This window comes from Mobula hypostoma, chromosome 13 (genome assembly GCF_963921235.1).
Source record: "Mobula hypostoma chromosome 13, sMobHyp1.1, whole genome shotgun sequence".
Taxonomy (NCBI): Eukaryota; Metazoa; Chordata; class Chondrichthyes; order Myliobatiformes; family Myliobatidae; genus Mobula; species Mobula hypostoma.
This window is the reverse complement of record NC_086109.1, coordinates 48999470-49121420: the sequence shown is the minus strand read 5'-3', so window position 1 is coordinate 49121420 and position 121951 is coordinate 48999470. Positions and strand designations below refer to the sequence as shown.

General features: G+C 44.0%; 1 protein-coding gene across 14 annotated transcripts; it reads right to left on the bottom strand.

Moving 5' to 3' along the window:
* Positions 1-765: 765 nt before the first annotated feature.
* Positions 766-74964, bottom strand: LOC134355579 (potassium voltage-gated channel subfamily A member 2-like). Of its 14 annotated transcripts, none has more exons than XM_063065659.1 (6): positions 74889-74964; positions 74249-74336; positions 31801-31878; positions 29893-30021; positions 9180-9272; positions 766-4362 (listed from the first exon to the last, which is right to left on the bottom strand). In XM_063065659.1, exon 6 carries the CDS (start codon positions 2637-2639, stop codon positions 1140-1142), a length of 1500 nt encoding a protein of 499 aa, XP_062921729.1. In that variant the 5' UTR covers positions 2640-4362; positions 9180-9272; positions 29893-30021; positions 31801-31878; positions 74249-74336; positions 74889-74964; the 3' UTR covers positions 766-1139. The 14 variants fall into 14 exon arrangements, 12 of the variants coding, with proteins under 12 accessions (XP_062921729.1, XP_062921730.1, XP_062921722.1 ...); XM_063065660.1 differs by lacking the exon at positions 74889-74964 and adding an exon at positions 74742-74798; XM_063065652.1 differs by lacking the exon at positions 74889-74964 and adding an exon at positions 74491-74676.
* Between the last annotated feature and the right edge of the window lie 46987 nt (positions 74965-121951).

Sequence of the window (121951 nt, the reverse complement as noted above, 5' to 3'; positions counted from 1 at the left end):
ATGTTAAGCAGCCTCATGTGTGGCACCTTGTCAAAGGCCTTCTGAAAATCCAAATAAGCAATATCCATTGACTCGCCCTTGAAGATTTCCAACAGATTTGTCAGGCAAAATTTCCCGTTAAGAAAACTTTGACATGTGCCTCATGTGCCTCCAAGTACCTGGAAAACTCATCCTTAATAATGGTATCTAACATCATCGCAACCACTGAAGCCAGGCTATAACTTCCTTTCTTCTGTCCCCATTTCCTTCTTAACATGTAGAGTGACATTTGCAATTTTCCATTCCTCCACAACCATTCCAGAATCTAGTGAACATGAAAGATCATTATGGATCCACCACAATCTCTTCAACTACCTCTTTCAGAACATTGAGGGGTAGTTCATCTGGTCCAGGTGAACTATCTACCTTCAGACCTTTCAGAACATTGAAGTGTAGTTCATCTGGTCCAGGTGAGCTATCTACCTTCAGACCTTTCAACTTCCCAAGCACCTTCTCCTTGGTAATAGCAACTACACTCACTTTTGTCCCTGATACTCTTGAATTTTTGGCACACTGCTCATGTCTTCCACAGTGAAGATTGATGAAAAATTCTTATGAAGTTCATCTGCCATTTCTTTGGTCCCTATTACTACATGTCCAGCATCAGTTTCCAGTGGTCCAATATCCACTTTGAACTCTCTTTTGCTTTTTATATATTTGTAAACACTTTAGGTATCCTCTTCTGACAAGGAAAGAAATGATTGAGACAACAATGACCACGTGTAACTTGTGTTTTAACTTTAGTGATTGGATGTATTAGCAGGCAGGGAGATTAAATTACCCATTGTGTAAATGTGGTATTTAGATAAATAAGTTGAACTAGGCCATTCCAGTAAAGGATTCCGTCGGTATTCTCGAGTTTTGTTACTCATTATAGTTGTCACATGCAGGATTCTTCTATTTTTTTTTGGCTTTCTCTAAAGTTAATAGTATATTTCCCCGAGTGGAGGGTGATGGAATGTGTCGGGAAGGGTTTAAAGGAACATAGTTACCATGTGAATGTTTAATACTCTAAAACAAGTACTAGGAGCCACATGGACTGACACGCAAAGCAAGCTATAAACTAAAGAGAGGAGGAGGGGCCAATGTCTGCGACCTGCTCACACGTCGCTCCGCATCTTGGTGATGTTGACGTAGTTGGGGTTGGATAAAGTGCAATTGTCATTGTGGAGGTTGTGGTCGGGGGGTTGCCGGGTGCACGGCGCCCCCTCCTGGTTGTACTCCGACTTGCAGATGCTTGAGGCGCTGTTGCTCCTCTTCAGGTCAGTGACGGATGGGATGGTGGGGCAGCTCCTCACGTGTAGGTACTGTGCCTGCTCCTCGTTCTCCGTCTCCCGGTGGTAGAAGTAGTTGAAGTTGGAGACGATGACGGGCACGGGCAGCGCGATGGTCAACACGCCGGCGATGGCGCAGAGGGAACCCACCATCTTGCCGCCGATGGTGACGGGGTACATGTCCCCATAGCCCACCGTGGTCATGGACACCACGGCCCACCAGAAGGCGTCAGGGATGCTGTCGAAGAAGGAGCTGGCCTCATCGGCCTCGGCAAAGTAGACGGCGCTGGAGAAGAGGATGACGCCGATGAAGAGGAAGAAGATGAGGAGGCCCAGCTCCCTCATGCTGGCCTTCAGTGTCTGCCCGAGGATCTGCAGGCCCTTGGAGTGCCTGGACAGCTTGAATATGCGGAAGACACGGACCAGACGAATGACCCTCAGAATGGCCAGAGACATGGCCTGCTGCCCCTGCTGTTGCCCATTGCCTGCCTGCTGCTGCTGTTGTTGTTGTGCAGCCAGCTCAGTGCCCAGGGTGATGAAGTAGGGTGTGATGGCCACGATGTCAATGATGTTCATGATGTTCCTGAAGAAGGTGGGCTTGCTGGGGCAGGCGAACAGCCGGACAAGAAACTCAAATGAGAACCAGATGATGCAGAGGGTCTCGACAATGAAGAAGGGGTCAGCAAAGCTCGGAGCGTGATAGGGAGTTGTCTCATTGCTATAATGGGGCTGACCCCCGGCTGGATTTTCCTTGTCGTCCCTGAAGACGGGGAGTGTCTCCAGGCAGAAGCTGACAATAGAGATGAGGATGACCACAACGGACATGATGGCGATGACTCGGGCCGGGCCTGAGCTCTCGGGGTACTCGAAGAGCAGCCAGATCTGCCGTTGGAACTCATTCTCCGGTAAGGGCCGCTCCTCTTCCTTGATGAAGCCTTCGTCCTCCCGGAACATCTCCATGGCCTCCTCTCCAAGCTCGTAGAATCGTATCTCCTCTGCAAAGATGTCTAGGGGCACGTTGACGGGTCTGCGCAGTCTCCCCCCCGACTGGTAGTAGTACAGAATGGCGTCGAAACTTGGCCGGTTCCTGTCGAAGAAGTACTCATTCCTCAGGGGATCAAAGTAGCCCATCCTCTTCTTGGGGTCCCCAAGCAGGGTATCAGGGAACTGGGCCAAAGTCCTCAGCTGAGTCTCGAACCGCAGGCCCGAGATGTTGATCACCACCCTCTCACAGCATTCGTGATTTTGCTCCAGCCCATACAAGTCCTGGTTCTGGACTGGGAGGGCTGCCAGCTCGTCCACATTGTCCCCCTGGGCCACCGTCATGTTGCTGGTGGGCCTCACGTTTCTCTCACTGGGGAGCTGGGAAACACTGCTGAATTCAAAAGTTGTGTTCTAATTCTCCTGGTGACTGGGATTGCTGGGATATTTTGTATCTCAACTATAATTACCTGAATTCTTAGTGGGAGGTGAGCCTGTGGATTCTAGAGTCATTCAGTCTTGCTATTGTTGGATAGTGGAGGCAGTGGATTTCATTGATCCCAACTTATAAGGGAATAGTGGATCTTGGATATTTTGGTAGGTGTGTCCTGCAATTAATGCATTCCAGAGCTAATGGTTTGAGCAGTAGAACATGTATTATAGTAGATCTCACAATTGTGGGTTTGTGTGTCTTGTTTTAGTGATACAGCACAGTAACAGATCCTCCTGGCCTAACGAGCCCACACCCAAGTGACCAATTAACCGACTAACCTATATGTCTTTAGAACGTGGGAGAAAACTGGAGCACCTGGAAGAAACCCACACAGTCACGGGGAGAACATGCAAATTCCTTACAGCCAGCGACACGAATTGAACCCAGATTGCTGAGTTCTACTGTACAGTGCCGGGTCTTAGTCAATCCTTTAGTTAGCAGATCTTTTGCTTGTTAGTTCTTATAGTTAGTGAAACTTGTAACTTTCTGTTCTGGCTGTTTCTGTCCCCTGCATCTTTGTTTTGGAATATCTCGTTAGTGGTTTCTGGAGCTGGAGATGGCAGTGTCAGTACTTACTGCAGTTAAATGATACCAGAGATAAAAATCGATTCTGGGTGCTAGAGCTGATGAATTCTGCTTGTTGCTGCTGGGATTCAATGAAGCAAGTAGCTGATTCTGGTTTGTACAACCCAAAGTTAGTGGATGTTATAGTTTATGGATATTAGAATACTCTAGAGTCATTGAGTCATTGCAAGAGTTTTTGAAATCTGTGGCTACAGATGTTGGATGTAGTGACTAAGTTCGAAGATACTTGTAATATGTGGACCCACAGCTGGTAGATCTCAGAGTTGGTGAATATTGTAGGTGGTGGATCCTGGAGATTGAGGATCTACATGTTCGTAGATCCTGAAGTCTGGGGATATTAGTAAATCTGGGTCTCAGTGGTTCCTGGATTTTTTTGGCTTCATGAGTTACCACAACCTGGACTCAATGGCTGCTGGATCTCACAGTTTGTAGCTTTTGGAATATGTGGATCTTGAAGACTGTTAGACCTGGAGTTAGAGAGTTCAATACTCCCGGAAGTAGTCAATATAGCACTTGGTGGCTAATGCCTTTGATAGACTGTGGAGTTAATAACTTCTGAGATTCATGGATCCCAGAAAGTGGTGAACTCTGCAGTTAACTTGTCCATGTGGTCCTTAATGAATTTTGGAGTTCTGGTTCCTGAATTTCGCAAATTCTAAAACTAGTGTCTCGCAGGGACAGTGAGCCAGTGGATTCCAGAGATTCCTGTTGCTAGAAGCTCCTGAAATGAATGGATTTGCAAGTGCTTGAGTTCTGAAATTTGTGGAGTAAGTAGTCTATATTGGCTAGCAGGCTCCTCCTTTCTGATTTACTTTTAATGCCCAGAATTATTTCCCACAAAAGCAGCGATGGAGAAACTGCTTGTGCATTTGAGATGTTGTGACAGAAGACGTCCTGACTCATCCAGCTCAGTGCTGTAGCAGAAACTTCCAAAGCAGCAGAACACCTACTTAAAGCAGTAGCTTGTGCTCAGGAGAATCTAGATGGAACCTAAATTAAAACAGGAAGAGAGAAAGAACATTACTCGTTCCATCTGCCACACAGTGGCCACTTTATTAGGTCGACCTGAACCACTACTTGTTAATGCAAATATCTAATCAGCCAATCATGTGGCAGCAACTCAATGCAATAAAAGCACACAGACATGGTCAAGAGGTTCATTTGATGTTTAGACCAAATATCAGAATGGGAAAGAAATGCGATCTAAGTGACTTTTAAGTGGGTGGACAGCAGCAGCAGAAAATGACAACCATTTGGTAGGTAGGTGGTAGGTCATGTTTGACCAATCTATTGGAGTTTTTCGAGGAGGTTACCAGGAAAGTGGATGAAGGGAAGGCAGTGGATGTTGTCGACATGGACTTCAGTAAGGACTTTGACAAGGTCCCACATGGGAGGTTAGTTAGGAAAGTTCAGTCGCGAGGTATACGTGGAGAGGTGGTAAATTGGATTAGACATTGGCTCGATGGAAGAAGCCAGAAAGTGGTGGTAGAGAATTGCTTCTCAGAGTGGAGGCCTGTGACTAGTGGTGTGCCACAGGGATCAGTGCTGGGTCCATTGTTATTTGTCATCTATATCAATGATCTGGATGATAATGTGGTAAATTGGATCAGCAAATTTGCTGATGATACAAAGATTGGAGGTGTAGTGGACAGTGAGGAAGGTTTTCAGAGCCTGCAGAGGGACTTGGACCAGCTGGAAAAATGGGCTGAAAAATGGCAGATGGAGTTTAATACAGACAAGTGTGAAGTATTGCACTTTGGAAGGACAAACCAAGGTAGAACATACAGGGTTAATGGTAAGGCACTGAGGAGTGCAGTCGAACAGAGGGATCTGGGAATACAGATACAAAATTCCCCAAAAGTGGCGTCACAGGTAGATAGGGTCATAAAGAGAGCTTTTGGCACATTGGCCTTTATTAATCAAAGTATTGAGTATAAGAGCTGGAATGTTATGATGAGGTTGTATAAGGCATTGGTGAGGCTGAATCTGGAGTATTGTGTTCAGTTTTGGTCACCAAATTACAGGAAGGATATTAATAAGGTTGAAAGAGTGCAGAGAAGGTTTACAAGGATGTTGCCAGGACTTGAGAAACTCAGTTACAGAGAAAGGTTGAATAGGTTAGGACTTTATTCCCTGGAGCGTAGAAGAATGAGGGGAGATTTGATAGAGGTATATAAAATTATGATGGGTATAGATAGAGTGAATGCAAGCAGGCTTTTTCCACTGAGGCAAGGGGAGAAAAAAAAACCAGAGGACATGGGTTAAGGGTGAGGGGGGAAAAGTTTAAAGGGAACATGGGGGGGGGCTTCTTCACACAGAGAGTGGTGGGAGTATGGAATGAGCTGCCAGACGAGGTGGTAAATGTGGGTTCTTTTTTAACATTTAAGAATAAATTGGACAGATACGTGGATGGGAGGTGTATGGAGAGATATGGTCCGTGTGCAGGTCAGTGGGATTAGGCAGAAAATAGTTCAGCACAGCCAAGAAGGGCCAAAAGGCCTGTTTCTGTGCTGTAATTTTTCTATGGTTTCTATACACTCAGTGGCCAATTTGTAAGGTACCGTACAAGGCGGCCACTGAGTGTATTTTATAGGAGATAGTGAAGGAGAGTGGAATTGGAAGACTAAAAAAGGGAATGAATCAGAGTTAAAGAAGATAGAAAACAGGTAGGCTAAAGAACATAGAACAGTACAGTACAGGCCCTTCGGCCCATAATGTTGTGTCAACCTTTTAACTTACTCCAAAGTCAATCTGACCCTTCCTATGACATGGCCACCAAAGAACTATGTAGGAGGGAAGGGTCATGATATTGTGCTGACCTCTTAACCTACTCTAAGATCAACCTGACCTTCCCCTCCTAGGTGGTCCTCCATTATTCTTTTGTCCACATGCCTATCTATAATTCTCTTAAATTGCCCTAATGTATCTGTGACCAAAACCCTTGGCAAAGCGTTCCATGCACCCACCACTCCCTGTGTAAAGAACTTACCTCTGACATCCCCCCTTTACTTTCCTCCAGTCACCTTAAAATTATGCCCTCTGGTATTAGCCCTGGGAAAGGTCCCTGGCTGCCCACTCGATCTATGTCTCTTATCATCTTGTGCACTTTTTGTTAAGTCACCTCTGCCCAATCTCAGTGAGCCTATCTTCATAAGACATGTTCTGTAATCTAGGCAGCATCCTGGCGAATCTCTGCACCCTCTCTAAAGCTTCCATATCCTTCCTATAATGAGGCGGCAGAAAATGGATGGATGGGGAGCAGAACAAGGGGAAGCAAGGAATAGGTTGGCAGATAAAGGGGGAAGAGAAAGAAATTTGAAGAATAGAGGATTAGGAAGTAGGTTTAAGTTACAATGAGCAGTCAAGCTCTAGACTGTTGATTCAGAGATGCAAGTTTAGATCCTATCTGAGGAATTTAAGTTCAAGACATTAGTTAAAAGTTTCTTTATTTTTCTGGAGGGTTAGTCTTAATGACAGGAATTGAAATTAACAGATGCGTTTAAGATCGGGGTTCAATTCCTGTCGCCATCTGTAAGAGTTTGAACATTCTCCCAGTGATCACATGGTTTCCAGTTTCTTCCCACATCCCAGAGATGTATTGATTAGGGTTAGTAATTTGTGGGCATGGTGTATTAGCGCTGGAAGTGTGACGACACTTGCATGCTTCCCCCAGCACATCCTTGGACTGTGATGGACATTGATGCAAATGACACATTTCACTGTGTGTTTCGATGTACAAGTGACAAGTAAAGCTGATCTTTGATCTTGAAATGCTTGTTTGCTGCCACCTTGCCATTTGTGTAATTCTCAAAGTACCAGGCCGAGACCCTTCATCAGGAGGAAGGTAGCTGGGTGGGAGATGAAGGAAGAAGCTGGGAGGGATTTGTGCAAAAAATTAAATGGTCAAAGAACAAGGAGAGGAGAGTAGACCATGAGAGAAAGGGAAGGGTGATGGACAGGTGAGGTTAAGAGCGGGGTGAGGGGGGAACCAGAATAGGGAATGAAAAATGAGAGAAGGAGGCCAAAGGTGGCAGATGGACTTCTTCTTCCCCCTTCCCCCCTCTCTCCAGTCCTGATGAAGGGTCTCGGACCAAACCATCGACTGTTTATTCCTCTTCACCGATGTCGCCTGACCTGCTGAGTTCCTCCAGCATTTTGCATGCTTTGCAAAAGATGGAGGGAAGTGAAAGGAGGGGAGTGTAGAGATGGGAGACAGCTGCTGGAGAGAGAAAAACAGGAATACAAAGCACTACCTTATAAGACCATAAGACATAGGAGCAGAATCAGGCCATTTGGCCCATTGAGTCTGCTCCGCCATTTCATCGGCTGATTTATTATCGTTCTCAAACCTATTCTCCTGCCTTCTCCCTGTCACCTTTTATGCCCTGACTAATAAAGAACCTAATAAATAAACCCTCCGCTTTAACTAATAAAGAATCTATCACCCTCCGCTTTAATCAGTCGGCCTCCATAGCCATCTGTGATAATTCCACAGATTCACTACCCTCTGGTTGAAGAAATTCCTTCTCATCTCTTTTCTAAAGGGAAGTCCTTCTATTCTATATAAAAATGATGGTGAGAGACACACTCACAACTGCTTGGCTACATTCTGCTTCAGCCCCACCTACATAGAGGTTTGCAGATATTACCACCGTAATGGGCTGATTCTCAAACCAGATGAACAGGAGTACAGGAAGGAGATAGAGAGCTTAATGACCTGATGTCACAACAGCACCCTTTCCTTTACTGTCAGCAAGGTCACTGACTTCCGAAAGGGGGCAGTGCTCATGCTCCTGTCTACATCAGTGGTTGAGAGCTTCAAGATCCTAGGTACGAACATCACCAATTGTCTGTCCTGGTCTAACCACTCTGACGTCACTGCCAAGAAAGCTCACCAATGCCTCTACTTCCTCAGGAGGATAAAGAAATTCACCATGTCCCTGTTGACCCTTACCAACATTTATTGATGCATCTGTTTGGATGCACCATGGCTTGGTATGGCCGCAAGGAATTTCATAGAGTTGTGGACACAGTTCAGCACATCACAGTAATCGGGCTTCCCTCTATGGACACTGTCTACAGTTCTGACTGCCTCAGTAAAGCAGCCAGCATAATTAGAGACTCCACCCACCCCAGAGATTCTCTCGTCTCCCCTCTCCCATAGGACAGAAGATACAAAAGCCTGAAAGCACATACCACCAGTTTCAAGGACAGCTTCTAGCCCACTGTTATCAGACTCTTGAATACACCTCTTGTACAATAAAATGGACTCTTGGCCTCACAATCTACTTCATTATGATCTTGCACTTTATTGTTTACCTGCACTGCACTCTTTTGGTAGCTTTTACACTTTATTCTGCTTAATGATTTGATCTGTATGAACAGTCGGTAAAACAAACTTTTCGCTATACCTTGTACATAGGATGATAAACTAAACCAAAACATAGATGGACAGACGATAACAGGGAACACGGAGTAAAGAAGAGTATAACGATCGTGAAGAGGGGCAGAGAAGATGCAGAGAATGATGGAGAATGTAGAAATAAGCACGAGTGTAGAGAGAGTGTCAGAAGTAGAAAGATCAATAAAAAGTTCAAGTTAATTTCAAAGTAAATTTATTATCAAAGTACATATATGTCACCTCACTTTCATTTTCTTGGAGGCATTCACAGTAAATACAAGAAACACAACAGGACCAGTGGGGACTGCACACAACAGAGAAGGACAAAACAACCAGTGTGCAAAAGACTGTACAAATACAAAATGAAAAGCAGAAATAGTAATAATAAATAAATAATAATAAGTACCTGGTAGGGCTCGGAAACCTGTACCAACCAACTGGCGGGTGTGTTCAAAGACATCTTCAGTCTAGCATTGCCACTCTCGGAAGTTCCCACCTGCTTCAAAATGGCAACAATTATACCAGTTCCCAAGAAGAGCAGTGTGAGCTGCCTTAACAACTATATCCAGAAGCACTACATCTATGGTGATGAAGTACTTTGAAAGATCTCAGCAAGGACCTGGATCCACCACAATTTGCCTATCGCCACCATAGATCTACAGTAGGTGTGATATCATAGGCTGTGCATGCAGCCTTGGATCACCTGGACAACGCTAATGCTTATGTTAAGGTACTGTTTATTGACTACAACTCAGCATTTAACAGTCTGATCAAAGAGCTCCAAAACCAAGGCCTCTGTACCTTCCCTGGCAACTGGATCCTTGACTTCCTCACCATTAGTCTGTGAGGATCAGAAATACGACCACAAGACCATAAGATACAGGAGCAGAATTAGGCCATTTGGCCCATTGAGTCTGCTCTGCTATTTCATCATGGCTGATCCAATTTTCCTCTCCGCCCCAGTCTCCTGCCTTTTCCCCATATCCCTTCATGCCCTGACCAATGAAGAATCTATCAACCTCTGCCTTAATTATACATGAAGTCTTGGCCTCCACAGCTGCCTGTGGCAAAGAATTCCACAGATTCACCACTTTCTGGCTAAAGAAATTCCTCCTCATCTCTGTTCTGAAAGGACGCATCTCTATTCTGAGACTGTGTCCTCTGGTCTTAGACTCTCCCACCATAGAAACATCCTCTCCACATTCACTCTATCAAGGCCTTTCGCCATTCCATTGGTTTCAATAAGGTTACCCTTCATTCTTCTGAATTCTAGTGAATACAGGCCCAGAGCCTTTAAGCACTTTTCATACGACTCTTCATATGAAACACTCTTCATATCACTCTTCCATTCAACCCTGGAATCATTTGTGTGAACCTTCTTTGAAACCTCTCCAGTTTCAGCACATCCTTTCTAAGATAAAGGGCTCAAAATTCTCCAAGTGAGGCCTCAGCAGTGCTTTATAAAGTTTCAACATCACATCCTTGTTTTTATATTCTGTCCTCTTGAAATGAATCCTAACATTGCATTTGCCTTCCTCACCACAGACTCAACCTACAAATTAACTTTTAGGGAATCCTGCACAGGGATTTTCAAGTCCCTTTGCACCTCAGTTTTTTTTATATTTTCTCTCCATTTAGAAAATAGTCAACCCTTTCATTTCTTCTACCAAAGTGTATGATCTTACACTTCCTAACTCTGTATTCCATCTGCCACTTCTTTGCCCATTGTCCTAATTTGTCTAAGTCCTTCTGTAGCCTCTCAAACTACCTGCCTCTCCACCTATTTTCAGATCATCTGCAAACTTTGCAACAAAGCCATCAATTCTATCATTCAAATCATTGACATATAACGTAAGAAGAATCAGCCCCAACACAGACCTCTGTGGAACACACTGGTCACTGGCAGCCAATCAGAAGAGGCCCCCTTTATTTCCTTTCTTTGTCTCCTAGCAATCAGCCACTACTTTATCCATGCTAGAATCATTCCTATAATATGGACTCGTAGCTTGTAAGCTGCCTCATGTGTGGCACCTTATCAAAGGCCTCTGAAAATTCAAGTACACAACATCAACTGATGTTCCTTTGTCTACCTTGCTTGTTGTTCCTTCAAAGAATTCCGACAGATTTGTTGGACAAGGTTTTCCCTTCAGCAAACCATGTTGACTACGGCCTATTGTATCGTGTGCCTCCAAGTCCCCGGAGACCTCATCCTTCATACCTCTCCACCTCACTGGCAATCAACACTGGTGCATCTCAAGGATGTGTGCTTAGCTCACTGTTCTGCTCTCTCTACACTTACGACTGTGTAGCTAGGCACAGTTCAAGTGCTATCTGTAAATTTGCTGTCAACATAACTATTGGCAGAATTTCAGATGGCGACAAGAAGCCATACAGGTGGGAGATATGGTGTCACAGCAACAACCTTGCATTCAACATCAGTGACTTCAGAAAGGGTAAGATGAGGGAAGACACACCAGTCTTCACACAGGGATCAGAAGTGGAGAGAGTGAGCAATTTCAAGTTCCTGGGAGTCAATATCTCTAAAGATCTATCCTGGGCCCAATATATCAATACAGTTACAAAGAAGGCATGAAAGTGGCTATATATTATTAGAAGTTTAAAGAGATTTGGCATGTCACCAAAGACACTCGCAAATTTCTACAGCTGTACTGTGGAGAGCATTCTAACTAGCTGCATCACTGTCCAGTACTGGGGTGTCTACTACACAGGATCAAAAGAAGCTGCAGAAAGTTGTGAACTCACTCAGCTCCATCATGGGCACTAGCCTCTGTAGCATCCAGAACATCTTCAAGGAACAATGCCTCAAAAAGGTGACATCCATCAAAGGACCCCATCACCCAGGACATGCCCTCTTCTCATTGTTACCACCAGGAAGGAGGTACAGGAGCCTGAATGCACACACTCAACGATTCAGGAATAGATTCTTCCCATCTGACATCTGATTTCTGAATGGACATTTAACCCATGAATATGACCTCATTACTTTTTTTGCACTACTTATTTCATTTAACTATTAAATATATACTGTATATACTTGCTGTAGTTCACAGGTTTTGTTATGTTTTATGTTTTGCATTGTACTGCTGCCACAAAGACAACAGATCTCCTGACATATGCCAGTGATATTAAACCTGATTCTGATTCTCATTAAATAAACCACATATATTGAGAAGATGAGTTGTACAGTCCTTAAAGATTGTGGAATCATTTCAGTGTTGGGCTGATTGAAGTTGAGTGAAGTTATCCCCTCTGGTTCAATAGCTGTTCCTGAACCTGGTGGTGTGGGACCTAAGACTCTTGTACCTCCTCCCCTGAGGCAGCAGTGAGAAGAAAGCATGGCCTGGATGATGGCAGTCTTTGATGATGGATGCTGCTTTCCTGCAACAGTAGATGTGCTCAATGTTGGAAAGGGCTTTTCCTGTTAAGGACCAGGCTGTATCCACTACTTTTTCATTCCATGCCATTAGTGTTCCCATACCAGGCTGTGATGCAACTGGACAGTACACTCTCCACTGTGCACCTATAAAAGATTGCCCAAGTTTCAGATTGGTGATCAGTTTGAGAGAGGCAAAGAGTGAGGCAGAGAAGGGAACAGAGCATAAGAGTTGGCTGTATGATAGAGAGTAAAATTGACATTTGTACAGAGTGGTGGAGACACATGAGACTGGAGATTCCAGAGTCTGAGGAAATTTGGTATGTCACTGAAGACTGTAGCAAATTCCTATAGATGTACAAGCTACCCAATTGGAATTTGAGCTGTTGTTCCTCCAAGCTGAGAGTGGCCTCATTGTGGCAATAGGCAAAGCCATGGATCAACACTTTGGAATGGGAATGGGGATTGGAATTAAAATGGTTGGCAATGGGAAATCCTGCTTGTTCTGGACAGAACGAAAGTACTTGGGTTGGGTTTCATTGATGTAGAGAAAGCCATAGCGGGAGCACTGGATGCAGTAGACGACCTCAACAGATTTAGAGGTGAAGTATTGCCTTACCTGGAAGGAGTGTTTGCAGCCCTGAATGGTGGTGAGGGAGGAGGCGGATTGGCAGGTGGACCATTACTGCTTGCATTGATAAATGCCAGGAGGGAGAGTGGACAAGGGTATATACAGTGGAGTAAAGGCGGCAGGGGAAGGGCTGGTAGATAGGACTACAGAGATACTCTGGTAGAGAGTTGGATCTGAATAGCTTGTGCTGTCACCATTCCATGGTGAGGCTTGTGCCTCTGTGTCAATCTCTCCCAGCAACTGCATAGAATCAGTGGGCCATAGGGGCAAAGGAAATAAACTATCTCAATCACCTTAACAACAGAGCTGGCAAGAATGATCGGAGTTAAAAGTTAACTTTTCCCTCGGTCATGATGACCAGCACCCTGAGATCTTACAGGACATATCTCCAATTAACAGCATTAAGGTTTGTGGTCTACCAACATTCTCTGCATTCTGGAGGGTTGAAAATGGCAAATTTGGTTAGTGTTGTGCTTGACAGTGCCAGCTCAAATTCATGTGTTGAATTCCCACCGCTGTCTGTAAGGAGGTTCTGTGTTCTCCCCAGTGACTGCATGGGTTTCCTCTGGGGCTCTGGCTTCCCCCCACATCCCAAAGACATACGGCTAGAGTTAGTGAGTCGTGGGCATGCTATGTTGGCGCCAGAGGCATACCAACACTTGCAGGCTGCCCCCAGCACAATCCTCGGGCTGTGCTGGTTCTTGATGCCTTTCACCCACAACAATCAAGCGCAGCATTACAACGTCAATTCTCCCACTCCATCACCACAGCCGACCACCATCTTACACACCAACCCCCACCGAAGCCTCTAGCCATATCTGTCATATAACTCTTCACGTAGTAGAATTCTGCAGCTGCCTGTGAATGTGTGGGTTTCCTCTGTGTGCTCTGGTGTCCTCCCACATCCTGGAGATGTATGGGTCAGGGTTTGTGAGTTGTGGGCACACTATGTTGGCGTCGGTAGTGTAGAGATACTTGTGAGCTGAGCTTAACACAAGCAACACATTTCATGGTATGTTTTCATGTACACGTGACACATAAAGCTGATAATGTCACTGTTGTAGAAAGCGGGAACTGAACAGCCAGTCAGCCCTCTCTCTGTCATAGAGTTGTCAAGCAATACAGCACAGAAACAGGCCCAGTGTAGATTTCTATCAACTCTCCCTGCAAGGCTTTTTCCTTCAAACAATAGTCACAACCTCTCGAGGCAGACTAACAGTTCATCACGGACTAGATGGGCCGATGAGACTGTTTCTGTTCTGCAGTGTTCTTTGACTCTATGGCTATGACTTTCTAATCTATACTATAACTTCAGAACCACATCCACGAAACTGTTGTCATGTTTCATGTCCTGAACCCCTTTCAGATGCTTGTAACTTTCTGTTAATGAAACAGTATTCCTCCAGATGAAGCCGTAAGAGTATTATATAAAGATTCAGTGTGACTTCCCTGCTTTAACACTGTGCCTCCTTTTTTAGTGCACAGAACTGAATCTGCCTTATTAATGGCTTTCTCGAGCCGTCCTGCCGTTTTCAATAATGTGTGTACACAGGAATCGCCTCTAACTGGTTTGCCTTAGTTAGAGCAATCTCTTCCAGATAACTATTAATCCTGTCCCGATACTAAATTAAGGCACAGAAAACCAGAAAACGGAGAGATTCAGGGAGAGAGAGAGAGAGTGGGGCAGAGAGACAAACAGCCGGACAGGGAGAGGGATAGAGAGAAAGAGAGAAATAGACAGAGGGACCAACATAGAGACAACAGACAGAGACAAAAAGGGAAAGTGACAGACAGATAGAGAGGGAGACAGAGGGAAGGACAGAGAGTGAGAGAGAAAGGAAGAGAAGGAAGCAGAGAGAGACAGAGAGAGGGGGAGGGAGGGAGAGAGAGAGAAGGACACAGAGAGAGAGATGCAGAGAGACAGACAGACCAAGACAGGGGGCTGGGGAGAGACAAATAGTCAGAGAGAGGGATAGATATAGAAGGAAGAACAGAGAGAAACAGAGATGGAGGGAAAGAAGGAAACAGAAAGAAAAACAGAGAGAGCAATAGAGAGAGACACAGGGAAACACAGACAAAGAGAAAGAGGGAGAGAGAGGGACAGTGATAGACAGAGAGAGAGATGAAGAAGACAGAGGAAGTGAGATGAAAGAGAGGAGCAGAGAGCAGCAGTGAGGCACAGAGTATGCAGATGGAGATGGAGTGGCACCGAGCAGGAAGTGAGGTACCGAGGGCAAAGGTAGAGAGGTACCCCCCTCTGTCTTGTGGCAGATGTAGGGACAGAGAGGGTGTGGGATTTGGGAGGCATGGAGTGGAGGGACTGTGACAGTGAGGTAGCGAGGGCAGAGATCTCTGTCCTGGGAGATTCAGAGCATGCAGGAATCGGTAAGTGGAGTGGAGGGACTGTGACAGTGAGGTAGAGGAGGTACAGAGGATGACAAAGAGCCAGAGAGAGTGGAGAAGGTCACTGATCACAAAGCAGAGTGCATAGATAGTGGCTGGAGACACAGAGGTTATGGAATAACTTAAGGTTCAAAGGGAACAAGCGGGGAGGCCATATGAGAGAGTGGGTGAAGAAGATCTAGTGAGACCCAGAGGGAGCAGGATGCAATGGACATACAGAAACCAAAAGGTGACACTGACGTGGTTGAACACCTGAGTCTGTGAGTCCATTGGGGATGTCAAAGGGTCAACGTCTGTGAGTTTGAGTCCCCTGGAAGCCAAGGAAGATCTGTCTTGGGGTTGAAGGAGTGAGTGAGTGTGTGTGTGTGTGTGTGTGTGTGTGTGAGAATGTGTGTGTGTGAATGTGTATGTGAATGTGTGTGTGTGAGAATGTGTGTGTGTGAATGTGTGTGTGTGTGAATGTGTGTGTGTGTGTGTGTGAGAATGTGTGTGTGAATGTGTGTGTGAGAATGTGTGTGTGTGAATGTGTGTGTGTGTGAGTGTGTGTGTGTGTGAATGTGTGTGTGTGTGTGTGTGTATGTGTGTGTGTGTGTGTGAATGTGTGTGTGTATGTGTGTGTGTGTGTGTGTGCCTGAATGTGTGTGTGTGTGAGAATGTGTGTGTGAATGTGTGTGTGAGTGTGTGTGTGTGAGAATGTGTGTGTGTGAATGTGTGTGTGTGTGAGTGTGTGTGTGTGTGAATGTGTGTGTGTGTGTGTGTGTATGTGTGTGTGTGTGTGTGAATGTGTGTGTAAGTGTGATTGTATGTGTGTGGTAGTGTGTATGTGTGCATGTGTGTATGTGTGTGTGGGTGTGTGTGTGTGTTTGTGTCTGTGCGTATGTGAGTGTGTGTGGGAGTAAGTGAGTGTGTGTGTATGTGATCGTGAGGTGTCAGTGTGTATATAGGTGTGTGTGTGTGTGTGAGTGTGTACGTGCGTGTGTGAGAGTATGTGTGTGCATGGGTGCGGGTGTGTGATTGTCTATATGTGGCTCTGTGTGTGTGGGTGTGGTAGTGTGAGTGTGATTGTGTATATGGGTGTGTAACTGTGTGAGTGTGCACATATGGGTGTGTAAATGTGTGTGTGTGTGGGTGTGTGTGTGTGAGTGTGCGTGTGTGCGTGCGTGTGCGTGTGTGTATGAGGGAGGAATTGTTTAGCTGTTGTTGTTCTGTTGTTGGTGCTTGTATTGTTCTGTGACCATCGTGGCCATGCTATGTTAGTGCCAGAGTGTGTGGTGACACTTGTGGGCTGCCCCCAACACTTCCTTAGGTGTGTTGGTTGTTAATACAAACGACATATTTGACAGTATGTTAACATGTACGTACACATGACAAAAATAAATAAATCTGAATCTGACCCCTACCACCCAGAACATGCCCCCTTCTCATTATAACCATCAGGAGGAGGTACAGGAGCCTGAAGACACACACTCAACGTTTCGAGTCCTGGCAGAGTTGAGAATCTTTTGGTTCTATAGGACTTTATTCCCTGGAGCGTAGAAGAATGAGGGGAGATTTGATAGAGGAATATAAAAATATGATGGGTATAGATAGAGTGAATGCAAGCAGGCTTTTTCCACTGAGGCTGGGGGAGAAAAAAACTACAGGACATGGGTTAAGGGTGACGGGGGAAAAGTTTAAAGGGAACATTAGGGAGGGCTTCTTCACACAGAGAGTGGTGGGAGTATGGAATGAGCTGCCAGACGAGGTGGTAAATGCGGATTCTTTTTTAACATTTAAGAATAAATTGGACAGATACATGGATGGGAGGTGTATGGAGGGATATGGTCCGTGTGCAGGTCAGTGGGACTGGACAGAAAATGGTTCGGCACAGCCAAGAAGGGCCAAAAGGCCTGTTTCTGTGCTGTAGTTTCTATGGTTCTATGGTTCTAACTTCCTCCCCTCCACCATCTGATTTCTGAATGGCCCATGAACTTATGAACACTGCTGTGCTATTTTGGTGATTTTTTATGTATTGTACTGCACTACTGCAACAAAACAACAAGTTTCATACAGATGTATACTCAATGGCCACTTTATTAGGTACACCGGCTCGTTAATGCAAACATTTAATCAGCCAGTCATGGGGCAGCAACTTAATACATAAAAGCATGCAGACATGGTCAAGAGGTTCAGTTGTCATTGAGACCAAACATCAGAATGGGGAAGATATGTGATCTAAGTGACTTTAACCATGGAATGATTGTTGGTGCCAGATGGGGTGGTTTGAGTATCTCAGAAACTGCCGATCACCTGGGAATTTTGCGCACCCCAGTTTCTAGAGTTTACAGAGAATGGTGTGGAAAACAAAGCACATTCAGTGAGTGGCAGTTCTGTGGGTGAATTGGCCTTGTTAATGAGAGAGATCAGAGGAGAATGTCCAGACTGGTTCAAGCTGACAGGAAGGCGAAAGCAACTCAAATAACCACCTATTACAACAGTGGCGTGCAGAGGAGCATCATTAAATGCACAACACATCAAACCTTGGAGTGGATGGGTCACAGCAACAGAAGACCTCGAACATTCACTCAATGATCACTTTTTAAGGGACAGGTGCTACCTAATACCGTGGCCAGTGAGTGTAGATTTCTATCAGTTCTCCCTTGAGGCTTTTTCCCCTCAAACAATAGTCACAGGCAGACTAACAGTTCATCACGGACTAGATGGGCCGATGAGACTGTTTCTGTTCTGCAGTGTTCTTTGACTCTATGACTGTGACTTTCTAATCTATACTATAACTCCAGAACCACATCCACGGAACTGTTGTCATGTTTCATGTCCTGAACCCCTTTAAGATGCTTGTAACTTTCTGATAATGAAACAGTATTCTTCCAGATGAAGCCGTAAGAGTATTATATAAAGATTCAGTGTGACTTCTCTGCTTTAATACTGCCTCCTTTTTTAGAGCACAGAACTGAATCTGCCATATTAATGGTTTTCTCGAGCTGTCCTGCCGCTTCCAATAACATGCGTACACAGGAATCACCTCTAACACATCTGCACTGGTTTGCCTTATTTAGAGCAATCCCTTCCAGATAACAATTAATCCTGTCCCAGATATTAAATTAAGGCACAGAAAACCAGAAAACTGAGAGAGAGAGACAGAGAGAGAGAGAGAGAGAGAAACTGAGACAGAGAGAGACACAGGCATGTACAGATAGTTGCAGAGAGAAAGAGAGAGAGAGTGGGAGAGGGAGGAGAGAAAGAGAGAGACAGATATATAGAGAGGGAGAGAGATAGACATAGAGGGAGACAGAGGGAGGGACAGAAAGTAACAGAGAGAGAGAGACAGAGATAGAGAGAAAGAGAGAGCGAATGATGAAAAAAAGCGCAGAGAGTCGCAGTGATATACTGAGTTCACAGACGGAGATGGAGTGACACTCAGTAATGAAGTGAGATACAGAGGACAGAGACAGAGACAGAGAGACAGAGAGGGTGTGGTGTTTGGGAGGTGTGGATTGTAGGCAGTGTGACAGAAGGATTTACAGGACAGAGTCTCTGTCCTGTGAGAGACAGAGTGATAGAGAGAGTGTGGGGTTCAGTAAGTGTGGAGTGGAGAGAGCATGACAATGATGGGCAGGAGGCTCAGAGGACGACAAAGGACCAGAGAGAATGGAGAAGGTGACTGATCACAAAGAGGGCCTTAGCTCCTTAGCTTGCAGGGAGACACAGCGAGTGGCTGGAGACACAGAGACTGTCTGGAGACACGAGTGCAGAGGTCACAGATAAGGATCATTGATAAGATTATCAGGTCTCTCTTCCACCCATCCAAGATATTTATCTGAAATGATAGATACACAGAGTCCTTAGTATTGTCAGTGATCCCTCCCATCTATCAACAATCTCTTTCAGCCCTACCATCAGGCAGGAGGTACCGTAGCATTAGGACAAGAATGGTTAGGATGGAAAACAACTTCTTCCCCAAGGCCATAAGACTACTGAACTCCCTGCCATCAGCTAGGTCTCACCATGAATGAAGCACCACTAGTGTTACACAGTTTACTTTAGAACTTGTGCCATAAGTGCATCTATTATTTGTTACGGTAATTTATTTGTGGCATCTGTCAGTAAGGACTTGTATCACCCAGGACATGCCCTCTTCTCATTGCAGCATAGGAGCCTGAAGACACACTCAGTGTTTCAGGAACAGTTGCTTCCCCTCACCATCAGATTTCTGAATGGACAATGAATCCATGAACACTACCTCAGTATTTTCCCCTCTCTTTTTGCACTATTAATTTAATTTAATTTTTTAATTTCTACTTATTGTAATTTATTATTATTATTACAATTTACTGCTGCCGTAAAACATCAAATTTCATGACATATGCCAGTGATAGTGAACCTGATTCTATAATATTACTGTATGTGTTATGTGTACTGTTCATGTTGTGTGTGTTATGTGTACTGTATGTGTTGTGTGTGTGTTATGTACTGTTCATGTTGTGTGTGTTATATGTACTGTTCGTGCTGTGTGTGTTATGTGTACTGTATGTGTTGTTTATGAATTATATGTACTGTATGTGTTGTTTGTGAGTTATGTGTACTGTACATTTTGTTTGTGTCTTATGTGTTCTGTATGTGTTCTGTGTGTTATGTACTGTATGTGTTATGTGTACTGTATGTCTTGTGTGTGTTATGTGTACTGTTCATGTTGTGTGTGAGTTATGTGTACTGTTCGTGTTGTGTGTGTTATGTGCACTGTACATGTTGTTTGTGAGTTATGTGTACTGTATGTGTTGTTTGTGAGTTATGTGTACTGTATGTGTTGTGTGTGAGTTATGTGTACTGTGTGTGCTGTGTGTTATGTGTACTGTACATGTTGTTTGTGAGTTATATGCACTGTTCGTGTTGTGTGTGAGTTATGTGTACTGTTCGTGTTGTGTGTGTTATGTTTACTGTACGTGTTGTTTGTGAGTTATGTGTACTGTACGTGTTGTGTGTGTTATGTGTACTGTACGTGTTGTTTGTGAGTTATATGCACTGTACGTGTTGTGTGTGAGTTATGTGTACTGTTCGTGTTGTGTGCATTATGTGTACTGTATGTGTTTGTGAGTTATATGTACTGTATGTGTTGTGTGTGAGCTATGTGTACTGTACGTGTTGTGTGTGTTATGTGTACTGTATGTGTTGTGTGTGTTATGTGTACTGTACATGTTGTTTGTGAGTTGTGTGTACTGTACATGTTGTTTGTGAGTTATATGTACTGTTCGTGTTGTGTGAGTTATGTGTACTGTTCGTGTTGTGTGTGTTATGTGTACTGTACATGCTGTGTGAGTTATGTACTGTATGTGTTGTGTGTGTTATGTGTACTGTACGTGTTGTGTGAGTTATATGTACTGTATGTGTTGTGTGAGTTATGTGTACTGTACGTGTTGTGTGTGTTATGTGTACTGTACGTGTTGTTTGTGAGTTATATGCACTGTACGTGTTGTGTGTGAGTTATGTGTACTGTTCGTGTTGTGTGCATTATGTGTACTGTATGTGTTTGTGAGTTATATGTACTGTATGTGTTGTGTGTGAGCTATGTGTACTGTACGTGTTGTGTGTGTTATGTGTACTGTATGTGTTGTGTGTGTTATGTGTACTGTACATGTTGTTTGTGAGTTGTGTGTACTGTACATGTTGTTTGTGAGTTATATGTACTGTTCGTGTTGTGTGAGTTATGTGTACTGTTCGTGTTGTGTGTGTTATGTGTACTGTACATGCTGTGTGAGTTATGTACTGTATGTGTTGTGTGTGTTATGTGTACTGTACGTGTTGTGTGAGTTATATGTACTGTATGTGTTGTGTGAGTTATGTGTACTGTACGTGTTGTGTGAGTTATATGTACTGTGCGTGTTGTGTGAGTTATGTACTGCACACATGTGTTATGCATACTCTACATGTGTGTGAGGTATATGTACTGTACATGTGTGAGTTATGTACTGTATGTGTTGTGAGTTATGTGTACTGTACATGTTGTGTGTGAGTTATGTGTACTGTTCATGTTGTGTGTGAGTTATATGTACTGTACATGTTGTGAGTTATGTACTGTACATGTTGTGTGTGAGTTATGCATACTGTTTGTGTTGTGTGTGAGTTATATGTACTGTTCGTGTTGTGTGAGATATATGTAATGTTCGTGTTGTGTGTGAGATATATGTACTGTACGTGTTGCGTGAGTTATGTGTTGTACACGTTGTGTGTGTTATATGTGCTGTACACGTTGTGTGTGAATTATATGTATGTTGTGTGTGAGTTATATGTGCTGTATGTTGTGAGTTATATGTACTGTACATGTTGTGAGTTATGTGTGCTGTACGTGTTGTGTGTAAGTTATGTGTGCTATACGTGTTGTGTGTGATTTATATGTACTGTATGTGTTGTGTGAGTTATGTACTGCACATGTGTGTTATGCATACTGTACATGTTTTGTGAGGTATATGTACTGTACATGTGTGAGTTATGTACTGTACGTGTTGTGTGTGAGTTATGTGTTGTGTGTGTTATATGTACTGTACGTGTTGTGTTATGTGTACTGCACCTGTTGTGTGTGATTTATATGTACCGTATGTGTTGTGTGAGTTATGTACTGCACACATGTGTTATGCATACTCTACATGTGTGTGAGGTATATGTACTGTACATGTGTGAGTTATGTACTGTATGTGTTGTGAGTTATGTGTACTGTACATGTTGTGTGTGAGTTATGCATACTGTTTGTGTTGTGTGTGAGTTATATGTACTGTTCGTGTTGTGTGAGATATATGTAATGTTCGTGTTGTGTGTGAGATATATGTACTGTACGTGTTGCGTGAGTTATGTGTTGTACATGTTGTGTGTGTTATATGTGCTGTACACGTTGTGTGTGAATTATATGTATGTTGTGTGTGAGTTATATGTGCTGTATGTGTTGTGAGTTATATGTACTGTACATGTTGTGAGTTATGTGTGCTGTACGTGTTGTGTGTAAGTTATGTGTGCTATACATGTTGTGCACCTTGGTCCGGAGGAATGTTGTCGTTTGGTGGTATACGTATGTATGGTTGAAATGACAATAAACTTGAACTTAAAATGAGATTTCAAAAGGAGCAAACTGCTCAAGCCATGTGAGATGGTGGGTACAGGGGATCCAGTGATACCCAGAGGGTACAGTAGGTGAGGGAGGTACAGAGAAGCAAGGGAGGCACTGAGAATGCAGTATGCGTCAGAGGGTCATTGAAAGTCAAAGTCAAAGTAAAATTTATTATCTAAGTTCAGTTGATTGGTAGCATAACGCTGTACAGTGCCAGCCATAAGATCAGGTTCCAGTTCTGTCGCTGTCTGTAAGGATAAGGAGTTTGTACATTCTCCCTGTGACTGTGGGCTTCCTCTAGCTGCTCTGATTTCCTCCCATCATCCAAAAGACGTATGTTTAGGGTTAGTAAGCTGTAGGATGCTATGTAGGTGTTGGAAGTGTGGCGCCATGTGCAGGCTGCCCAGCACAGTCCTTGTTGATTTGATTTGCAGGAAATGATGCATTTCATTCTGTATTTCGAAGTACTGTACATGTAACAAACAAATCTAATCTTTATCTTCAACATAAGAGATTTTGCAGATGTAGGAAATCCTGAGTTACAAATACAAAATTCCGGAAAAACTCAGCAGGACAGGCAGCATCTAGGGAGTAAACAGTTGATACTTCAGGCCAAGATCTCTCATTAGGACCAGGTTGCTTTAATCTTTATCATATAATCTTTATCATCTATATTTATCATATATAATCATATATGGACATCATACTCATTTTCTTGTAGGCATTTATAGAAAAATATAGAAATACAACAGAATTTACAAAAATCTATATTTGTATATTATATATAAAGATCAACAAAGAACTACTGCGCATAAGAAGACAAATACACTCAGTGGCCACTTTATTAGGTATGCCTACTCATCAATGCAAGTACCTAATCAGCCAATCTTCAGGCAGCAACTTAATTCATAAAAAACATGCAGACGTGGTCAGAGATTCATTTGTTTTCAGACCAAACATCACAATGGGGAAGAAATGTGATCTAAGTGACTTTGACCATGAGATGACTGGTGGTGCCAGACAGGGTGGTTTGAGTATCTCAGAAACTGCTGATCTCCTGGTATTTCAACACACAACGGTCTCTGGAGTTTACAGAGAATAGTGCAAAAAACAAAATCCAGTGCACAGCAGTTTTGTGGGTGAAAATACCTGTTAATGAGAGAGGTCAGAGGAGAACGGCCAGTCTGGCTCAAGCTGACAGCAAGGCAACGGGAACTCAAAAACTCAGATAACTATATGTTACAGTGGTGTGCAGAGGGGCACCTCTGGATGCATAAAATTTCAGACCTTGAAGTGGATGGGCTACAGCTGCAGGAGATGCCAAACAAACACTCAGTGGCCACTCTATTAGGGACAGGACGTGCCTCTCTGTCCCTTTCACTGCTCTTCCCATCTGGGAGCCTATCTCCCTCTGCCTTGTATATCATCCTCGGGTTCTTTTCCCTCCCTCCCTACCTTTTCCATCTCTGTCTCTCTCCTTCCACAGCTCTGGAACCCCTGTCTGCATTGTTCCCCACTTATTACCCACCAAGTTCAGAAATCTGATGGTGGAGGGGAATAAGCTGTTCCTAAAGTGTGCGTCTTCAGGCTCCTGTACCTCCTCCCTGATGGTAGTATTGAGAAAAGGGCAAGTCCTGGATGGCGAGGGTCAGATTCAGATTCATATTTTAATGTTCCTGTACATGTTGACATGCAGTGAGTGAAATGTGTCATTTGTGTTAACAACCTAAGGATGCGTTGGTTCTTGACACAAAGGATTGCTTTGTTGAGTACATCCACTCTATCTGCCCAGAGGAATTTCCCAGTGGCCCATCATTTTAATTCCTAACCCCATTCTTGTTTCAACATGTCTGTCCAGGGCTTTATCTTTTGCCACAATAAGGCCACTCTCAGGGCGGAGGAGCAAAACTTCAGATCCGTCTGGGTAGCCTCCAACTTGGTAGCATGAACATTGATCTCTCCTTCTGATATAACAAAACCTTTCCCTTGCCCTTCCCTCTTCTATTCCCCACTCTTTCCCTCACCTGACTATCACCTTCCCCTGGTGCCTCTCCTTCTTCCCTTTTTTCCACGGTCCACTCTTCTCTCTTCTCAGATACCTTCTTCTCCAGCCCTTTCCTTTTCTACCCACCAATCATTTCTAGTTTGTCCTCTTTCCCCTCCTCCCTCCTTCTTATTCTGGTGTCTTCCCCCTTCTTTTCCCAGGCCAAGGAATGGTCTCGGCCTGAAACATCGGCACTTTATTCATTTCCGTAGATGCTGAGATCCTCCAGCATTTCGTGTGTTACATCTAAAGATGTGCTGGGACAGCTAAGTGTCACCACATGTTCTGGTGCCAACATTACAGGCCTACAATGTTCAGTAGAACAGAGAGTGTAACAAAACAGAACAAATGAACACAAGCAACAAAACAACAGAAAGACTTTCCTCCCTTCTGCCCTGCCATCTGCACACACACGGACAGTTCTCCCGTGGTCCTTAATGATGGATGTCCTCACTGGTGGGGAGGCTTGTGACTGTGATGGAGCCTGCAGAGGAATATAGGTAGGTTAAGTGACTGGGCCAAGGTCTGGCAGATGTAATACAATGTTGGTAAATGCAAGATCATCCACTTTGGAAGGAATAATAGAAGTGCAGATTATTATTTAAATAGTGAAAGATTGCAGCATGCTGTTGTGCAGAGGGACTTGGGAGTGCTTGCTCATGAATCGCAAATTGTTGGCTTGCAGGTACAACAGGTTATTAAGAAGGAAAACAGAATGTTGGCCTTCATTGCTAGAGAGATTGAATTCAAGAGCAGGGAGGTCATGCTGCAACTATACAGGGTACTGGTGAGACTGCACCTGGAGTACTGTGTGCAGTTCTGGTCTCCATACTTGAGAAAGGGTATACTGGCTTTGGAGGCAGTGCAGAGGAGGTTCACCAGGTTGATTCCAGGGATGAAGGACTCACCTATGAGGTGAGTCGCCTGGGATTATACTCTCTGGAGTTCAGAAGAATGATCTAAGAGAAACATACAAAATTTTGAAAGGGATAGGTAAGATAGAAGTAGGAAAGTTGCTTCCATTGGTAGGTGAAACTAGAACTAGGGCATTGTCTCAAGATTCAGGGGAGAAGATTTAGGACAGAGATGAGGAGAAACTGTTTTTCCCAGAGAGTGGTGAATCTGTGGATTTCTCTGCCCAGGGAAGCAGTTGAGGCTCCCTCACTAAATATATTTAAGCAACAGTTAAATAGATTTTTACATAGTAAGTGAATTAAGGGTTATGGGTTATAGGGAAAAGGGGATGGGTTATGGGGATGGAGCTGAGTTTACGGGCAGATCAGCCATGATCTTATTGAATGGCGGGGCAGGCTTGATGGGCCGGATGGCCTACTCCTGCTCCTATTTCTTATGTTCTTATGGCCTGTACTGTTTTTTTTCTGGCCCTTTCTGTGCTCCCTAACTCCTTTAATCCTGCTGTGCTCTCGGTGCCTCTGTCACTTTACGTTGTCTGTGCTTCAGTTTACTATGTGCACCTCCTTGTCCCCCTCTATGCCCCTTCTTTCTATGCCTGCCTCTGTATCAGTAAGAGCTATCCACCTCTGTCGCTGTCAAAGTCAAAGTAAATTTATTATCAAAGCACATACATGTCACGATGGTTCCGTAAGGTCCTTGTAACCAGAGGTGGTGGTAGGGATACTCCCAATGGTATGTCTCAAATAGCCTCTGACAACCAAGTTCAACTCCTGGCCTTCATGTGTGTCCGGCAAAACTGTTTCTACTGACACACAGAGAGGCAAAGGTGCCTTAAAACCAGCTGCTCTGGGCAGATGGGGCTCATCAGCCATGGTTAGCAGTTTATCTAGGAGAAGGAAAATTTTGATCTCAAACCTTCACAACCTTGTGCTATACCTACTCACGGGGAAGGTGTCAGGAGTAAACCCCGAAGAAATATCCGGAGCTGGAGTCACTAAGGCAGTCCTGCATTGAGTCCAACGCTGACTGGCAACTCCTGTGGTGCTGCTGGTGCCAAACAGTATCGGTCTCTGCCGTTCCTTTGGGTTCATCAGCTGTGTGGAGAGGGGGAATAAGGTGCGTGGGAGACAAGGTCTCTGGTGGGAGGTTGGTCAAGAAGGTTTAGTCACTAGACACTCAGGATAAGGTAGTAAACTGGATTAGTCATTAGCTTTGCAGGAGAAGCCAGGGAGTGGTAGTAGATGTCTGTCTCTCTGACTGGATGCCTGTGACTAGTGGTGTGCCACAGGGATTATTTTTAGGTCCATTGTCGATCGTCTTCTATATTAATGATTTGGATGATAATGTGGTAACAGATGCTGGAAATCTAGAGCAATAGACACGATGTGAAGGAGGAGATCAGCAGGTCAGGCAGCACCTATGGATGGGAATAAAGTGTCGATGTTTCAGGTCAGTTATCAGGACTGATAATGTGGTAAACTGGATCAGTACATTTGAGGATGACATCAAGACTGGGGCTGTAGTGGACAGCGAGGAAGACTATCAACGCTTGCTACAGAATGTGGACCAGCTGAAAAAATGGTCTGAAAAATGATAGGTGGAGTTTAATGCAATCAAGTGTGAGGTGTTGCACTTTGGGAAAACAAACCAATGATTTACATGGTAAGTGGTAGTGCATTGAGAAGTGTGGTGGAACGAAATGATCTAGGAATACAAATCCATAATTTCTTAAAGTGGTATCACAGGTAGGTAGGGTCATGAAGATAGCTGTTGGCACATTGGCCTTCATAAATAAAAGTATTGTGTAGAGGACAACTACTATGTTGAATAGGTTAGGTCTTATTCCCTGGACCGTAGGAGAATGAGGGCAGATTTGATAGCGGTGTACAAAATTATGAGAAGTTTTGATAGCGTAAATGCAAGCAGGCTTTTTCAACTTAAGTTGGGTGAGCCTAGAACTCCAGTTCATTGGTTAAGGGTGAAAGGTGAAATACAGTATTTAAGGAGAACCCAAATATATTTAAGGAAACTTCTTCAGTCAGAGAGTGGTGAGTGTCGAGTGGACACATTTAAGAGAAGTTATGATAAGTACATGGCTATGGTCGGGGTGCAGGTAAAGGGACTAGGCAGAATAACAATTTGACGGGGACTCGGGACTCGATGGGCTGAACAGCATGCTCTGAGACTGTATGTCAACAGAGACAGAGAGGGAGGCACAGCGGGGCAGAGAGTGGGAGAAGACAGAACACCTGAGGGGACAGAGAGCACCATGAGTGGAGAAGGAAGGACAGGGAGGTGCAGACAGACCTCAAGCATTAACAGCACAGGTCATGAATCGTCGGTGAGGATGCAGAGAGGGAAATGTGAGCTATGGGGTGGGGTGGGGAAGAGCGACAGAGATTCACAATGAGTGAGAGAGGCACAGTGAGTGCAGACTGAAAGTGAGGCGCCAAGATTAAAGGAAGGTACAGGTCAAAGAGAGCAGAGGTTGGCTGGCAGAACACTGAACACAGAAGGAGAGAGACATGGGGATCCAGAGAGAGTTGAAAGTAAAAAGAAAGTTCAGAGAGAAGTGCAGAGAGCAAGAGGGAGAGAGAGAGAGAGAGACGGAGAGAGAGAGAGAGAGAGATATGCACACAAGCTACAGATGTACCATGGAGAGCATTCTAATTGGTTGTATCACCATCTGGTATGGAGGGGCCACTGCACAGGATCAGAAAAAACTGCAGAAAGTTGTAAACTCACCCAGCTCCAGCATGAGCACAAACCTTCCCAGTATCCAGGACACCTTCAAAAGGCAATGCCTCACCTACCATTCTACCATTAAGGATGCCAATCACTCAGGTCATGCCCTCTTCTCATTACTAACATCAAGGAGGAGGTAGAGGAGTCTGAATTCACACACTCAACATTTCAGGAACAGCATCTTCTGATCTTCCATCAGATTTCTGAATGGACAATGAACCTATCAGCACTACCTCACTAATTTTTCCCTCTCTTTTTGCACTACTTGTTAAATTTTATATATACTGTTCACATTGTGTGTATAGTATCATTTATAGTTTTTAATTGTATTTAACTTATTATATATAGTAATTAGAGTAATTGTTAGTTTTTTATGTATTGCAGTGTACCACTTATGCAAAACATCAAATTTCACAACATGTGCCATCAGAAGAGCATAATTCACAGTGAGTGTGTGCACAGTATGGGAGGTTGGTAGCAGATGGGATTAGAGAGGATGCACAGAGATATAGAGTGGTTAGGGGTGGGTTGTGGAGGGAAGTGGAGGGAAGGCGAGGGGCAGGACAGAGAGAGGACTATAGATAAATCAAAGAACAGATGGTTTGACAAGGTCCCGTATGGAAGACTCATCCAGATGATGCTGCAAGGGAGTTCTGTGACTGATGCTGTTCCAGAGGGATCCACACTGGGACCTCTGCTGTTTGTGCTATACAGTGGATTCCAATAGTTATCCAGGGCAGGTGCTTATTTGGGACATTGCTTAAAGAACAAAAACAAATGGTGAAAGTAGCTGGGACACTATACACTTAATTGGGGCAAGAAACTATTGCTGAACAGTTTCCAACTACTGGCGGTCATGTGCACTCGTGTGGCCGTTAAGCACCACACCATGCTTAGAGTGAACAATTTTTAAATAGCTCAGTTGCGTGTTTGTGTTCAAAAAGCAGCAATTTTTGGCACTGTCAGTTGGTGAGAGATAAGCAGTACAACAATTCAGAACTGTTTTGCTCACTACAGTTTCAAGCATTCTGGCTTGGAGATACCAGAAGTGGCTGGGGCTGAAAATGAAATGATTTCATTACTTCAACAAGTTACACTACAAAGAATCTGAACGCATTGATGATCATCTTGACTGTCACCAATGAAAATGAAGATTCGGAGGACGCACTCATCGATAGCATTGTATGAAGGTAGTCCATTCTCTACATGAGGTGTCTGAGGTTAATCAAAAGAACATGGCAACGTACAGTGAATTCTTCTGTCAATAACTATTAGGAACTAATACGCAGTTTTATAGTCCTATAGTAGTATTGATAGTGTTCTAGCTTGTTCAGTATTTCATTTAAATGTGTAATTTGTTACCCAGTTAAACAGTACTTTGTCTTTCTTATACTTCTTTAACTTCAGCTAATTGGGGCAGCTGCTTAATTGTGCCAAAAATGTACTGGTCCCGATGTGTCCTGATGAAATGGAATCCACTGTATATGACTTGGATGAAAATGTGGTTAGGTGTGTTAGTAAGTTTGCAGACAATGCACAAATTAGTGGCACTGTAAATAGTGTACAAGATGTGGGATACAGATGTTTCAGATATGGGCAAAGAAATGGCAGATGGAGATTAATGCAGCCAAATTGAAGTGTTGCACTTTGGGAGATCGAATGCAAATAGACATTACGCGGTTAATGGTGTTGATGGATCCTGGGGTCCAAGTCCACAGCTCTCTTAAAGTGGCTGCACAAGTTGATCAGGTGCAATGTGACCTGTTTGCCCTTAGGTCTGGTCATGACACACATCACTTCCAGCAGCAATTCGCCTACCACCAAAACAGGCCTACAACAGATGCCATCTCCTTGTCCCGACACCCTTCTCTGGAGCATCTGGACAGTAAGTCACCTATGTTAGACAAGATGGCGCCAGTGTACATCAGCGACTCTCTGTAGGTTGCAGGAAATTGTACCAGTTTTCCTCTCCAGGTTTACAGCAGATGCTATCTTGTTGGCTCTTCACACAAGTCTGGAACATCTAGACAGCAAAGATGCATACATCAGGATGCTCCTTATCAATTACAGCTTGGCATTTAACACCATCATCCCCTCAAAAGTAACCAGTAATCTCCAAGACCTGGGTTTCAATACCCCCTTGGGCAATTGGATCATGGATTTCCTCACCCAGTCAGTTCAGACTGACAAAACATCTCCTCCACAATCTCCATTAGCACAGGAACACCACAAGGATGTGTGCTTTAGCCCCCTGCTCTATTTGCTTTACACCTATGACTGTGTGGCTAAGTACAGCTCCAACACCATATACAAGTTTGCTGATGACACCACTGTTGTGGGCTGTATCAAAGGTGGTGATGAATCAGCATACCGGAGGGAGATTAAAAACTTGGCTGAGTGGTGTAATAACAACAACCTCTACTCAATGTCAATAAGACCAAGGAACTGATTGTAGACTTCAGTAGAGGGAAACCGGAAGTCCATGAGCCAGTAATCACTGGAGGACCAGAGGTGGAGAGCATCAGTAACTTTAAATTACTGGGTATCACTATCTCAGAGGACCTGTCCTGCACCCATCAAATAAATATAATTACAAAGAAAGCACGACAACAGCTCTACTTCCTCAGGAGTCTGCTGATGGTTTGGCATGTCATTGAAAACCTGAGCAAACTTCAAATAGATGTGTGATGGAAAGTGCGCTGACTGGCTGCAGTATGGCCTGGTATGGGTACACCAATGCCTTTGAGTGGAAAATCCTACAAAAGGTTGTGGATTTGGCTCAGTACTTTGCAGGTAAAGCCCTCTTAATCATTGAGCACATCTACATGAAACATTGCCGTAAGAAAGCAGCATCCATCGTCAAAGATCCTCACCACCCAGGTCATGCTCTTTTCTCACTGCTGCCATCAGGTAGAAGGTACAGGGGCCTCAGGAATCACACCACCAGGTTCAAGAACAGTCACTGCCCCTCAACCATCAGGCTCCTGAACTCATTTAAGAACTCTATTATATTGTTATTTATGCTCGATATTTATTGCTCTTTATTCATATCTGCATTTGCACAGTTTGTTTACAGTTAACAGTTCCTAATGTTTACAGTTTACAGTTTACTGTTCTATAGATTTGCTAAATATGCCTAAGAAAAAGAATCTCAGGGTTGTATGTGGTGACATGTATGTACTCGGATAATAAATCTTACTTTGAACTTTGTTTGTTGACTACAGCTTCATCTTCAGTACTAAACTTCCAGGTAACTCATCTCTAAACTCCTATATCTGGGACTCAACTCTTCTCTTTGCAAATGGATCCTCGACTTCCTGACCACCAGACTGCAATCGGTACGAGAGGCAGCAACACCTCTGCTACAATTATCCTCAATGCTGGTGCCCCACAGGGCTGCATCCTCATCCCGAACTCTGCGCTAACGAAGGCATGCTCGGATCTGCTCTAACTCCATTGACACTTTTGCTGATGATACCACCTTGGTGGGATGGATCTCAAATACGACATGTCGACCTATAGGAGACAGAGCGCCTAGTAACAAGGTGTCATGACAACAACCTTTCCTCTCGATGTCAGCAACACAACAGAGCTGGTCACTGACTTCAGGAAGGTGGTGCACACACTCCTGTGTACATCAATGTTGCTGAGGTCCAAAGGGGTGAAAACTTCAAGCTCCCTACGAGTGAACATCATCAATATCCTGTCTTTTTCCGGAACGTTGAAGCCACGGTCAAGAAAGCTCACCGGCTTGCCTTCTCAACAGGCTAAAGAGATTCGGCATGTCCCCTTTGACCCTCACCAGTTTTCATTGATGCACCACCGAAAGATCCTATCCAGACTCATCACGACATGGTATGACAACTGCTCTGCCTGTGGTCTGTAAGAAATCACAGAGAGTTGTGGACACAGCTCAGTACATCACAAAAACCAGACACCCCTTCATGGACTCTTTCTACACTTCTCGGTGCCTCAGTGAAGCAGCCAACACAATCAAAGACCCCACCCACCCCAGACACTCTCTCTTCTCTCCTCTCCCCTCAGGCAGCTGGATAACACATACCACTAAGCACAGGGACAATTCTGTCCCACTGTTACACGACTATTGAACAGAATAAGATGAAATCTTGACCTCACAATCTATCTCATGTGGCTTTGCACCATACTGTATGTCTATACTGCACTTTCTCTGTACCCTCAATTTATTCTACATTCTGTTACTGCTTTCCCTTGTCCAATCTCAATGCAGTGTTGTAATGAATGGTCTGTACAGATGGCATGCAAAGGAAGGTTTTTGCTGCAGCTCGGAATATGTGACAATAATAAGCCAATTTATAATGAGCTCCAGAGTCATGTTGTGGATTTATAAGAGTCTGAATGAGGGTATTGCATTCAATTCTGTCACCCCATTGGATGAAGGATGTGGAGGCTTTGGAGGTGATGTCACAGATGCTGCCTGGATTACAGGGCTGATGCTATAATGGGAGGCTGGACAAACCTGGGTTGTTTTCTTTGTAATGGCAGAGGCTGGAGGGAGAGCTCACAGCAGCTTATGAGAAGCATAGAAAGAGTAGACAGCCGGTACCTTTGCCCCCCCCCCCCCCAAGGGTCGGCATGTCTAGTATTAGAGAGCTTGCATTTATTTTAGAAAGTGGGCAAGTTCAAAGGAGATGTGTATGGTAAGTTTTTAACCAGAGAGAGGTGGGTGCCTGCAACACGTTGCCAGGGCTAGTAGTGGGGGCAAATTTGACAGAAGCCTTTCAAAGGCCTCTGCATGAATGTGTGGAATGTTGGGAAATGGTCATCAGGTAAGCAGAGTGGAATAGTTTGGTTAGGCATACAATTGCTAATTTTTGCTTATTTCAAAATGTCAGTCCATGGCCTCTCTTCTGGCTCAGTGAGGCCACCCTTAGGGTGGAGGAGCAACACCCCGTATTCTGTCCAGGTAGCCTCCAACCTGATGGCATGAACATCGATTTCTCTTTCCGGTAATTTTTTCTCTCTTTTTTTCTTTTTCTCTTCCCCTTCCTTCTTCTATTCCCCACTGACCTCTTATCTCTTCTCCTCACTTGCCTATCCTTCCCCTAGGTGCCCCTTCTTCTTCCCTTTCTCCCATGATCCACTCTCATCTCCTATCAGATTCCTTCCTCTCCAGCCCTTAACGTTTCTCACCCACCTGGCTTCACCTATCACCTTCCAACTAGCCTCCTTCCCTCCCCCCACCATTTTATTCTGGTGAATTCCCTCTTCTTTTCCAGTCCTGATGAAGGGCCCAGACTGAAATGTTGACTGTTTATTAATTTGCATAGATGATGAAAATAGATGAATGCTGGGTTCCTCCAGCATTTTGTGCGTGTTGCTCTGCATTTCCAGCATCTGCAGAATCCCTTGTGTTTATAGTCCAGTACAACATTGTGGGCCGAAGGTCCTGTTCTGTGTTTTCTGGGTCACAGATGGGACACGGAGAGAACAGAAGGGGAGAAGATGCTGTGGTTTGGAGAAAGGGGGTGGGGTGTAGCAAACTTGGGGACGAGACTGGTGAAGGAGTCAGGGAATGCAGTAAGGGGTTTAGAGAGCACAGTGAGTAGGATAGAGTGTAGATCGGAGGCAAAGAATATTGGGGAGAGAGCGAAAAAGATCGTTGGGAGTGGAGGCGGAAGCATGGAGAGTGGTCGTGGAGAGTGGGGGAGTGAAGAATGGGGAGAATTGGAAAGAGCACAAGGATGGGATGGAGAGTACAGTGAGGTATGGGGAGAGTTGGAGGAGTTCAGAAGGGGTGTGGCAGGGTACAGTTGGTACAGAGTGTGAAGGTAAAATAGGGTGTGAGAGGGTGGATAAATTTTGATGTTTGTTTGTGCTGTTGTGAAGGTTGGGCAGATAGACAAGCCCATCAAAGAAAATTCCAGAAAGAGAGAGAAAAAAAGGCAAGAAGAGGGTGTTTGGAAAGTTGTAAGTGAAATAAATACAGAAAATTCCAGTTAATTGGGCCATTGGATAATTGGGGCAACCACTTATTTGGGACAACTCTTAAAGAACAAAAAACTAATTGAGAAAATAGCTGGGATTTCCTTTGATTATTTGAGACACTATGCTGCTTAACTGGGGCAGGAGATTGCTGCCGAATGATTTCTAATTAACATCATTCACGTGTGCTTACGTGGCTGCTAGACACCACACCACACTCCCAGCAAACAGCTTTTAAAAAGCGTCAGCTGCATGTGTTTGTGTTCAAAAAGCAGCGATTTTTGTCACTGATAGCTGGTGAGAAATAACCAGTAAGATGATTAGAACCTTTTTTGGTCACTGTGGCTTCAAACATTGAGGTGCCAGAAACAGGCAGGTTTGAAAATGAAATGATTTTGCTACTTCAACAAGTTCAAAACTACAAAGAATTTGAAGGTATTGACAATCATCTTGAATGTTACAATGAAAATGAAGATTTGGAAGATGTAATAGTTGATAGCATTGTATGAAGGCAGGTCTACGGTGATTTTGCTCATTTCCTCATTTTTGGCGGGAGGAGAAGATGGCAGCGTGCCGCGCGTGTGCAGCTCTCCGGTGAAAATGATATCATATCCGTTAAATAGGGGCCGTGGACAATTCTGATTTGATGGAGAATGGACGTGAAAGCACAGAGGAACATCTGGAGGAATTTCTGAAACGCCCGTTCGCTGCTGTCGTTACTGTGTGGTCGTGAATCTTTCGAAGGGTAGGCCTCAAAATCCCCGGCCTTGCCTGCTTTTGGCGACCGAGAAGGAGGTCGAATCGTTCGGACAGAGATGGCGCTCAGTACTCAGTGTCGGAGAGCTGATCAGAGCTCGAAGTTTTCAGATGACTCAGAGTCAGATTGTGGTCGGCATGGCAGGGAGAGTTTTTCTTCCCTCTCCCATCTGCGTGAGATGTGGGACTTTTGAGAAACTTTGAACTTTACTGTGCTCACGGACTTCTTCATCAAGTTATGGTATTGTTACACTGTTTGTAACTATATGTTATAATTATGTGGTTTTGTCAGTTTTTTCAGTCTTGGTCTGTCCTGTGTTTTGTGATATCACACCGGAGGAAATAATGTATCATTTCTTAATGCATGCATTACTAAATGACAATAAAAGAGGACTACATGTCTTCATAATCATATAAAGTCAAAACATGGACTACAACACCGGAACTTCAATTTAGAAGCAACAGAAATGTGGTTTCTTAGAATGCTGAAAATATCATATAGAGATAGGGTAACTAATGAGACAGTCCTCCAACGCGTCCTTACAAAAAGATCTTTAATGAGAACATTAAATGAGAGGAAACTTAAATTCCTGGGACATGTCATCAGAAAGGGAAAAATAGAATGCCTTACGTTACAAGTCCGTATGCCTGGGAAACGCGGAAGAGGAAGGCAAAGAAGAAAATATATGGACACTGTGAAAGAACTAACAGATCTAAGCGTGCGAGATATCATTGACACCGCGAGGGATCGTTTGATTTGGAGAGCCATGATCGCTCAAGCATGTAACGCGCAAGGCACATGAAGAAGAAGACAGTCAAAAGAACATGACGTGGATGGATCCCCCAATCGATACATATTAGGAACTAATACACGGTCTTAGTGCAACACACACAAAACTCAGAAGGTTAGGCAGCATCTATGGAAATGAATGATTCATGCCGAGATCCTTCAGGACTGAGAAGGACGGGGGAAGATGCCAGAACAAAAAGGTGGGGGGAGGGAAAGAAAGCTAGCTGGAAGGTGATAGGTGAATCCAGGTCAGTGGGAAAGGTCAACGGCTGGAGAGGAAGAAATCTGACAAGACAGTAGAATGGACAATAGGAGACAGGGAAGGAGGAGGGGAACTAGAGGGAAGTAATAGGTAGGTGAGAAGAGGTAAAAGGTCAGAATGGGGAATAGAGGAAGGTGGCGGTGGGGGAATTGTTTACTGGAAGGAAATATCAATATTCATGACATCTTGGCACAAGAGGAGGCCATGGACTGACATGGCAGAACAGGAATGGAAATAGGAATTAAAATATTTATAGTTTTATAGTGTTTTACAGTTTTATAGTAGTGTAGTGATATGGGTAGTGTTCTAATTTCATTTAAATACATCATTTGTTACTCAGTTTGGTTTTTTTAAACTATTTAACTATTTCCATGAAACTGGCTAATTGAGGCAGCCGCTTAACTGGGCCAAAATGTACTAGTTCCAATGTGTCCCACATACAGAAACCACTGTAGATTTAAAAAACAAAAACCAGGCAGCTGAGTGTCAAGTACAAAAAATTAGCCAAGTTACCAATGTTTCTGGATGGTCAACACTACACAACTAATGAAATAGTGACACAACTGGAGACTAATGTTTATGATCATATTCCCATCTGTTGTGTGGGAATTCAGGGTAAACAAAGAAAGGATCATGAGGCAGGTGGAGTCACACCAAAAAAAGGGAAAGAGATGAGAACAATGGAGAGAAATGATTCTGGTTTGACAGATCGTGATGTAGAACCCAGTTTGAGCTGAGTTTAGATATTGCAAAGGGGAGAAAGTACTGATATAAATGATTTATAGGCCACTAGATATTTGTTGTAATACTGGGTGTGGCTTAAACACAGTGGCTATTTTATTAGGTACACCTGTGCACTTGCTTGCTAATACAAATATCTCATCAGCCAATCACAGGGAAGCAACTCAATGCATACAAGCATGAAGGCATGGTTGAGAGGTTCGGTTGTGTTCAGACCAAACACCAGACTGGGAGAAGAAATATGATCTATGTGGCTTTGACTGTGGAATGATTGTTTGCGCCAGACAGGGAGGTTTGAGTATCTTAGTAATTGCTGATCTCCTGCGATTTTCACACACAACGGTCTATAGAGTTCACAGGGGATGGTGCAAAAAACCAAAAAACATCCAGTGAGCAGCAGCTCTGTGGGTGAAAAGGTCTCGTGAATGAGAGAGGTCAGAGGAGAATGGCCTGACTGGTTCAAGCTGAGACAGGAGACAACAGTAACTCAGATAGCCACACATTACAACAGCGGTGTGCAGAAGAGCATCTTGAATGCACAACACATCGAAGTGGATGGGCTACAGCAGCAGAAGATCATGAACATATACTCAGTGGACACATTATTAGGTACAGGAGGTACTTAATAATGTGGCCACTGACTGTACATCAGAACATCATTGGTGTATTTAATATGCATACTACTCTAATTATTAGACTTTATTCTACATACAGGCTAGATAAATTAAATTTGCAATGAGGAAGTGAGAGTGAAAAGAAATTGACGCAACATTAGACTGAATGAGCTCACTCTACCAATCAATATGTTTGTTTCTTTTCTTGGAACTCATCCTATTTTTGCACTGTAGCCCTTCCTTTGATCCCTTAGTATCCAAAAATCTATTAATCTCAGCCTTGAGAAGAAATAACCAAACAGTCACAGCCTTATGGGTCACAGAAGTGATGAAGATTTACAGCTGTCTGACTAAATTAAACTTCCTTTGAACCTTACATCAGATCTAAAATGGGTGGAATGGAACATCAATTAGTCCTGCCAGAATGTATGTCTCAGCTAGGTCACCTCACATTTTCTAAGCTTCACACAGAAGCAATATAATTCATTTAATAGACTCATTGAATCTTACAGGAGCAAATAGGATCTGGTTAATGGGGCCATCAGTTAATCAGGACAGCCACTTATTTGGGACAACCCTTTTAACAAAAAACTAATTGAGAAAATTGATGAGATTCCCTTTGTTTGATTGGGACGATATGCTGCCTAATTGGAGTAAGACAAGACACTTGCCAAACAGTTTCTAACTAGGATCAGTTGTGTGCACATGTGGCCCTTAGATGCTACATTGTGCTCAGAGCAAACTGTTTTTAAATAGCGTCAGTTCCGTGTGCTTGTTTTCACAAAGCAGTTATTTTTTTCACGGAAAGATGGCAAGAAGTAACCAGTAAGACAATTCAGAACTGTTTTGCTCATGGTGCTTTCAACCATTTAGGCTTGGAGATGCCAGAAATGGCCAGATGTGAAAATAAAACAATTTCATTGCTTCAGCAACTTAGGAACTACAAAGACTTTGAAGGTATTGACATCAGCTTGAATGTTACAATGAAAATGAACACTTGGAGAATGCAATCATCAATAGCATTGCATGAAGGCAATCTATTATGTACACTATGTGTCTGCACCAATTTTGTTCATTTACAGTCAATACAAAGAATACAGCAGATGAATTCCTCCATCAAAAACTATTAAAAACTAATACACAATTTTATAGTACTGTGGTAATATTGATAGTGTTTTAATTTGTTCTGTATTTGATTTAAATACATAATTTGTTACCCAATTAAACAGTAGTTTGTCTTTTTTATGCCTTTTTAACTACCTCCATGAAACTGGTGAATTGGACCAAAATGTACTGGTCCCAATGTTTCTCAATTAACCAGAATCCACTGTATTTCTCAAACACTCAGAGGCCACTCTATTAGGTACCAACATCAAAGACCCCCAGGACATTACCTCCTTCCTTATGATAACCATGAGAAGAGGGCCAGAAGCCTAAAGACACACTCAATGATTCAGGAACAGCTACTTCCCCTCTGCCATCCAATTCCCAAATGGACATTGAACCCATGAACACTGCCTCATATTTTTTTCTATATTTATGCATTGTACTGCTGCTGCACAGTTAACAAATTTCATGACACGTGTCAGTGATATTAAACCTGATTCAGATTCTGAAACCCATCCACTTCAGTTTGACATTTTGCATGCTCAGAGACGCTCGAATGCACACCACTGTTGTAACACGTGGTTATTTGAATTACTCTCCCCTTTCTGTGAGCTTGAACCAGTCTGGCTATTCTCCTCTGACCGCTCACATTAACGAGCCATTTTCATGCATATAACTGAAACTCACTGATTTTTTTTTTGTTTTTTGCACCATTCTGTGTAAACTCTAGAGACTGTTGTGCGTGAAAAATCCCAGGAGATCAGCAGTTTGTGAGATACTCAAACTACCTTGTTTGGCACCAACAATCATTCCACGGTCAAAGTCATTAGATCACATTTCTTCGCCATTCTGGTGTTTGGTCTGAGCAACAACTGAACCTCTTAATCATGTCTGCATGCTTTTATGCATTGATTTGTTGCCACATGATTAGGTGATTAGATATTTTCATTAATGAACAGGGGTACATGTGTACCTAAAAAAGTGGCCATTGAGTGTATATTAAGAGAGTGCCTGCCTTCCTAATTACTTGCTGTTCCTGAACATTAACTTTCTTTATTTCATGTCTCAGTACACCAAGGTGCCTCTGTACGTCATCTTCTACAGTATAATTGACTTGAATGAAAAGACTGCATGGAATTTTTCAGTATGCTGATGTTACAAAAGCAGGGTAGGACAGCGATCTGTCAGGTACATATAGAGTATCTGTAAGGGAATGCAGACAGGTTAAGTTGAATTTGAGGGTCTGAGAGGCTTATTGCTAATCTCAGCTTTCTGCTACAGCAGTGTAACATTTCCAAAGGGTCAGAGTTGTGCGGATAAAGTTAAATTTTTAACAAATATTTTTCGTTCAGATTTTTCTTGTAAACTTGAACCATTCTCCATTTCTTAATGTAAATTGCAAGCAGCAATCAGTTTGAATTTGGAAGCACATCTTGGCAAACAGTATTACAGGACACAGGCTGCTAACCCACATGTGGTTGCCCGCTAAGAGGTGTGTTTTGCAAAGTGAAGTGATCAAGTCCACCATCCTCTCCTATCAGATTCTTTCTTCTTTAGCCCTTTACCTTTTCCTCCCAGCTTCTCACTTCGTCCACCCTCCCCTGTACAACTGGTTTCACCTGTTACCTTCCAGCTTGTACTCCTTCCCCTCCCCCACTCTTTATTCTGGCTATTCCCTTTTCCTTTTCAGGCCTGCTAAAGGGCCTTGGCCCAAAATGTTAACTGTTTATTTCTTTCCATAGATGCTGCTTGCCTTGCTGAGATCCTCTAGTATTTTGTGTGTGTTACTCTATATTTTAAGCATCTGCAGAATCTGTTGGATTTATGACCAAGAGGCTTCTTGTCTGCATTAGGCAAATACAAGACAGTGGGGTTATGTCACTTAACACATAAAACATAGCTACAACTTTGGATAATTGTGTACTCAGAGGATCAGCCCACACAGCATTAATCATGAATGTTTAGGGTCTCCGTCTTTTAAGACAATCTGTGTGAGTTACTTTGTCTCAGCAAAGATATCTGGAAAACATCAGATGCAAATAATGTAATCCAGTAGAAAATAGTATAACTATCACAAGGATGAAGGATTATTAGGAATGACAAGGAGGACAGCAGAGAGAAGTACTAGAATTCATTCCTCAAACTTCAGTATCTGCGATGGGCGAGCTGTTCGTTTGCAACTTGATGGTATATTCTAGCTCATAAATTTTTGAATTCAGAAATCTTTTACAAATTAGAAATCCATTGTGAGTTTTAAATGTGTGGTAAGTGCTATTGTCTAAATTTAAATGTGTATCATTAAAATTCAGATAAACTATGCTTAATCTAGTTTTTAACTGGAGGTATCTGTTTCTCGGTAGGGACCGGAACCGACCATTAGCTGCCAGCATCTACTAGTGGGTATTGGCAGCTAGACCTCATTGCAGAGTTTAGACAGGGAAGTAAGCTAGTCCTTGAAGAATAGGTGGATACAGTCTAACCTCCCGATAGTGAGGGTACCCATAGATAGGTATATTGGATAGAGCTTAAAATCTTCTGTTGAGTTTAGGGCTTTGCAGAGAAGGAACCTAATACAATCCGAATGTTCTGGCAAGAAATTTGCTTTTCCTATTCTTCCTACCAACCAGACTTTTCCCCCACATAATGATCTACCTGCCCAGATATCACTTAACTTGTCCATATTCCTTTCTCCATGTGTCTCAACGTTCAGTGTACTGGCTAGATTGTTAAGATCAGCACAAACTTTGAAATATTACAAACTTTCTTCGTATTCCAATTTAAATTCTAAAAAGCCATGACACAGCTCTGATCCCATGGGGTCTCCTGGTGTCACCTTCTAACCTCATCATACGTGATTTCGGGCAGATGGGGCTCGTCAGCTGTGGTTGGCAGCTCAGCTATGAGAAGAAGAACTCTGATCTCAAATCTCCACTGCTTTGCAGCACTCATGGGAGAGTCTTTGGGAGTAAACCCCAAGGACACGCTTCCAGAGCTGGAATCCCTAAGGCAGTCCTACTTTGAGTTCAGTGCTGGCTGAGAAGGCCTCCAATTACATCTGATACACATCTTGTGTCTCCCATATAAAAGATAGATACAAAATATTTCCTAATGACACTGCCATTTCTTTATTTTCTGCTTTTGCCACCGAGGGACTCACAATTATTGATGCTATTCTCTTCTCTAAATAATCAAAAAGACCATAAGAAATAGAAACAGAATTAGGCCATTTGACCCATCAAGTCTGCTCTGCCATTCCATCATGGCTGATTTATTATTCCTCTCCACCCCATTCTCTTGCTTTCTCCCTGTAACCTTTGATACCCTGACTAATCAAGAACCTAGCAACCTCTGCTTTAAATATACCCAATGACTTGGCCTCCTCAGCCATCAGTGGCAATCTCCCTCATCTCTGTTCTAAAGAGAGGCTGTCCAGAGTCTGTGCCCTCTGGTCCTAGCCTCCCCCACTATAGGAAACATCTTCCCCACCTTCACTCTATCTAGCCTTTTCAATATTCAATAGGTTTCAATGAGATCCCTCCCCACCACCCCCCATTCTTCTAAACTCCAGTGAGTACAGGCCCAGAGCCACCAAACATTCCTCAAACGTCAAACCTTTCATTCTTGGCATCATTCTCATGAATCTCCTTTGGTCCCTCCAATATTCATATAACCTTTTCATATTTCTTTTTAATCCTCTCATCTTCTAGTTGCAATTATCAATTTTTGCTTATCTGTTGCAAATTGCTGACACTCTCCAATTAATCAGTGTCAGTAATTACTGGCAACATTATAAACTTCTTCTTTCAACCCTTCAGTCATATTTAATTCTTTAGTTACTAATGGATGGATTATTTTTCCGATAGAGTTTTTTTTATCCTACTTCTCAATGGAAAGTACATTTCTTCCAATGTTCGGATTATTCATTGACCTATAGTGACCTTCAGCTCATATGGGAGAATGAGGAGGTGATAGATAGCAGCTACAGGGAGGCAGCTACCTGGGTGGCTGTCGCAGAGGGAAAGGGAATAGGTAGCCAGTGCAGAGCACTCCTGTTGCTATCCCCTCAATAATAAGTGTACCACTTTGGATACAATTGGTGCGGGTGGGGGGAAATGACCTACCGGGGGAGGCTGCAGAAACCTGGTCTCTGGCACTGTTTGGTTCTGTGGGGAGAAGAGGAGTGCAGTAGTGACAGGGGATTCCATAATTAGAGAGGAGGGGGAAGAATGTCGATTCTGTGGACATGAAAAACACATCTGGATAGTATGTTGCTTCACAGGTGCCAGGGTCAGGGAGGTCTCAGATCAGGTCCACAGCAGTCTAAAGGGAGGTGATGAAAGCTGGAAGTCATGGTACAACGACATAGGTAGGAAAAGGGAGGAGGTCCTGAGGAGAGAAAATAGAAGTTAGGTACAAAGCTGAAAAGCAGGATCTCCGGGGTAATAATCTCTGGATTGCTTCCTGTGCCATGTGCCAGAGAGGGTAAGAATAGGGTGATCTGGCAGATGAATGCATGGCTGAAGAATTAGTGCAGGGAGAAAGGTTTTAGATTTCTGGATAATTGGGATCTCTTCTGGGGGAAGTGGGACCTGTACAAAAAGGATAGGTTACACCTGAACCCGAGGGAGACCAATATCCTTGCAGGCAGGTTTGCTGGAGCTTTTGGAGAGGGTTTAAAATAATCTGGCGGCGGATGGGAATTGGAGTGATAGGGCTGAGGATGGGGCAGTTGGTATACAAGCAAATGTAGTGTGTAGTGAGGCTGTGAAGAAGGACAGGCAGATTATCATGCAAATTGCAGTCAGTGGGATGAGTTAAAGTGTAACGGGAGATGTACTCAAAAAGGGTGATGAATATGGGACTGAAGGAATTATATTTGAATGCACACAGTATATGGAATAAGTTAGACGATCTTGTAGCACAGTTAGAGATTGGCAGGTATGATATTGTGGGCATCACTGAGTCATGGCTGAAAGAAGATCATAGTTGGGAGCTTAACATCCTAGGACAGCCAGGTAGGCAGAGGGGGTCGGGTGGTTCTACTGGTGAAAAAATGAAATAAAATCCTCAGAAAGATGTGACATAAGATCAGAAGATGAAGAATTTTTGTGGGTAGAGTTTCTCTAACAAGGTAAAAAGACATTGAAGCGAGTTTATACGGTCCTCCAAACAGTAGCCAGGATGTGGGCCACAAATTACAACGGGAATAGAAAAGGCATATAAAAAGGGCAATGTTATGATAATCATGGGGGATTTCAATATGCAAGTTGATTGGGAAAACTTGGTTGGTGCTGGATCCCAAAAGCAGGAATTTGTAGAATGTCTACAAGATGGCTTTTTAGAGCAGCTTGTGTCTTGACCCACTACAGAAACTGCAGTTCTGGATTGGGTGCTGAGTAATGACTCAGATTTGCTTAGGAAGCTTAAAGTAAAGGAACATTTAAGAGACAATGATCATAATATGATAGAATTCATCCTCTAGTTTGAGAAGGAGAGGCTAAAATTAGATGTATCAGTATTACAGTGGAGTAAAGGGTATTACAAAGAAATGAAAATAGCTCTGGTTAAAATTGATTGAAAGGGGACACTAGCAGGGATAACGGCAAAACTACAATGGCTGGTGTTTCTGGAGGAAATATGGAAAGTGCAGGAAAGATACATCCCAAAGATGAAGAAGCTAGCATAAAAGCAAAATAGAGAGCATATAATATAGCAAAAATTAGTGGGAAGGATTGGGAAGCTTTTAAGAACTAACTGAAGGCAACTAAAAAGCCTTAGAAGGAGAGAAGATGCAATATGAAGGTAAGGTAGCCAATAGTATAAAAGAGGATACAAAAAGTTTTCGCAGGTAGATAAAGAATAAAAGAGAGGTGAGAATAGATATCAGACTGCTAGAAAATGGCACTGGAGAGGTAGTAATGGGGGAACAAAGAAACGGCAGACCACCTGAATAAGTATTTTGCATCAGTCTTCACTTGGAAGACACTAGTAGAATGCCAGAAATGTCAGAATGTCAGGGGCAGAAGAGAGTTTCATTGCTAATACGAAGGAGAAGGTGCTTGGTAAGCTGAAAAGTCTGAAAGTAGATAAGTCACCTGGCTCAGGAGGACTATATCCCAGGGTTCTGAAAGAGGTGGCTGAAGAGATTGTGAAGGCATTAGTAATGATCTTTCCAGAATCACTAGACTCTGGATTGGTTTCAGAGATCTGGAAAATCACATATGTCACTCCGTTCTGTAAGAAGGGAGGGAGGCAGAAGAAAGGAAATGATAGGCTAGTTAGCCTGAATTCAGTGGTTGGAAAGATATTGGAGTCCATTACTAGGGATGAGTTTTCTGGATACTTGGAGATACAATCAGACCAAAATCAGTCTGATTTTCTAAAGGGGAAATCTTGCCTGACAAATCTTTTGGAATTCCTATCATTTTGGATCTCCCCCTCCCCCTCCAACTTTCAAATCCCTTACTCACTCTTCCTTCAGTTAGTCCTGACGAAGGGTCTCGGCCTGAAACGTCGACTGCACCTCTTCCTATAGATGCTGCTTGGCCTGCTGCGTTCACCAGCAACTTTGATGTGTGTTGCTTAATATATGAGGAGTGTTTGATGGCTCTGGGACTGTACTCACTATAGTTTAGAAGAATGAGGGGAATCTCATTGAAATCTATTGAATATTGAAAGGTCTGGATACAGTGGCTGTGGAGAAGATAATTCCTATGGTGGGGGAGTCTGGGACCAGAGGGCTCCGCCTCAGAATAAAGGGACATCCATTTAGAAACAGAGATGAGGAAAAATTTCTTTAGCCATAGGGTGGTGAATCTGTGGAATTCATTCCCACAGACAATTATGCAGGCCAAGTCAATGGGAATATTTAAGGTGGAGGTTGATAGGTCCTTGATTAGTCAGGGTATCAAGGATTACGGAGAGTAGGGAGAGGAAAGTGGTTGATAGGGATAATAAATCAGCCATGATGGAATGGCAGAGCAGACTCCATCGCCTAATTTCACCCCTCAGTCTTATGGTCTAAATGAAATCTGTCTCAGAAAATGCAACCCTCTTGATTACATAACTGGGTTAATTTAAGAGTCTTGTTCTCATCAAGGGGTCTCTTGTAAATAATACAACATTCTATTGTAGTTTGGTCATTTTTACATCTTTCAATGATATGAACGGTTTGTTTTTTATTTAGAGATTGAGCGTGGAATAGGCCCTTCAAGCCACACTACCCTGCAATCTCTGACTACTCCAGTTTAACCCTAATCTAATCATGGGCCAATTTACAATAGCCAATTAACCTACTCAGTCCATCTTCGGAGAGTGGGAGGAAACGGGAGCACCCAGAGAAAAGCCATGCACTCCAAGGGAAGAACGCACAGTGACTTCTTATGGAGGATCTGTGATCAAACTCCGAACTTGGACACCCTAAGCTCCAATAGTGTTGTGCTAACTGCTACACTACCGTGGTGCTCAATCACAGTAGTGTAGTTAGCCCTACAGTTAGCCCAATGCAGGTAACACTATGCAATTCCATAGATAAGTAGAATTAAATAATGATAGCAATGTACACTTCATCCGTACCAGCTGTGACACCTATCTATATTTATCCTAATGTCTACATTAAGCCTTATCCCTTTAGGCTATGGGTTCGCAACCTATGGACCCATACCACTGAATGAGGGGTTCGTGGATCCCAGATTGGGAACCCCTGCTCTGTCTTTTCTAATTAATTACCTCTCCAAATGCCTTTTAAATGTGTGATGGTAGCTACCTCCACCACGTCCTTTGGCAGTTGTTCAGATATTAGAACATAGGACATAAGAATATAGAAATCTACAGCACATTACAGGCCTGTTGACCCAAAATGTAATGTAACCTATAGAAACTGCCTAGAATTACCCTAGCGCATAGCCCTCTATTTTTCTAAGCTCTCCTCTCACCTTCAACCTGTGCTATCTCAGAGTAAATTTATTATCAAAGCACGTATCTGTCACCATATACTACCCTGAGATTCATTTTGTTGCGGGCATTCACAGTAGAACAAATAAATACAATAGAATCAATGAAAAACTACAAACATAAACTCACAAACAAGCATCTGCAGATTTTCTCTTGCTTGTGATTGGATTACAAATAAGCAATGTGCAAAAGATGACAAATTATGCAAATACAAAAACAATAATAAATAAATAATGCTGAGAACATGAGTTGTAAAACTCTAGTTCTAGACTACCATGATCTGGGAAAAATATTCTGATTATTTATCCCATTTACAATCAGTGGCCATTATATTAGGTACACCTGCATGTTAATACAAATATCTAATCAGCCATTCATGTGGGAGCAACTCAATGCATGAAAGCTTGCAGACATGGTCAGGAGGTTCAGTTGTAGTTCAGCCCAAAAGTCAGAATGGGGAAGGAATGTGATCTAAGTGACCTCAACTGTGGAATGATTGTTCTATGGGTGTTATACATGCGTGTATACTCTTTACCTTTTAGAACATAAAACATAGAACATAGAAAACCTACAGCACAATACAGGCCCTTCGGCCCACAAAGTAGAAATTACTAGGCTTACCTATAGCCCTCTATTTTTCTGAGCTCCATGTACCTATCCAAAAATCTCTTAAAAGACCCTATCGTATCTGCCTCCATCACTGCTGCCGGCAGCCCATTCCACGCACTCACCACTCTCTGAGTAAAAAACTTACCCCTGACATCTCCTCTGTATCTACACCCTAGCACCTTAAACCTGTGTCCTCTTGTGGCAACTATTTCAGCCCTGGGAAAAAGCCTCTGACTATCCACACGATCAATGCCTCTCATCATCTTATACATCTCTATCAGGTCACCTCTCATTCGCTGTTGCTCCAAGGAGAAAAGGCTAAGTTCACTCAACCTTTTCTCATAAGGCATGCTCCCCAATCCAGGCAACATCCTTGTAAATCTCCTCTGCACCCTTTCTATGGCTTCCAAATTCTTCCTGTAGTGAAGGGACCAGAACTGAGCACACTACTCCAAGTGTGGTCTGACCAGGGTCCTATATAGCTGTAACATTACCTCTCGGTTCCTAAATTCAATTCCACGATTGATGAAGGCCTGTATGCCTTTTTAACCACAGAGTCAACCTGTACACTGCCAAGAGTCTTACCGTTAATACTATATTCTGCCATCATATTTGACCTACCAAATTGAACCACCTCACACTTATCTGGGTTGAACTCCATCTGCCACTTCTCAATCCAGTTTTGCATCCTATCAATGTCCCGCTGTAACCTCTGACAGCCCTCCACACTATCCACGACACCTCCAACCTTTGTGTCATCAGCAAACATACTAACCCATCCCTCCATTTCCTCATCCAGGTCATTTATAAAAATCACAAAGAGTAAGGGTCCCAGAACAGATCCCTGAGGCACCCCACTGGTGACCAACCTCCATGCAGAATATGACCCGTCTACAACCACGCTTTGCCTTCTGTGAGCAAGCCAGTTCTGGATCCACAAAGCAATGTCCCCTGGATCCCATGCCTCCTCACTTTCTCAATAAACCTTGCATGGTTTTCAACCTCCTTAATGACACCTAGGTTCCACCAAGAATAAACACAGCCTATCCAATCACTCATTGTAACTGTAAGTAACTTTGTATCTAATAAAGTAGCCACTGAGTGTATGTTCATGGTCTGCTACTGCTGTAGCCCATCCACGTCAAGGTTCTCTGTGTTGTGCATTCAGAGATGCTCTTCTCCACATCACTGTTGTAAGATGTGGTTATTTGAGTTGCTGTCGCCTTCCTGTCGGTTTGAATCAGTCTGGCCATTCTCCTCTGACCTCTCTCATTAACAAGCCCATAGTACTGTTGCTCACTGGATGTGTTTTCATTTTTTGTTCCATTCGCTGTAAACTCTAGAGACTATTGTACATGAACTGATTTTCTGAGAAATTCAAACTATGCCATCTGGATTACCCCTGAGTCAAAGTTACTTGGACCTCACTATTTATCCAATTTCTTCCCCATTCTGATGTTTGGTCTGAACACCATTTCAACCTCTTGACTATGTCCATGTGGTTTTATGTACTGAGTTGCTGACATATGATTGGCTTATTAGATATTTGCATTAACAAGCAGGTGTACCTAATAAAGTGGCCACTGAGTGTACTGTATGTATCCTTAGATAACCTTCTTTACAGATTAAAGATGAAAAAGATTAGCTTTATTTGTCATGTACATTGGAACATGCCGTGAAGTAGATCATTTTGTATCAACAACCAACACAGACTGAGGGTGTTCTGCGCCAGCCCGCAAGTGTCGCCATACTTCCAGCGGCAATAAGCACGCCCACAACTCACTGACCCTAACACGTACATCTTTGGAATGTGGGAGGAAGGGGGAGAACCTGGAGGAAGCCCATGCAGTCACAGGGAGGACGTACAAACTCCTTACAGTCAGTGGCAAGAATCAAACACCAGTCAGGGATTGCTTGTACTGTAATGCAATTGCGCTAACTGCTATGCTACTATAGCATGCGACTCCACCACCTTCCATGTTGGCTGCATCCCTACTGATCATACTACCTATATTTTCATCCAAGTTCTCACAAGGAAAAATCCCATCACCAGTCCCTGTCATACACCACTTGTTACAAGTTTCCAGCCTGAAAAACACCCATTCACCACTGCCTCTCTTCCTACATTAAGCCAATTTTAGATTCAGCTTGTCAATATCTCATATCCCACTTGAATTACTTATTCAAAAATATCAAGTTACCATATACTACCTTGAGATTCATTTTCTTGCAGGCACTTACAGGGAAAAGCAATACTACTAAATTTGGGAAAAAACTAAACATAAAAAGACAAAGACTGACAAACAATCAATGTGCAAAAGAAGATAAACTAAAGATAGATCATGAGTTGTAGCAAGTCTTTGAAAATGAATCTGTTGGCTGTAGAATCCATTCAGAGTTGTGGTGAGTGATGGAGCCTCACACATAAAAGTTGCTGGTGAACGCAGCAGGCCAGGCAGCATCTCTAGGAAGAGGTACAGTCGACGTTTCGGGCCGAGACCCTTCGTCAGGACTAACTGAAGGAAGAGCTAAGTAAGAGATTTGAAAGTGGGAGGGGGAGGGGGAGATCCAAAATGATAGGAGAAGACAGAAGGGGGAGGGATGGAGCTAAGAGCTGGGCAGTTGATTGGCAAAAGGGATATGGGAGGATAATGGGACGGGAGGCCCAGTGAGAAAGAAAGGGGGAGGGGTGAAGCCCAGAGGATGGGCAAGGAGTATAGTGAGAGGAACAGAGAGAGAAAAAGGATATATATACACATAATTAATAAATAAATAACGGATGGGGTATGAGGGGGAGGAGGGGCATTAACGGAAGTTAGAGAAGTCAATGTTCATGCCAGCAGCTTGGAAGCTACCCAGATGGAATATAAGGTGTTGTTCCTCCAACCTGAGTGTGGCTTCATCTTGACAGTAGAGGAGGCCGTGGATAGACATATCAGAATGGGAATGGGACGTGGAATTAAAATGTGTGGCCACTGGGAGATCCTGCTTGAAGTGGAATTAAAATTATATTCCGTCTGGGTAGCCTCCAACCTGCTGGCATGAACATTGACTTCTCTAACATCCGTTAATGCTCCTCCTCGCCCTCGTACCCCATCCGTTATTTATTTATATAAACATAGAAACATAGAAAACCTACAGCACAATATAGGCCCTTCGGCCCAAAAAGCTGTGCCGAACATATTCCTACCTTAGAACTACCTAGGCTTTACCCATAGCCCTCTATTTTTCTAAGCTCCATGTAGCCATCCAGGAGTCTCTTAAAAGACCTTATTGTTTCTGCCTCCGCTGCCGCCGGCGGCAGCTCATTCCACGCACTCACCACTCTCTGAGTGAAAAAACTTACCCCTGACATCTCCTCTGTATCTACCTCCAAGCACCTTAAAACTATGCCCTCTCATGCTAGCCATTTCAGCTCTGGGGAAAAGCCTCTGACTATCCACATGATGAATGCCTCTCATTATCTTATACACCTCAATCAGGTCACCTCTCACCCTCTGTTGCTCCAAGGAGAAAAGGACGAGTTCATTCAACCTGTTCTCATAAGGCATGCTCCCCAATCCAGGCAACATCCTTGTAAATCTCGTCTGCACCCTTTCTATGGTTTCCACGTCCATCCTATAGTGAGGCGATCAGAAGTGAGCACAGTACTCCAAGTGGGGTCTGACTAGGGTCCTACATAGCTGCAACATTACCTCTTGGCTCTTAAGCAGAATCCCACGATTAATGAAGGTCAATGCATGGTATGCCTTCTTAACCACAGAGTCAACCTGCTTAGCAGCTTTGAGTGTCCTATGGACTCGGACCCCAAGATCCCTCTGATCCTCCACACTGACAAGAGTCTTACCATTAATGCAGTATTCCACCATCATATTTGACCTACCAAAATGAACCACCTCACACTTATCTGGGTTGAACTCCATCTGCCATTTCTCAGCCCAGTTTTACATCCTATCAATGTCCCGTTGTAACCTCTGACAGCCCTCCACACTATCCACAACACCTCCAACCTTTGTGTCATCAGCAAATTTACTAACCCATCCCTCCACTTCCTCATCCATGTCATTTATAAAAATCATGAAGAGTAGGGGTCCCTGAGGCACACCACTGGTCACTGGCCTCCGTGCAGAATATGACCCGCCTACAACCACTCTTTGTCTACTGTGGGCAAGCCAGTTCTGGATCCACAAAGCAATGTACCCTTGGATCCCATGGCTCCTTACTTTCTCAATAAGCCTTGCATGGAGTACCCTATCAAATGCCTTGCTAAAATCCATATACACAACATCTACTGCTCTACCTTCATCAATGTGTTTAGTCACTTCCTCAAAAAGTTCAATCAGGCTCATAAGGCATGACCTGTTTTGACAAAGCCATGCAGACTATTCCTAATTATATTATGCCTCTCCAAATGTTCATAAATCCGGCCTCTCAGGATCTTCTCCATCAATTTACCAACCACTGAAGTAAGATTCCCTGGCCTATAATTTCCTGGACTGTCCCTACTCCCTTTCTTGAATAAGAGAAAAACATCCACAACCCTCCAATCCTCTGGAACCTCTCCCGTCCTCATTGATGGTGCAAAGATCATTGCCAGAGGCTCAGCAATCTCCCCACAGTAGCCTGGGGTACATCCCATCCAGTCCCGGTGACTTAACCAACTTGATGCTTTCCAAATGCTCCAGCGCATCTGCTTCCTTAATATCTACATTCTCAAGCTTTTCAGTGCACTGTAAGTCATCCGTACAATCGCCAAGATCCTTTTCCGTAGTGAATACAGAAGCAAAGTATTCATTAAGGTCCTCCGCTATTTCCGCTGGTTCCATACACACTTTTCCACTGTCACACTTGATTGGACCTTTTCTCTCACGTCTTATCCTCTTGCTCTTCACATACTTGTAGAATGCCTTGGGGTTTTCCTTAATCCTGTCCACCAAGGCCTTCTCATGGCCCCTTCTGGCTCTCCTAATTTCCTTCTTAAGCTCCTTCCTGCTGGCCTTGTAATCTTCTAGATTTCTATCATTACCTAGTTTTTTTAACCTTTCCTAAGCTCTTCTTTTCTTCTTGATGAGATTTACAACAGCCTTTGTACACCACGGATCTTGTTACCCTACCATCCTTTCCATGTCTCATTGGAACGTACCTGCTCGGAATCCCATGCAAATATCCCCTAAATATTTGCCACATTTCTTCTGTACTTTTCCCTGAGAATATCTGTTTCCAATTTATGCTTCCAAGTTCCTGCCTGATAGCCTCATATTTCCCCTTACTCCAAATAAACATTTCCCTAACTTATCTGTTCCGATCTTTTTCCAATGCTATGGTAAAGGAGATAGAATTGTGATCACTCTCTCCAAAATGCTCTCCCACTGAGAGACCTGACACCTGACCAGGTTCATTTCCTAATACTAGATCAAGTACAGCCTCTCCTCTTGTAGGCTTATCTACATATTGTGTCAAGAAACCTTCCTGAACACAGCTAACAAACTCTACCCCATCTAAACTCCTCACTCTAGGGAGATGCCAATCAATATTTGGGAAATTAAAATCTCCCACCAGAACGGCCTTTATAGAATCCTTTCCAGATCCTTTCCAGAATCTGTCTCCCTATCTGCTCCTCGATGTCCCTGTTACTATTGGGTGATCTATAAAACACACCCAGTGGAGTTACTGACACCTTCCTATTTTTAACTCCACCCACAGAGACTCCGTAGACAACCCCTCCATGACTTCCTCCTTTTCTGCAGCCGTGACACTACCTCTGATCAACAGTGCCACTATACTAAAAAAAAGACAATAAATATAAATAGATAAGATATCTTGTATACATAGATTGATTGTATGGCCATGAAGTGACGTTGTACATAAGGTGATTGAAAGGAAATTATAAAGTTGTCGTGATTTGGGATGTGGAGGGGTGGGTTAGTGGACGGAGGTGTTGATCAGCCTCACTGCTTGGGGTAAGTAACAGTTTTAAATCTGCTGGTCGTGGCGTGAATGCTGTTTAACCTCCTTCTTGATAGGAGTGGAACAAACAGTCCATGAGTAGGGTGGGTGGGAGCCAGTGAATTCCTGCAACTACTTTGTTCTTGAGCACTGTCTACAAGCACATTCCTTGGTTCAGCTGGAAGCTGCTTCCGATCTTCCTTCAGTGGAACATGTCTCCTTCCTTCCTTTCCTCATTACTATGAGTTCATCTTTCTGTTTCACAGACCACAGAACAGTACTGTACAGACCCTTCAGCCCCCAATGTTGTGCTGCCCTTTTAATCGACTCTAAGATCAATCTAACCCTTCCTTCCTACATTGCCTCCATTTTTCTTTCATCCATGTGCCTATTTAAGAGTTTATTAAATGTCCCTAATGTATATGCATCTACCACCAGGATGTTCCCCCACCCACCACTCCCTGTGTAAATGACATCCCCTTTATACTTTCCACCAATCAACCTAAAATTATCCATCCCTTATATCACCTTATATTTTCCACCCTGGGAAAAATTTTCTGGCTGTCCACTCTATCTATGCCTCATTTTATCTTGTACACCTCTATCAAGTTGCCCCTCATCCTCCTTCCCCAAAGAGAAAAGCCTTAGAACGCTCAACCTGTCCCCATAAGACATAGAAACATAGAAAATAGGTGCAGGAGTAGGCCATTCGGCCCTTCGAGCCTGCACCACCATTCACTATGATCATGGCTGATCATCCAACTCAGAACCCTGCACCAGCCTTCCCTCCATACCCTCTGATCCCCGTAGCCACAAGGGCCATATCTAACTCCCTCTTAAATATAGCCAATGAACTGGCCTCAACTGTTTCCTGTGGCAGAGAATTCCACAGATTCACCACTCTCTGTGTGAGGAAGGTTTTCCTAATCTCAGTCCTAAAAGGCTTCCCCCTTATCCTCAAACTGTGACCCCTCGTTCTGGACTTCCCCAACATCGGGAACAATCTTCCTGCATCTAGCCTGTCCAATCCCTTCAGGATTTTATACGTTTCAATCAGATCCCCCCTCAATCTTCTAAATTCCAACGAGTACAAGCCCAGTTCATCCAGTCTTTCTTCATATGAAAGTCCTGCCATCCCAGGAATCAATCTGGTGAACCTTCTTTGTACTCCCTCTATGGCAAGGATGTCTTTCCTCAGATTAGGGGACCAAAACTGCACACAATACTCCAGGTGTGGTCTCACCAAGGCCTTGTACAACTGCAGTAGTACCTCCCTGCTCCTGTACTCGAATCCTCTCGCTATAAATGCCAGCATACCATTCGCCTGTTTCACCACCTGCTGTACCTGCATGCCCACTTTCAATGACTGGTGTATAATGACACCCAGGTCTCGCTGCACCTCCCCTTTTCCTAATCGGCCACCATTCAGATAATAATCTGTTTTCCTATTTTTGCCACCAAAGTGGATAACTTCACATTTATCCACATTAAATTGCATCTGCCATGAATTTCCCACTCACCCAACCTATCCAAGTCACCCTGCATCCTCTTAGCATCCTCCTCACAGCTAACACTGCCGCCCAGCTTCGTGTCATCCGCAAACTTGGAGATGCTGCATTTAATTCCCTCATCCAAGTCATTAATACATATTGTAAACAACTGGGGTCCCAGCACTGAGCCTTGCGGTACCCCACTAGTCACTGCCTGCCATTCTGAAAAGGTCCCATTTATTCCCACTCTTTGCTTCCTGTCTGCTAACCAATTCTCTATCCACATCAATACCTTACCCCCAATACCGTGTGCTTTAAGTTTGCACACTAATCTCCTGTGTGGGACCTTGTCAAAAGCCTTTTGAAAATCCAAATATACCACATCCACTGGTTCTCCCCTATCCACTCTACTAGTTACATCCTCAAAAAATTCTATGAGATTCGTCAGACATGATTTTCCTTTCACACATCCATGCTGACTTTGTCTGATGATTTCACCGCTTTCCAAATGTGCTGTTATCACATCTTTGATAACTGACTCCAGCAGTTTCCCCACCACCGACGTTAGGCTAACCGGTCTATAATTCCCCGATTTCTCTCTCCCTCCTTTTTTAAAAAGTGGGGTTACATTAGCCACCCTCCAATCCTCAGGAACTAGTCCGGAATCTAACGAGTTTTGAAAAATTATCACTAATGCACCCACTATTTCTTGGGCTACTTCCTTAAGCACTCTGGGATGCAGACCATCTGGCCCTGGGGATTTATCTGCCTTTAATCCCTGGTTTCTAATCTAGGCAGCATCATAGTAAGTCTTCTCTGCACCCCATCATAAGCTTCCACACCTTTCCAAAAATGAGACAGCAAGCATTGAACACAATTTGAATTCCACATGCATCAAAATGATACAAGAACTGAACACAATATGCAGCTTCATTCCACCTATGTGTTCCATAACATGCAGCTTTTTTCCACCTGCATCAAAATGAGACAAGAACTGAACACAATATGCAGTTTCATTCCACCTGCATCATTCCACCTATGCATTCCATAACATGCAACTTCATTCCACCTATGTATTTCACAATATGCAGCATCATTCCACCTATGTATTTCACAACATGCAGCTTCATTCCACCTATGCATTCCACAATATGCAGCATCATTCCACCTAAGCATTCCACAATATGCAGCTTCATTCCACCTGCATCACTTTGCAAATGGCACAGGCAATCATTCTGTGATCGAAACAGAAGATGATAAAAATACTCAACAGGTCAGGTTGCATCTGTGGGAAAAGAAATACAATAAAAGATTTGGGTCAAAGACCTTCATGAATTAACTTATAGAACTTTGATGCCCGGAGGGTGGGAAAGAGTTTACCAGGAACTCAAGGAAGGACAGTACTCATAATGAAGGATCCTCACAAAGGAGCAACACCATCAAACTACCGGCCTATAACCTGCCTGTCAACAACATGGAAGCTCCTGTCATATATCATAGCCACCAAGCTGAAGGGACATGTGTGTAATTTCCTGAGCCACACTCAGAGGGGGTGGGTAATGGAACTGGAGGTTCCAAGCACCAACTACTGGTAGACAAAGCGGTCATGTGAGACCACAAGAGTAGGCAAACCAACCTAAGCACTGCCTGGATCAACTACCAGAAAGCACACAACTCAGCACCCCACACATGGAGCCTGAAATGCCTGTCTCTGTCCAAGGTCAACAAGACACTAGGGACCTTCATCGAGAACTCAATAGGCCATTGGAGGACAATGCCTGAAGTTAACTCAAAGCCATCAGGTGTGGAACATACCAGGGTGATGCTCTATCCCCACTGCTGTTCTCCATAGGCTTGAACCCCCTCAGCTGGATCATCTCAAAGGGTGGATATGGGTGCAGGTTCAAGAGTGGAGTGATCATCAGCCACCACCTGTACATGGATAACATTGAGCTGTATAGCAGAAATGAAAGAGACATTGACTCACTAATCCACCGGACAAGGGTATACAGCAGAGACATCAGGATGTCATTTGAACTGGAAAAGGGCAGCTGCATGGAAGCAAAAAGAAGCAAACTCATCAGGACTGAAGGAGTCAAGTTACCTGAAGGCCACATACCAAATGTACAGGATAGCTACAAATATCTGGGAATCCTGCAGGCACATGGAAGCCACAGATAGGAAGGCTGTAACATCCAAATACCACCAAAGAGTGAGACAGGTCCTAAAAAGTCAGATGAATGGGAAGAACAAGATCAGAGCTACTGTACACCTGCTGGAATAAAGGAGGATGGAGACTTGGAAGTGTCAAGGTCTCAGTCCTGGAAGAAATGCGAAACATCCATGAGTATGTCAGGAAGATGGTCCCTAAGGACGATCTGCTCGGAGAATACCTCAGACAGCAGGCAGGGGTCATGGAAATGGAAGTGGATGAAGCAGAGCCCATGGCAGAACAAGCCTCTGCATAGGATATACCATTACCAGACATCAGAGATAGCTGATATAAGAAAGTCCTACCAATGGCTGCAAATGGCAGGGCTGAGGGACAGCACAAAATGCAGATTGTGCAAGGAATCCACTGAAACCATCCAGCAGGGAGACAGCATACACTGAATGTCACAGCCAAGTTGCAGGAATTGTGTACAGGAACATCTGTGCTGAGTATGGATCAGACACTCCCAAGTTCAAATTGGAAACATCCGAGAAGGTAGTGGAGAATGATAGAACCAAGATCCTGTGGGATTTCCTAATACCGACAGGTCAGCAGGTACTGGCCAACCAACCAGACATAGTAATACCAGACAAGGAACAGAAGAAAGCGATAGTAATAGATGTGGCAATCCCAAATGACAGTAACATCAGGAAGAAAGAATATGAGAAGCTGGAGGAGCAGATAAAAAAGATGTAGAAGGTTAAAGCCAGAGTAATCCCGGTGGTGACAGGAGCACTTTGAGTGGGAGGGTGGCTCCAACAAATCCTGGGAACAACACCTGAGATCTCGGTCTAGAAAAGCGTACTACGAGGAACAGCAAGGATACTGTGCCAACTAAGTGCCCTTAAAAAGTATTCAACCCCTTGAAAGTTTTTATGTTTTTTTTTTGTTTTACAACATTGAATCACAGTGGATTTAATTTGGCTTTTTTGACACCGATCAACATTAAAGACTATTTTTTGTGAAAGTGAAAACAAATTTCTACAAATTCGTCTACATTTATTACAAATATTAAACATAAAATAATTGATTGCATAATTACTCACTGCCTTCAAGTTAGTATTTAGCAGATGAACCTTTGGCAGCAATTACAGATTTGTGCAGATAGCTCTCTATCAGTTTTGCACATCTGGACACTGTAATTTTTCTCCATTCTTCTTTACAAAACTGCTCAAGCTCTGTCAGATTGCATGGGGATTGTGAGAACAGCCCTTTTCAAGTCCAGCCACGAATTCTCAATTGAATTGAGGTCTGGACTATGACTTGGCCATTCCAGGACAAACTTTGTTGTTTTTAAGCCATTCCTGTATAGCTTTGGCTTAATGCTTGGGGTCATTGACTTGCCGGAAAACAAATCTTGCAGTTCTCTTGCAGACTGCATCAGGTTTTCCTCCAGGATTTCCCTGTATTTTGCTGCACTCATTTTCCCCTCTACCTTCACAAGCCTTCCAGGGCCTGCTGCAGTGAAACATCCCCACTGCATGATGCAGCCACCACTATGCGTCACGGTAGGGATGGTGTGTTTTTGATCATGTGAGGTGTTTGACTTACGCCAAAAGGCTCAATTTTGGTTTCATCAGACCATAGACCCTTCTTCCAGCTGACATCAGAGTCTGCCACATGCCTTCTGGCAAACTCTAGCTAAGATTTAACGTGAGTTTTTTCAACAGTGGCTTTCTCTTTGCCACTCTCCCATAAAGCTGTGACTGGTGAAACACCTGGGCAACAGTTGTTGGAAGCGCAGTCTCTCCCATATCAGCCACTGAAGCTTGTAACTCCTCCAGGGTTGTTATCAGTCTCTTGGTGACCTCTCTCACTAGTCCCCTTCTTGCACGGTCACTCAGTTTTTGAGGACAACCTGCTCCAAGCAGATTATTAACTGTGCCATATTCTTTCCATTTCTTGATGGTTGACTTATCTGTACTCCATGGGATATTCAGTGACTTGGAAATTTTCTTGTATCCATCTGCTGACTTGTGCTTTTCAATAATCTTTTCACGGAGTTGCTTGGAGTGTTCTTTTGTCTTCATGGAGTAGTTTTTGCCAGGATACTGACTCACTCAGTAGTTGGACCTTCCAGATACAGGTGTATTTTTGCTACAATCAATTGAAACATCTTCACTGTGCACAGGTCTCCAAAAACAGATCTCCATTTAATAATTATGTGACTTCTAAAACCAATTGGCTGCACCATTGTGTGGCTAAGTACAACTTCCATGCCATATTTAAGTTTGTTGATGGCACCACTGTTGTGTTGGCCCAATCAAGGGTGGTGACAAATAGGTGTGGAGGTGGGAGACTGAAAATCTGGCTTAATGGTGCTACTGTATAACAACAATTTCTCACTCAATGTCAGCAAAGCTAAAGAGCTGATTATTGACTACAGGAGGAAGAAATCTGAGGTCCATGAGCCAGAATTCATGAGGGGTTCAGAGGTGGACAAGGTCTGCAGCTTTAAATTCCTTTAAGTTACAATATCAGAGGATCTGTGTTGACAGAAAAGCATCTCGACTTTTTCAGAAGTTTTCACAGCTTTGTTATATATGTAAACTGAAACTTTGACAAGCTTTTAAAGATGTACAGTGGAGAGTCTTCTAACTGGTTGGATCATGGCCTGCAATGGAAACAGTACTACCCAGGAATGGAAAAATTTACAGAAAATGGTGGATACAGCAAAGTCCTCTCCAGCATCCACAAAGAGTGCAGACACAAGAAAACAGGCTCCATCAGCAAGGACCCCTGACATCAGGAGAGGGAGAAGGAACCAGGGTACTTGGGAGAACATTGCAAAGTGGAGAAGAAAGTAGAGCAGCACTGAGGCAGAATGAAGTCACAGAGTGGAGAGGTGCTTCGGAGGAATAGAAAGAAGGGTGGGTGAAGGAAGGGTCAGTAAGGAATAGTGTGGAGGAGTGAAAGGAGAGTTAATGGAAATGAAAAGGACAGGGTGACTAGGGGACAGAGAAGGAGAGAGGAATAGACAATGCAGAGGAGAAAAAAAGAGACAAAAAAAGTTAAAAGAGTGTTATGAGGAATTTAAATTTGGTTGATCATCTGCAGATATTGGGCATTTTAGGAACAGCTTCTTTGCCTCTGCAATTAGATTTCAGATTGGACCATGAACACCACCTGGCTTCTGCTCCCTTTTACACGACTACTTTTCTTTTGGAGCAACACACACAAAACGCTGGAGCGACTCAGCAGATCAGGTAGCATCTATGGAAATGAATAAACAATCAACTTTTCAGGCTGAAACCTTTCATCAGGACTTTATCAGCTTAGTTTTGGACTGAAACAGCAACTGTTTATTCATTTCTATAAACGCTACCAGAGCTGCAGAGTTCCTCCAGAGATTTGTGTGTGTTGCTCTAGATTTGCAGAAACTCTTGTGTTTATTCTTTATTTTTCATTCCTTATTGTAACTTCCGGTATCTTTTTAACATATTGCACTTTACTGCTGCCACGAAACAACAAGTGTCACAACATCCACACTGTGGCCAATTTATTCGGTACTCCTGTATCTAATAAAGTAGCCACTGATGCATGTTCTTCATCATCTGCTGCTGTAGCCTATCCACTTCAAGCTTCAATATGTTCTGCATTCAGTGATGCTCTTCGCAACAGCATTGTTGTAACACATGGTCATTTGTGTTACTGTACCTTCCTGACACCTTGAACCAGTCTGGCCATTCTCCTCTGAACACTCTCATTAAAAAATTAAAAAGGCGTTTTCACCCACAGAACCACTGCTCACTAGATGTATTTTCTTTGTTTTTTGCACCATTCCCTGTAAATTCTAGAACACATGAAAATTCCAGGAGATCAGCAGTTTCTGAGACACTCAAACCAGCCCATCTGGCACCAATAATCATTCCACAGTCAAAGTCACATAGATAACATTTGTTCCCCATTCTGATGTTTGTTCTGAACAACTAATGAACCTCTTGACCATGTCTGTGTGGTTTTATGCATTGAGTTGCTGCTACACGATTGGCTAATTAGATATTTACATTAACGAGCAGGTGTACAGGATGTACCTAATAAAGTGGCCACTGGGTGTATGTCAGTAATAATAAACCTGATTCTGATTCTGGTCCACTGGACACATGAAGAAACTGTCTGACGTTAACTATGCTCACAGAAGCATACCTCAACAACAAAGTGTTATGGTTCTCCACCATCACTTGGGTATGCAAGCTGACTGACCGGCTTGGAGAGACAGATGGTTGCAGGGATGACAAATAGGTGAATGAGAAAAATGAGGCATTGAGAGCAGTGAATAAAGGAGAAAGGGAAAACAATCTGGAGGATGAAAGGTCAAAGAAAATTAAAGAGGTGACTTGATAGAGGCAGAGACATTTCCCCAGGGTGGAAATGACTAACATGAGGGGGAATCATTTTAAGGTGATTGGAGGAAAGTATAGAGGGGGCTATGGCAGATGAAAGTTTTCTCCACACAGAGCATGGTTGGTGTGTGTAATGCACTGCCAGGGGTCGCAGTAAAGGCAAATGCATTAGTAACATCTAAGAAACGCTTGGGTAGGATGATGGGTGATAGAAAAATGGAGGGCTATATGGGAGGGAAGGGTTAGATTAATCTTGGGGTAGTTTTAAATGTTTGCACAACATTGTGGGCCAAAGTGCCTGTACTGTGCTATACTGTCCTGTGTTCCAAAGGACCAGGGAATAGAAAGGAGGATGATTGAAGTAGAAAAGTACAGTATCCAGGAAAATTGGCAAGGAGAGGGAAGGGGATTTGTGGGATGAAGAATGGAGGTGGGGTGAAGGGAAATGCAAAGTACTGAGAGAAAACTGTGGGTTAAAAGAGAAAGAAGGGGGCAGGAAGAAAAGTGACAGACAGAGCAGGATAAGTGAAAGGCAGTCAGCAATGAGAAGCAAATAAGGACAAGAAGACAACAAAAGTAACATTTACAAAATTTCTCAAGTCATAAATGTGGACATATGCTCTTTGCTCCACTGTGTCAACAGTAATCATCATGAATTCATTTGTACCTAGAACAGTTTATTTCCTCTCATCCTCATCCACTCCGTCCATATTCCACCAGTCACACTCAATCTCAACGATTAAAGATTAGCTTTGTTTGTCATGTGTACATCGAAACGGAGTGAAATGTGTTATTTACATCAACAATGATCAGCCTGAGTATGTACTGGGGGAAGCTCACGAGTTTCACGCCAACATAGCATGCCCACAACTTACTAACCCTGACCTGTACATGTTTGGATTTCCCCTCCCCCACCCCTTTATCTTTCCCCTTACTGGTTTTTCACCTGGTACCTACCAGCCTTCTCCTTCCAACCCTCCCCCCACCTTCTTTATAGGGCCTCTGCCCCTTCCCTCTACAGTCCTGACGAAGGGTTCTGGCCCAAAACGTCGACTCATCGTTTCCACGGATGCTGCCCGACCTGCTGAGTTCCTCCAGCGTGTTGTGAGTGTTGCTTTGACCCCAGCATCTGCAGAGTATTTAGTGTTTAGGAAACCAGAGAGTCTGGAGTCTGGAGGAAATCCACACAGTCACGAGGAGAATGTGCAAAGTCCTTACAGACAGCAACGGCAATTGAACTCTGGCTGTTGACCCCTGGCACTGTAAATCGTTGTGCTAAGCGCTATGCTTAATTGTAACTGGAAGGGAGAGTGAGAAAAAGAATTGCCACTGATAAACTTGCCATGCATTATGCAACACGAATCTTTTCTGATTCAGACAGCAAGGAGTTCCATGACAAACAGCTCATTTCTGGGCCGAAATTTACGGAGTTCAATTAAACTACCAACCAGCACATCTTTGCGAAGGGGGAGGAAACCGGAGGTCACAGGGAGAGCATGCCTGCTCCACACAGACAGAATGTGAGTTCAGAATTGATCCCAGATCTCTGGATCTGCAAGGCTCTGGTGTGAATAACTTTACCGACCTAAACTCTGAACTGATTTCACAACCTGCGAAGTCACTCAGGCTCGAATTATTCATTTGGAATAGACCCGGCCCCTAAAGCTGTGACGCCTCAGACCCCGGCAACCCGTCTATTCAGCCCCAGCTGATCACAGGACAATTTATAATGACTAATTAGCCTACTAATGACTGTGGGAAAAACCGGAGCACCTGGGGAAACCGATGCATTTCACTGGGAGGATGTATAGAAACTCCTTACAGTGGACAAGAGAATTGAACTCTGACATCATGAACTCCATATCATTCATTTATTTGAACAATTGGTCTTTCCCATGTCGTTTGTCAGCCTTCAGTTGTGTGTCGTTTTTCATTGATCCTATTGTATTTCTCTAATCTATTGTGAATTCCTGCAAGAAAATTAATCTCAGGATAGTTTGATAATAAATTTACTTTGAATGACCAGTTGTGCCTGGTGCTTTATGTACATCGAAACGTTCCCAGGCACTTCCTACTGCTGAGTCATGAAAAGTGATATTTGGCAGGGTAACCAGAAAAAAGCCTTTAAAAATGGAGGGGTTACAGCTTTGACAGGTGAAGGCATCATGCCAGCTGTCGCATAATGAATGAACGTTCAAGGAGATTCAAGTCATCAGGGGATGCAGCATAGAAACAGGCCCTTCAGCCCATCGAGGGCTGAACCGCCCACTTCCACTAATCCTACATCGATTGTTTTTTTATTTAACTCCATGTAGTCACTAAACCCCCCCCTCCTGCTTTCTAGTTTCTACCACCCTCACTTAGTGGCTAATCTGCCAATCTGCCAGTCTTTAGGAAATCAGGACGGTACCCAGATTAGAGAGCAGGTTATGCAGGCTAGGGCTTTTCTCTCTGGAGCAAAGGAAGGTGAGAGGTGACAATAAAGGTGTGCAAGATGATAGACTGGGCAGACAGCACCTTTTCCCAGGGTAGAAATGACGAATATGAGAGGGCATAATTTTAAGGTGATTGTAGGAAAGTATAGGGGTGATGTCAGAGGTAGGCTTCTTTATACAGAGAATGGAGGGTGCTTGGAACACCCTGCCAGGTGGTGAGAGAGGCAGATACATCAGAGGCATTTAGGAGACCCTTAGATAGGCACATGGATGAGAGAAAATGGAGGGCTATGTGGGAAGGAAAGGTTAGATTGATCTTCGTAAGTTAAAAGGTCAGTATGTTTGCTGTAATGTTGTATGTTAGTTAATGTTGAGTGCAGGTCGGTGGGACTGGGTGAGAGTAAGAGTTCGGCATGGACTAGCAGGGCCGAGATGGCCTGTTTCCGTGCTGTAATTGTTATATGGTTATATGTTCTCTGAAACCAGAGCACCCAGAGGGAATCAATGATGTGAACATGCAAAGTTCACACAGAGAGCAGCCGAGTTTGGGAGCAGACCTGGTTCCCTTGAGCCGTGAGGCAGCAGTTCTGCTCGGAGTGACACAGGGAGACATTGAGGTCAAAGTGCAAGGTTAAGGGGCACTGGGTCAGAGAGCACTATCGAACGGAATTGAATTCCGTTTCTACTGCACAGAAACAGGCCCTTTGGCCCACCTAGTCTGTGCCAACATAGTATTTTGCCCAGTTCCACCATCATACATGTGGACCACAGCCCCCCATATCCTTCCCCTCTGTGTTCTTATCCAAATTTCTCTTAAACGTTGAAATTGAACCGCATCCACCATTTCTGTTTGCAGCTCGTTCTACCCTCGGGTTCCCCTTAAATATTTCACCTTTCACCCTTAATTTCTGACCACTAATTATAGTTTCACCCAACCTGTGGAAAAAGCCTGCTTGCATTAACCTTATCTATATACCTCAATTTTGTATCCCTCTATCAAAACTTTCCTCATTCTCCTACACTCCAGGGCATAAAATCCTAATTTATTTCAAGATTCAAGATTATTTACTGTCTTCTGAATTACAGAAGTGTTAAGAACAAAATAATTCTTATTCCGTATCCAATGCAGTACAAAAAAACATTAAAATAAGATAAAGAAAACAATAACTATAAATCCATCAGATAGTTTACATACATAGAGTGACTGTATGCCCATAAAGTGAGACTAGGCACAGGAGTGTCTGTACATAAGGTGACTCTGACAGGAAATTATAAAGTAGTGGTGGTTGGGCTGTGGAGGGGTGAGGTTGTGGATTGAGGTGTTGGTCAGCCTTACTGCTTGTGGAAGGTAACTGTTTTTGAGTCTGGTAGTATATTTTTCCATATATCATAATAAAAACTACTCATAATAAAAAGCATTTACAAGAATAAACAATACAAAGCCTTTTCATTCTTACATCCATAGTCAATGTGTTAGGTAGTTTTCTATTACACTCCTTAAGACCAATAGGACTGTTGCTGGTTTATATCAGGGTTTAAACAGGATGATTTTAAATTGCACAAGATTAAGCTGGAAGAGATTTTAGAGGCAAGTAGAAAGGTCCAGGGAGGCAGTGAATAGTGTGGCGCATACAAAACGCTGAAGAAACTCAGCAGGTCAAGCAGCATCTACAGTATGGAGGAAATAAAGAGCTGACGTTTTGGGCCGAGACCCTTCATTAGGATTGAAAATGAATGGGGAAGCAGCAAGGTGAGAGATGATACGTGAGACCAGGTGAGGGAGACAGTGGGTGGGTGGGGGAGGGCTGGATCAGGAATAAAGTGAGAAGTTGGCAGCTCATCTGTTAAGGCCGGTGGGTGATGAAGTGAGAAGTTGGGAGGTGATAGCTGGAAAGGTAAGGGCTGAGGAAGAAGGAATCTGATAGAGAGTGGCCAAATTGTCCCGGGCAATCAGAGAGGCAATGCGTGCACATGCCCAACGAATCCACAGCCACTTCCAGGACAGTGGAGACACGTGGCGCATGTGGAAGGGCATTCAGGACATCACCAACTACAGGACAACATCACCTGACTGTACGGGTGATGCCTCCCTCCCAGATGCGCTGAACAACTTCTATGCTCGGTTGGAGGCGGAAAATGACATGGTGGCGAGGAAGACCACCCCTCCTCCAAATGATCAGGTGCTATGTCTTACCGTGGCTGATGTGAGGAGAACCCTGTGCAGGGTCAACCCACAGAAGGCTGCTGGACCAGACAATATTTCTGGCAGAGTTCTTAGAGGATGTGCAGACCAGCTAGCAGATATTCTCACTGACATCCTCAACATCTCCCTGAGCAGCGCCGTCGTTCCTACATGCTTCAAGGCTGCCACCATCGTCCCCGTGCTGAAGAAGTCTTCAGTGTCCTGCCTCAGCGACTACCATCCCGTTGCACTCACATCCATCATCATGAAGTGCTTCGAGAGGCTCGTCATGAGGCACATCAAGACCCTGCTGCCCTCCTCACTGGACCCCTTGCAGTTCGTGTACCGTCCCAACCGTTCAACAGACAATGCCATTGCCATCACCCTCCACCTGGCTTTAACCCACCTGGACAAAGAAGACACGTACGTTCGAATGCTGTTCATAGAATTCAGTTCAGCATTCAACACAATCATTCCTCAGAAATTGATTGGAAAGCTGAGCCTACTGGGCCTGAACACCTCCCTCTGCAACTGGATCCTAGACTTCCTGACTGGGAGATCTTAGTGAGTCTGAATTGGTAGTAGCATCTCCAACACCATCACACTGAGCACGGGGGCCCCCCCCCCCCCCCGGGGCTGTGTGCTCAGTCCACTGCTGTTCACTCTGCTGACCCATGACTGTGCTGCAACACACAGCTCGAACCACATCATCAAGTTCGTTGGTGAACCGTGGTGGGTTTCATCAGCAAGAATGACGAGTCAGCATACAGAGAGGAGGTGCAGCGGCTAATGGACTGGTGCAGAGCCAACAACCTGTCTCTGAATGTAAACAAAACAAATGAGATGGTTGTTGACTTCAGGAGGACACAGAGCGACTACTCTCCGCTGAACATCGATGATTCCTCAGTAGAGATCGTTAAGAGCATCAAATTTCTTGGTGTTCACCTGGCGGAGAATCTCACCTGGTCCCTCAACACCAGCTCCATAGCAAAGAAAGCCCAACAGCATCACTACTTCCTGCGAAGGATGGGAAAAGTCCATCTCCCACCCCCTCCCCCATCCTCACCACATTCTACAGAGGTTGTATTGAGAGCATCCTGAGCAGCTTCATCACGGCCTGGTTCAGAAATTGCACCATCTCAGATCACAAGACCCTGCAGCGGATAGTGAGGTCAGCTGAGAAGATCATCGGGGTCTCTCTTCCCGCCATCACAGACATTTACACCACACGCTGCATCCGCAAAGCAAACAGCATTATGAAGGACCCCACACACCCCTTATATGAACTCTTCTCCCTCCTGCCATCTGGAAAAAGGTACCGAAGCATTCAGGCTGTCACGACCAGACTGTGTAACAGTTTCTTCCCCCAAGCCATCAGACTCCTCAGTACCCAGAGCCTGGCCTGACACCAACCTACCGCCCTCTACTGTGCCTACTGTCTTGTTTATTATTGATTATTATTTATTGTAGTGCCTGCACTGTTTTGTGCAGATTATGTAGTCCTGGATAGATCTGTAGTCTAGTGCAGTTTTTGTGTTTTTTTTTACGTAGTTCAGTGTAGTTTTTGTATTGTTTCATGTAGCACCATGGTCCTGGAAAACGTTGTCTCATTTTTTCTATGTTCTGTACCAGCAGTTATGGTTGAAATGACAATAAAAACTGACTTGACTTGATAAGGGGAGAAAGGGAAGGAGGGAGGTGATAGGCAGGTGAGAAGAGAAGGGGCAAAAAGGGAGTCAGGATTGGGCATGGAAGAAGAGAGAACAGGCAGGGGAAAATAACTGTAAGTTAGAGAAATCATTGTCCATGCTATCAGGTTGGAGACTACAGAGATGAAATATGAGATGTTGCTCCTCCAGATTGAGAGTGGCATCATGGTGGCAGTAGAGGAGGCCACAGAGGGACATGCTGGAATGGGAACAGGGATTACATTTAAAATGGTTAGCCGCTGGGAAATCCTGCCTGTTGCGGATGTGACAAAGGTGTTCAAATAAGCGGTCCTCCTATCGACTTCAGGTCTCACCAATGTAGAGAAGGCCGACCAGTAGAACTGCATAAGTAGATGGCCCTGACAGACTCATAGGTGAAGAGACATATGGTGCACAGTGGCAAGCTGTCCCTCAGCCTCAAAGACCTTGGTGGATCTTGACTGTGGGTGCTATTTACACGTTCGCCCTGTAACTACACGCTATAGTGTGCCAAACATGCCAAACACATGCGTGTTCACAGATTAATCGGATTAGGTCAGGTTAGCTTCATTTGCCACCTGTACATGCAGTGAAAGGTGTCACTTCCATCAACGACCAACACAGTCTGAGGGTAGTGTGGGGGAAGCTCACAAACGTCGCGGTGTTTGCAGTGTCAATGTAGCATGTCCACAGCTTGCTAACACTTACTATGCATCTTTGGAATGTGGGAGGAAACCAGAATACCTTAAGGAAATAGACACGGTCACGGGAGAACGTACAAACTCCTCACAGACAATGTTGGGATTCAAACCCTGATCAGTGACTGAAAAGATTGCGTTACCTTGACCACCCATAATACCGTACTGGCTACTGTAAATTACCCTAAGCATCGAGATGGCTCGTAAGAGAACTAGATAATGGGGAGAGGGTGGGGAGATGGTTGGGGCATAGACTCAGTTAATTTTAATGGGTGCTGGTATGGATGCTGGGATGTTTTCCAGCTTCCATACGAGAGGGTGTATAGGAGTGAGATATACCAACTAGTGGAGTGGTGTCGCAGCAACAACCTTGCCCTCAATGTAAGACGAAAGAGCTTCAGAAAGGGTAAGACAAAGGAACACATACCAATCCTCATAGAGGTATCAGAAGTGGAGAGAGTGAGCAGTTTCAATTTCCTGGGTGTCAAGATCTCTGAGGATCTAACCTGGTCCCAACTTATCATTGCAGTTATAAAGAAGGCAAGACAGCAACTATACTTCATGAGGAGTTTGAAGAGACTTGGTATGTCAAAAAAAACATTCAAAAACTTCTACAGATGTACTGTGGAGAGAATTCTGACAGGCTGCATCACTGTCTGGTGGGGCGGGGGGGAAGGGGGCTACTGCACAGGACTAAAAGGAGCTGAAGAGGGTCATAAATTTAGCAGGCTCCATCTTGGGGATGAGCTTACAAAGTACCCAGGACACCTTCAGGGAGTGGTGTCTCAGAAAGGAAGTGTCCATTATTAAGGACTTCCAGCTCCCAGGGCATGTCCCTTTCTCACTGTTACCATCAGGTAGCAGGTACAGAAGCCTGAATGATTCAGGGACAGCTTCCTCCCCTCAGCCGTCCAATTCCTAAATGGACATTGAACCCATGAACACTACCTCACTTTTTAAATATATATTATTTCTGTTTTTGTATGATTTTTAATCTATTCAGTATTCATATACTGTAACTTATTTATTTATTTATCTTTCATCTTTATTGCATTGAACTGCTGCTGCTAAGTTAAGAAATTTCACTACGCACATGGTGGTGATAATAAACCTGATTCTGATTCAAGGTCTTCCCAGAGAAGTCAATGGAGAGAAAGAGGGAGGTTTGAGTAATCACGGGAGTGAATATTGACAGCCAAATATTTGCTGTGTCTTAAGATGTCGTTGGAGAAGAGGTTCATGTGGAAGGAAAAGAGCAAGGTGCTAAAGTTAACCTTGGGCTCAGTAGAGTTAATGGCTGTGAGGCAGCAGAGGGGAGCAAATGTAAGTGCTTCCCAGTGGCTTTGAGGGAGTTACCCACATCTAAACTCATTTCTCTAACCTGGTAATTTCTCTCTTTATCCACCCCCCATTCTGGCTCCCCTCTGCTTTCCTGTGACAGCACTGTGTAGATGTGCTCAGTAGTAGCTAGGGCTTTATCCACGATGGATTGGGAGGTGTCCACGACTTTTTTGTAGGCTTTTCTGCTCAAGGGTACTCCTCTTGGAGGAAAATAGCAACCATCATCAAGGACCCTCACCACACAGGTCATGCTGTCTTCTCGCTGCTGCCTTCAGGAAGGAGGTACAGGAGCCTCAGGACTCACAGCACCAGGTTCAGAAACAGTTATTACCCCTTAACCATCAAGCTCTTGGACCAGAGCGGATAACGTCACTTAACTTCACTTGCCCCATCATTGAAATGTTCACACAACTTACGGACTCATTTTCAAGGACTCTTCATCTCATGTTCTCAAAATGTATTTATTACTATTATTTCTCTTTTTTTTCTTCTTCTATTTGCACAGTTTGCTGTCTTTTGCACACTGGTTCTTTGCCCATACTGTTGGGGGCAGTCTTTCATTTATTCTATCGTGTTTTTTATATCTAATATGTATGCCTGCAAGAAAACAAATCTCAGGGTTGTAAATAGTGACATATGTCTTGCAGGCATTTATAGGAAAAATAAAATAGGTACAATAGAATATACTAAAAATTATACATACAGTCCCTATAAAATGTATTCACACCCCCCCCCCAAAGTTTTATTATTTTACAACATTGTTTTATTAGTTTACAACATTGAATCACAGTGGATTTAATTTGGCTTTTTTGACAGTGATCGACAGAAAAAGACTCGTATCAAAGTGAAAACAGGTCTCTACAAAGTGATCTGAATTAATTACAAATATAAACCACCAAACAATTGATTGCATAAGTAATCACCCCCTTCAAGTCAGTATTTAGTGATGCACCTTTGTCAGCAATTAGAGCCTTGAATCTGTGTGGATAGGTCTCTATCAGCTTTGCACATCTCAACACTGCAATTTTTCCCCATTCTTCTTTACAAAACTGCTCAAGCTCTGTCACATTGCATGGGGATTGGACTGAGGTCTGGACTCTGACTTGGCCATTCCAGGACATTAACTTTGTTGTTTTTATGCCATTCTTGTGTAGCTTTGGCTTTATGCTTGGGGTCATTGATCTTCTCCCAAGTCACAGTTCTCTTGCAGACTGCATCAAGTTTTCCTCCAGGATTTCTCTGTATTTTGCTGCACTCATTTTACCCCCTACCTTCACAAGCCTTCCAGGGCCTGCTGCAGTGAAGCATCCCCACAGCATGACGCAGCCGCCACCATGCTTCCTGGTAGGGATGGTGTGTTTTTAATGATGTGCGGTGTTTGGCTTACACCAAAAAAGAGCTTTTAGTCCAATGGCCAAAAAGCTCAATATTGGTTTCATCTGACCATAGAACCTTCTTCCAGCTGACTTCAGAGTCTCCCACATGCCTTCCGGCAAACTCTAGCCAAGATTTCATGAGAGTTTTTTTCAACAGTGGCTTTCTCTTTGCCACTCTCCCATAAAGCTGTGACTGGTGAAGCACCTGGGAAACAGTTGTTGTATATGCAGCCTCTCTCATCTCAGCCACTGAAGCTTGTAACTCCTCCAGAGTTGTCTGTTGGTGGCCTCCCACACAAGTGCCCTTCTTGCACAGCCATTCAGTTTTTGAGGACTGCCTGCTCTGGGCAGATTTATAGCTATGCAGTATTCTTTCCATTTCTTGATGATTGACTTAGCTGTACTCCAAGGGATATTCAGTGACTTGGAAATGTTCTTATATCCATCTCCTGATTTGTTCTTTTCCATTACCTTTTTGCGAGTTGCTTGGTGCGTTCTTTTATCTTCATGGTGTAGTTTTTACCAGGATAGTGACTCACCAGCAGTTGGACCTTCCAGATACAGGTTTATTTTTACTACAATCAATTGAAACACCTTGACTGTACACAGTGATCTCCATTTAACTAATTATGTGACTTCTAAAACCAACTGGCTGCACAAATGATAATTTGGTGTGTCATATTAAAGGGGGTGAATACTTATGCAATCAATTTTTTTGTGTCCTATATTTGTAATTAATTTGGATAATTTTATATGGACCTGTTTTCACTTTAACACGAAAAAGTCTTTTTCTACTGATCGGTGTCAAAAAAGCCAAATTAAATCCACTATGATTCAATGTTGTAAAACAATAAAACATGAAAACTTCCAAAAGGTGGATACTTTTTATCGGCACTGTATATGAAAACTAACAAATGTGTAAAATAAGTCAAACTGTGCTAATAAAAAAATAATTCTGAGAACATGTCCTAAAATGAATCTGTAGGTCACAGAATCATTTCAGTCTTGAGGTGAATGAAGCTATTTACACTAGTTCAGGTGCCTGATGGTTGTAGGGTAATAACTGCTCCTGCACCTGGTGGTGTGGGATTGAAGACTTCTATACCTCTTGCCTAATGATGGTATCAAGAAGTGGGCATAGTTTAGATGATGGATGCTGCTTTTCTTGTGACAGCTGTCCCTGTAAATGTGCACAATGGAGGGGAAAGCTTTCCTTGTGATGTACTGGGGTATGTCAACCACTTTCTGTAGCCCGCAAAGAGCAGATCAGGTAGGAACGGCAGACGTTATTCTTAGGTGGGTTTTATTACTGCTCAACAGTTACATGGGTCGGTACTGCAGCAACACAGTGAGATTCTAGAGAAGATTATGGAAAGAAAGTCGAGTTTGCAGGCTGCAACTATTGGCCAGTTGGAAGATTTCCTGCACTCTGGGGAAAATATTGTTTTAACAGAAAACTTACTCTCACGCAACAAGTTCACATTTAAGGAATGTTAACTTCTGCAAAATCATTTTGTCATCCAGGCTACACACTACAAAAGGTCACTATCCTACAGGGGCCTGATAACATTACAACCAACACAGCAATCAGCAGTTCTACACAATGACCACTTTATTAGGTACCCCCTGCATTGAACAAAGTGGCCACTGAGTGTATGTTCATGGTCTTCAACTGTTGTAGCCCATCCCACTTCAAGGTTTGATGTTTTGTGCATTCAGAGATGCTTTCCTGCACACACCTGCTGTAATGCATGGTTATTTGAGCTACTGTCGCCCAACTCTCAGCTTGAACCAATGTGTCCATTATCCTCTGACCTCTCATTAACAAAAGCAGCATTTTCCCCACAGAACTGCTGCTCACTGGACTTTTTTGTTTCTCCACACCATTCTCTGTAACTCTAGAGACTGTTGTGTGTGAAACTCCCAGGAGATCAGCAGTTTCTGAGATACTTAAACCACCCCGTCTGACATCAACAATCATTCCATAGTTAAAGTCACTTAGATAACATTTCTTCCCCATTCTGATGTCTAGTCTGAACAACAACTGTGCTTTTATGCATGATTGGCTGACTAGATTATAGGCATTAAAGAGCAGGTGCACAGGTGTTACTAAGAAAGTACATTCCAGCCCCTGGTGCTCTTCCCTAGGAATTTGTGAAGAAGGAAAGGCTGGAGAGGGAGGCAATATACAAGGGGTGGGGGTCAGGAGGAAACTTGTTCAGATAAATGATATTGAGGGAGATTTAAGGTCGAGCTAGAAAGCCATGGAAAAACTATGAATAAATAAAGCAGTCGACATTCACCAGTATAACGTGGACAAGGTCAAAAGAGGGCTGGTGAAGAAGAGTTTAGAAGGGGCAAACACTAGAATGGAGGAGAAACTGATTTATCAATGCAGGAACTGAGGAGAGTGGAGGGAGGGAGAACGGGAGAGTGGAGGGAGGGAAAACAGGGAGAGTGGATGGAGGGAAAACAGGGAGAGTGGATGGAGGGAAAACGGGGAGAGTGGAGGGAAGGAAAACGGGGAGAGTGGAGGGAGGGGGGAACGGGGAGAGTGGAGGGGAAGGGTGAAGTGAAAAGGGGAAAGGAGAGGGCAGAGTGGGGAGGAGAGGGGAGTGGAAAGGGGAGCAGGAAGGATGGGGAAGAGATGGGAGGGAGAGAGTGGGGAGGAAGGGGGTCAGGGGAGATGTAGAGGGGAAGGGGTAAGAGAAGGAGAAGAGAGGGTGTAGAGGGAGGAGGGAAAGGGGGAATGTTAAGGGGAAGAGGGAACTGAAAGGGGTGAGGGGGAAGGAAAAAGGTGGAGAGAAAAAGGAGAGGGGGAGGGAAAGGGGAAGGGGAAAGGTGATGGGGAGGGGGAGGGAAAAGGGGGAGGGGAAAGGGAAAAGGGGAGGGGGAAGGAAAAAGGGGAGAGGAAAGGAAAAAGGGGAGAGGAAAGGAAAAAGGGGAGAGGAAAGGAAAAAGGGGAGTGGAGAGGGAAAAGGGGAGTGGAGAGGGAAAAGGGGAGTGGAGAGGGAAAAGGGGAGTGGAGAGGGAAAAGGGGAAGGAAAGGGAAAAAGAAAAGGGGAAGGGAAAATGGAGTGGGGAAGGGGAGAGGGGGAAGAGAAAGGGGAGAGGGAAAAGGGAGGGGAGGATGAAAAGGGGGAGGGAGGAGTGAAAGAGTGGGGGAAGGTGGAGGGCAGACGGGGAAGAGGATGTGGTCTGGGAGGGAGGCAGAGGGCAATCGGATAGGGAGGGGAGGCCAATGGTGGAAGGGTAATCGGCGGAGGGGGAGTGCAATCGGGCTAGGAGGCAGAGGGTTATCGGGGAGCGGGGAACAGCTTGCGGAGAAATATGGAGAAGAGTCGGGACCAGCGTGCAGAGAGCGGGGAACAAGGAAAGAATCGTCAAGGAGACAGTGAAAGTGAGGAAACGGCGGAGGTGTGGAGAGGAGGGAGGGGTAGACGCGAATGAGAACGTGATACCCCCTTCCACTCTCTCCCCGTCCCCTCTGCAAGCCCTACCTAGGAACATTTTCCTTCCCATCCCCGCCCGCCGTTCTCTGCTGTTCACGCCTCCTCTAATCCCCCCACCCTCTCCTTGCCGACCTTCCCTGCACCGACTCCCCATTCCTTCCCCTCTTTAACCGCCTCCCTGCATCCTATTTCAGCCCCCTCCCCCCTCTCCGGCGACGGCAGCTGTTGAATAAAAGAACTGGGAAAAAAACCAAACACACACTTGTTTACCTCGGCTGGGAACAGACTGACCTTGGAGAACTGGTGCACTCCTTGGCGGTGAACGGCGCCCCAAAATCCTGGAGCCTGGATCCAGGAGCCGGGAGCCGGGATCTGAGATCTGTGAAAAAAAGGGGATGTCACGAAGATGTCGATGCCCAGCTCGCCATTCCCGACTGAAGACTGTTGAAGTACAATGCTCAGCTGTTGCTGGCCCAACAATACCGGGCGGGCACAGAGCATCGCATGTTGGTGAGGGGCACTGCCCCCTTTACCTGTCCACTGCTCCAGCGCCGAGGACAAATGCTGCTCTCCCACCGCCTTCTTCCTGTCCCCGAGGGTGCTCAAGGGTTCAGCGCTCCCACAAGGGAACGGAGAGCAGAAGAGCCCTCGAAACTCCGAGAGAAAACGGCTCACTCTCTACCATTCTCCATCTTTCTTTCCCTAGCGCACTCCCCTCCTCCCCGCCCCTCAAACCCTCTGCCACCCTGTCGCTTCCTCTCTCCTGCGTGTCAATAACCCTCACCGTTTCCTTTTCACGGCACGTCTCGCCCAACTTGTTCGCTCTCAGAGAGGCCGGACCACACCTGCATTGTACATTCCGCTCCGGCTGATGCTACAGTGAACTTGCCAAGCGCAGACCAGACGCGATCTTCTCCACGCAAATAAATACCTGTGAGAACCGTGCCACAGCTGGAGTCGGCCAGTCGGCCCGTTCTGCTCCGCCTTTCATGAAAATCCGGCGTTGCTTCCAACACCGCTTCCCCCTAACCCCCCCCCTCCCCCCGAGCCTTTGCGGTTCAAACGAGTCTTTATTTCCACTTTGAATTCAGTGACTCCCGATCCTCAGATCTCTGGAGTGAACAATCCCTCAGATTTACCCGCCCTTTTTGAGCGAACAAATTTTGCAAAAGGGCGATTCTTTATTTTGTAATTACGCCCCTCTGGAACCATTCTCCCAGTATACAACCCCCCTCAAAAATTCTAATAAGATTACCCCTTATTCTTCCATATTCCAAGGACTGTAGGCCTAACCTGTACAATTTCATTAACCCCTTCGCTCTGGGAATCAATTTAGTAACCCTGACTGATAGAGGCGTGCAAGATGATAAGAGGGATAGTTAGGTGCAGCTGGGGGTGGTGGTGGGGGAGGGGCAGCCAGTTCCTTTTCCTCGGGGCAGAAATCGTGAATCGCACCTCAATTAAAAAATGTGTCCGCAGCACAAGAAGGAAAGCAGGGCATAATTTTACGGTGACGGAGGAAAGTATGGGGAGGGGGTGTCAGAGGTTTTTTATACACAGTGAGTGGTGGGTACGTGGAACTCCCTGCCAGAGGTGGTGCATTAGGGGAATTTCAGATACTCTTAGATATGCACATAAAGGTCGGCACTGTTCCCTGTTCTGCAGCCCACAATTCTCCAATCATTTCAAACTTTATCTAAGATGCTAAGAGGCACAGATACAGTTGACAGCCAGCGCGAGGGGCATAATTTTAAGGTGATTGAAGGAAAGTATGCCTGGGGGGAGGTAGGTTTTTACACACCGAGATTGGTGGGTACGTGGAACACGCGAACAGGGTGGCGGTAGAAGCAGAGACTTTTAGACTGTTGCATGGATGATAGAAACATGGAGGGCTGCGTGGGAGTCCTGACGAAGGGTCTTTTGCCGTTACATCGACTTTCCATACATGTTGCCTGACCTACTAAGTTCCTCCAACATTTGGTGCGTGTTACTCTGGATTCCGAGCATCTGCAGAATCTCTGGTGGTGCCGTGAGAGGGCAAGATAAGACTGATGCAGGAGTAGGTTAAAAGCTCGGCGCAACATCGTGGAACAAAGGACCTGTACTGTGCTTAGTGTGGTATGTTAAATCTTCTTTACGGTGTCCCAAATGCGAGCAAGCACCCTAGATGCAGACTCAAGATCAGCCTATCAGAACAGCAAAGAATGAGAGATCCGGTGCCTCATAGCTCCCATCACTCATGCTTCATCCTGACTCGGCTTCTGCCCGTGCGGAGTTTGAACACTCAAACCCACCCCGTGCTCCGATTTCACAAAGTCATTGAGTTAGACAGCAAGGAAACAGGGCGTTCGGCCCAACTTATCCGTGCCGACTAAGATGTCTATCTGAGCTGTTCCCCTTTCACTGCATTTGACCCATATGCTTCTAAATCTTTCTGCACATGTGGCTGTCCTTTAAACATTGTAATTGCACCTGCCTCTGGGAGCAGTTTGGGAGATGGAATTAGCTGCCGAATATTGTTCTCGGTGTTTGGGGTTTTTTTTGTATAGGTTTATTATTCTCACGTGTGCCAAAGCTAGTCTTGCATACTGCTGATATAGATAAAATCTGAGGTAGTATAAGGTAAAAGAATGAAAACGCAGAATAAAGTATAAAATCTACCGAAAAGTGGTGTAGGTAAAGCATAAAGTGCAGGATTATAACGAGGTAGATTGTAAGGCCAAGAGTCCATCTTATCATACGAGGTCCATTCAAGGGTCTGGTAACAGAAGCTGTCCTTGAGCTTGGTGGTACAGCACGTGTCTTCAGCCCTTTGTAACTTCTGCCCGATGGGGGAAGGGGAGAAGAGAGAGCGTTCTGGCTGGGTGGGGTTTTTGATAATGCAGGATGCTTTACTAAGACACGTAGAAGTACGGACAGAGTCCATAGAAGGGAGGCTAGTTTCTGTGATGTGTCCCTGACTCTCTGCATTTTCTTGTGGTGACGTGCAGAGCAGTTCCCATACCAAGCTCTGGGGCACCCAAACAGAACGCTTTCTATAAAGCAGCAACAAATATTGCCAAGAATCGCCAGGGACATGGGGAATTTCTTTAACCTCCTGAGGAAGTAGAAGTATTGGTGAGCTTTCTTGACAGTGATGTCAACGTGGACCAGGAAAGGCTTTTGGAGATGTTCCCCCTGAAGAACTTGAAGCAGTCAACCCTCTCAAGTTCAACACAGTTAATGTCAGAGTCAGAATCAGGTTTAATATCACCGGCACATGAATGAAATTTGTTAACTTAGTGGCTTCAGTACATGATAATATAGAAAAATAAATAAGTCAATCAATTACTGTAAGTATATATAGCTTCTGGCTTCTGCACATACTTCTCGATGGGAACATGAGAAGATATGTCCTGGGTAATTGGGGTCCTTAATAATGGATGCCGTCTTTCTGAGGCACCGCTCCTGGAAGATGTATAAGATTCTATGGAGGCTAGTAACCATGATTGTGCTGACTAATTTCACAACTTTCTGTAGCTTCTTTCAATCCTGTGAGGTACCCCCATCAATACATATGGTGACAAGAACATGTGCACTGCCCCCACCCCCTTCTGAAGTCAATGACCAGCTCTTCTGTCTTGCTGACATTGAGGGAAAGGTTGTTGTCAGGACACCACATCACTCAGCTCTCTATCTCCTTCCTCTATTCTGACTCATCAGTATTTGAGATATGGCCCACTATATTGGTTTCTTCTCAAAGCTGCAGATGGAGTCAGAGCAGAAGGTGATAGGATTAGCTGAGGTGGAGTTAATGGGAATGTGGGGGAGAATAAAATAGAACTACTCTATGTAACTACTCTAGTTCTTAATGATCAACATGGGCTCAGTGAACCAAAGGGCCCGTGTCCATGTTGTTTGGTCAGGAGTGGTGCTAACTGCTTGTTATTGAGTGTTACAAGAACAGAGAACGAACAAAAGAAATAAGAACAAAGAAGCCACCATTGTCTTATACATAAACCAGGTCAGAGGAAAAAGATGTATAGGTGATTATATAAAAATGTAAGCAAGCACAGGAAAGTTAAACTACAAGAAAAACACATCACAGGAAAAGCATCTCCAAGAAGTGCTGGCACAAGAAAGCAACATCTGTTATCAAGGATCTCTCCACCCCCACCATCCAGGCCGTTCTCTCCTCTCGTTGCTGCCATCAGGAAGGAGACACAGGAGCCTCAGGTCCCACACCACCAGGTTCAGTGACAGTTATTACCCTTCAACTATCAGGCTCCTGAACCTGTGTGGATAACTTCACTCACCACAACAATGAACTGATCACCGAACACAAACTATGTTCTCTGTCTTATCTATCTATCTTTATATATTTGTTTATTTATCCATTTATTTGTGTTTTTGTATTTGCAAATTTTGTCTTTGTGTAATACACGCAAAATACTGGAGGAACTCAGAAGGTCAGGCAGCATCTATGGAAATAGATGTCTTTGTGTGTTGCTTTTCATTGACTCTATTGTATTTCTTTGTTCTACTGTGAATGCCTGCAAGAAAATGAATCTTAGGATAGCAAATGTTGACATATATGTACTTTGGTAATAAATTAACTTTGAATTTTGAAATATAGGAGAGATAACAACCCTACATCCTAATGCAGGTGTACGTGTGTACCTAATAAAGTGGCCACTGGGTGTATATTATTTGAACTTTGGACTATTTCTACCTTCTCTATCATTTAATAAAATCATGGCTGATCTGATTCTATTGACAATTCTGGATTTCTGTATATCTCAGGTAACTCTTCATCTCCTGCTTTTTAGATATTTACCTCAGCCTTAAAAAAACATTCAGTCTTAGTTTCCACCACCTTTTGATGAAGGGATCCAAAGACACCAGCCATTCAGAAGGAAACTAAATACACCTTATCACTGTTTGAAATGGGCAGCATCTTATTTTCAAACATTGATCCCCAGTTCCATAGTTTTTGACAAAAGGAAATACCATCTCCTTGTGCCGAGGAGGTTAACAAGAATGATCATGGTAACGAAAGGTGTGTATGAGGCGCGTACAAGCCCAGAGACAGCTTTGGGTCTGGACGCACTGGAGTTTAGAAGAAGGAGGGAGGATCCCATTGGAACCAATCGAATATTGAAAGAGTTAGATAGAGTGGACATGGAAAGGATGTTTTCGTGATGGGGTCTCTAGGATCACAGGACACAGCCTCAGAACACATGGGCGTACCTTTAGAATAGAGATAAAGTGTACTTTCTTTCATCAGAGGGTGGTGAATCCATGGAATTTATTGGCACAGATAGCCAAGTCATTCACTACATTTAAAGCAGAAGTTGATAGGTCCTTGATTAGCCAAGGCATCAAAATTTATAACGATGTCACAATGGGGGTAACATACATCAAAGTTGCTGGTGAACGCAGCAGGCCAAGCAGCATCTATAGGAAGAGGCGCAGTCGACGTTTCAGGCCGAGACCCTTCGTCAGGACTGAAACGTCGACTGCGCCTCTTCCTATAGATGCTGCTTGGCCTGCTGCGTTCACCAGCAACTTTGATGTATGTTGCCTGAATTTCCAGCATCTGCAGAATTCCTGTTGTTCACAATGGGGGTGTTGGGAACAGACCCAAATGCAAGACACAGACACTGAAGTACAAGGAACAGGACTTGACTAGAGTAGGGACATGACAGGATACAGACAAGGAGCAGGGACAAGAATGCAGACTTGGGCTAGGACATGGACTAGACAGGGAACCCGGACAAGGAACTAAGAACTAGGAGCCTGAGCTAGGGAGAGCGGGACCAGGACTAGACACCATGGACAAAGAGATGAGGCTTGGACGCCGAGCCTGAGACTGGACAAGGACCCAGAACCTGGGTCTTGCCTCGGGCTCGGACCCCAGAACCAGGCAAGGACATGACATGGCTTCAGGACAGGACGTGGCTGGGGTCTAGAGGCCTGAGCTTGGAGACAGCTTGGGGTCTTGGCTCTTGAGGCTTGCAGGCAGGGAGCTGGGGTCTTGGAATGTGGAAGCTGATTATTCAAAGGCTGGAGCTCGGAGACAGACTGGGAGCTGTACATCAACATAGAGCCGGGACTTATCCTTCAAAAAACCGGGACTCATCTTTAACACGACACTAACATGAGATTGGACAGAACATAGACATAGAGCCAGGACTTATCCTTATACAAGCCAGGAGTCAACGTCTTCTCCACACCAAGGTGGGGCAGGTCCCTCAGTCGGGTAACGGCAGAACGGCCGGACTTACCCAACAGAGGTGAGGAAAAGACGAGACAGATCCCCTCGCAGGGCAATGGCAGAACAGCCTGGCTAACCCCACGGAGGCGAGGACAAGAGACAAACACCAAAGAACGACAGACAGTTCCATCTCTGCATCGGGGTTGCTCCAAGTCGCAGTTACGGCCAGCAACCTCAGCTGGCTACAGAAACAGCCAGATCCCTACCTAGCTCGGAGTGGCTGGCAGCCACTCAGCTGGCCCGGGAAACAGCTGAATCCGTACCGCAAAGACAGCTCCGACTACCAACAGCAAGGCTCCATGAAGTGATGGTTCTCCAACGTGGCCTAAAGATGGCAAATGGCCACTCTAGCTTTCCACCAGCAGGTTACTCCCAAGGGATCTTGACAAGACAAACCAGCAGTTCACACTCAACCCCAAGGCTACTTATATTCCAAGCCCCAAGATGAGAATCAGGTGCCTATGATTAACTCAACCAAAACAAGGGACAGCTGGAAGATCCGGAGTCCTGAGTCCACGGACCAGACCGTGAACCGGAATGCGGACTTCACAGACCAGACCATGACAAAGGAGAAGGTAGAAGGATGTGGTTGAGAGGGATAATATATCAGCCATGATGGAATGCTGGAGCAGACTCGATGTGCCAAATGGCATAATTCTGCTCCTATGTCTTATGGTCTTTTTGTCCTGTCATGAACCACCAGGGTCTTGTCTTCTTCACTTGAATTGCTTCCCATTACTCCAAACCCTAGCAAATACAAACTTAGTTTATCTTGTGTTTACTCGTGACGCAACTTTTCTCACTCCACGTAGTAGTTCAGAAAATCTCTGAGTTCCATCCAATCCATTTATGGTCTTTGTATATAGGAAGCCCAATACGGTACATCATGCTTTGGATGTGATCCCGTCAATGCCCTAGATAAATGGAATATAATTTCATTTATTTAAATTTACAACACGGAGTAGGTCCTTCTGGCCCTTCAAGCCACATCGTCTCAGCAACCCCTGACAACCCCAATTGAAACCGACCCGAATTAAAAGAGACCAATTAACCTACCTGGCAGGTCTTTGTACTGTGGGAGGAAACTAGAGCACCCGGGTAATGTCCACGTGTTCCAAGGAGAGGATGGACAGACTCTTACAGAGGATGCTGGGATTGAACTCTGAACTCTGACGCCCAGAGCTGTAAAATAGCAATGCTTTAACTGCTACACTATCTGTGGCACTCACTTGTGCTGACAGCTCTTTCCACTCTCTCATGACCCACCGAGTGAAGAAGTTTCCCTTCATGTTCCCCTTAAACTTTTCACCTTTTACCGTTAACCCATGACTTCTGGCTGTAGTCCCACCCAACCTCAGTGGAAAAAGACTGCTTGCACTTACCCTATCTATACCCCTCAGAATTTTGTATACTTCTTCAATCTCCTGTTAATCTTCACTGTTCTAAGGAATATAGTCATAACCTATTCAATCTTTCCTTATAACTCAGGTCCTCCATATTCAGCAACATCCTTGTAAATTTTCTCTGCACTTTTTCAACCTTATTTACATCTTTCCTGTTGGCAGATGACCAAAACCGCACACAGTACTCCAAATTAGGCCTCACTAATGTCCTATACAACACTGACATCACATCCCCTGAATTGAATACATTGAGTTATGAAGAGCAATATGGCAAAAGTTTTTACTGTGATCCTACCTACCTGTGACACCAGTATCACCAAAGACTCTTGCAAACTTCTACAGACGTACCATGGAGAACATTCTAACTGGTTGCATCACCATCTGGTATGGAGGGATCTCTGCACAGGTTTGGAAAAAGCTGCAGAATATCCATCCCATTGGCCTCTGCATCCAACACATTATCCTCCACAACATCTGCCATCTCCAAAGGGATCCTACCACTAAACATATCTTTAGGTTCCCCCCCCCACCACTCCACTTTTCACAGGGATCACTCCCCCCATAATTCCCTTGTCCATTTTTCTCACCAAACTGATCTCCCTCCAGAACTTATCCCTGTAAGCAGCCAACTGTAAGTGTTCCACTTGCCAATACACCTCCTCCCTCATCTCCAATCAGAGCCCCAAGTAGTCCTTCCAGGTGAGGCAACGCTTCACCTGCTCGGGTCACCTATGGTGTCCGGTGCTCCTGATGTGGCCTCCTGTATATTGGTGAGAACCGTTGCAAACCGGGAGACTGCATCGTTCAGCACCTCCACTCCATCTGCCACGAGCGGAACTTTCTGGTGGCCAAACATTTTAATTCCATCCATTCTCATTCCAACATGTCAATCAGTGGCCTTCTCTTGTGCCAAGATGATGCCACCCTCAGGGTGGAGGAGCAACACCTTATATTCTGTCTGGGTACCCCAACCTGATGGCATGAGTATTGATGGTGGGGGAGCTGTGAAGCCTCGGTTGTAGCAAGGATTAGGCCTCAAGCTTGCTTGCCAGTTGTAGCAGTCCAGGAGAGGAGATGGAAGCGTCCATGTTGGGTTTGGGGGCTGGCCCCTCCCATTGGTGCTTCTCTCCAGTGTTTGCTCATGGGAGACCAGCTGGATTTCATGTTTTCGCTCATGGGAGACCAGCTGGATTTCATGTTTTCGCTCATGGGAGACCAGCTGGATTGCATGTTTTCACTCATGGGAGACCAGCTGGATTGCATGTTTTCACTCATGGGAGACCAGCTGGATTTCATGTTTTCACTCATGGGAGACCAGCTGGATTGCATGTTTTCACTCATGGGAGACCAGCTGGATTGCATGTTTTCACTCATGGGAGACCAGCTGGATTGCATGTTTTCACTCATGGGAGACCAGCTGGATTTCATGTTTTCACTCATGGGAGACCAGCTGGATTGCATGTTTTCACTCATGGGAGACCAGCTGGATTGCATGTTTTCACTCATGGGAGACCAGCTGGATTGCATGTTTTCACTCATGGGAGACCAGCTGGATTGCATGTTTTCACTCATGGGAGACCAGCTGGATTGCATGTTTTCACTCATGGGAGACCAGCTGGATTGCATGTTTTCACTCATGGGAGACCAGCTGGATTGCATGCACACGTGCCTATGTACGTCTGTGAACCGCTTCTTCTTGCAGACAACAACCACGCACCATCTATTTAAAGGACATGATACTCAGGGACTTGGGCTATATATATTTTTTAATATATATTTAAAATATGTATATATATCAAAAATTAGTATATAAAATATATTTTTGATGTGACTGTATGTTTACTTGTGATCTTATGCGTGTTTTATGTGCCATGTTGCCATGTGCTGCATATTTTGTAGTTTGCCCCTCGGCCCCAGAGGAACTGTTTTATTTGGCTGTATTCATGTATGGCTGAATGATATTTATACTTGAATTTGAACTTGAAAACAATAACATAATGTATAATAACATTTTACGGTTCGAGATGAAGTCCAGTGCACCCTGACGACGTTGCAAGAACATAATGTGGTAGTTTGTGAGGACATGAGTCCATTTTATTATAATCATCTTCAAACAGTGGGGTCGAAGTTGTCCTTGAGCTTGGTGGTACTTGCTTTTAGGCTAATGTATCTTCTGCCTGATGGGGGGGGGGGGAGGAGAAGAAGGAATATCTGATGTGGGTGGGGCTTTGATTATGCTGGCTGCTTTATGGAGGCAGCAAAAAGTGCAGACAGAGTCCATGGAGGGGAAGCTTGTTCCTGTGATGTGCTCGGCTGTGTCACCAACTCGTTGCAGTTCCTTGCACTCTTGGGCAGACCCGCTGGTATACCAAATCACGATGCATTTGGATAGGATGCTTTCTGTGGTACACTGATAAAAATTAGCAAGGCTCTGTGGGGACGTGCCAATTTTTTTGGTCTCATGAGGAGGTAGAGCCATTGCTGAGCTTTCTGGGCTACGCCAGAGGAGACCATTGGTGACACTCTCTCCTTGGACCCTAAAACTCTCAGCCCTCTCGACCAGCAGGAAATGAGTACTGCACCTTTCCTGAAGCCAATTACAAACACTTTAGTTTTGCTGACATTGAGAGAAAGGTCATTGTCATTGTCACTAGGCTCTGAGGTCAGGACTGAACCCACTTCATTGATGCTGTTCTACTACCTGTGCTTCTGTCAGTCCTGAACACCTCGTTTCTCACTGCTGCTTTTAAATAACCATGCCATTTCCAAAGACATGTCCTTCAGTGCAATTCATAATACAATCCCACAAGCATGTTCTCTGACAGGTAACTTGTCACATTTGCATGCACACCAATGTCTCCTTTAAGGCCACACGTGTCACCCATCAGAAGCCATTCTCTTATCTCAGGGTGATCTTACTAAATGATTGCAGAGAGTCTGGAGAACCTTGCGTACCTTGTCTCCTTGTCCTGAATGTGTCAAAAGTAGACGGGTTAACAAATGTACTTTTTGTAAAATAAAAATGTTCACAGGCAAGGGATTCAGTATTTCCCGTCGTAAGTTGACAACTGGCGTTTCCTAATTACACTTTCCTGGAAGAAAAAAACATCAATACTGTTGTGCAGTCAGACTCTAGGTATCAAAATTTTTTAATCTGTGTATAATTTTCATCTGTGTTGTGTACCCCCCTCAATGACCAAAGTTCAAAGTAAATCTGTTATCAAAGTATGTATATGTCACCATACACAACCCTGAGATTCATTTTCTTACAGGCAATCACAGTAAATACTAGACATACTATAGAATTAATGAAAGACTGCACCCAACAGGATGGACAAACAACCTACTGTATGTACAATAAACAAACTGTACAAATATAAAAAGAAAGAAAAATAGAAATAATAATGATTATCATCATCATCATCATCATCATATTAAGAGCTGAAATAGCCCACTGAATAGAGTATCAAATGGATAACCTGAGCAAGAATGTTCAGGGAAAAGCTAAGGGAATATAATGTTTATACACAATACGAACAACCTAACAAAAGCACAGTAGAGTTTATAGATACATTAAAACAAAAGCTTGGAGCGTACAAAACCAGACTAAGTAGATACACGAAATGTGCCAGGCAAAGAAAGCACAATTATCAGTTCAGAAACATGAAAAAGGTTAGTACAGGACATTGAAACTAAAATTGATACATTAAAATGACTCCAACCCTAGCACAGAATTATCCACAAACACAGAGATAATGAACTTTCAGCCTAATGTCTGGTCAAACAGGATGTTGCACAATCAAGAAGCAAGCTGGATTAGTAGGACAAAGAACACACATACACACGATCAAAGAAATGCAAATTCATGATATACAATGGATATGCCGATAGAGGTTATAAAAATACCCATAACTGCAAAAGTACTGGCATTGATTATATTTATAATCATTGGTATAAAAATTTATGCCTTCATCTGTACCTATTAATGCACATCAACAACTCTCTTATCATTCCTGAAAAGTGCCTGAATTTTTGACAGAAGGTAAAACTCCTTTTACTGAAAGGAGAAATCAGAAAAGATCCATCAAAATATTGTCCCATTTTTGGAGGACAAAAACAAAGGTGAGAGCGAGGCACCAACTCTTTTTTTTCCCCTTGGCGAATCGGCCTGGACAGACAACTAACGGTACGAGCTAACGGTTTAAAAAGTTCGTGTGTTTGGCGAGGTAAGTGGGTGAGTAGACTTATTTTTCCTTGTTTCACTCCTGTAGAATTAGGTAGCATGTCTGCAGGGTTAGTGCTTTGTTCAGGGTGTCAGATGTGGGAATCCTGGGAGACATCCAGCCTCCCTGATGGCCACATCTGCGCCAGGTGCACCGAGAAGCAGCTCCACAGAGACCGTGTTAGGGATCTGGAGCTGCAGCTTGATGACCTACTGCTTATCAGGGTAAGTGAAGAGGTGATAGACAGGAGCTACAGGGAGGTAGTCATCCCTAGGCTACAGGAGTCAGAAAACTGGGTGACTGTCAGAAGAGGGAAGGAAAATGCCCAGATAGTGGAGAGCACCCCTGTGGCTGCCCCCCTCAGCAACAAGTATCTGGTTTTGGATGCTGTTGAAGGGGGTGACCTGACAGGGGACGGCCACAGTGACTGGGTCTCTGGCACTGAGCTTGGCGCTGTTGTGCAGGAGGGAAGGAGGGAGAAGAGGAATGCGGTAATCATAGGGGATTCCATAGTCAGGGGAACAGACAGGAGATTCTGTGAGCCTGATAGAGATACCCGCATGGTGTGTTGCCTCCCAGGTGCCAGGGTACGGGATGTCTCAGATCGGGTCCAGAATATTCTGAAGGGAGAGGGCCAGTAGCTAGCTGTCTTGGTAAATGTTGGTACCAATGTAGATAGGAAAAGGGTGGAGGTCCTGAAGAGAGAATTCCAGGAGTTGGGAAGGAAGCTGAGAAGCAGGACCTCCAGCATAGCAATCTCAGGATTGCTACCTGTGCCACTTGCTAGCGAGGGCAAGAATAGTAGGATCAGGCAGATGAATGCGTGACTGAGAGACTGATGTAGGGGGCAGGGCTTCAATTTCTTGGATCATTGGGATCTCTTCAGGGGGAAGTATCACCTGTTCAAAAAGGACGGTTTACACCTGAACCCGAAGGGGACCAATATCCTGGCGGGAAGGTTTAATAGAGCTGTTAGGGAGGGTTTAAACTAATTTGGCAGGGGGATGGGAACCGGAATGATACAGCAGAGGAGGGGGAAAACAGAAATAAATCTAGGATAGTGAGCAGTAAAGATGTCAGGAAGGACAGACAGGTGATGGGGCAAATTTGCAGCCATTGGGATGAGTTGCAATGCAATCAAAGCAAAAACTACCAAATACTGGACTTCAGGTGTTATACTTAAATGCACACAGCAAAACGAATAAGGTGGATGATCTTTTCGTACAGCTACAGATTGGCAGGTATGATATTGTGGCCATCACTGAGACGTGGCTAAAGGATGCATGTCTCTGGGAGCTGAACGTCCAAGGATACATGGTGTAGCAGAAGGATAGGAAGGTAGGCAGAGGGGGTGGTGTGGCTTTATTGGTAAGAAATGATATTAAATCATTAGAAAGAGGTGACATAGGACTGGACGGTGCAGAATCTTTATGGGTTGAGCTAAGAAATCGCAGCGGTAAAAGGACCCTGATAGGAGTTATATACAGGCCTCCAAACAGCTGCAGGGATGTGGACTACAAATTACAACTGGAAATAGAAAAGGCTTGTCAGAAGGGCAGTGTTATGATAATTGTGGGGGATTTTAACATGCGAGTGGATTGGGAAAATCAGGTCGGCACTGTATCTCAAGAGAGAGAATTTGTAGAATGTCTGCGAGATGGCTTTTTAGAACAGCTTGTTGTTGAGCCCACTAGGGGATCGGCTGTACTGGATTGGGCATTGTGTAATGAACCAGAGTTGATTAGAGAAATTGAGGTGAAGGAACCCCTAGGAGGCAGTGATCATAACATGTTTGAGTTCACTGTGAAATTTGAGAAAGAGAAGCCAAAATCTGATGAGTTGGTATTTCAGTGGAATAAAGGAAATTACAGTGGTATGAGAGAGGAACTGGTCAAAGTTGACTGGAAAGGGACACGAGCAGGAAGGATGGCAGAGCAGCAGTGGCTGGAGTTTATGCGAGAAGTGAGGAAGGTGCAAGATAGATATATTCCAAAAAAGAAGAAATTTTGGAATGAAAAAAGGATGCAACCGTGGCTGACAAAAAAAGTCAAAGCCAAAGTTAAAACAAAGGAGAGGGCAAACAAGGAAGCAAAATTTAGTGGGAAGACAGAGGATTGGGAAGTTTTTAAAAGCTAATAAAAGGAAACTAAGAAGGTCATTAAGAGGGGAAAATGAACTATGAAAGGAAGCTAGCAAATAATATCAAAGAGGATACTAAAAGCTTTTTCAAGTATATGAAGAGTAAAAGACAGGTGAGAGTACATATAGGACTGATAGAAAATGATGCTGGAGAAATTGTAATAGGAGATAAGGAGATGGCAGAGGAACTGAACGAGTATTTTGCGTAAGTCTTCACTGAGGAAGACAGCAGCAGTATACTGGACACTCAAGGGTGTCAGGGAAGAGAAGTGTGCGCAGTCACAATTATGACAGAGGAAGTACTCAGGAAGCTGAATAGTCTCCCGGACCAGATGGAACGCACCTTCGTGTTCTGAAGGAAGTTGCTGTGGAGATTGCGGAGGCAATAGCAATGATCTTCCAAAAATCAATAGATTCTGGCATGGTTCCGGAGTACTGGAAGATTGCAAATGTCACTCCGCTATTTAAGAAGGGGGCAGGAAGCAAAAAGGAAATTATCGACCTGTTAGCTTGACATCGGTGGTTGGGAAGTTGTTGGAGTCGACTGTCAAGGATAAGGTTACGGAGTACCTGGAGGTATATGACAAGATCGGCAGAACTCAACATGGTTTCCTTGAAGGAAAATCCTGCCTGACAAACCTATTGCAATTTTTTGAGGAAATTACCAGTAGGCTAGACAAGGGAGATGCAGTGGATGTTGTGTATTTGGATTTTCAGAAGGCCTTTGACAAGGTGCCACAAATGAGGCTGCTAAACAAGATAAGAGCCCATGGAATTATGGGAAAGAGCCCATGGATAGATCGTTGATTGATTGGCAGGAAACAGAGAGTGGGAATAAAGGGATCCTATTCTGGTCGGCTGCCGGTTACCAGTGGTGTTCCACAGGGGTCCGTGTTAGGGCCACTTCTTTTTACGTTGTACATCAATGACTTGGATTATGGAATAGATGGTTTTGTGGCTAAGTTTGCTGATGATACTAAGATAGGTGGAGGGGCCGGTAGTACTGAGGAAACAGAGAGTCTGCAGAGAGACTTGGATAGATTGGGAGGATGGGCAAAGAAGTGTCAAATGAAACACAATGTTGGAAAGTGTATGATTATGCACTTTGGTAGAAGAAATAAATGGGCAGACTATTATTTAAGTGGGGAGAGAATTCAAAGTTTTGAGATGCAACGGAACTTGGGAGTCCTTGTGCAGGATACCCTTAAGATTAACCTTCAGGTTGAGTCAGTGGTGAAGAAGGTGAATGGAATATTGGTAATTATTTCTAGAGGAATAGAGTATAGGAGCAGGGATGTGATATCGAGGCTCTATAAGGCACTGGTAAGACCTCACTTGGAGTACTGTGGGCAGTTTTGGTCTCCTTATTTAAGTAAGGATGTGCTGACATTGGAAAATGTTCAGAGAAGATTCACTAGAATGATTCTGGGAATGAGAATGTTAACATATGAGGAACGTTTGACTGCTCTTGTTCTGTACTCCTTGGAGTTTAGAAGAATGAGGTGGGACCTCACAGAAACATTTCGATTGTTGAAAGAGACGGACAGAGTGGATATGGCAAAGTTGTTTCCCATGGTGGGGGAGTCTAGTACGAGAGGGCATGACTTAAGAATTGAATGGTGCCCATTCAGAAGAGAGATGCGAAGAAATTTTTTTACCCAGAGGGTGGTGAATCTGTGGAATTTGTTGCTATGGGTGGCAGTTGGGGTCAAGTCATTGGGCATATTTAAGGAAGAGATTGATAGGTATCTGAGTAGCCAGGGCATCAAAGCTTATGGTGAGAAGGTGGGGGAGTGGGACTAAGTGGGAGAATGGATCAGCTCATGATAAAATGGCGGAGCAGACTCGATGGGCCGAATGGCTGACTTCCGCTACTTTGTCTTATGGTCTTATGGTCTATTACTTGTTTACAAATGATATGTAAAATTGTAACATCATGTTTCTGGCAACCAATCACCACTCACTTAGATACCCAGAATATACTTACAGAGGAGCATGAAGAACGCCGTAAGGGTATGAAAGGATGTAAAGAAAAACTGATAACAGATTCCGTAATTCTAAATCAAACCCAGCGGAAAAGAAGAAATCTTTCATGTTGCTATATTGACTACCAAAAGGTATTTGACTCTGCTCCACACACATGGTTAATGGAAGTTCTTAATGTACAGAAACTACACCCAATGCTTGTAAAATTCCTTCAACATCCGATGAAGCACTAGTGTACTATAAGCACCCTATTGATTACCAACCAAAAAAGAACAACTGTCGTAATGAAAATAAACCGAAGCATTTCCAAGTCGACTTTCTAAGTCCACTATAGTTCTGTCTCGCTTTAAACCCACTCTCAAATTTACTGAATTGGACAAAAATTGGGTATCAAATCAGAAACAATGAAATGAGCTCTACTGTAACACACCTTCTACACATAGATAATTTGAAATTAAATGCTCCTTCATTAGTAAAACTAAAGCAACTAATCCAAAGAGTAGAATTATTTTCAAAAGATATAGACATGAAGTTTGGACTGGATAAATGCAGAACATTAAACATAGAGAAAGGTACAATAGAGCCAATAGAAAAAGCTGCAGGATACAATACAACTGATGGATGTATATGAAACAGATTAGTACCTGGCGAGCTGTGGTCGGCGGCTGATGCCCCAGTATGGGTGGTGTGCAAAATAAGTAAACTGAAAACTCTCAGTGTCAGCCCCATTGACCCACTTTCAATCAGAGCTATAGGGATATACAGGACAGAATAGGCCCTTTGGCCCATTGAGGCTACACTGACTACACTTATTTCACAGAGTCTTGATGAAGGATCTCAGCCCAAGACATTGACTCTTTATTCCCCTCTATAGATGCTCCCTGACCTGTCGAGTTCCTCAGCATTTTGTGTGTGTTTCCAAAAACTGTTGAATCTCTTATGTTTGTATTTTACACTAATCCGGTTTTTCATTCTCCCCGCACATTCCCATCGGCACCCCGGATTCTGTAACCTGTCCTAGGGATGATTTACGGGCAGCCAGGTAATCTTTCATTGTCGTTCTGGGCGTGGGAGTGGCCAGAGCGAATGCACGCGGTCACACACACACAGCGCAGGGTCCGGTCTGAACCGAGGTCACTGGTGCTATGGGGCATCAGTCCATCTAACTGCTCCACTTTGGCACACTCTTGATGTGGGAATGTCAGAGACATACACCCAGTGGCCACCTTAATAGGTCGAGGAGGATGAGCAATGGTGGTGGAAGACCACAAGCATAGCATCCACCTCAAGGTTCGAAGTGTTGTGCATTCAGAGATGCTCTGCTGCACATCGTGGTTGTAACACGTGGTTACTTGAGTTACTGTTGCCTAAAGGTCAGCTTAAACCAGTCTTGCCATTCTCCCTTAATCTCTTTCATTGACAAGACAATTTCGCCCACTGAACTGTCACTCACTGGATGTCTTTTGCTTTCCACACTGTTCTCTATAAACTCCAGACTCTGTTGTGCCTGAAAATCCTAGAATAGCAGTTTCTGAAATACTCAAACCACCCTGTCTGGCGCCAACAGTCATTTGACAGAAAGTCACTTAGATCACATTTCTTCCCCATTTTGAACAATTGAACCTATTCTCATGCTTATATGTTTTGAGTTGCTGCCTTTTGGTTGACTGGCTAGATATTTACATTAACAAGAAGGTGTACAGGTGTACCTAATAAAGTGGCCACTATGTGTATAACAGCATCAGTGGGCACCTTTGGCCTGCTCACCATTTCCTGAGGGATGACTTGCTTCTTTATTGTAGATGTGACAGTTGGATAACTTTCTCTTTAAGTTCAAAGATAAATGCTGTAAGGCTGCTGCTGAATCAGTAGGTTATATCAGTACTCTGTCCGCCACAACAGGCAGGATTTCCTACTGGCCGCATATTTTAATTCTACCTCCTATTCCCATTATGACAAGTCAGTCCATGGCCTCCTCTCCTGAAACGATGAGGCTACTCTCAGATTTGAGGAGCAGCACCTCGTAGTCCATCTGGGTAGTTTCAAACTTGACAATATGAACATTGACTTCTCTAACTTCTAGTAATTTCTAGCCCCTCCCTCTTTATCCATTTCCTATTCTGGCTCTCCTCTTAACCCTTCTCTTCTCCTCAACTGCTCATCACCACCCTCTGGTCCCCTGCTGCTTCTTTTGCTCCCATGGTCCACTCTCTTCTCCTATCAGATTCCACCTCTTCCACCTATCATCACTTCATTGCCCCTTCCTCCACCCACCCACCTTCATATTCACCTGGTCTCACCTACCACCAGCCAGTTTGTACTCCTTCCGCTCTTCCCATCTTTTTATTCTGGCTTCTAGCCCCTTCCTTTCCAGTCCTAAAGATGGGTCTCAGCCCGAAACTTCAACTGTTTATTACCCTCCATAGATTCTGCCTGAGCTGCTGAGTTCCTCTAGCATTATGTGTGTGTGTTTTGCTCTAGATTTCCATCATCTGCAGAATCTCTAGTACTAACAGCACAAAATGAAACCATTTATCCCATCAATGCCAGTAGCTCTCTGGCCTGTTCTCAGTTCCAACATTTGGTCCATTTCAAGAACACAAGAAAATAGGAAGGTCATGACCCCTCACACTGCCCCACCATTTTATACGATCACGGTGATCTGTCTAGGACCACAGCTTCCAGTCAAGATGGCGCTGAGCGATGATGGTTCAGACTCCTAAGTTCAAGTTCAAAGAATATTTATTATTAAGGTACATACATGTCATCATATACAGCCCTGGGATTCATTTTCTTGTGGGCATTTAAAGTAAATAGAAACAAAAAATATGTAAAATAAATAAACAATAAATATTGAGAAATTGAAATGAAAAGACCTTGCAGTGATACCATAGGCTGTGGGAACTGTTCATTTCTGGGGTTAATGAAGTTGAGTGAAGTTATTTCCTCTGATTCAAGAGTCTGATGTTTGAGGGGTAATAGCCATTCCTGAACCAGGTGGTGGGGGTCCTGAGACTCCTGTACCTCCTTCCTGATAGCAGCAGCAAGAAGGGAGCATGGCATGAATGTTGGGGGTCCTTGATGTTGCTTTCCTGTGACAGTGCTTCATGTAGATGCAGTCAGTGGTAGGTACGGCTTTAATGTGATGGACTGAGCTGTATCCATTACTTTTTGTAGGATTTTCTATTCAAGTGCATTGGTGTTTCCATACCAGGTTGTGATGCAACCAGTCAATATACTCTCCACCACACATCTATAGAAGTTTGTCAAAGTTTTAGATGACATGCTGAATCTTTGCAAACTTCTTAAAGAGTAGAGCTGCTGACATCTTTCTTTGTAATGACACGTACAAGCTGGACCCAGACAGATCCTCTGAAATGATAACACTGAACAGTTTAAAGTTGGACTTAGTTATTTCTTATGTTTGTTTGATGGTTTTGGTTGCAGGGCAGGGATGAAAGGAGTTAGATGTCGGGGCAGTAAAGGAAGAATCAGAGACAGGACCCAGTGGTGGTGTCCAGGCTGGCGAGCTGCGCGGTAGAAAGCCAGTGATCATCTTGGATGGATGTCAGATGAGTGGGCCATGTGGATGAATGCTCCTGAAACTTCACGCACCTCGGGTCACTGAGTCTCTCCAGGTCAGATAGTATTGGAATCTGATATACTTATATGCAGGGGGCACAACGATTGGTTACGCCACCAACCCCAACCCCAGCCAGTGAGGTCCGTGCGATTTCGAAGTCCCATGATTGGTCAGTCCTGGGGTTGATACGGAAGATAAAAGACCAAAGTTGGCAAGTCCGGAAGTCAAGGGTGATGTTCGAAGCCCCTGAGTTGGTGTGTCCAGAAGTTGGAGGCACAATGTCTGCGAGTTTGCAAGTCCTCCCGTGGTTGGAGGCCTGGAAGCAGCCTATCCTAGGGTTAGGGGCCTATCTGTGTGTGGGTGGGTGGGAGGAAGGAAAGGGGCTTGTTTTGGTGTTGTTTTATTTTCTTGTTGGTGTTGTTGTGTTATTGTTTGTGTTGTTCTGACGGTGTATTATGTAGGTGCAGAATGCATGATGATGCTTGTGGGCTTCCCCCAGCATGTCTAGGTTACGTTGGTTGTTAACTTGAACAAAGGATTTCACTGCATGTTTCGGTGTACATGTGATAAATAAACCTGAATCTGAATCTGAATCTGAATTAGAGCATTGGAGAAAGTCCAGAGGAGCTTGACAAGGATTATTCCGAGAATTAAAGGGTTAATGTACAAGGAGCATTTGGTGCCTCTGGGCCTGCACTTGGTGGAGTTTAGACGAATGAGAAGGAAATCTCATTGAAACCTGTCAACTAGTGAAAGAAGCTCTGCTGAAGGGTTTCAGCCCAAAACGCCGACTGTACCTTTTTCCAGCCTGACCTGCTGAGTTCCTCCAACATTTTGTGTGTGTTGCTTGAATGGTGAAAGGCACAGATAGAGTGGATGTGGAGAGGATGTTTCCGATGGTGGGGAGTCTAGGACCGGAGGGCACAGATAGAGTGGATGTGGAGAACCTGTTTCCTATAGTGGGGGAGTCTAGGACCAGAGGACACAGATAGAGTGGATGCGGAGAAGATGCTTCCTATAGTGGGAGAGCCTAGGATCAGAGGTCACAGATAGAGTGGATGTAGACAGGACGTTTCCTATAGTGGGGAGTCTAGGACCCGAGGGCACAGATAGGGTGGATGTGGAGAGGATGTTTCCGATGGTGGGGAGTCTAGGACCAGAGAACACAGATAGAGGGGATGTGGAGAAGATGTTTCCTACAGTGAGGGAGTCTAGGACCAGAGGACACAGATAGAGTGGATGTGGAGAAGATGTTTCCTATAGTGGGGGAGTGTAGGACCAGAGGACACAGATAGAGTTGATGTGGAGAGGATGTTTCCTATAGTGGGGGAGTCTATGACCAGAGGGTACAGCCTCAGAATAGAGGGACATCCCTTTAGAACAGAGTTGAGGAGGAAATTCTTCAGCCAGAGTATGATAAATGTGTGGAATTCACTGCCACAGACAGCTGTGAAGGCGAAGTCATTGGGTATATTTAACACGGATATTGATAGGTAATCTCCATGGATCTGATGAATCAGAATCAGAATCAGGTTTCAATATCATTGGCATATGTCATGAAATTAGTTATTTTGTTGCATCAGTATAGTGCAATACATAAAATTGCTATAGATTACAGTAAAAACATATACAAAAGTCAATTTAAGTGGTGAAAAATGAGCAAAAATAATAAGGTAGTGTTAATGTGTTGGTTCGTGTGTGTCTGTTCAGAAATCTGCTGTTAGTGGGGAAAAAGCTGTTCCTAAAATGTTGAGTGTGTGTCTTCAGGCTCCTGTACCTCTTCTCTTACAGTAGCAGTGAGAAGAGAGCAAAGTAAGTTTATTATCAAAGTACATATATGTCACCATATACAACCCTGAGATTCATTTTCTTGTGGGCATTCATGGTAAATACAGAGAAACACAACAGAATCAGTGAGTCCTTGAAAGTAAGCACATCTACAAAGAGTGGTGTTGCAGGAAAGCAAATCCAACATCACAGACCTCCCTCACCATCCAGGCCATGGTCTATGCTCACTGTTGCAATCAGGAAGGAGGTACAGGAACCTTAGATCCCACACCACCAGGTTCAGGAAAAATTATTACTGTTCAGCCATCAGGCTCCTGAACCAGCGTGGAGAACTTCACTCACCACAACACTGGTGACCGAACACAAACTATGAACTCACTTTGTAGGACTCAAGTTCTCAGTATTATGTATTTATTTATTATCATTACTTGTTTCTTTTTGTATTTGCACAGTTTGTCAGACTTTGTGTGTAGTTTGTGTGATATTATTGTACGTCTTTGTTGTACTGGGAATGCCTGCAAGAAAATGAATCCCGGAGAAGTACTTTGTGACATATACATAAATTTACATTGAACTTTGAAAATTTTTGGCACCAGTCAGATAATAATCTGATTTCTTGTTACTGCCACCGAATAACTTCACATTTAACCTTGTTAAACTGCGTCTGCCACATACTTGGTTCAAATCAGACTGAGTTTTCCAAAATCCTCCTGACAACCTACAGTTCTGTGTTGTTTGCAGCCCTGAATGTATACTCAGTGGCCACTTTATTGGCTACCCCGTACACATATTTATGAATGCAAATATCTAATCAGCCAATCATGTCGCACTAACTCAATGCCTAAAAGCATGCAGATGTGGTTCAATTGTTGTTCAGACCAAACGTTAGAATAGGGAAGAAATGTGATCTAAGTGACTTTGATAGTTGTTGACTGTTGGTGCCAGATGGTGTGGTTTGAGTATCTCAATATCTGCTGACCTCCTGGGATTTTCACACACAACAGTCTCAAGAGTTTACTGAGAACGGTGTGAAAAACAAAAAAAAAATCCAGTGAACGGTGGCAGTTCTGAGGGTGAGCCTTGTTAATGAGAGAGGTCAGAGGAGAACGGCCAGACTGGTTCAAGCTGACAGGAAGGTGGCAGTAACTCACATAACCATACGTTACAACAATGGTGTTCAGAAGAGCATCTCTGAATGCATAATATATTGAACCTTAAAGTGGATGGACTACAAAAGTAGAGGTCCACGAACATACACTCAGTGTCCACTTTATTAGGTACAGCCGGCACCTAATAAAGTGGTCACTGAGTGCATTGCGTTTAATTCTCTCACCTGTGGTGAGCTTGTGTCTGAGCTGTGATCTCTATGGTCACTTCTTGCTGCTTGGAAAAAGACTAGTTTAATTCTTCTTTTGTATTCTATCTGTGACTTCAGACTCCATCCATGTCAGTATGCCTCTGTGCCCATCTACTTAAAACTCTGCATAATAGTCTTATGGGGCTTCCGGAAAGTCCAAATATATCCACTGGTTCTTACTCATCTACTCATCTGATTACATCCTCAGAAATGTATGATTTCTCCTTCATGACTCCCCATTGATTTCTCTGCTCTCAAAATGTTCTGTCATTACAACACTTATAATGGACTCTGGCAATTTCCCCATTTCTATTGCCAGGCTAACTGGTCTATAATAGTTTTCTCTCTTCATCCTTTCTTTAAATAGTGTACCCTCCAGTCCATTGGAGATGTCCCTGAGTCAATAGTACCCTGGAAAATTACCAGCGACGCATCAATTATTTCTAGAATTATTTCCTTACTCACTCAGGGTTGTAGAATATTGGGCATTGGGGATTTATCTGCCTTAACTCCTGTCAATTTTTCAGATACCATTTCCTTCATAGTACTGATTTTGTGCGGTTTCTCTCTCTCACTAAGTTCCACGTTCCCCAAAGTTTCTGTAAAGTTATTAATGTGTTTCTTGGTAAAGAGAGAACCAAAGTATGTATCCAGATATCCACCCTGAAGCATTTCAGATCATAGTTGGGGACTTCAACGAGGTTTTTCTGAAGAAATTCCTGCCTAATTATCCTCAGCATAGACCCTGTAGCACCAATGATCCCAACACACTGGACAAATGTTATACTAAGAAAAGAAATACACACTGTTTCATGACCAGGCAGCATTTTGGAAAATATGATCACTTTGCTGTCCTCTCCTGCCTGCATATAGGCAGAAGTGTGAGGAAATCTCCAGATATTAAGACAACAAAGAGATTCCTTAGGAGTTTGCAAAAATTCGGCATAACCTTTATTAACTGGTTACATCACATCCTGGTATGGAACACCAATGCCTTGGATGGAAAATCCTGCAAAAAACAGTATTATGGCCCAGCCCACCCTACCATTGAGCACATCTACACAGGACGTCATCGCAGGAAAGCAGAATCCATGATCAGGAAACCCCACCACTCAGGAAATGCTTTCTTCTAGCTGTTGCTATCAGGAAGAAGGTACAGGACCCTCAGGACTCACACCACCAGGTTCAGAAAAGTGTGTATCGAACAGAAAGTGTGTGACAAAAAAGTGTGTATGGAATAGGAGGAGATAGCAGAGGTAGTGAATGAATACTTTGCTTCAGTATTCACTACAGAAAAGGATCTTGGCGATTGTAGGGATGATTTACAGCTGACTGAAAAGTTTGAGCACTTAGATATTAAGAAAGAGGATGTGCTGGAGCTTTTGGAAAGCATCAAGATGAATAAGTCACTTGGACCTGACGAGATGTACTCTAGGCTACTGTGGGAAGCAAGGGAGGAGATTGCTGAGGCTCTGGCTATGATCTTTGCATCATCAATGGGGATGGGAGAGGTTCTGGAGGATTGGAGGGTTGCAGATGTTGTTCAATTATTCAAGAAAGGGAGTAGAGACAGTCTAGGAAATTATAGACCAGTGAGTCTTACTTCAGTGGTTGGTAAGGTGATGGAGAAGATCCTGAGAGGCAGGATTTATGAAAATTTGGAGAGGATTAATATGACTAGGAATAGTCAGCATGGCTTTGTCAAAGGCAGGTCGTGCCTTACGAGCCTGATTGAATTTTCTGAGGATGTGACTAAACACATCGAAGGTAGAGCAGTAGATGTGGTGTATATGGATTTAAGTGAAGCATTTGTCAAGGTAACCCACGCAAAGCTTATTGAGAAAGTAAGGAGGCATGGAATCGAAGGGGACATTGCTTTATGGATCCAGAACTGGCTTGCCCACTGAAGGCAAAGTGTGGTTGTAGACGGGTGATATTCTGCATGGAGTTCGGTGACCAGTGGTGTGCCTCAGGGGTCTGTTCTGGGACCCCTACTCTTCGTGATTTTTATAAATGACCTGGATGAGGAAGTGGAGGGATGGGTTAGTAAACTTAGTGATGACACAAAGGTTAGGGGAGCTGTGGATGGTGTGGAAGGCTGTCAGAGGTTACAGCGGGACATTGATAGGATGCAAAACTGGGCTGAGAAGTGGCAGGTGGAGTTCAACCTAGATAAGTGTGAGGTGGTTCATTTTGGTAGGTCAAATATGATGGCAGAATACAGTATAAATGGTAAGACTCTTGGCAGTGTGGAGGATCAGTGAGATCTTGGGGTCTGTGTCCTGGGAGCGGACCCAAATGCAAGACACAGACACTGAAGTACTAGGAATAGAACTAGATGAGTCAAGCAAGCAAGGAAAGTGGGTAAGAAACGACACTGGAAAAGACACAGGCCCTGGACGAGGCTAGGATACAGGGCCTGGGCTAGGACTAGACTAGGGAAGCAGGACCTGGACGAGGAACTAGGAACTTGGAACCTGGACAAGGACTCTGAGCCAGAGACTGGACAGGGACCTGGAACCTGGGTCTTGACTCGGGCTCAGATTCAGGATCCAGGCGAGGAGAAGACGCAGCTGCAGGATGAAGAGTGGCAACAGGACTGGACGTGAGACTCCTGGACAGGACAAGGGAACCTCAGCACCGGGCTGGGTGAGGCACGTGGACAGGATTAGAACACAAAGCCTTGACTTGGTCGAGGGAGAACAGGAACGCAGAGCCTTGGTGGAGGGAGAACAGGAAAGTGGAACACAGAACCAGGACCCCTGCTTGGGAACAGGACTTGGGGCCGGGGCTCTACACACAGTCAGGACCCCTCCTAGGGAGCAGGATGTAGGGCCGGGACTCATACACAGAACATTGAGAGACAGATCTCCACTCAAGATAGTGGCAAGCGGCCGGACCTACCCAGCAGAGGTGAGGGCACAAAGAGACGGTTCCCAACACAAGGTAGCGGCAAACGGCCGGACCTACCTAGCGGAGGCATGGACACAGAGACAGTTCCCAACACAAGGTAGCGGCAAATGGCCGGACCTACCTAGCAGAGGCATGGACACATGGTAGTAGGCGAGGCTTCAGGCGAAGGTAGCAGGCAAGGGCTACAGAAGGAAGGGGAAGGGAAGGGAACAGTCCAGCAACTGAAGCTGAACCCAGGAGCTGTTTATGTAGTTATGTAGTTATGTATGGTTATGTAGCCAGCCCAAAATGGGAATAATGTGCACACAACAGGACAAGGGAAAACTGGAAAACCTGGAATAAGTGTGACGACAGACCAAATTATCAGAAGATTGATGCCGATAAGAGGACAATGGGGGAACATTCAGAAATGTTAATGAGAGACGAGAGGGATTAACGAAGGAGACACAGTTCCGAGTATTGTCAGAGACCGGTTGCTTTGAACCCTGAACTGTTTGAAGTTTGATGGACAGGTGATACCCCAGCAGGGGGATAAAAAGGGACAGGTTCGCTAAGGCAACAGACACACGACACCACGAGGTAACGAGACCCTGGAAGTGGTGTGCCCTGACAAGTTGGTGGGAGTTTTGGAGGTCTGGTCGCGGGACCAGCCATAGACGCACAGGGTGGAAAGATACGGTCGTGTGTGTCCGCCCTTGCCTGGGTGCCGGGTTCACCGTAGAAGAACGATCGTATCTGGAACGGAGCGGTCACAGTCGGTGACCGCAGAAGACATTACAAAGGGCTCGCCCGAAAGCTAACTGCGAGGAATATCGAAGGTCTGTTTGGAATCCGATTTGCATATTCGTTCGTTCTCTCTCTTTCTCTCTCTCTCTCCCCCCAACGGCACGATTACTGCGAACTGAACTAAACTGAACTCTGTGTCACTTGTGACTGATAATTTTACCCCTAGACTGCGATAGAGCTTGATTGATCCTATTATCCTAGTTCCGTGTACATGTGTGTTTATTCATTGCTAACCTGTTGCATTTATATCCTTACTATTAGAGTACTGTGTTGCTTATTTCTTTAATAAAACTTTCTTAGTTCCAGTAATCCAGACTCCAACTAAGTGGACCATTTCTGCTGGTTTGGCAACCCAGTTACGGGGTACGTAACATAAGGAACGATGGACCAGGCAGTGAAATGGAATGCGGACTTCACGGACCAGACCATGACAAGGACACTCAAAGCTGCTGCACAGGTTAACTGTGTGGTTAAGAAAGCATAGGCCTTCATCAATCGCAGGATTGAGTGTAGCAGCCAAGAGGTAATGTTGTAGCTAAATAGGACCCTGGTCAGACTCAACTTGGAGTACAGTTCTCAGTTCTGGTCTCTTCACTTTAGGAAGGGTGTGGAAACCATAGAAAAGGTGCAGAGGAGATTTACAAGGATATTGACTGGATTGGGGAGCATGCCTTATGAGAATAGTTTGAGTGAACTCGGCCTATTTTCCTTGGAGCGATGCAGGATGAGAGGTGACGTGATAGAGGTGTATAAGATGATGAGAGGCATTGATTGTGTGGATAGTCAGTGGCTTTTTCCCAGTGCTGAAATGGTTGCCACAAGAGGACACAGGTTTAAGGTGCTGGGGAGTAGGTACAGAGGAGATATCAGGGGTAAGTTTTTTACTCAGAGAGTGGTGAGTGTGTGGAATGGGCTGCCGGTGATGGTGGTGGAAGCGGATATGATAGGGTCTTTTAGGAGACTCCTGGACAGGTACATGGAGCTCAGAAAATTAGGGTCATAGTCATAGTCATACTTTATTAATCCTGGGGGAAATTGGTTTTTGTTACGGTTGCTCCATAAATAATAAATAGTAATAGAACCATAAATAGTTAAACAGTAATATGTAAATTATGCCAGTAAATTATGAAATAAGTCCAGGACCAGCCTATTGGCTCAGGACGTCTGACCTTCCAAGGGTGGAGTTTTAAAGTTTGATGGCCACAGGCAGGAATGACGCTCAGTGCTGCATCTCGGTGGAATGAGTCTCTGGCTGAATGTACTCCTGTGCCCACCCAGTACATTATGTAGTGGATGGGAGACATTGTCCAAGATGGCATGCAACTTAGACAGCATCCTCTTTTCAGATAACACCGTCAGAGAGTCCAGTTCCATCCCCACAATATCATTGGCCTTATGAATGAGTTTATTGATTCTGTTCGTGTCTGCCACCCTCAGCCTGCTGCCCCAGCACACAACAGCAAACATGATAGCACTGGTCACTGCAGACTCGTAGATCATCCTCAGCATCATCCGGCAGATGTTAAAGGACCTCAGTCTCCTCAGGAAATAGAGACGGCTCTGACCCTTCTTGTAGACAGCCTCAGTGTTCTTTGACCAGTCCAGTTTATTGTCAATTCGTATCCCCAGGTATTTGTAATCCTCCACCATGTCCACACTGACCCCCTGGATGGGAAACAGGGGTCACTGGTACCTTAGCTCTCCTCAGGTCTACCACCAGCTCCTTAGTCTTTTTCACATTAAGCTGCAGATAATTCTGCTCACACCATGTGACGAAGTTTCCTACTGTAGCCCCATACTCAGCCTCATGTCCCTTGCTGATGCATCCAACTATGACAGAGTCATCCGAAAACTTCTGAAGAGGTCTATGGGTAACTCTAAGTAATTTTTAAAGTAAGTACATGTTCGGCACAGCTTTGTGGGCTGAAAGGCCTGTATTGTGCTGTAGGTTTTCTATGTTTCTGTGAGTCTTCATCTGAATTTCTCAATATTCATTGCTTACTTATTTATAATAGATGTTATTTCTTTCTTTTTGTATTTGCACAATTTGTTGTCTTCTGCACACTGATTGGTTGAACACCAAGGTTATGGCAGCCCTTTTGATACTATTATGGTTATTTCTCTATTATGGATCTATTTACTATGCCCACAAGAAAATGAAATTCAGGGTTGTATATGGTGACATAGGTGTACTTTGATAATAAATTTATTTTGAACTTTGATTTGTGAACTTGTTTTCTGAGTCCATCAGCAGAGAGGACGCAGAGAAGATTTACAAGGATGTCGTCGGGATGAGAGAGCATGTCTTCTGAGGATAGGTTGAGTAGCTGCAGCTTCTCTCATTGGGGTGAAGGAAATTACAGGGTGAATTGATAGAAGTGTTCAAGATGACAAGAGACATGGATTGAGCGGATAAACATAGAACATGGAATATGGAGTATAGGATACGGAACATAAAATATAGAACATTACAGCATATAAAAGGCACTTTGGCCCATGATGTCGTGTCTACTTTTAACCTACTCCAATTCAATCTAATCCTTCCTCCTACCTAACCATCTAAATTTCTATCATCCATATGCCTATAATAGAACATAGCCAGAGACTTTTCTCCCAGGGTGGACATGGCTAATATGAAAGGGCAAAACGTTAAGGTGATTGGAGGAAAGTATAGTAGGGGAGGGGGGAACGCTAGAGGTACGGTAGGATTTTTCTACACAAAGTGGAGGGTGTGTGGAATGCACTGCCAGAGGTGGTGGTAGAGGCTGATTCTTTCATGGCATTTAAGAAACTCTAAGATAGATACATGGATGATCGAAAAATAGAGGGCTAAGTGGGAGGGAAAGGTGAAATTGATTGGAGTAGGTTAAAAGGTCAGCACAACGTTGTCAGCCAAAGAGTCTGTATTGTGCTGTACTGTTTTTGTTCTATGTCATTCTAAATGATCTTAATTTATTTCACTCTTCAACAGAAGCTTTTACAGCCAATCTATATGTTATCGACAAGTATAGCCTCACACTCTACTTTAATAAGACCACAATAGGAGCAGATTTAACCACTTGGCCCATCAAGTCTGCTCTGGAATTCCACCATGGCTGATCAACCCCATCCCCCTGCCTTCTCCTTGTAACTTTTGATACCCTCACTAATCAAGAACATATTGGCCCTCACCTTAAATGTAACCAATCATTTGACCTGCACAGCTGTCTGTGGCAATGAATTCCACAGATTCACCACCCTCTGGCTCAAGGAAAATTTTTCCATCTCTGTTCTAAATGGGCATCCCTTTATTCTGAGGCTGTGCCCTCTGGTGCTGGACTCCCCACTATAGGAAACATTCTCTCCTTATCTGCTCTATCTGGGTTGTTCAATATTCAGTAGATTTTAATGAGGTCCCTCCTCATTCTTCTAAACTCCAGCGAGTACAGGCCCAGAGCCATCTCCTCAAATGTTAACCCTTTCCTTCCTGGGATTATTCCTGTGAACCTCCTCTGGACCCTCTCCAAAGCCAGTACGTGTTTTCTTAGATATGGAGCCCAAAACTGCTCACAACACTTCAAGATAGTCTGACCAATGCCCTATAAAGCCTTGGCATTATATCCTTGTTTTTGTATTCTAGTCTTCTTGAAATGAATGTTAACATTGCATTTGCCTTTCTTACCACAAACTCAACCTGCAAGTTAACCTTTAGGGAATGCTGCATAAGGATTTCCAAGTCCCTTTGTACCTCTGAGTTTTGAATTTTCTCCCCATTTAGAAAATAGTTCTTGCCTTTATTCCTTCTACCAAGGTGCATGACCACTTCTTTCCCCAGTCTCCCAATCCGTCTATGTCCTTCTGCAACACCCTGCTTCCTCAACAAGGCATGTCCCTCCACCTACCGTCGTATCATCTGCAAACTTAGCCACAAAGCCACCAATTCCTTCATCCAAATCATTAACATATAAAGTGAAAAGAAGCGGTCCCAACTCCGACTCCAGCGGCATACCACTAGTCACTGGCAGCAAGCAAGAAAAGGCCCTCTTTATTCCCATTCTTTGCATCTTGCCAATCAACCAATCTTCTGTCTATTGTTAAGCAGCCTCATGTGTGGCACCTTGTCAAGGTCCTTCTGAAAATCCAAATAAACAACATCCACTGACTCTCCTTTGTCTATCCTGCCTGTTATTTCCTCAAAGAATTTCAACAGATTTGTCAGGCAAGATTTCTCCTTTAGAAAATCAGGCTGACTTTGGCCTATTTTATCATGTGCCTCCAAGTACACTGAGATCTCATCTTTAATAATAGACTCCAACATCTTTCCAACCACTGAAGTCAGGCTAACTGGCCTGTAACTTCCTTTCCTCTGCATCCTTCCGTTCTTAAAAACTGGAGTGACATTTGCAATTTTCCAGTCCTCTGGAACCATTCCAGAATCTGGTGATTCTTGAAAGATCATTATTAATACCTCTACAATCTCTTTAGCTTCCTCTTTCAGAACCCTGAGGTGTGGTCCATCTGGTCCAGATGACTTATCTACCTTCAGACCTTTCAGCCTCCCGTGAACCTTCTCCTTAATAATTACAATGACATGCACTTCTACCCCTGAGACTTTCGCATCTCTGGCATTCCACTACTGTCTTCCACAGTGAAAACTGATGCAGAATAGTCATTAGCTTTGTCTGCCATTTCTTTGTCTCCCATTACTACCTCTGCAGTGTCATTTTTCATTGGACCAATATCCACTCTCATCTGTCTGTTAATCTTTATATATTTGTAAATGTTTTGTATCTTTTATATTATGGGCTAGCTTACCTTCATATTTCATTTTTTTCTCTCTTTAAGGCTTTTTTTCTTGCTTTCTGTGGATTTTTGTAAGCCTCCAATTCTCTGCCTTCCCACTAATTTCTGCTATATGATCGGTCCTCTCTTTTGCTTTATGCTGTCTTTGACTTCCCTTGTTAGCCACACTTGTCTCATCCTCCTTTTAGAACACTTCTTCATCTTTGGGATGTTTCTTTCCTGTGCCTATTGAATTGCTCCCAGAAACTCCAGCCATTGCTGTTCTGCTGTCATCTCTGCCAGTGCTCCTTCCATCAACTTTGGTCAGCACCTCTCTCATGCCTCTGTAATTTCCCCCAGTCAACTGTAATACTGATACATCTGACTTTGGTTACTCCTTCTCAAATTGCAGGGTGACTTCTATCATATTATGATCACTGCCTCCTGAAGGTTCCTTTACCTAAAGCTCCTTAATCATGTCCAGGTCATTACCAGATCTTTTTATGGAATCACCTATCACAACTCCACTCCTCTTCTCCCACTTCCCTTTTGAGCCACAGAGACAAATTCAGTGCCAGAGATCAAGTGACTGCGGCTTCTCCCTGGTAGGTTGTCCCCCTCAACGCCATCCAAAATGGTATACTCATTACTGAGGGTAACGTCTACAGGGGTACTTTGCATTGGCTGCTTTTTCCCATTCCCTCTCCGGAGAGCCACCTGGGACCTGCCTCCTGCAACCTCCCTATAGCTCCTATCCATCACCTCCTCATTTTCCCATATGAGCTGTGAGGTCATTCTGCTATAGCTCCAGTTCCTTAACATGGTCTCTAAGAAGCTGCAGTTTGATGCACTTCATGGAGATGTAGTTATCAGGGAGAATGGTGGTCTCCCTAAGTTCCCACATCTCACCCAAGGAACATTCCACTGACTGTGCCCCATTTTCAGTGCACTAGCTATGTACTAACAGAAAAAACTTAATGCAAACTTACTTAGAACCTCTGCCTCTGCTTGTCAAGCCTGTTCTCACCCAAACCTGTTAAACCAAAGTCCAACCACTTCAACATTGTGCACTCACACAATGGCTGCTCCCACAATGGCCTCACCACTTACACCTTGCATCTTTCTATTGGCCCCTGCAGAGTGCCTAAGAGATCATCCTGATTGCAGCCCGCCAAAAAGTCCCGAAAGCACCGGTGCTCTTTTTAAACCTTGCGCTGCATCACTAATAAACAACCTCTTGCTCGGTTGCTGCCTGCTGAGATTTTCTATTTCTTAATCTATCATTTAGCCTGTCCTTTCCAAATTCTTGACGGCTGCTAGTTCTCAGGTTTGTTAAATTAGAACACAGAGCAGTACAGCACACTACTGGACCTTTGGCCTACGATGTTGTGCCGACCTTTTCACCAACTCTAAGATCAATCTAACTCTTTCCTTTCACACAGCTTCCATTTTTCTGTCACCCAACAGTCCCTAATGTATCTGCTACTATCACTACCTCTGCCAGTTCTCTCCACTCACCCACTACTCTCTGTGTAAAGAACTCTGACATCTCCTATACTTTCCTCTAATCACTTCAAAATTATACCCCTTCATGTTGGTAGCCATTTGGGCTGGAAGGGGCTGTTCTGTGCTGGATTTCTAAATAAATAAACAACAAAACATATAAATCCCTGGATCTAATACTTTCCCTAATTTCTTTTGTAAACTATTATTAAGATACCTATTTTATTTACATTTACGAGGAACGATGCCACATGAAAGCAGTATCTATCATCAAGGACCCCCACCCCACCATCCAGTCCATGCTCTCTTCTGGTTGCTAACATCGGGAAGGAGGTACAGAAGCCTCTGGTCTTACACCACCAGGTTTAGGAACAATTATTATCCTACAACTATCAGGCTCCTCAACTGCCATGGGTAATTTCAATCATCAGTACTCTGAACTGATTCTACACCCTACAGATTCACTTTAAGGACTACTTACAATTCATGTTCTCAGTATTATTTATTTTATTTGTATAGTTTGTCTTCTTTAGCACCTTGGCTAGTTGTCAGTCTGTTTGCTTATGTATATATACATAGTTTTTTGTAAGTTCTATTGTATTTCTTTTGTCCTTGTAAGAGCCTGATAGAAAGTAAATCTCAAGGTAGCATGTGGTGAGATATGCATTTTGTTAGTACATTTACTCTGAACTTTGACCTTTAACTGGGAATGAGCTGTTGCAATTCATCCATGTGATTCTTAACTGCTTGTCCTTACATTATACAGGAGGGAAAGGTTAGATTGATCTTAGAGTAGGTTACAACGTCGCCACAACATCTGGGCTAAAGGGACTGTATTGTGCTGTATGATGTTCTGTGTTCCATGTTCCACTATCAACCCTTTTAAGTGTCATTTCCAAGTCCTTCACAGACAAGTGGCACCTCGTATCGTCATAGCTTCCTTTATTTAAATTCGTTTTGGAACCAGGTTGTTGTGTTTTCCATTATGTGGTGGAACCTTATCATGTTATGGTTTCTCTTCCCCAGGGAACCCCACACAAGACTGTTAATTAATCCCTTCTCAATAAGCAATTCCTACTCTCTAATGGCCTACTCTCTAATTGGTTCCTTGGTGTTTTTTTTGGCTAAAAACAAACTATATAAATACACTTAAGGATTTCTTCCTCTGGGGTATTATTGCTAATTTTGCTTGCTAACGTATATTTAGATTATATTTACCCACATCTATTGGTAGACCTGATCACATGCAGCTCCTGTTTCATGACACCTAGTTACTGCTAGGAGGTCTTAGTGTGATCACTCAATTCAAATATAATGTTTTCCTCTGTTCGACTTGGATCCCACAACCCCTTTTCATGGTTGTAGGGACGCTGTCGTGTGTCTTGGCTTGGCAATGCCCATCCATCTCCCGGCCAGACTACAGCTCGGTGGCTCGCCCTAGTCTTGATTACATGACCGTTGTAGTTCTTTAGGGAACTCATTTGGCCTGGCTGGTGACTTCGTCAACAAAGTCCTTTGCCCAGTAGTGCCATGTTGACACCACCCCCTCACGTTGTGTAGCCCGCCAGCATGAGAGATTTAGGAGATGGATGAGCATCAGTGATACCCATCCATCCTATAAGTTGGAGTACGGGTGACAGATATCAAAGGTATAGTACTACCTCTATCCAGAGCCCCCTACACCACAGGGGTTGTCTATTGGTTGATCCTCGTGTGGCTGTAGAGGCTGATCCGGGATCCACATATTCTGATGCAGTGTGGGTAAGAGTAAGATTAAGCTTTTGGAAAATTGGCGTTCATAAATCAATACATTGAGTACAGGAGATGGGATGTTATGTTGAAGTTGTATAAGATGTTGGTGAGGCCTAATTTGGAGTATTGTGTTCAGGTTTGGTCACCTACCTACAGGAAAGATGTAAACAACTTTGAAAATTTACAAGAATGCTGTCAGGTCTGGAAGACCTGAGTTATAAGGAAAGATTGAATAGGTTTGGAACGTAGAAGATTGAGAGGAGATTTAATAGAAGGATACAAAATTATGAGGTGTACAGATAGGGTAAACACAAGCAGGCTTTTTCCACTGAGGTTGGGTGGGACTACAGCCAGAGATCCTGGGTTAAGGGTGAAAGGTGAGAAGTTTAAGGGAACATGACGGCAACCTTCTTCACTCAGAGGGCCATGAGAGTGTGGATTGAACTACCAGCATAAATGGTGCATGTGAGATTGATTTCAATGTTTAAGAGAAGTTTGGATAGGTACATGGATAGTAGAGGTATGGAGGGGTATGGTCTCTGTGCAGGTTGAAGGGACTAGGCAGCTTAAATGGTTTTGGCATAGACTAGATGGGCCAAAGGGCCTGTTTCTGTGCTGTATCTCTTTAAAAAAAGAGACGTCTGTGGTTGGTTATTTTTGGTTGTTCAGTCTCTCCTTCTACAGCTACCTCTTGTTCTCTACGGCACAGTGGAGATTGCTCCTTAGTAATAGACTGCAACACTTTCCCAACCACTGAGCTTAGGCTAACTGGCCTACAATTTCCTCCCTTTTGCCATCCTCCCTTCTTGAAGAGTGGAGTGACATTTGCAATCCTGCAGTCCTCTGGGACATGCCAGAGTAAATTCATTCTCAATGATGACCAATACATCTGTTATCTCTTCAGCAACTTCCCTCAGGACTCTGGGATGCAGTCCATCTGGTCCAGGTGACTTATCCACCTTCAGACTTTTGAGTTAGCCTAGCACTTTTTCCTTTGTAATAGCATTGATGCACACAGCTGCTGCCCGACTCTCATAGGGACCTCTGGCACACAGCTAGAGTCTTCCACAGTGAAGACAGAAGCAAGGTACCCATTAAGTTCATCTGCCATTTCTTTGTCCTCCATTACCACCTTAGCATCATTTTACAATGGTTCAATATTAACTTTCACCTCCCTTTTACTCTTTATACAACAGAAAAACTTTTGGTATCCTGCTTTATATTATTGGCTAGTCTGCCCTCATATTTCATCTTTTCTCTTCTTATAGCTTTTCTCATTGCCTCTTGTAGGATTTTAAGAGCTTCCCAATGATCCAACTTCCCACTCACTTTTGCTACCTTATATGCCCTTTCCTTGGCTTTTATGTGGCCCTTAACTTGCCTTGTCAGCCATAGTTGCCTACTCCTGCCATTTGAGAACTACTTCCTCTGTGGGACATATCTATCCCGCACTTTGTGAACTATTCCCAGAAACTTCAGCCATCTCGGCTCTGCCATCATCCCTACCAGTATCATCCTCCAATCCACATGGGCAAGCTCCTCTCTCATGCCTCTGTAATTCCCTTTAGTCCATTGTGATACAAATGCATGTGAGTTATGCTTCTCCCTCTCAAACTGCAGCATGAATTCAATCATATTATGATCATTGCCTCCTAAGGGTTCCTTTATGTTAAGCTCCCTAATAAGATCCGGGTTATTACCCAACATCCAATCTAAGATAGCTTTTCCTCGATGAGGCTCAAGCACAAGCTGCTCTAAAAAGCCTTCAACAAATTCCCTCTCACGATCCGACACCAACCTGATTTTCCCCATCCCCTTGGATATTGGAGTGCCCCCATTACACTTGTGTCATTACTCTTATTACAGGCCTTTTCCAGCTCTCTTTGCAATCTCAACCCACATCTTGGCTACTCTTTGGAGGTCTATGTATGATTCCCCTAATGTTTTTTTTACCCTACCAGTTTCTTAACTCCACCCACACAGATTCAACATTTTCTGCCTATGCCACCTCTTCATAAAGATGTAATTTCATCTCTTACTAGCAGAGCCACACCACTGCCTATGCCTTCCTGCCTGTCCTTTCGATACAGGAATCTACTTGAGGTTACGTGAGTTCGGCATCTTGGTGTTTCTTTATCATGGTGGAGATGCTGTTCATGTTGGCCTCTTCCAGTACGCTGGTGTTAGTGTGCCTGTCCTTCCATCTGATCCTCCAGATCTTCACTAAGACCCTTTGGTGGTATTGTTCCAGGGCTTTCAGGTGTCTACCGTAGGTTGTCCATTATTCCATTCCATCTGTCCATGGGTGAAGGAAACTATTCATCTACACCTTCTGCCTCTTGGTGTTTCCTAGCTTCACCCATGTATATTCCACATTAGGATTAATGTTTAGTGTCACTAATTGGTGATTAGTTGTTAATTAGTTACTAATTACAATTTAGCAAATAACTGATTAGTGCAACAATTCATACCTTTATATCAAATAGACTAGGTTGCTGCAATGTACTTTTTACTGGCCTTCCAAAACAATCTATTGACAAACTTCAACTCATTCAGAATGTTGCTGCTGGACTTTAAACTAAAATTAGGATAAAGGAGCATATCACTCCCATCCTAGCTACTCTGCATTGGTTTCCTCTTTCTTTTAGAATTGATTTTAAAGTAGGACTGGAGCGTACCACAGAAATGTCTCTCTTACAATCTTGCTCAAGTTCCAATGTCATCTCCCGCAAGTCTCTTAAATTCAAATAATCTCACTCAAAGGAAAATTGGGAGATCAGTGTTTTTGAACTGTGCTCTTACACGATGGAATTCAATACCTAAAACTATGTATACTCTGGAATTTAGAAGGCTGAGAGGGGATCTTATTGAAACATATAGATTATGAAGGGATTGGACATGCTGGAGGCAGGAAGCATGTTCCCGCTGATGGGTGAGTCCAGAACCAGAGGCCACAGTTTAAGAATAAGGGGTAGGCCATTTTGAATGGAGTTGAGGAAAAACTTTTTCACCCAGAGAGTGGTGGATATATGGAATGCTCTGCCCCAGAAGGCTGTGGAGGCCAAGTCTCTGGATGCTTTCAAGAAAGAGATGGATAGAGCTCTTAAAGATAGCGGAATCAAAGGTTATGGGGATAAGGCAGGAACTGGATACTGATAGTGCATGATCAGCCATGATCACAGTGAATGGCGGTGCTGGCTTGAAGGGCCGAATGGCCTACTCCTGCACCTATTGTCTATTGTCTATTATCCATTGTCTATAAGGGATACAGACTCAACTGACACTTTTAAAAGCCACCTCAGAAACGATTTATTTAACCATGCTTTTAATTAATATCATTTTATCTTTTTATTAATTTAATAAGACATAACAGGAGCAGAATTAACCATTTGGCCATATCTGCTCTGCCATTCCATCATGGCTGATTTATTATCCCTCTCAAACCTATTGTCCTGCCTTCTCCTCATGACCTTCTGTGGATATGGAGAGAGACATTTTTTCCATGGGTGGAAATGGCTAATAGAAAAAGGGCATAATTTTAAGGTGAATGGAGGAAAGTGTAGTGTGGGGATGTCAGAGTAAGTTTTTACACTGAGCGTGGTGGGTGTGTGGAATACTCTACTAGAGATGGTGGTAGAGGTAGATATAGTAGGTACAATTAAGAAACTCTTAGATAGATAGATAAATGGATGATAGAAAAATGGAAGGTTATGTTGGAGGGAAGAATTAGATTAATTTTAGATTAGAGTAAAAGGTTGGAATAATATCATGGGCCGAAGTGCCTGTACTTTGCTGTAACATTCAATGATCTATGTTCCACGTTCTTGCCCTAATCCTATGTTCTCAGGCTATCCCTATCTATACTTCATGTTTTGTACATTTCCCTCAGAGTGCTTGATGTCTTTGGGACTGTATTCAACGGAGTTTAGAAGAATGAATTTAGAAGATTATCTCATTTACTGAATATTGATAGAGTGGATGTGGAGAGGATGTTTTCAATAGTAGTGGAGTCTAGGGCCAGAGAGCCCAGCCTCAGAATACAAGGTCTTCATTTTAGAACAGAGATGAAGACCAATTTCTTTCACCAGAGGATGATGAATCTGTGGAATCTATTGCCATACATGGCTGTGGGGACCAAGTCATTGGGCATATTTAAAGTGGAGGTTGATAGGTTCTTGATTAGTTAGGGCGTCATAGGTTAAGTGTGTCCAATGGTTGTTGTGTCATGTCTAGAGTGGTAGTGTAGTGGGTAGTGCTTGTCGCTCTCACTTTCTGCTTCCACCACTGGCTAGCAGTCTCACGAAAAGGAGAGCTGAATGTGCAAGTCTCTCCCTGGCCTTTCCAACAGCAATCTTCTTGTAGCGCCTCCTTGCTGGTGACACACGGATACTGAACTTCTTTCAGACTCAGTCTGAACTACAGAAGATGGGGAGAAGGTCTGGTCCCTGCACGTAGCATGTAAGCCCACCGGCATGTGGACACGCCCTGGTGCTTGTGAACCAGATCCCCAGCTATGGGCAACTAGCCCCGCTACCTTGTGGGCAGCTTCAGGAGTAAACCCAGACAGAAGGCTACAGGAGTAAACCCAGACATCAAATCCGGAGTGGAGCCCATAAGGTGGCTGGACGTCATTGAACATCCTTCCGCAGCTCCTGCAGCAATGCTCGCTTTCCTTTGAGGCTGAGTGGGTATCCTAGGATCTCCATACCTTCCACACCAGGCTTGTGCCCTGGAGAGGGTTACAGCTCTGTAACGACTGACCCATAGAATGCACTCCATTATCTTTCAAGACAGATGAATACTATCATTATCACCATCATCGTAGGTTATGGGGAGAAGGTGGGAGAATGGTATTGAGAGGGGAAATAAATCAGACGTGATCATAAGGTGGAGCAGACTTGATAGGCTAATTGGTCCATGGCCTCCTCTTTTGCCACGACGAGGCCGCTCTCAGGGATGAGTAGCTACACCTCATATTCTGTCTCGGCAGCCTCCAAAAGCATGGCAAGAACAACGATTTCTCCTGCCAGGAATGTTTTTCTCCTCTTCTCCTCACCTATCTATCACTTCTCCCTGGTGCCCTTCCTTCTTCTCTTTCTCCCATGGTCCTCTCTGATCAGATTCCTTTTTCTCCAGCTCCTTACCTTTCCCACCTACCGGGCTTCACCTGTCACCTAGCAAGACCCCTGCCCCCACCTATTAATTTTGGCATCTTCCCCCTTTCCTTACAGTCCCAAAGAAAGGTATCAGCCCAAAGTGTCGACTGTTTATCCATTTCTATAAATGTTGCTGGACCTGCTGAGTTTCTCCAGCATTTTGTGTGTGATGGTCTAATTCTGCTTCTATGTCTTATGATGTTTAGGTCCCTTTCATTCTCCCCTACTACAAAGAAAACAAACCCATGGTGACTGGGTCTCTGGCACTGAGTCTGGTGCTGTGGCTCAGAAGAACAGAGAGGTGAAGAGGACTGCAGTGTTGATAGGAGATTCCTGAGTCAGAGGAACAGAGGAGATTCTGTAGATGCGATAGAGACATCCCGATGGTATGTTGCCTCCCAGGTGCCAGGATCAGGGATGTCTCAGATGGCATTCTCATTGGTGAGGGTGAACAGCCAGAAGTCTTGGTACATATTGGCACCAATGACATAGGTAGACAAGGAGAGGAGGTCCTGAAGAGTGATTTTAGGGAGCTAAGTAGAAAGCTGAAAAATGGGACCTCCAGGGGTAGTAATCTCTGGATTGCTGCCTGCGCCATATGCCAGTGAGGGTAAGATTAGCATAATTTGGCAGGCGAGTGCATGGCTGAGGAACTGTTGCAGGGGGCAGAAGTTCAGATTTATGGATCATTGGGATCTCTTCTGGGGAAGGTTCGACCTGTACAAAAGGGACCGGTTACACCTGTCTCTGTGGGCAGGTTGACTGGAGTTGTTCAGGAGCATTTAAACCAATTTTCCAGGGGGCTGGGAACCTGAGTGATAGTGCTGAGGATGAGGTAGTTGGTTTACAAGCAGAGGCAGTGTGTAAGGAGACTCCTAGCAAGGAGAGGCTGATGACAGGGCAAAATTGCAGACAACAGGGTCAACAGAATTACAATGTAAAAGGTGAACAAAATTGAAAAGGTGAACTCAGGACTAAAGGTGTTATATTTGAATGTGTGCAGCACACAGAATAAGGTAGATGAACTTGTAGCACAGTTGCAGATTGGCATGTATGATGTTGTAGGCATCACTGAATCATGGCTGAAAGAAGATTATAGCTGGGAGATTCATGTCCGTGGATACACGGAACATTGGAACATTAGAAAATTTTGACAAGAACAGGCCATTCGGCTTAACAAGCTTGCCAAATTCCTATTCACATAGTGTGTTGAAATAACTATCGAGTTTAGATTTGAAAGTCTTTAAGATACTACTCTCAACTACACAACTAGGTAGTTCATTCCATGTGTCCGCAACTTGCTGTGTAAAGAAATGCTTCCTGATGTTAGTCTGAAATCTCCCCTTAACCAGACTCCCCCTATGGTCCCGTGTCCTTGATGATGGATTAAGCTGGCATCCACCTTACTTATATCCTTAATGATTTTGAACACTTCTATAATGTTTCCTCTCATTCTATGCCTACTTAGGCTAAAAAGATTTAATTCTTTCGATCTTTCTTCGTAGCTCATACCCTGCAGTCCTGGAATGAGTACAATCGGCCTTCTCTGGACTCTTTCCAGGGCCTTTACATCCCTCACACAATATGGAGACCAAAAATGTACACAGTATTCAAGATGTGGCCTCACAGGTGCAATATACAGTTTAAGGAGAACATCTCTAGACTTGAACTCCACTGAGCGCATTATGTAGTCCAACATTCTATCAGCCTTCCTAATTGCTCTGTGCATTGTCTAGATGTTGATAGTGATGAATCTGTCAGGGTGCCCAAAGCCTTCTCCTACTTTCTAACTCAGGATGCCCCATTGTAGATTTATATCTAATATTTCTACTTCCAAAATGTAATACTTTACATTTATGTACATTAAATATCATCTGCCATTTATCTGCCCGGGTCTGGATTTTGATTAGATCTCACTGTATTGATTCTGCTGCCTGAATGTTATTATCCCATCCCCCTAATTTTGTGTCATTGGCAAACTTGAAAGGACAGACAGGAAGGCAGAGGGGGTGTTGGTAAAAAATGAAATCAAATTATTAGAAAGGGGTGACATAGGGTTGGAAGGCATTGAATCAGTGTAGATAGAGCTAAGGAACAGCAAGGGTAACAAAAACCCTGATGAGTGTTGTATACAGACCCCTAAACAGTAGTAAGGATGCCGTCTACAAATTACAACGGGCGATAGAAAACACGTGCCAAAAAGGACAATGTTACAATAGTCATGGGGGATTTCAATTTCAGGTAGATTGGGAAAATCAGGTTGGTGCTAGATTCCAAGAAAGGGAATTTCTAGAAAGCCTGCGTGATTGCTTTTTAGAGCAATTCATAGTTAAACCCACTAGGGGATCAACTATTTTGGATTAGGTGTTGCGAAATGAACCAGAATTGATTAGAGATAAAAGGTAAAAGGACCCTTGGGGGTAAGTGATCATAATGTGATCGAATTCACCCTGAAATTTGAGCAGGAGAAGCTAAAGTCAGATGTATCAGTATTACAGAGGAGTAAAGGGAATTAGAGAGGTATGAGCAAACAAAAGAAAATCTGCAGATGCTGGAAATCCAAGAGGCACGAGAGAGGGATTGGCCAAAATTGATTGGAAAAGGACACTGGCAGGGATGACAACAGAGCAGCAATGGCTGGAATTTCTGCAAGCAGTTCAGAATGCATAGGATATATACATTCCAAAGAGGAAGAAATATTCTAAAGGCAAGACGACGCATGAGAAGTCAAAGCCAACATAAAAGCCAAAGAAAGGGTGTATATGTCAGAGCAAAGATTAGTGAGAAATTAGAGATTTGGGAAGCTTTTAAAAACCAACAGAAGGCAACAAAAATAGTCACGAAAAGTTCAAGATGGAATACAAAAATAAGCTAGCCAATAATATTAAGGAGGATACCAACTGTTTCTTCAGATACATCAAGTGTAAAAGAGAGGCAAGAGTGGATATCAGACCGCTGGAAACTGATGCTGGAGAGGTAGTAATGGGGGACAGGGAAATGGTGGATAAACTGAATAAGTGTTTTGTATCAGTCTTCACTGTGGAAGACAACAGTAGTATAGTGGGAGTTCCAGGTGTCATGAGTCATGGTCTGTGAAGGTACCATTACCAGGGAGAAGGTTCTTGGGGCACTGAAAGCTCTGAAGGTAGGTAAGTCACCTGGACCAGATGGCGTACACCCCAGGGTACTGAATGAGGTGACTGAAGAGATTGTGATGATCTTACTAATGCACTTCTAGTTTAAGATGGTGCTACTGAACCTGTGCAATAGCTCACTGATAGTTCAAATGGCAAGAGATTCAACTAAAAACATTACTAATAACACCTTTTCTGAAATAAATTGCAGTAAGTTATCATTGTAAACGATGACGAGGGGAGCAAAGGCGAAGCTAATGCAAGGGATGAACTGTGCTGGTATGTTGCAGAATCAGTGCGGATGGAGTGAGCCATTTGGAGAGGAGAAATCGAGCTAGAGGACTTCTGATGCCCATACAACTGGCCCAGGTATGAGGTTGGATCATTCTAGGCGCCAAGCCGATTCAGAGAAATCAAGAGTGGCTTCAGGCTAGGTGGTGAAACTTGGGCCCGAGCAAGTTGCAGGGCAACGTGTTCTAGGCCCAGAGCATGTTCTAGGCTGCAGTGGTGCCCAGGCCCTAGTGTGAGGTATGATGTGCTGTCTGGACAATTAAAATGATATAAGGGAAAGACAGTGTATCTGGATCAGAGGCAAGAACCGATCTTGCTGGCTTTTCCACGATGCTCACTCCTCTCTCTCTATGGCACTGAGGCTATGAAAACCACCCCCTGGCTGCTATGCTCTGAGCCCACTAATATGATGGACTGACACCAAGGCTTGGGCTCCGTTAGTCTTTATCTTTATAGGAACCCGCGTGACCCGCGTGCACCTTCTACATTTTGAGGACTCTTGGGCCAGAGACTCAGTGGCGATTGCATCTTTTCAAAGAAGCAGATTTCTGAATTGTTGTATCTGTCCATCCCTTGCTTTGATGATGCTGATGATAGGGAGGGGTGGAGGATTCTGGGTAATGGACATGTGAGTAACATGGCAGTCTGAGTGCTACTGGGAGCAGACCCTAATGGGTTTTTTAAAATCCTGTCACAAGATTTAGGAGATTTTGCAGAGACAAATTTTACATCAATATTGCTGGGCTCGATAGCTTGAATAATAATACCATAAGACCACATAAGGGCAGAGTTAGGCCATTCAGGCCATCGAGTCTGCTCCATCATTCCATCATGGCTGATTTATTATGCCTCTCAACAACATTTTCCTGTCTTCTCCCTGTAACCTTTCGCACCCTGACTAATCAAGACCCCATCAACCTCCATTTTAAATATACCCAAAAGACTTGTCCACAGATTCATCACCCTCTGGCTAAAGAAATTCCTCTTAATCTCTGTTCTGAAGGGTTGCCCTATTCAGTGGCTGTGCCTTCTGGTCATCTCCACATCCACTCTATCTAGGACTTAATATTTAACAGTTTAAAGTGAGAATCCCTTCATTCTTCAGTGAGTACAGGCCCAGAGCCATCAAATACTCCCCATGCTTGACCCCTTCCATTGCTGGAATCACTGTTGAAAATAAGGATTGACAGAATAGACTGGGAATATCCACCCTGGAGAAAACGAGGTTGAGGATGCGGTACTTACAAAATGTTGGAGCAACTCAGCAGGCCAGGCAGCATCTACATTCGATATTGGGCCAGGACCCTTCATTGGGACTGGGAATGAAGGGGGCAGGAGGTAGAATAAGAAGGTGGAGGAGAGGGTGGCATTATGGAGTTTTATAAAATCTAGATGGACACGCACTCAGTGGCCACTCTATTACCTACACCAATACACCTGCTCATTGATGCAAATATCTAATCAGCCAATCATGTGGCAGCAATTCAATGTATGAAAGCATTCAGACATGATCAAGAGGTTCAGTCGTTGTTCAGACCAAACATCAGAATGGGGAATAATGTGATCTAAGTGACTTTGACTGTGGAATAATTGCTAATGCCAGCCAGGATGGTTTGACCATCTCAGAAACTGCTGATCTCCTGGGAATATCATGCACAACAGTCTCTAGAGTTTACAGAGAATGGTGTTAAAACAGAAAACAACTTGTAAGTGGCAGTTCTGTGGGCATTAAAACCTTGAGCATGAGAGAGATCAGAGAGGAATAGCCAGACTGGAGCAAGCTGACAGGAAGGCGACAGTAACTCGAATAACTATGCATTATGACAGTGGTATGTGGAAATGCATTACTGAACACATAACACGTTGAACTTGAAGTGGAATGGCTACAGCAGTAGAAGACCGTGAACATACTCTCAGAGTCCACTTTATTAGGTACAGGATATCCCTAACAGAGTGGTAGTCTGCACTCTACAACTTTGACAAACGTGTCTGGATGTGTAGTGGAGATCATATGGACTGGCTGAATTATGGCCTCGTATGGGAACACCAATGCCTTTGAACAGAAAATCCTACAAAAGATAGTGGATTCAGTCTGGTACATCATGGGTAAAGCCCTCCCAACCATTGAGCACATCTACATGAAATTTTGTTGTAGGTAGCAGCATCCTTCATTAGATTCCCACAAACCTGGCCATGCTCTCTTCTCACTACTGCCATCAGATAGCAAGTACAAGAGCCTCGGGACTTGCACCACCAGATTCAAGAACAGTTACTACCCCTCAACCATCAGGCTCTTGAGCAAAAGAGGATAGCTACACTCACTTGCCCCATCACAAAGATGTTCCCTGTTCCCATAACCAATGACCTCACTTTAAGGACTCTTTATCTCATTATCTTAAGTTATCATTATTTATTGCTATTTGTTTATATTTGTATTTGCACAGTTTTTTGTCTTCTGCACTCTGGTTGATCTTTCATTGATCCAGTTACAGTTACAATTCTATAGATTTGCTGAGTATGCCCACAGGAAAGTCAATCTTAGGGTTGTATTTGGTGACATACAATATATGAAATTTGATAATAAAATTTACTTTGAACTTTGAATGAGGGTGCTGTGTGAGTGAAGCTTCAAGATTCAAGATTGCTTAATGTAATTTCCTGTACACAAGTGTAAGGAGAACAAAGCAGTTGTTACTCAGGATCTGATGCAGCACAAAACACACAGAAGATAAAGAGCACAATAATAATTAAAAAACACAATAGATATAAATACGTAAGATAGCTTATATACATAGATTGATTGTATGTCCATAAAGTGACGGGAAGTACATGAGGTGACTGACAAGAAATACTAAAGTAGTGGTGGAGTTAGCGGCTCTTCAAACCACACTGCACCAGAAACCCCGACAACCCCACTTTAACCCTAACCTAATCTTAGGACAATCTACAATCGACTGTGGGAGGAAACCAGAGCACCTGGGGAAAATCATGCACTCCATGGGGAGGACATACAGAGACTCCTTACAGAGAACGCTGGAATTGAACTCCGAACTCCGATGCCCCAAACTGTATTAGTGTCGTGCTAACTGCTACACTGCCATAGTACAGGGATACATTATTCAGTGAAAGTGTTGAGACAGATAGACAGGTGAATGAGGCGTATGGCACACTAATCTTCACTGTTCAGGATACTGAGTACAAGAGTTTATCAAAGTCAAGGTAAACTTTATTATTATGTATTACCATGAATACCCTGAGATTCATTTTCTTGCAGGCACTTACAGGAAAATAAAAGTAAACAATAGAATTTATGAAAAACTATACATAAAGACTGACAAACAACCAATGTGCAAAAGAAAACAAAAAATGCAGATACAAATATATAATACTGAGAAGGTGAATTGTAAAGTGAGTCTGCAGGTTGTGGGATCAGTTTGGTCATCATATAACGTGGCAGTGTTAGCTGTGAGGAGGATGCTAAGAGGATGCAGGGTGACTTGGATAGGTTGGGTGAGTGGGCAAATTCATGGCAGATGCAATTTAATGTGGATAAATGTGAAGTTATCCACTTTGGTGGCAAAAATAGGAAAACAGATTATTATCTGAATGGTGGCCGATTAGGAAAAGGGGAGGTGCAACGAGACCTGGGTGTCATTATACACCAGTCATTGAAAGTGGGCATGCAGGTACAGCAGGCGGTGAAAAAGGCGAATGGTATGCTGGCATTTATAGCGAGAGGATTCGAGTACAGGAGCAGGGAGGTACTACTGCAGTTGTACAAGGCCTTGGTGAGACCACACCTGGAGTATTGTGTGCAGTTTTGGTCCCCTAATCTGAGGAAAGACATCCTTGCCATAGAGGGAGTACAAAGAAGGTTCACCAGATTGATTCCTGGGATGGCAGGACTTTCATATGAAGAAAGACTGGATGAACTGGGCTTGTACTCGTTGGAATTTAGAAGATTGAGGGGGGATCTGATTGAAACGTATAAGATCCTAAAGGGATTGGACAGGCTAGATGCAGGAAGATTGTTCCCGATGTTGGGGAAGTCCAGAACGAGGCGCCACAGTTTGAGGGTAGAGGGGAAGCCTTTTAGGACTGAGATTAGGAAAAACTTCTTCACACAGAGAGTGGTGAATCTGTGGAATTCTCTGCCACAGGAAACAGTTGAGGCCAGTTCATTGGCTATATTTAAGAGGGAGTTAGATATGGCCCTTGTGGCTACGGGGGTCAGGGGGTATGGAGGGAAGGCTGGGGTGGGGTTCTGAGTTGGAGGATCAGCCATGATAATAATAAATGGCGGTGCAGGCTCGAAGGGCCGAATGGCCTACTCCTGCACCTATTTTCTATGTTTCTATGTAACATCTACACAAGATGTGACTGAGACCACACCTGGAAAACTGTGTGTGCAATTCTGATCTCCATAGGACATGGAATATAGAACGGTATAGGACATTCTGCCCACAATGTTGTGCCAATTCTAACCTACTCCAAGATCAATCTATCCCTCCTCTCCCACATGGCCATCCATTTTTTCCATACTATAGGAAGAGTTGTGATTAAGACCATAAGACATAGGAGCAGAATTAGGCTATTCAGCCCATCAATTCTGCTCCGTACTCCATCATGGTTGCTTTATTATCCTTCTCAACCCCATTCTCCTTCCTTCTCACTGTAACCTTTGACACCCTTACTAATCAAGAACCTATCAACCTCTGCTATAAATATACCCAGTGGTGGCCTCCACAACTGTCTGTGGCAATGAATTCCATAGATTCACCACCCTTTGGCTAAAGAAATTCCTCCTCATCGCTTTTCTAAGTGGACGTCCCTCTATTCTGAGGCTGTGCCCTCTGGTCCTAGATTTGTCCACTATAGGAAACATCCTCTCCACATCCACTCTATCCAGAGTTTTCAACATTTGCTAAGTTTCAATGAGATCTCCCCTCATTCTTCTAAACTC

Excerpts from the sequence above, each read along its gene's own strand:
- LOC134355579 (XM_063065659.1), bottom strand. The coding sequence starts at position 2,639 with ATGACGGTGGCCCAGGGGGACAATGTGGACGAGCTGGCAGCCCTCCCA.